Source organism: Elgaria multicarinata, chromosome 8 (assembly GCF_023053635.1).
Source record: "Elgaria multicarinata webbii isolate HBS135686 ecotype San Diego chromosome 8, rElgMul1.1.pri, whole genome shotgun sequence".
NCBI lineage: Eukaryota > Metazoa > Chordata > Lepidosauria > Squamata > Anguidae > Elgaria > Elgaria multicarinata.
The window spans coordinates 24,644,226-24,788,404 of NC_086178.1; the positions used below are offsets into that span (position 1 = coordinate 24,644,226).

Sequence of the window (144,179 nt, forward strand, 5' to 3'; positions counted from 1 at the left end):
GGAGGCAGCTGACTATAACGAAAAGCTACAAAAAGTTTCAAAATGCACGATGGGGGGAAATGTCAGGGTGGAAACACCCTGGTTGAATTTACTATGTTCTTTCTATAATAACAAAACGAAGCACAATATAAGCGGATTGCACAGGCTAAATATTCAAATAGGACGTATATTTTCTTTTTCCTGCTTCTTCAGGGTATCTGTCATGTCTTGGACTGTGTTTGGAAATGAAACAATGGAAAGAAACAGGGCTCAGAAGGGAATTTTCAAAAACAATTAATTACGTTTTTTCTGTTTTGCTTGGTGTTGGAGAAGGTTCTGTGTTACTGATTGGAAGGCACCTGCAAGCAATGTCATAGCTGAACCAAATGTTTGACAGCTAGTGTGTGTGTGTGTGTGTGTTACAGAATTGCCAATGTAGATGATAGTTGCTGGCATTGCTGAACAATACTGAAAGCAAAGGGGGGAAAGTTGTTAGTACCAAAAGCCTTGTATTGGAAGGATGGCAAGGGTAGGTGATGGTGTGTGTGTGTGTGTGTGTGTGTTTTGAATAGCTCTTCCATGCTCTCTAATAGGGATGAATGAGAAATTTGTTTCCGTATCTTTTTTATAGGGATTAACCAAGTTCACACCTCTGGGAATGAACATGGAGTCTATTCTGTGAAGCTAGACATCCCATGGACATAATTCATATCTTCGGCTCCAAACTTTGCATGAATATTGTTTTTGTCTTTTCCTTTATAAATGAAGAGAACGGCTGCTGTCGTTATTTCTCCTTTTCCTTAGTTATATTTTCTGCTATATTGACGTATTGTGTTGAATGTATATTCATGATTTAATGCACAATAAAAATAAAAGTTAAAAAGTGATTGACGACATGTCTATATTTGAAAAATCTGCATGAAAAATGTGTACATCTGCAAAATGCACACAAACACGCCTTAATCAGTGGGAGAGGAAGGCATGCATTTCAAAGATGTACAAATCTGATGCATATATTTGGAAAAATACACGCAAAAATTTGCACAAATGTTCATGTAAAAAGAAATGAACAAAGATCACAGTCTGATACAGAGCTCAAGTTTTGCTTGTACATACATCCCTACTCTATAATCATGCAAGGAACAGGACAGAGGAAGGATCTACACTACTGCTTTATAATGGTTTATAGTGGGTTTGACAATTGTTCAGGCCCAGGACACATTACCTACACTGATTTTAAACCGTTTTCAAAGCGTTATATCCTGCTTGCTGTAGATCTGGCCCAAGTTGAAGTATTTGTTGATTCTGCTAGGGGCAGGCGAACTCACCCACTCCCGCCTCATTGGATACTCGCCCCATCACCACCGCTGTTTGCCCCGCTCGTCAGGCTGTGCAAGCATCTTCCTGAGCTTCGGGCTGCATGAGCCTCCGGAAATTGTGCACTTCCCCCTGCTGTGTCAGTAGTAGTTGTAAAGGCCCCGTTTATGCAAGATTAAAGGCACGGATGCTCTGTTTGCACCTTTACCCTTGAGTAAAAGGGGCCACCATTGATACAGCAGGAGGAAGGGCACAATTTCTGGAGGCTATGGAAATTGCACACTTCCCCTGCTGTGTCAATGACAGGCACCACTGGTGTGGGGAGGGGGGAATGTGCAATTTCAGCATTAGGGTGGCTGCCTGCCGAGTGCTCTAGCAGCCTCGCAAGCACTCGAGTGGGGTCCGCGCTCACGCCAAGTGCACCCGACTGGGTCTGGGAGACGGACACCAGACAGGTGTCCGCTGGACTCCCGGACCCAGTAGGGCACTTGCAACATCCTTAATTATGATAATAGTATGAATTTACTCAGCATTCACTTTAATTTGGGATTAAGGGGTTTCACCCTTTCCCATTCCTTCCTTGTTCCAAGGGTGTGCTCTGCACTGTGACCCACGTTTCCCGAATTCCAGCTCAAATAGGAGAGGAGTGGGGAAGAACCAATGATCTTCCGGATGTTGGACTACAACTCCCATCAGCTCTGATCATTGACCATACTAACTAGGGCTACTGAGAGTCGAGGCTGAGATGGGATCCTGCACAATTTGCTACAGCTACAGTTGGTAGAAGATTTTGTTTGATATGCATTTTTTTAAAGTAACTGACTTAATTTGCATTTCCTGGAATAATATGTGGATGGGAATACAGTTATCCTTTGGACTGTGCACTTCTCAAATTTTGCAATGTAGTTCACGCTCAGAAATTGCATGCAAAATGGATCCATTAGGGAAAGTGACCTAGAGAAAACAGGATACAAAAATGTGTGTACTAGGAATGGGCGTACATCCCACCACTTCAATGTAACTCCTTCCACCAGCCGATGGGAGGCTTGCACAGTGATGGCCTGGGCCAAAAGAGAAGGTGGGCAGAGCCACCAAATTGAGCTAAATTTGATCAAGAACCTTGGTGAGATCTTCTGGGGATGACTGATCATTTCTGAATGATTGTGGAGAGTGCAAGTGTCCTTCAGAAGGAGCAGAAGGGCCCTGGAGGACATGTGTGGAGTAGCAAAGTCCCACAGGAAGGGCAGGGAGCATTGACCATCAGTGAGGCACAAAAAACAATGGTGGCCAATGGAGTGGGCTTGAGTCAGGACATTGGAGGAGAGGTTAGCAGGCCTGATTAAAGGCCAAACCTGTTCTGCAGGTTGCCAGTTTCTCACCCTAGCACTAAGGAATTCTTTTCCCTTTCCTCTCTATAAATATAAACTCCATAATCAAAGGCAGTAGACTCTAGTGTAAAATTGTCCCAGGAAATAAAATGAATAAACCTCTATGAAAATGACCCTCTTTTTCATAGTGAATGAATATACATTCAACACAATACATCAATATAGCAGAAAATATAACTAAGGAAAAGGAGAAATAACGACAGCAGCCATTCTCTTCATTCATAAAGGAAAAGACAAAAACAATATTCATGCAAAGTTTGGAGCCAAAGATATGAATTATGTCCATGGGATGTCTAGCTTCACAGAATAGACCCCATCTTTATCCCCAGAGGTGTGAACTTGGTTAATCCTTATAAAAAAGATATGGAAACAAATTTCTCATTCATCCCTATTAGAGAGCATGGAAGTGCTATTATTATTATTTATTTATTTATTTATTTATATAGCACCATTCAAAACACACACACCCCATCACCTACCCTTGCCATCCTTCCAATATAAGGCTTTTGGTACTAACAACTTTCCCCCCTTTGCTTTCAGTATTGTATTTGAAGTACATCCTATCATAATAACCAGGCCAAAATGCTGAAAACTCCTCCACGTGACTTTTTTAACCAGGTGCCCCCATCTCAGAGGTGACACAGGTAGCAATTAGGGAATTGACCTTCTGAGCCGTGTTCCTCCTTTTGTGGAATTGTCTCTTCAGAGAGGCCCACAAGGCACTCAGTTTTATGCCTTTTCCATTGTTGGGCAAAAGCTTTTATTTATTTGCCCAGGACTTTTCAGGCTGAACTGTTTTAGTCATAATTTGATGACTATTGCGTTTTTATTGTTGTATCCATTTTTCCTCTGGATGCATTGTTAAATAAGTAAAGAACTTTCCTGAGATTTTGAAAAGGCAGAGTTTTCTTCAGATGTTTATGTTTTGGCAGTGTTGTTGAACACTGAGGGCAGGAGGGAGGGCTGTTTCTCTTGACAGGCAAATATATCAACAGCTTTGTGGCTATAATTATAAAAATGCAGAGAAGCTGCCCTCAACTGCCACCCAAAAGATATGCAAACTTTAGCCATACTAGGGACATTAGTTGCAAATATATTTCATTGTTAACACATGGACAGCTGAGATGCCAAAGCACTGCAAAACGTGGACATATGAACAAAATTCTGTTTAAAGAAGGCCAGATTTTTCGCAAGTGAACATTTGTGATGAAAATTACAGTATTGCTTTTCACACTTGTAAAACACCTAGAGATTTTGAAGCCATGGGAAGCCTTGCCCCATTTTTTCTTTGTTCAGAAAAAAGGGGGAAATTGGTGGTGAGTAGTCGGTTTGAAATTGTGAAGTATCTACTTTCTTATCAAATGTAGATTTTGGGCAGATCTATACTAAGCAGGATATGACACTTTGAAAACAGTTTGAAAACTGTATAGGGAGTGTGACCTGGGCCCCAACAGTTGTCACTACTGTTATAAACTGTTTTAAAGTAGTAGTGTAGATCCTGCCTTATTTTACCACTATGCTACTTATTTTACTGCTTTTGCAGTGCACTTCTGTTCAGATCTACAAAAAAATAAGTCCTGTTGGGTTCAATAAGGCTTAATCCCAAGTAAGAGAGTATGGGATTGCAACCTAAAAATAGACACACAATACACGGAGATTACTGTTGGGTATATTTATGAATTTGTTTAAATAGTATAAATTTCAATCATTACCAATGTGTTCAGAGGTATGGAGCTGTAAATAGCTATATCCTGAGGTGAATGGTTTTTGCCAGTTGGAAAATCAGAGAAAAAATAAATAAAGCTGAAAACAGAAATAATCAACATTATAGGAATCTAGAGGGAGATTTTATTAACTAGGCCTCAGGATTATCCTTTAGAAACAGCAGAAAGTTGTGTGTGTGTGTGTGTGTTTGTCTCTCTCTCTCTCTGCATGTGTGTGTGTGTGTGAAAACATTCATATTTAAAAAACAAACAGACAAAGCCTGTAATTCTTCACCAAATTGCCAATTTTCCATTTTTAAGCATAGGCTGGGAATCTTCTGATGGACTGGAGTCTGGATTGCCCCCAGGACCAATCGGGGTGAGAAGATGATGTGGAGGGGCAGGGATATCATCCACTTCCAACCAACCAATTTTACTTCTTTCAGTGCAGAGACAAGTAAGGCTGTGCAAGCCTCAAACCTCAGATTAAAAAACCCAAGGCACAGAGGCCATTTTATGGTGGATCTGCCATTTTATGACAGACCCACCATTTTCCTGGATAGCCCTATGCCCCTGTACAGCCTACAACTCCCAGCATGCAGTGCCTGGGAGGGCTGTATTTACCAGGGCCCAGGAACAGAGAGCATACATGTCCTCGATGGCACCATTGCCCATTCCTTGAGTCACTCCTCCAAGCACTAGCCAAGTTGGGAGACGCCATTTGCACTCCTTATTGGGGCAGTATGCAGCACACAATGAAAAGTGGCTCAGCTGGCTGAGTCCCTGTATATATGCAGAGAGAGGTACAGAAAAAACTAAAAATGAGGGAATAATGTCAGGTTGGGGGAAGGTTAAGAATCTCTGTGGTCTACGTTCAGCCTGCAGACTAATGGATCCCCAGCACTCTTGTTACAAGGCCCGGCAAAGCTGCCCAGTGCTTTCCATTTTTTAGATGTAATAGCTGATGGCTTGCAGCAGCTGACCTAAGTAGTGGCTAAAGTAATGGCCAGTGAATGTTCTGGAAGGGGGGGGAGCTGTTTTAGAGAAGGGTGCATGTCTTTCTTTCCTCACCTATCCTCTCCTTTGGATGGGGACAATGTTAAAGTGAAGAAATTGCAGATCGAAAAAGGGAAAGTGAGAACATACTGAGACTCGCATTGGCTGTAGAAGTATCTTGGGGTGCTGGCCGCCTTGCTAGAAATCAGATGTGTGAGCTGTGGAATATTGAGCCATATGTCAGAGTGCTCAATGATGTGCCTCCATGTATGTTCAGACTACATATTTAATGAATAAATAAATAAAAATATGTCAAAATACCATAAGCCTCCAATGACCTCATTCCTACAGAAACATGAAGCCAGGTAAATGCTGCATCCCTGGAAATTTTCATTCCTCAGTGAATAACAATATTTTGATATTTTAATTCTGCCTGCCTTTGCTTTTAGGTTTGTCAGGACCAATCTGTATATGCTTTCTTTTTAGCTAACCCATGTTAACTGTATGAATTATTCTATTCTATTTCTGTTAGCTTTTCTTTCCCTTCCTCTAACATCAGCAGAGACAACATTAATTATCAACTTGACAGTGTTAACGTCTGCCAGGTTTAAGCCAATGAGTCAACATGCGGTTTCTGTTGTTAAGTTTCTTCCGAAGTCTGGAGGAGTATGGACATCTTTATTGCAAACAGACTAAATCCTACAGTCCTCACCTCCTCCTAATTCTCGACACCATTTGGTATTGTAGCATTATGCAACATGAATTATGCAGTGACAATTTGATATACCAGCTCTGGGCATCTGTCAGTCTGGGCAGGCACTGATGTCCATGTGGGTGTACAATGCTGAAAGGCAGATATTAAGTGTAAAAATGTTTGTCACTGCCATATGAGGACTACCTGAGTTATAGATAGATACACAGATGGATGAGAGATGGACAAATTCCTAATATATTTCTTCCTAGCTCCAGTTTGAAGCATCAGATGGGCTATTCTGAGGAAATGCAGAATAAAGCTCAAAAAGGGAGTGGATGCAGAATTCAACTTCCTGAGAAACCTTGTTTTGATTTAAGAAATCAAACAAAGCAAGTTTCTAGCCCAGAATGCTGTGAAGACATGCTTGGACATATGTGGGTTGAAATCAAGGAATGTATGAGACATTCATTTCGGTTTGTGTTTGACCATAATTTACCCAACTTGCACCTCCAATGTGATTTGTGCCACCCAAACAATGTGTTTAAAGAATGTGCACATTTGAAAAAAAAATGCATGTGAAAAAATGTGTACATTTGAAAAATGCACACAGGCACAGTCTCTTTGAGAGGGAGAGGAAAACGTTCCTGAAAATAGGGGGGCAGGATTCAGCACAGTGCTAATTCCAACCAAGCCATCATCAGTAGAAGCCATCATAGATCTTACACTTGGAATCTGCAGATAGTTCTTCTTCATTGTACTTTCTTCTTTTGCACCCACCTCTCATGGCAAAACCACTAATACCCTAATACCTACATGAGTGTATTTTGTTCTTGGGGTGGGGGAACCTCCCCTAAATTAAGGTCATAAAACAGCATTCCTTCAAGTAAAAGTTCAGGAAGTGTAACCCCAGCAGTTTGTACTACCTCTCCCGAGAGTCTACCTCTCACAGTTGGTTATACCCCCACTTTCCACCCTTTCCTTTCCTCTAGTTATCCTTTCCCTCCAGCTCTGTTTTTCTATTATTGGGTACTCAGACTGTTAGAGCTCAAGGGAACCTAACAAGACATCATTAGCACCCCATCATCATTTTAGGGATTGGTCCCTCAAGATTAGTTAATCTTGAGGGACCTATCCCTAGAACTCTGGTGGCCAGATCTGCAAAATTAATTCACAAATCATACTAGCCATCAAAGGACAGCTATCTCTCTTCCTTTTATTTTCCTTTTTCTTCTTCTGTAAATTGCCCTGGGGGGGACACTAGGGGCGTTACTGGACGAGGCTCTAGCACGCATTACCTTCCGCAGTCACGTCGAGGCTTCCAGATGACGTTCACGAGGATCCGCCATTATCCTGCGGTGAAGCCTCTTTATCCCGACTTTAAAAAAGTGAGTTCTAGTGCGCCTTTTCCTGCCGTCCCGCGGTAATTCGGAGTACGTGTGGGAGGATGTGAGGTCACTGCGGTCCGCACTGGGCAGGAAAAGGCATGCTAAGGGGGAGTGGTCAGTGGCTTCGGTCAAGCCGCCTCTGCCATTTGCGCGCAGTCCGCCAGCTGGGGCAGCGCGGCGGAGCGGCTTTTTTTTATTATTCCCCCAGTGACAGTTTGCGCAGGAACGGAGGAACGGAAAAGTGGCTGGTGACTCCTTGCGGTGGGCAGCTACCGTGGCCGCATAATGGCGGTGCTGTACGCTGCCTGTTAGTGTGGGTACCAGGCTGGCAGAGGGCAGAGCTGTTTGTGGGCTGCTGCCATGGCTACGGCCAGATGTGGGTTGGCTCCTTGGGATGTGGCACAGGGCACAGAGGCGGTCATCGCCGCCGACACCTCAGAGGCATGATGGGAGATGTAGGCACAGAGTGCCCATGCAGACGATTGACCTCGGGTCATATTACACCCGCCACGACCCCCATCAGGAAGTGAGCGCATCAATGTTGACCCTCAACAGCACCAGCAGCACTTCAGCTGGCACTGGCACTGCCGCCGCTGCCGCCGGCTCCGCCGCCGCCGCCGCCGGGGCCGGCAGCGGCATCGCTGACGGCTGCGCAAGTTTGCGGTCTTTCGGACTTGCGCAAACCGTGCAGCGAGCGAAAAAAAAGCCGCGGCAATCAGGCCGGTGTGGCTGCGCAACCGTGCTCGTGGCGGCAGCAGCACAAATGGCGCAAACTTCCGCCACAAATCGAAGGCAGGTGTGGATCATGAGGCGTCACGGCTGAACGGGAAAATCCGCTTTCACCGCTCCTCAACGACGGAACACCTGGTAGGTCTAGCAAAGCCCTAGGTTACCACATAATATCTTCCCAACGCATTTCCAGTCCCATTTTCAAAGCACGAGGCAGCTGCAGTGCTGGTCTGTGCTCCAGTAACTTTAAAAATTTAATGTGTCCCCAAAAGATAAAAAACAGAAAGGATCCCTCCGAACATAGTGCACAAAAAGCTGTGCAAGTTCCTACAAATACTTTTAAGCTGGCTTCTCAAATTGCCAAAGAAACTATAGAACAAGCTACAGAACAAAAAAATAAAATTAAAACTCTGATAAGAATAACTTTAGAGCAATAAGCAAAGTAATGACTGTCAAAAAAGAGATTGTCGAGGAAATCAAGCTAGGTGGTTCTTTTACCTATGCCCACAGGTATAAGAAAATATATGCTTTTGCCTTTTCTTTATAAATCATGAGAATTATGCTTTCAGCATAACTAAAAATATATTAAGATTGCACCCATTTTTTCACCTCTAACACGTCACAAGACTGTGTTTCAACGAAAACAGAGGGTGGAGTGAGATATTTTCAAAGCTAGCTAACCGCAAAAAGAAACAAGTGCAAGTATACATCTATGTATAGTTTTCTAGTTTTCTAGTCTTAGAACTATTTCCATTTTGAACATGCATAAATGCCTTGTCTATTATTAATTACTTTATTGCAAAACTGTATCATGATTAATAAAAACGTTCTGCCGTTTATATCTAAAAAGAACTGACCCTATAAATATATTAGCCTTTCCTAAAATTAGTAAGCAGTTCCTCAAATCTTCTGAAAGCTACCACCCTAGAGTACTACTTACAATAAACCTTCTAAAAAAAATGTGTCTTAAGAGTCTTTGACCACCACTCAACGAACCACGAAATGCAAAACATTTGAAATTTCCCTGTTCACAACACCAAATGCCTTCTCTGAAAAAGGTTCTGAAGTTCCTGAACTTGCATTCAGGTTCACAAAATGTGCACTTTCAAAAATGAGCAACTTTTGAAAAATACGCCATTTTAGAAATACCAACTTTTGAAAAATGCATGCTTGAACCCTATTTGAATAAATAATATATTTTTTAAAAAAACAGGTTGCAAACAGATGGTAAGATAAACTTAGGCCACAGCTAGACCGAAGGTTTATCCTGGGATCATCCAGTGTTCACCCCTGCCTGAGCACGGGATCCCCCGTGTGTCACCTAGATGGACAGGTTTGACCCCTGGACGATCCAGGGATAAACCTTAGGTCTAGCTATGGCCTCAGTCAAGTTTGCAGTAACGCTCAGAATGTCAGTGAGTTCAAATATCCTGGTTCTCCCACCCCTAGTAATAATACTGGCTTCTTACATTTTAATCCCACCTTTCCTCTAAGGAGCAAAAGTCAGTTTACAACATATTCACAGTATCTAGGAATGTATGAGAAATTTCTTTCCGTTCATTTTTAATCATGATTTATCATCTTCACACCTTCTGGACTGAACATGGGCTCAGACATAATCTGCAGTGAAACACCATACATATTAGAGCTGGCAAAGTGATTCATGCTCCAAAAAAGAGCAGGCAAACTTTTGACAATGTGTATAACAAAAATGCATACTTTTGAAAAATGTGCCTAATAATGCTTTATTTATGGGGAAAGAATGTGTATATTTCAAAGATGTGTGCATCTCTACTCCGAGGGAGGCTCAGAAGACAGCAACAAGGGAGAGGGCCTTCTCTGTGGTGGCCTTCCAATTATGGAATCATCTCCCCTATGAGGCCCGCCTGGTGCCAATATTGCTATCTTTTTGGTGCCAGCTCAAGTCTTTTCTCTTTTCCCAAGCATTTAGCAATATGTGACACATTTAACTAATCCTGAATCTGTTTTTAGGTTTGACTGACAGCTTATAGTTGTTTATAGTTGTTTTTAGATGCCATCCAGTAAGTTTTGGAGCTGAGCAGGGATTTGTATCTGGTTCTTCCCAGTCAGTAGAACATAGGATGCTCCCATTGGCTCACCTAGTCCCAATAATGTCAACACTGACTCAGCAGTGTCCCAGGGTTTCATGTGTTTCAATTTATGCACTTGACACACATTATCTCAGTAATCCTCTGAACAACCCTGTGAAGTAGGCCAGCAATATCCTCACATAACAGATGAAAGACTGAGGCAGCGAGAAACGTGATGTGTCAAAAATCATCTAGTTATTATGCATGCTGGTAACTTCACATTGTCACAGTGCGATCCTCGCCATATGTACTCAGAAATAAATCCCACTGAGTGCCACAGGGCTTACTTTAGAGTAACTGTGCATAGGATTGCAGGTTACAGTCCCATTTATTTTATTGTTTTATTTCATTTCATTTCTATATTGCCCAAATGCCAAAGATCTCTTACCTGGCAATAAACCCATTAAACTCAGTGGGGTTTACTTCTGGTTAGGCATGCATTATATTGTGCTATGAGTAACTATTCTGCACGAGGCCACTCTCATTTAAAGAAATTTAAAACAACAACAACACTGTACTTTTCTCTCTTTTTTAGACCCTGTTCAGATGACATGCTCAGCCACAGTGGTTAAGCATTTCAACTTAAAATTATGTCTCAGTGTGTCATGCGAACAATGACTTATCATGTTGTGTGAACTATTCCTAACCGTGGTGGCTACATAACCCATGGCTTAAGCCTGCTCACTAACCGTTTGCTACAAAAGACTTATGTGTGTTGTTTGAACAGGCCCTTTACATCCTCACTGGGTTGATTTGTGCTTGCTGTCGCTTCACTATGTTCTATATATCAAATGTATTTGGATGATGGCAAACTTGAATAAATTAACCATACTTCCCCACTAACCTGCCCTTCTGACAAGTCATGGTGTTCAAGCAGATGGTACCGTGATGGGTTATGCAGGATGTAGGAATTGGAACATATTCCTGGAAATTTTGCACAGATGTTTATAGTGAGATCTTCATGATCACTCACCACTTGTATGTTTACAGACTGACAGAGCCTTCTGTTCCGAAAGGAGTCGGTATGGTAAAGTTGCCTCCAATTTGATAAGCTCATTTTAATACATTTTGGAACTGTGCAGGCGGATCTGTATTTGAGAAGTGCACAGCCAATTGCAAAGTAATACATATATTTATGGAGAATTACAGGAGAAATGAATATGCAAGAAAATTATATTCATAAGGAGTACATACTTTATACACAAAAATTTCTTTCTTTTGCCATCATTCTCTGATAGTTTTTGTAAGCTAGCAACTTATAATTTTACTAACGAAGAAAAAAAAATTACAACAACCTATAATTAGAGTAATAAAGAGAAAATTACAGCTGTGCATGATTGGACTAATACAAAAAGAAGTCTCAGCAGTTACATAGTTTAATATAGTTATATCTTTCCATTTACAAAATGAGTACAGAAGTATAGTGATCCTTCCTAATATTAAGAGGTTATTCTACAGAAAAGTGTTATTTTGTGCTATAGAAAACTGCCCCCATTGTGAGAAAATTATTGGGGAATTTGAAGTTATTTTTTATTTTATTTTATTTTTTAAAAATAAAGCAAACAAAAAATGAATTACACTGATTATGGGAGAAGTCCTTTAACTAGGAAAAGTGTTGAAATTACATTCTTGTCAACATTTCAGTTTAAAAAGATCTAGTTTACAGATTGATGCCAAGGTATGAAATGTCGAAACTTCAAAACATTACAAATATAGAGTTGGACCCAGACTTAGGGTTGTCCAACAGGGTCTGGGAGGTCAGCAGACCCCCCCCCCCCCCATGTCTGGCCCTCATGAAGCCGGTTGGACACCCAAACAGTGAGCTCAGACCAGTGTTGAGCACTCGCTATGCCTCAACAAGGACTCAGAACCTGCCCACAGCCACTGCTGGAAATGCACATTCCCCCCTTCCATGTTAATGGTGGCCGCCATTAGCAGAGAAGGGAGAAATGCACATTTCCAGAGCTTTGGGAAATCACATGGTTCCCCCCCCTTCTGTACCAATGGAGGCCTTAAAAGGCCCCATTGACACAAGGGTAAAGGGTTACCGTTGCGTTAATAGGGCCTTTAAGGCTTCCATAGGCATGGGGGGAAATGTGTGATATCCCAAGGCTCCAGAAATAGCACACTTCCCCTTTTCACACCATTAAGATGGAAGGAGGAAAGGCATATTCCAGAAGCACCTGTGGGCAGCTGCTGGGTGCTTGCCAAGGCCTCATGAGCCTCGGCAGTGGTCCATGCTCTCACCCCACCGAGGCAGGGCAGGTGCTCATTTGCTGAAGTGGGGCAAATGGTTGGCAATTTCACCCACCTCTAGGGCACAGACATAGGCCGTTTTTACACCTGCCTTTTTTCCAGGGATTGCCCCAGTATCATCCCTGTGCATGCAAATGACACACTGGGGATCCCGGGAGCAGGCAGGGCCGTTCCCTCCATTTTCCTGGGATAATCCTTAGGTGTAGAAAGGGCCTTAGCCATGTTTAGAGAACACCCATTGACATAAATGAGTTAGCCATGGCCAATGTGTCCCATTAATTTCAACGAGCCTACTGTAAGCATCCAACCCATAGTTGGCCATAAGAGTTAAGAGATATAAACATTGCATCTGTGTTGCTGTTGCTTGGATTGTCAAGCATCTTTCATTCTGTTGTCTGCTCACTGACTGAATCAGGATTTCTTTTAGGGATGTATGAGCATTCTGTTCCTGTTTGCAAATGTGCATTTGACTCCATTGCGGATTTCCATAAGTATATCTGGACCTCTTAGCAGGAGTGCTTCAGTTCATGATTCTTGTCAGCCAAGCGTCCCCTCTGCCAGGATACTAAAAGCTCTAAGAAGCTCAACAAGAATGCTGTTCAGGCAAGGGATGCATGAATCCGCAAAATCCAAGCTGGCTAATAATAATAATAATAATAATAATAATAATAATAATAATCCAAAACCAATCACCACTTTTTCTTTTTAAAAATTGGGTGTGTGTGGGGCTTCCTTCCATCTTACCACCATCTTATGCCCTACAGCAACACTAGGTATAGGGCATTGTGGAGGATGCAAAATGGGGGCCACAGTTTACACAACTGATGCCATGCTGTTGCCACTTACAGTAACAGCACAAAAACCTTCAAATCTTTAGGACAAGGGAAAGAAGCTGTACTACAACCCCTACCAGTGGTGAGTTCCATCACTGAGAATTTCCCCTCCCACTAGAGAAAGTTGGTGAAATTGTCCACCTAATTTCAATCTAAATATTTGGAAAGACTTTTGTGTACAGCTCTAATAGAAACTGAGGCTGCAATCATAGAAATGAAGATAATGATGATGATGATGATGATGGTGACGATACACCACAGGCAGGCAACCAGGTGCCTGCCAGATGTTTTGGACTCCAGCCATGATTATTGGCCAAACTGGCTGGAGTTGTAGTCCAAAATATTTGGAGGATACCAGGTTGCCTATCCCTGCTAGGATAAGTCCCATTGAACTCAGCTGGGCTTACATCTGAGTAAGTCCCATTGAACTCAACAGAGCTCACTTTTGTATTGTATTGCACTGTGAAATGCTTCTTTTAAAAACGTTTAGCATGGTTTCTTATCGGTAGTTGCTGTAAACTTACATTTCACCATTCTCAGCACTGCAGGGCTCAAAGGAATAAGTAATAATCACAACAATAATTGCAACTTAGTCCCAACTGAGAGTTCCAATCTCCCTTTCCAAGCATTTAAATTTACTACTTTATTCAGGTAAAATGTTATCTACAGCGTCATTTGCATTCATGGGAGCATGGAAGTGTTAAACTGCTCACTGGAGAGTTTTTAAATGCACTAAAGATGCATTGAGAGCAGCAAACAAAATATAGTTAAAGACTCAGCTAGAGGCAAAAAGTGTTTAAGTACAAACTTTTCACTAGTTCATGGCATCGGCATCATTTTCCACAAGCTGGGACCTTCAGAAAAAATAAGGATTTCAACAGAAAATCTTGTCAAAAGCTCTGTGTAAACCTAATTAAATGGTCCTCACCTTTACCAATTATGGTTTTGGCCACAGATGCTGAATCACAGGGTGACAGGAGAGACTGAAATAATTATTTACCTGTTCTGCATTCACTCAGTGATGTCACTCCAATTATGTCAGATATATCCACATAATTTATTAAAATTGTTACACCAGTAACATGCCAGTGCATCTGGCAAGAACCGCAAACGCAAACAATACAAGATGTTGGAGCAAGGTGGTGGTCATGTCCTGTCATGTTAATTTTAGAACATGATAGTCTCAGAAATAGCAATTATTACACATTAAAGATATATGTTTTACATCACCATTGGCTCTACTAACAATATGGGAAAAAGAAAATTCAAAAGTGACATTTAAGGAATTGTGTCCATGCTGATGGAAGCTTGAAAGGTAATCACTTCTAACATCGAAGTCTTGGTAAATGGAGCTGGCAAAGACATGGCAGAAAAAAGGACTTGCCAACTGAAATTAGCTAAAGGCAAAGCAAAATATCTGATCTTTTTATTAAAGATGCCATGGTTTTTCTCCATGGTTTCATTATTTCCCGATATTTTACATCTCTATTCTGTCTATATGAGTTTTCTAATTACATAGCTTTTAGAAATCATTTTTGGTGATGGTGGAGGGGGAGTAACGCCTTGGTAGCAATATTTATTTATTTTATTTATTACATTTTTATACTGCACAATAGCTGAGGTGCTCTGGGCAGTTTACAACTGAAGCTATAAATACAACAAGTCAGATCAAAATATAAACATAAAAGTTTTAAAAATATCATATAAAACCCAAATAAGTTAAATGCCTAGGTGAGATTATTATTATTATTATTATTATTAGTAGTAGTAATAATAATAATAATAATATTTCTTACCCTCCTCTCCATTTTGATCGAAGCGGGGAACAACGGTAAGTATAAAATACATAAAATACTGATTAAAAATGTAGTATACATTGAATGTTAAAACTTCCTAAAAGCATCCTAAAATTCCACTGGAAAGGCCTGCTGGAAGAGATTGGTCTTTATAGCTTTCTTAAATGCTAATGTGAAAATATATAGACATTAGGGCAGGATCTACACTACTGCTTTAAAAAGGTTTTTAACAGTATTGACAGCTGTTGAGGCTCATGACACACTCCATATGATGTTTTGAAACCGTTTTCAAAGTGTTATATCCTGCTTGGTGAAGATCTGGCTTAATGAAAATGTTTCATAATCCAAAATGGTTCCGTTTTTTCTATTATTATTGTTGTTTCTGAAAAAATATTATTATTATTATTATTTTGGAAAAATGGTTAAAGAAACGTAGAGAGCTTGCCATAGCAGAAGGAAACAAATTTAAAGATAAAGGCATAGATCAAGCTTTGCCTAGGATCAGCATCAATATCATCAGGTTATATTTTTAAAGCATCTGAATACAATCTTTGGAGATGTGGGGGATTTAAAAGGAGCCAGAATGAGAAAAATAAATCCACAGCAAGAAAATGTGAGATTATTTCATCAAGACAGATATCTCAGGCTAGATCTACACCAAGCAGGATATAACACTGCGGGCATGTCTACACCTCCCAGTGTTCTGGGAGGAAGGGACGAGGATCTCTGATCATGAGATCCTCCCCTTTGGACAGACGGCATCCGCGACATCCCAGGAGGAATAAGGGATGTCGTGCCCGCCATTATTATTTTTTTACTGAAGATTAGCGTATGAGTGCTCCTAAGGAAAACTAAGGTGTGTTAAAAAAAAAAACACCACACGATCGCACTCTCCACTCCCACCTCTGATGGGCACGGAGCACCTGAAAAGCTCCGTGCCCAAGTGCTGGTTCCTGCCTCCTTGTGTTTATTCATGAGGAGGCGGGACCAAGCTGGGATGGCCACCCACACCTCCCACAGGAAAAATAAGTCTAAAAGCCATCCGAGGGATCATCCCTCCTTGACCCCGAGATCCCCTGTGCGTCATGTGGTCTCACAGGGATGATCCCAGGACAATCCCCAGGATAAGGCATGGTGTAGACATCCTAGGGTGACCATATGAAAAGGAGGACAGGGCTCCTGTATCTTTAACAGTTGTATTGAAAAGGAAATTTCAGCAGGTGTCATTTGTATATATGGAGAACCTGGTGAAATTTCCTCTTCATCACAATGGTTAAAGGTGCAGGTGCCCTGCCCACTTTTAAATCTGGTCACTCTAGTATAGCTCCTGCAGCTTTAACTGTTGTGATGAAGAGGAAATTTCACCGAGTTCTCCATATATACAAATGACACCTGCTGAAATTCCCTTTTCTACACAACTGTTAAAGATACAGGAGCCCCGTCCTCCTTTTCATATGGTCACCCTAAGACATGCCCTTTGAAAACAGTTTGAAAATGGTTGTCAAAACAGTTATAAAGCAGTAGTGTATGTCCTGCCTGTTTGTACCATAGAGTACAGTAGTTTTCAGAATTCACCTGACCTTTTATTTGCAATATGAGATTCAATTAAAAATAAGTTGTTTTCTCTCTCTCTCTCTCTCTCTCTCTCTCTCTCTCTCTCTCTCTCTCTCTCTCTCTCTCTCTCTCACACACACACACACACACTATTTCTGCTTAGTTTTCCTATTGTGACCCACTTAAAATCTCATGTCTCACCGCACCCTTTGAAGACCAATGCTTTAGTGGAATGGTTTGTTATCCCTGCCTGTGAATGTTACAGAACTCAAGTAGAAGTACAGGGAAAGTACAAAGTCTTCGTATGCACTTGCTTTTGTATACTTTTAATGCACTGGCTTTTCTAAATAAGCATGTGCTGCTTTCGTTTCCCCCTTTTCTAAAAAAAAAAAAATCACGTAAAAGTTGGAATGCTCAGATTCCCTACCAACTCCAAAGCGTTTCAACAACTTTGAACAGATGTCAGATACAAAGGCTGCCTGCCTTCAGATCAAATTGCTCTTGCCAAGTCTCGCGAGCTTTGTTTTAAACAGTTGATTATAATGTCAGTACAGACCAATTTGCAAGCTTTAAAGAAGCAGCTGAAGACTGTATTTTGCTGAAGTATAAAAGAGCTTGGTTCTTAAAAAAAAAAAACCCAAAAAACCCACACCAAACCACGTTGGCATCTCTGGAATCCAAACTAGGGTAAGAGTTTTTCTATTTACATTGATCTCTATCAGCATAAGTTATAGCTAAGCTCGATTTGTATAGGAATTGCACTCTACTAAAACGTTATGCTCTGTCCATTTGTTGCTCCGCTGGGAATATGAAGTCTATTCTGCAAATGGAACTGATGGAACAAATAAGCAGGCGTGTGTATCGAACCATAGTATTATTCAACAGATTCTGGGCTAAGTAAATTAAAGTGAACTAAAAAAAATCATTTATTAATTCAACCAACTTCTGAATTTAAATAGAGATTACATAGCCTTGCATATAGATTTCTTGGTTGGCTAAGGATTTGTAAGGAGAGGAAACAATGGTTGAAATGAATTGTATTGCTTCACTGAATGAGAATACTGAACTACATTCTGTTTAACTTTCATGGGGGTAAGACTAATGAAAATAACATTTTTAAAATTTTAAGAAAATGTGCCTAACACTGTATCTCCATTTGGATGACAGCCTAAAGGAATCGGCTGACCTCTTTATTTTGGAAGTAATAATGTGAGGTTTATTTGCTCCAATCTCTTTTATGTTAATCTGAGTCTGTTTAAGGACAAAATCAAATACTGTGTTTCCAAGAACTGCAGTTTAACTTTTTGTTGATAGATGGCTTTTTGGACCATAGTAAAGGGGATCTCAAACAAGTTTCTGAGAGCTTTGCTCCAAAATGCAAAAACATTGGATTTTGTGCATGATTAACCCTTAACTGCCTAGTCTGATGGAAAATTAAAGTCAACACACAAGCCCTTACATGGATAATTGTGACATGCGCAACCTTATGAGTGGTTCCAATGTACTTATTTAATACTTGATATTGGCTGCAATCCAGCACATTGTTATACATACTTGCACTACAGGGAAATTAATAACACTAAAGTTTATGGAATGGTGTGCTAGTATACCATTAGAGATAAAGTTCTCCCCACCCTTACTTGGGAGTAAACCCAATGAACTCAGTGGGGTTAATTTATCGGTATATATGGGTAGGAGTGATTTGCATGTGGGAATGTTGTGGAATCATGTTTCCAACATTCTCCCTTCTACTTCTTGAATGAGTTAATTACACATTAATTTTGATTGATGTCTTGTATTACGACGTAGAAATGCTTCCTCCTTCAGATATATAGTTTAGGAAGCTATCCTGTATGCACAAATCTCATTAAACACAGTGAGATTTACTTCTAAGACATGCAAAAGTGCTGTTAGTATACAAACCTCACTTTTCCCCTCTCCATTATATTTTGATGATGAGAAAAACAAATGGGGCAGAATCCTGGCAAATGTAATCATTGTTAAGCCCCATAACTGCAGAGATAAGCACATGTTTAAGTCACTGTCATAGATCTCAGTGGGATTTAAAAGTGCTTAACTTTGGCACGATTATGCTCCACACTTTTGTCAACATATTTTAATCCTGGACAGTACTCTATTGCTGCAAACCAATATGTATTTACCTGGGAGCAAGCCCTATTATACCCAATGGATTTACTCCTGACTATTTAAGTAATTGTGCCGTACCATTTTTAAATGATATATTTTTCAGATCACATATTTCCAGCTTCACTGTCATTGATCCAAAGCTCTGGCATTTCTTTAAATGTATGTTTTAAAATGTTAGATTGTAAGCCTATGCGGCAGAGTCTTGCTATTTACTGTTTTACTCTGTACAGCACCATGTACATTGATGGTGCTATATAAATAAATAATAATAATAACTGAATGTATGCACACAGAGATTGGTAACTGAATAGTGTACTTTCACCACATCTACGCCTTCAACAGGTGTGTTATTTAAAGATATGGAAAAATAATTGATGGTTCTACCTTGAATGATAATATTGCTATAGTCACGAGGCAGTATCACATTTAAACTCATCAAAAGCATTCATGCAATTTAATTTTCAAACCATCCAAGTGTAGGCCTTCGGAATGAGTTTTAATGTTATGATATTGTGTGGGTATCATCACTCCTGATATCAGGGGAGGGCAACTTGTGGTAACTCTAGATGTTTTGGCCTACAACTCCCATCAGCACTAGCCAGCATAGGCAAAGGTGAGGAATGATGGAAACTGTAGGCCAAAACACCTGGAGGATCCCAAGTTGCCAGTGTAGATTGTTGAACTAAGGGCCTTGCTAGACCTACCGCCGAATCCGGCGGTGAGGAGGGGCCAGGCTGTGCTAGAAGTAGCACGGCCTGTCAGCCCTGTCTACACCTGAGGCGTGACGGGGCCGAGGGAAGCCCCATCGCGTCCTCCATTTCCCCCCGCCTTAAAGCGGTCGCGTGCACAGGAATGCACCAACGGCCAGGTAAGTATATATGCCCCCCACCTCCCCTGGCCTTCGATCCCCCTCCCCCCCATGTCCCCACCTGCTATTTGCCGCCGATGTCACCAGCTGCTGTGTGCTGCCGCTGCTGAGGACAATGTCCCCAGCCGGCATTTCCTGCTGTCTGTCCCCCGACCTGTGATGCCTGCAGGCCGGGGGACATGATGACAGCAGGAAACGCCAGTTGGGGACATCGTCCTCATCATCAGCGGCAGCACAAAGCGGCTGGGGACATCGGCGGCAAATAGCAGGTGGGGACATGGGGGGGAGAGGGGGGATCGAAGGCCAGGGGAGGTGGGGGGAATCGGGGGACAGGGGGGCAGGAGCGCTGTGGCCCATCCACCGCTTTTCCCGGCTACTCGCACATAAGTGTGGTAGTCAGGAAAAGCGTCGGAACGGTCCACACGCCCGTGGTTCCGGCCTCAGCCAGACCTAAGGCCAGACCGCGGGAAAAACTGGCCCAAAAGTGGATCCAGTTATCCCGGGTCAAGGGAGGGTTTAGCCCGGCCTGACCCCGGGATCCCCTGTGCATCATCTGCACGCACAGCAGGGAGCCCGGACCTCTCACCGGGCTAAACCCTCGTCTCGCAATGGCCTAGGACTCAGTAGACCCAGGTTCTCATCCCCCACTTGTCTATGAAGCTCACTGGATGACTTTGTGCCAGTCTCTGACTCTCAGCCTAGCCTACCTCACAAGGTTGTTGTAAGGATAAAATAGAGAAGATGAACAACATGTATGCCACCTTGAGCTCCTTGGAGGAAAAGTGGGGTATAACTGTAACAACTTATATATGAATGCAAATCCCTGTAATCCTCCTGGTCTCTCTCTCTCTCTTTCTCTCTCTCTCTCTGTCACATCTCAGTAGTAATACATAGGGTTGTATAAGCGAGCATCATTTATTGAAACTTGTCATTCTATTGTTAGATAATGGCCACTAACAAACAAAATAGTACCAGATTCTTCCGTCTGAAACTTTGGGTGCTTCCAGATGGAGGACTGCTATCACTACTAATTAGAAAGACTTATTATTATTATTATTATTATTATTATTATTATTATTATTATTTTATATAGCACCATCAATGTACATGGTACTGTACAGAGTAAAACAGGCAGCCTTTGTATCTGACATCTGTTCAAAGTTGTTGCAACGCTTTGGAGTTGGTAGGTGGGTTGCATTTCTACATGTGCGAATTTGCGCAAATTTGGAAAATCAGAAAAAAGCCCCTGATTCTGCTAATGAGTGGATGATGGAACAAAATAAACCTGACAAATTCAGACCCCCGAAATCTGCAAATCCTCCCCCAAATATCCATTTTATGCTTTAAGTAATGGGGGAAATGCACATTTTCCCCTCCATAACAGAGTTTCTGTATTAAGAGAACATATGGAAGAAATGATAAGAAAACATGGAAAGGCCATGAGTAGAAGATGATGGTGTCTGGACCTCTATAAACCTCTGTGAATGAGCCAGAGTAATAGTGCCATAAAAGCCTCATCTGGAATCACCTCAAAGAGCTGTTTGAGAAGGAGAAAACAAACAAATATTCCTGTCTGATTGCATAAAGTCAAATACAGTTCAGAACCTCTCTTAACCACTATCCTCCCTTCTTGAGAATTCCCCAAGTTTTGCTCTGGATGGAATAAGAGAAGAGAAAGAAAGGAGGGAAGAAATGGAAAAGACGAGTGGTGACTGGCAATGGAGTTGGGAGAGAGATAATTTCTCCAAGCTCCTTTCAGATGTGGGATTGGAGGTTTGTAGGTGGGATAGGAGGGGTGTACAAATCTTCATTAAATTTATAAGCTGAGGTGTCTGGGAGCATTGACTTGCTTTTTAAACTGTAAAACTCAGGCCTTAGCTAGACGTACCAGGTCTAGCACAATGGAGGGGTGAAGATCTCGCAATATTTTTATCACAAGATCTCCCCCTCTGTTTACATGCAACGCGCAATGACCTCAGAGGGAGAGGACCTCCCAGGCTGCCTGCACTTCCTGAGGTGAAAAAGCCCTAGAGAGGAATTACCTCATGGTATTTCCCCCTTGACAGGACATGCAGGAAACTAGGGGTGTGCACGGACCCCCCGCTCCGCTTCACTTGCAGATCCGCCATTTTACGGATCGGGCCGCTCCGCCCCGCCCCCGCCCCGCCCACTTCCGCTCCGCTCCGCCCGGAGCTCCGGATCCGGATCCGGAGCTCCGTTTTCCCCCCCCATAGGCTTGCATTGAAAGCTAAAAAATTATACAACTTTTTTTCTGTTCAAGTTAGAAACCTCATGTTTGGCACCATGACACCTCATGGGGATATACACACGCATGCCAAGTTTCAAAGCAATCCCATCATCCCCTGATTTTTGGCGAATTTTTGAAAATCGGGCACCCCACACACAACATCCCTGCGAGGTGGGCAGGGGAGGAGGGAGGGAAGGCAGGCAGGCATGCAGCTGGCATTTCTGGGGGCATAAGGAAGTGAGCCAAGGATAAGCCAGTAATGCATATAAAATGGAATAAATCAATCAATAAACAAAGGAGGGGTGGAATTAAAAGCAGCAGTGTTGCTCAATAAACAGCAAGAAGAATTTTTTTAAAAAGGCTATATCTGTCTTTTACCAGCAATAGGGGGACGTGCCCGGGGGAGGGGGAAGTAGCTGCCAGTTCAAGACACTGACAGCCACCAACAGCTCCGAGAAGAAGTAAAACGCTCACTTCGACTCAGAACAGGCATTGCTCCACCACTGAAAAGTGACCATTCACTTCAACTCATGATAGGCATTGCTCCACCGTTTTACTCTCTTTGGAAGGCTCTATGGCCTTCCAGTGCAGGAGAGAGTGGGGGCACGTCCACGATGAGATGCCCTAGGGGAGCTCATCCCCTTGCACCACATCGATTCAGTTGTTCACCAAGGTTAGGGTGGGGAGCAGTGCTGTGTTTCTATCTCTTATTCTTGGCTTAGTATATGATTTCAGGTTGTGTTTGTGCATTTGGTGGGGCTACTGTGTTAAAAAACACGGGGAAAAGCCCGTTCAGATGAAGAAAGAGAAGTTTCCCAGAATCCCAAGTTACCTGTTTTGCCTATGCCCTCCTCCAACTTTGGGATCATCATGACCGGGAGCTGACTCTGCCCCTCAGCCCTTTGAAAAAGGTATTTTTCCCGCCGATTTTTTAAAAACGTCTAGCCCGCAACCCGTACGATGCAGAAAGTTGAGAGTGGTCTCAAAATGACCCCCATCCACGACTCTCTGTGCACAAGAATTTTCAGAATGATAGCTTAAACCCCCCCCAGTTATCCCCGATTCTTTCCCTCAATGCAACCCTATGGGCGAAAAGCCGAAACGCAGTTTGAGCCGCGCGGTTGACCCGATTTTCAAAAAAATATAGCACGCGACACGGACAACGCAGAGAGGTGAGAGTGGTCTCAAAATGACCCCCATCCACGACTCTCTGAGCACAAGAATTTCCAGAGCGATAGCTTCAAAAACAACGTAGTTATGTGCGATTATTTGCCGCAATGCAATCCTATGGCGAAATGTTTTCAAGATGGCGACCGGAGCGCTCCTCCTGAACTCGGAGCTCCGAAAAATGGTCACTTCTCTTCGCCTTGCTTCTAGGGGGTCTGCGGTCCGCTCCTACTCCGCCTCTGGGTAAGGCGGAGCAGGCCAATCCGCTACTGCTTCTACGCTCCTAATCGGAGCGGAGCACATCCCTACAGGAAACCATGAGGCTTACAGGTGGTCAATGCGATGATTGCGTGATAAAAGACATGACCCTCACACACACTCCTCAGCCACTCCATGCGTAAGAACCCTGAAGCACAAGAACCCTGAACCAAACCCATGAGAATTTCTCCAAAATGTCTTCCCCTTTAAATTTCTTATTGAAAGCAATTTCTTTTCTGTCAAATTGAATGACAATGGCCAAAAAATTATGTGGGAGAAGTTTTCAGCAGAGCACTAATTTTTACATGCAGCCCAGAGCAGTTTTGTGATCACAAAACACCTGGCAAGCATAAAGGTTTACAGACGTGCAGGTTTGCGTAAGATCTTAGGTGAGTAAAGTTTAAGGCTAGATTAAGGCTAGATAATGCTCTACAGTTCTTTACGAATCACCCCAAGAGGCTTTACCTAAAGTCTACTATTACTTTAAATCCGTTCCCTCAACACTCAACTCGTAGGGTATGGCTTTTTATTTGCTCTTGCATTGAACTGAATCTGTGAAATATTGTCTCTGATAATCCTCCTCTGTCCTTCGGTTCCTTTGATGCTCTCACATACTTAGGAAGCACTTCAAGCAAAAAAACAACCGAAAAAACACGTTCCTATTTTCTACCCTGAGCTTTCAGCTCCAAGCAGGCAACAAGCAAAACGGCCCTAAATGAGCGGCACAGCTGTATTTTCCACAGAAATTAACTCCGCTCCTTTTAAGGATAGAAGGACTACTCAATAATCAAGGACAGACTGCTTGAAATGACAGTAAGGAGGACACAGAATCCTTTCTCACATCTTTCTTCCTTCTTCAAGGAGAAATTAGTAAGAATAGCCAAGTTACTGGGATTCATTTTGAAGGTTTTCTCTGGGTCTCTGCTATACTCAACTTCAAAATCTGAATCCCAAGCAGTTATTAAAAAGTTGATTCTCAGCAAACTATGAAAAAAAATACTATAGAAAACTGTGATCAATAGAAATTACAAACACCCATTCACATTGGCACCAGTTTGTAGCAATACATTCAGCACAAAAAATAGTGCTGTGCCGAAATTATCTCCCACGCTTCCCCCACTGACCATTCTTGTTCAATTTGGAAAAAACATAATTTTTGAATTATGTTCAAAAAGAAATTCAATGGTGAAGAAAATTCAGAGAAATTCTCATGGGCTGGGTTTGGCTTTCTTGGATGTGCCTTTCTTAGGAGGTGGCCAAGGACTGAGTGCAAATGTCCTGTTTTTTTATTATTATTATTTATTTACAATCATCTCTCCAGCAGCTTGTAGCCTCCTCAGCTTCCTACATTTTCTGAGGGGACATGAGCTAATTCATCCCATAGGGCCTCCTCAGTTCAGGAAGCACCAGAAGCCTGGGATCCTAGTGGTGATGAGGTAAACTCGAAAACTTCACACACAAAACCAGCTATATAACGCTGAGTATGAGGAAGAACAATGGAAGTCTCCTTCCTGGGGGATGAAAACTTCCAGGAAATTGGAGGACAGATTTTGGCAGCTAGAATGATACAACACCGCTGCAGCCGTCCTCCCACCTGCATGGTGGTGAATGCAAAATGGAGGCCAGTCTGCCAACACAGTTGATGCCATTGCAGAATGAAAAAAATTAAAACCCCGTGGGGGGGAAATAAAGAAACTGCGACAAACCTGCCATTGGGCAGCCCTGCCTGAGAGAAACTGTTTGGAATTTCTCCTTCCCCCTTGAGGAATTCGGTGAAATTGTCTCCCAAATTTCCTTGCTCACAAATAAAATGGAGAAATTCGAGAGACCATTTGCTTATAGCGCTAGGAAAAACACAATCTAAGCTAAAATGGGTTTTTTTTTATCCCTCCCTTTCCCATGGAATGCCCTTGATAGATTAGACTAAATTATTCTAGAGCCTCAGCTAGACCTACTAGGTCTAGCGCCACGGAGGGATGAGGATCTCAGGGAATTTTTATCGCGAGATCTCCCCTCTGTTTACATGCTGCGCCCGATGACCTTGGAGGGAGAGGATGTCGCACCCACCATTTTGGTGTTTTTTTGTTAAAGGAGAAGAGCGCACAAATGCTCATGCACTCAAAGGTAAGTTTTTTTTAATTTTAAATAATTTTCCCCACTCACCCCACCCCCGATGGGTGCAGAGCTCCTGGGTGGTGACACACAAGTGGCCACCCTAAGTGGATATGAGAAGGCCCCTTCCTTGCTGATCCACAAAAATGTTTATATTTCCATTATGTGATATGTAAGGATGTCGGAGAAATCCACAACAGAACCAAATGAGTTCAAATTTCTATGAATCTGACCCATGGATTCTGCAGTAGACCACATTTCCCTGAGTCAAATGGATTCCATGGACTTGCAGACCATATTTTTGTTTGTTTGTTTTACTTTCCAAAATATTTTGCAAATTTCAAGATCAAAAATACATACATATATATATATATATATATATATATATATATATATATACATACATACATATATATATATATCCAAAAATGTGCATTTCCCCCATTACTTAAAGCATAAAATGGATATTTTGGGGGATAAACATTTTTTGGGGGGAGGATTTGCAGATTTCGGGGGTGGGTTGCATTTCTACATGTGCGAATTTGCGCAAATTTGGAAAATCAGAAAAAAGCCCCTGATTCTGCTAATGAGTGGATGATGGAACAAAATAAACCTGACAAATTCAGATGGAACAGATTTTTACAAAATCCGTCCATTCCTAGTGGTAAGCTTGTGTACTGGGATACATTCCAGAAGATTAGTGTGATCACGAGAAGGGATCAGCGGTGTAGGACATTGCTTTTCCCATTTTCGAATCTTCATGATTGAATCTCCCTTCTGTGAGGCTTTTGTGCAGCTTTCTCCCAGCCTCTCAAGAGAGAATTTAGGGTGGATGTTCTGGGCAAGGTGTACAGATAAACTAATCAGAGATACTGGTTGTGATTAATGTATGTAACCTTAAAGATATGAATTTACTGGATAGCTTGCCAAATCATGGGTGTATCTGATAAATAGTTAGCCACATAGGCATGAGTTAGTGAAATACATTAGGATCCATGGTAAGGATGTTATATATAAAAAGTACCAGAGAGCTCATAACTGGGAATCTCTCTGTGGGCAAAGAGCGTGACATGGCTAACTGGCTCAGGAGCACACCTGTGTTAGGGTTCCCAGTAAACTGAAAGGGTGTTACTGTCCTCTAGGGATGCTGTGAGCATCTGATTGGGTCCTCGAGGGCAACAGACTTCCCTGTGTCTGGCCCTCATGGACCCAATTAGATACACTCAGCACAAGGGCGGACCCTTGCCTGAGCTGTTGTGAGCCCACACCAGCACTTGAGCATTGGTTACCTCTTGATTCTGGAATCACACCCTTTTCTCCTGCTGTGTTAATGGTGGCTGCCATTAAGGCAGAGGGGGAAATGTGCACTTTCTGGAGGCTCTGGAAAGTGTAGATTTCCCTTTGCTACATTAATGGTGGCCGCCATTAATACAGCCGGCCAGCGCAAGCGGGTGCTGAGCGCTCATGAGGCCCATTTCGTGGGGGCAGGCTGAAGCGGCCGCAGGGCAAGCACTCGGCGAGTTCAGCCACTCCTCCTTTCCCTTGTTGTCATTCTGCCTCTCCCTCTGAATAAATATGGGGGAAAGGAACAAAGCCTGGTGTGTTTATTGGGTAGTCCGGCACTCAAAGAACCTCTGGTAGAAGCTTGAGCTGGAATCTTCAAATTCACATGGTGTTTTGCTCAAGGAAGAATTCCATGGCAACCTAATAGTGTTGCCACATCCAGACCAGATACGATGTAAAAGTATTTGAATATCTCAATGCAGCAGGCAGCCAAGGAGCTACTCCGCCCCATTTAGTCTTTGGTCCAGTTGTCATCCCTCCTTCACTTGCTATCATAAGCATGTGCAACACATTTCATTGGGGTGTGCACCCAGGGATTTATTTCTTCTTAAAAGATGAACAGTTGCTGAGTACTCAGTCATAAAAGAGATAATCTTTATTCATTATTTACTAAACACTGTAGACACTAATGCCCTACTCTGTGTTTGGCTTGCCTGACTGCAGCATTGGTGGGGCTTTGTGGTGGCAATGGTCGGAGGAGGGGCTTACAAGGTGATATTAGCCTTCAGGATCCCTCCTCCTGGCCTCTCTGAAGAATGGCTTCTGGCAGAGAGGCTCCCAGCAGAGCAATTCCTTTTCATTCCTGCTGCCGGGAACAATAGCACATTGTTGGGGGGGGGGGGTGGCAGCAGCAGAGCAACCAGAGGATCATTCTTGCTGCATCTCAATCCCCCTCTGGATCCTTACTCAATAGCCCCCTCAATTCAGTGCTTATTGCTTGAAACATCAGGTTGAGCCTGGACACACCTGGTACACCCCTTGTGCACACTGATGCTTGCTATGCAGCATACCCAAAGCCTGCAGCAGTTGAAGTAGAGAACAGGCAACCGTCTCAAGGAGTTAATAAGTGCTAGCAAGTCATGATGTCTGTTCTACATGTTGAAAAGTACTTGGCTAATATTGCCCTCAGTGGATTCTGTCCCTGAGTAGCCCACACGTTATCATTCTTGCAGTGACCCATTCAGCTGGCCGCCTTCTCTACACATTGCCCAGAGGGAGAGATGTCACTCTCAAATGATTGGAGAGTACAGGAGAGTACAGGTAAACAGGCAAACAGGCAGCAACAGCAAGGAGGATTAGCAGAAAGGTCAAAGAGGGTTGTCATTTCACATTGCCCCCCACTGGGGTGTGGGCCTCAGGAGAGGCCCAATGGTACCAGGCTCTCTCATCAACCCTACAGTTGTGACTTTCTTCCTGCATCATCTGACTGATGAGAAGAGCCTACAATCTGGGAATGTGTGAAACACTCCTGGGGAATTTCACTAGAATTTTTTTCCCTGTTGATACTATCTTTAAGATTGTTTTCTCTTGTTCTCCCCTGGGTGCACTTGCTGTGTTGTTAATGTCTTAAGGCTCAATGACACAACTTTTCTAAATGCTGTAGCTCCTTTGTGTTGCTACATTTAAAGGGCCTGCTTAAAATCTTCCTTTCCCCCCCCTTTCATTTCAGGAATCATGATAAACATTAATGGGGCATGCAACCACACGAGGATTCTCCTGTGGTTTCTTCTGCTCTATATGTTTGTTGAGATGGTGTTCTCTGGAGAAGACACTAGAGTTGCCACTAAGAGTGGAATAGTCAAAGGAATTAATTTGCCTGTGCTTGGTGGAACAGTAACAGCCTTTCTTGGGATTCCTTATGGAGCACCACCTATTGGCCAACTCCGTTTCAAAAAGCCACAACCTCCGGAAGAGTGGAAAGGGGACCGGGATGCCACGAAGCATGCAAACTCTTGTATGCAAAACTTTGACAATACTTTCCCTGGATTCGCAGGGTCAGAGATGTGGAACCCCAAAACAAACCTCAGTGAAGACTGCCTCTATCTGAATGTGTGGGTTCCTTCTCCTAAGCCTAAAAATGCAACTGTCATGGTATGGATCTATGGGGGTGGCTTCCAGTCTGGGACATCCTCATTGGATGTCTATGATGGCAAATTTCTAGCCCGAGTTGAAAGAGTCATTGTTGTTTCAATGAATTACAGGTTAGGCGCCTTGGGATTCTTGGCTTTGCCAGGAAATGAAGATGCACCAGGAAACGTTGGCTTGTTCGATCAACGGCTGGCACTTCAGTGGATCCAGGACAACATAGCCAGCTTTGGAGGCAACTCTAAAAGTGTGACATTATTTGGAGAGAGTGCTGGCGCAGGGTCTGTTAGCTACCACCTCTTTTCTCCTCAAAGCCATCCTCTCTTCACTAGGGCAATCATGCAAAGTGGTTCTGGAAATGCCCCTTGGGGTGCAGTTCTACCTTCTAAAGCAAGGGAAAGAACACTGGCTTTAGCAAAGCTTCTCCAGTGTACAAGTAGCAATGAAACAGAGATAATTTTTTGTCTCCAGAAAAAAGATCCCCAGGAGATCCTTGACACAGACATTTCAGCTTTGAGAGTGAGTGCTCTTATAGAGATGAACTTCCTTCCGGTTGTTGATGGTGACTTTCTTACCGATATGCCAGCAACATTGCTGAAGAATGGGCATTTTAAACGAACTGAAGTCTTGATGGGAGTGAACAAAGATGAAGGTGCATATTTCCTTGTGTACGGAGTGCCTGGCTTTAGCAAAGATAACAGCAGCCTTATAAACGAAACAGAGTTTCGGGCAAATTTGAAGTTCTCCTTTCCAGAAACAAGTGAAACTGGACTGGAATCTATTGCTTTTCAGTACTCAGACTGGGAAGATGAGCAGAACCCTTTCAATTATCGTGATGCCATGGATGATGTCATTGGGGATTACTATTTCATATGCCCTACAGTGGAGTTCACAAAATATTTTGCCCAGGCAGGGAACAATGCTTTCTTATACTTCTTTGAGCACAGATCTTCTAAACTTCCTTGGCCAGAGTGGATGGGAGTTCCACATGGATATGAAATAGAATTTGTATTTGGACTACCTCTAGAGAGAAGAGTTAATTATACCAAAGCAGAGGAAACACTGAGTAGGTCGATTCTGAAATATTGGGCCAGTTTTGCCAAAAATGGGTAAGTATTTGTTTTATCTTATTTTACATTTTGGAATCTTTTTATTACATCCCCTACAGAAAGTCAGAATCATTACACTCTACTATGCTTGTTTTTTCTATGCTTGTTCATGAAAATTGGAAGCTTATTTGTACAACTATTACACCATTAATATATGTGGTGGTCGTGGTGACTGCAGTAGTCATAGGACTAATAGTTGCAGTGATGTAGTGGAACCAGGGCTTGCAGGGAAGCAGCAGTGGCAGCATTCCTGCTTAGCATTACCTGCCACCTCCTCAGAATCCCCTGTTCCCTCTGAGAATAGATGCAATCCTCACATAGCTGAGGTTGGAAGAATGAATTTTCTCCACAAGAATATATACTTGTGAGATCCCCCCCTCTTGTACTTTGGGCTGGCCTTGTCTTGAATGGGCACAATGGCCCCGTTCAACCACAGCTTAAACCACAGCTTTTACCACGGTGGTTAAGCCATAAAGCCAGGCTGTGTTCAGAAGACACATTAAACCATGGCTTTAACCATGGTGACTAAGGCAAAAAGCTTTATTCACAGTGGTAAAAGCCACAGTTTTACCACAGTGGTAAAAGCCACAGTTGTCTTCTGAACATGGCCCAGCTTTCTGTCTTAACCACTGTGGTAAAAGCTGTGGTTTAAGGCTATTGGTCCTTCTGAACAGGACCAATACCTTTACCAAAGACCTGCTCCTGGTAGAGATGAAAACTTCTATAATGGGTTTAATCATAGAATCATAGAATAGTGGAGTTAGAAGGGCCCAGAAGGCCATTGAGTCCAACCCCCTGCTCAATACAGAAGTCCACATTAAAGCATACCTGACACTGTCCAGCTGCCTCTTGAATGCCTCTAGTGTGGGAGAGCCCACAGCCTCCCTAGGTAACTGGTTCCATTGTCATACTGCTCAAACTTTCAGGAAGTTTTTCCTGATGTCCAGCCGGAAACTGGCTTCCTGTAACTTGAGCCTGTTATTCTTATCCTGCACTCTGGGGTGATTGAGAAGATATGCTGAGCTTGAATTTGGGGGTCTTCTTAGTGGCGTGGCCATGGAGGAAATAAGAAAAGTCATGCTGGATCAGAGTAAGGGTCCATCTAGGCCCACATTCTGTTCATACAATAGCCAACTAGGTACCCGCAGAAAACTCACAATTGGGACATGTGTGAAACTGCACCTTCCCACCCATGTTCCTCAGCAACTGAAGTGCATAGTCATACTGCCACTGATACTGGAGGTAACATATAGCCATCAGTACCAGCAACCATTGATAACTTTATCCTTTTTGAATTTGTGTGACCCCTTATTTACCACCATGCCACTAAGTAGTAGAAGTAGAGAATACAGGTGGTGGTACCAATGGTAGAGAACAACTGTGTGACTGGTAATGTACCTTTATGAGGGCTGTAACAACAGCAGTTGTTGCAAGTAAGGGCCATTGTTTCAAGTTGCAAAAAATATTACATTTGCAATCCCCTCAACCCAACATAGGCCTGGTTCAGACAACACGCTAAACCATACTGCTTAACCACCAAATGCAGGGCTGTCTTAACAGTATTATAGGCCCCCAGGCAAAGCAGTGCACTGGGCCCTGCCTTCACAACCACTCACAGGAATAAAAGTGTAAATTATCGATAAAATAAACTTATATTTATTGGTGCCTCCAACAAAACCAGTGTTTTGACGTTTAAAAACACACACCATGCTGTACAGCAAAGATTAATCAATACAAACGTTTGGACAATATAACATGAGCCTTGAACTTGAAAAACAAAAAATAGTGTTAAATTCTGGTCTGTGCATAGATTAGCATGGGGCCCCTATGCTCGTGGGGCCCCCGGGCAACTGCCCAGCATGCTCATGCGTTAAGAAGGTACTGACCAAATGGTTAAGGGAACGCATTAAGGTTAATGCATTCCTTTAACCATTTTGTGGTTAAGCAGCATGGTTTAGCGTGTTGTCTGAACCAGGCTACTCTCTTTGTTTCTTATACAAGTATTGAACCTTGTGCATTCAGCATGATCAGAACAAGAATATATCAGATAAGAAATTTCAAAGTTAGTTGTCTGTATTGTTGAGCTCACCTATTGGCACTTAAAAAAGGAGAGTGTGTGATGGATAGGAGAGGGGAGAAGTGAACCTGTATCCTTAACATATAATATTAGGAGTCACCCAATAGTCCAAGCATGGATTCTTGAATTTGTTATTGTACAGCTCTTCTGGCAGTTGTTTCTCCCAACAAAAACACCATTAATATTCCTGTCATTAATATTCCTGAAACCTATCACTTTTGACCCTGGGCTAAAGAGTCAAAACTGAAATCCTAATCATGACTTCTGAGTGAACCTGCTTAGCTGATGAATAGCAGAAAGGGGTGTGCAGGACCCAACCCGGAATTGATTGATTTATTTTGCTATCCACATTAAAACTATTTTTCCCCTCGTTCCTGAAGCAGAAACAACCACATTCAGCTCAAATTTTCACTTCAGGCAAAACTCAGTGGCAACTTAGTAATGTGCAGACCCCCACTAGAAATGCTGTTGAGTTGTATCAAGTCTTTCTTTTTGGCTTCTCTTAAAAATTCCTTGGATGTTTCCTCTGAGTAGGAACCTCTACATTTGCCTCCGAATGTCACTTTAGGCCAAATTCAATGGCAACTCAAATAACAGTGTTTATCTGTCTTCCTGGGATGCAAAAGGAGTGAGCTCCTGACATTGACAATGCCCTGCTAGTTAATGCTAGACTTTCAGTACAGATAACTACAGCCTACACAGTAAGACAGTGTTTCAAACAGGGTGCAGACCTTACTTCTTTAAGGTTACCAAAAGAAAAATAATCCCCATCCGACTGCCCTCCACCATCTCCCCTACTCATTTTCCTTTTAAAAAATGTCCGTACTGGAGCAAACTGGAACTATTCAGCCTACAGTCAATAGCTATCCTTTTATAAACAAAGCTTGGCTCCATATCAAGAGAAAGTAAAGGACACGACTGCTGTAGCTCCTTACACAATGAGTGATTTCTCTTCTTTTGTCCCATGCTGCCACTTTTGAAGTGAAATAATAAGTGGGGTATTCTTTTTAAAGCAAATGTTCTGGTCACCCACATTTTCCCAGATGATCACATTCTTTGGAGAGTACTTTATTTCCAGTGCAAACACAGCTTCTTCTAACAGATTCAGGTATTTCAGTAGGAAGCCAGCTGTTAAAGCGTGGGTTGTTAGCTTTGGACATCTGCGGCTCCCTTAGGACCATGCACATAATGAAGCAATAGCCCAACAACTTTCCATCGTGGAGCTGCACATATTTCAGGCCATTTTTAGAGTCACTGGATAGTCAACAATGTTAGGGGCTTATGTTCCATCCAGTGCTGGCTTTAGGTATTTGAGGGCTCTTAGGTGAGACATCCCCAATGGGCCATCTCCCCTACTACTTCCCCGTAGATCTTGTGACCAGCTGCTATTGCTCCTCATCTTCTCTCTCTTCATTGCTACCACTTTTATGCTTGGCAGGCAGAGAGGCAGTGAGCAAGTAGACAGGGGCGTCTGCTGTTCCTCTTTCTCATTTTCACTGTTGTCTGGGTCAGAGTGAGAGGCAGAAAAAAAGTGGGTCGCAGTGGTGAAGAGGAAGAACAGCTCCAGTGGGCTCTTGTCAGTTGACCCCTGCTTGAGTGTGGGCCGTCAGTAGTTGCCCAATTATGCCTACCCTTGACACCAGCCCTGGTTTGGTCCATGCTGATATTGGAGAAAGGCCGCTTTTTTGATTTACATGGGCTGGTTTTGCTATCTCTGACAGCTACATGATCACAGCCGGACACAAAGGAAAATGAAGGGGAGGGAAGTAAACACTTATTTATAATCTTTGTAATATTTGTAAACCGCCCAGAGAGCTTTGGCTATGGGGCGGTATATAAATGTAATTAATAAATAATAATAATATACCCTGTCCCTAAGAGAGTGGAAAGGGGATGGTGGATAGACTAAGGCCTGATCTACACTAAGCAGGATATTGCACTATGGAAGTGGTATATTAAAGGGAGGAGCCACACTACTGCTTTATAGAGGTACTAACGTGCACTGACAACTGTTTGGGCCCATTGACACATACCACTTTCATAGTGCAATATCCTGCTTGGTGTAGATTAGGACTAAGCAAGGCTCACCTATTCAGGATAAATCCGTTTTCCCTTTTCTCATTCATTAGAAAGAGTGATGTGCAGAACTCCTCTGCCTCTTTCTGAGAACTATTTGGGCTTTGTTGAATGTTCCTTTTGAATGCTCAGAAAAACTAAAAAGAGTTTTATAGTAATCCTACAAAAAAGAAGTCACTTGTAAAAATTGTAATTGGAAACCAGTATCACTAAGCTTTATATGTATATTGAATCTGGCAGTATTGGATTTGCTAATCCTTTTTACTGATTTATGTTTAATTTTGTTTACCTTCAATTTTATTTGTAACATATTGATGTTTTTCCTGTTTATATTGTGATGGCCTACAGTTATAAACAATACAACTGAACTGAACTAAACCGAACAGATAAAACAATACATACTTTCTTTCCTGTCTTTCTCCTTCCCATTTTATTATTCATCAAGCAACATCCACAAGCTTTCCCTTTGGGAAGAAAAGGAAGAACATATGGTGGGGAAGGCCCAATACCATGCAGGAACGTTGCCACAACTCCTCTCCTTAAATAGAAATAGGACTTGGAGCCTAACTTCCTGCTGCTGAGCATAGGGCTTGCAGCTGGACAATGACACCCGTTCTGAGCTTTATTTGTGAGCATCATTTCTGTGTAAGGAGAGGACTGGTAGGTTAGTGAGCTCTCTCTGGCGCCTGTTATCATCTCTCTCTTGCGCCTCCTCCTCCTCCTCCTCCTCCTCCTCTTCCGCCTTCCTGGAGGAAGATAGAGAGACCTGAATGTATGGTTTGATAGTGACAAGGGTGAGCATTTTGAATCAGACTAGCTTGTAGGGGATTGGACCTAACTCAAAATGTGGCCAGATATTTCACCATCTCTAATTTGAAGGTGTGATGGATCATAAGGTGAATGTTTCTGTAATGATGGACTTCCTTTTTTGTGTAAGGATTCCTCAAAATCCTTTATGAAAGTATTATGAAAGATGCCACCAATCAGGCTGGATGTAAGCTGACAAATCCTAGGCTGACTGGCTGTTCAAAGGGGGTTTCATTCTTTACTGATAAGGACCCCTTATCAGGAGGAGGGAAGGAGGAGGAGGAGGAGGAGGAGGAGGAGGAGGAGGAGGTTTATCTCTGAATTCCCTCAAAATTTGGCGAAATAAATGGTCTTGAGTGCTAGTTTTGGTAGAAAGGAAGGATATAAAGCAAATAAATAACTAAGGATATAAAGCAAATAAATAACAGCTTTAAACCTAAAGCTGTTTAGGGTGCAATCCTTTGCTTGTTTAGAAAGAAAAGCATCCTGCAACTCCCAGAGTTCCCCAAGCAGCATGGCTGGCAGGGAATACTGGGAGTTGTAGGGCTTTTCTTTCTTTCTTTCTTTCTTAACAAGCAGAGGATTGCACCCTCAGTTTCCCAAATTACCAGAGAAAACAGATCCTGCAGGGCAGGATCTACACTACTGCTTTATGCCAGTATTGAAGTGCACTGACAACTGCTGAGGTCCATGATACATGCCATATACCGCTTTCATACCGCTGTGGTAGTGTTATATCCTGCATGGTGTAGATGGGCCTTAGGACGCAGGAAGTGGCTCTGCTTACCAACGGTGTCTGCATTTCCTGCACACCTTCTTGTTTTCAAGGAATACGACTGCTTCTCTCACTGCTGCTGCCATCGCAGCAGCAAATCCAGTAGCAGCAGTGGCAGTGGTACTTGCAAAAATGGCCAGCTACCCCTTGACCCACGAGTTTTCCATCTCTGCTCTAGATGGTGCTGTTGATTTAAATCAGAATCGCAGTAACAAGCCTAGGGAAGTTCTTCTGCCTAAGGTTATGGAAAGCCCCTGCCCCAAACCAACAATATTGCATTCGGTGTGAAGGACTAATGATATAACTCAGTAGAAAACAGCTTTGCGTGTTCAATTCTGGACATTTTTGCCTAATAACATACCAATTTCTCCTTCTATGAATTCATGTACTTTTAAGCTTTAATTTAGCCATGATAGTTGTGTCTAACACTGAGACATGAAGATAAAATTACTGAGATATGGTTATAGTCCATGCTAAAATGAAACATTATTATTATTATTATTATTATTATTATTATTATTATTATTATTATTTTATATAGCACCATCAATGTACATGGTGCTGTACAGAGTAAAACAGTAAATAGCAAGACCCTGCCGCATAGGCTTACATTCTAATAAAGTCATAGTAAAGCAATAAGGAGGGGGAGAGAATGCAAACAGGCACAGGGTAGGGAAAAACTAACAGTATAACTAACAGTCTAAAGTCCAAGTAACATCAAGTTTTAAAAGCTTTAGGGAAAAGAAAAGTTTTTAGCTGAGCTTTAAAAGCTGCGATTGAACTTGTAGTTCTCAAATGTTCTGGAAGAGCGTTCCAGGCATAAGGGGCAGCAGAAGAAAATGGACGAAGCCGAGCAAGGGAAGTAGAGACCCTTGGGCAGGCGAGAAACATGGCATCAGAGGAGCGAAGAGCACGAGCGGGGCAATAGTGTGAGATGAGAGAGGTGAGATAGGAAGGAGCTAGATAGTGAAAAGGAGAAGTTTATATTGGATTCTGAAGTGAATTGGAAGCCAATGAAGAGATTTCAGAAGTGGAGTTACATGGTCAGAGCGGCAAGCCAAGAAGATGATCTTAGCGGCAGCGTGGTGGACAGAAACCAACGGACTGATGTGAGAAGAAGGAAGGCCAGAGAGAAGAAGGTTGCAGTAGTCCAACATCACAACACATATAAGACTGCACGTCCCAAGTTTGTGAAAAACCTGTCTCCAATTGACTGCCCCTGTAGTCAACCAGATTATTCTTTGTACTATAATTAGATTACCTATCAGATGATATTTCTTTCAAGCAAAGACTCAGAATCTACATCTCCTGCAAGTATTGAAAACATGTCTATTTAAGGGCAGATAGTTCTTTCATGCAATTCCATTTATGAATAGAATGATCAGAGACTATTCTGTTCTCTTCTGAGCTAACTCTTTCTTTACAACTTGCTAAATACACAATGACAGAGCTGTAAGCCTATGCCCATTTACCTGGGAGTAAGTCCCATTTAACTCACTGGGGCTTCCTTCTGAGTAGACATGTATAGAATTTCATTGCCAATTATTGATACAGTAACATACTGATGAAAGGGGGGACTCTTTTAAAACTGATAAAAGATGGATCCTCTTAATCCCTTTAATGGCATGGTGTCAGCATGCAGGGCTGTTGATAAGAAAAGAAAAGAAAATCAAGATTTCAAGATATAACCCAGAATAAGTTCTTTGGCTTTGTGTACATTACTAAGACATGGTTGACTAAAACAGCTGGCAATTGTTGTATCTATCAGGATTAGAGACATGGGGTGGAGAGGCAGTATATGTAACAGGAATGATAGGTTATTGAAGAAATCCAATTTCTGGATGCAATTTTTAATCACATGATGTGTGTTCCAGTGTTTAGAAATGGGGAATACATTAAGGAATGTCTGAGCCATGTTAATCAGTTGCAGCAAAAACAACCAAGAGTATCTTAAAAGATTTAACACATTCATTATAGCATAAGCTCTGATGGACTCAAGTTTACTTCATTAGATCCAGCCCCCACACCCCCGACAGATTTTTTTTCTTCTGCTGCCCCTTACGCCTGGAAAGCTCTTCCAGAACACTTGAGAACTACAAACTCAATCACAGCTTTTAAAACTCAGCTAAAAACTTTTCTTTTCCCTATAGCTTTTAAATATTGAGTTTGTTCTGACCCTATACTGGCAGCTTCACCCCACCCGGTGCCTGTTTACACTTCCCTGTGCCTGTTTGCATTCTCTTTCCCTCCTTATTGTTTACTACAACTTTATTAGATTGTAAGCCTATGCGGCAGGGTCTTGCTATTTACTGTGTAATCTGTACAGCACCATGTACATTGATGGTGCTATATAAATAATAATAATAATAATAATAATAATAATAATAATAATAATAATAATAATAATTTTCGCCCCAATGCTGCCAAAGGACAAAGGGGGCCCAGGTCAGTGGGGGAAATACACAATTTCTCCAAGGGGTGTGGAAAATTGTGTATTTTCTCCCTCTACTCTAGTAAATACTTAACCAGCATGGCTTAGCATGTCATCTGAATAGGGACACTGAGTTATAAGCCCTGTTCAGGTGTTCAGGATCTGTGTAGAGTCAGAATGAGACGGAAAGGAGCGTTATAGTCCTCACACATTTCTATCACCCTGTAGGACAATGGTCTATAGAAAAAAGTGTCCTGTGTCTGTGGACGCTCTCCACGAGTGAGGAGGGTGAATTTCCAAGGTCTTGGATTGTGCGGACAGCCACCGCGGATACAGGAGGCTGTCCTCTTCAGACCATTCCACTACACAAGTAGAGAGTGATGGGAATCCACAAGGGGGCGGTAGAAAAACACAAGGAGGGGGGTCTTTCACTCATGTGTTGATTCCAGTGCTGTACTGAATTCTTCCTCCTATTTGAGGTGATCTTTCTCTCTACCTGTGAAAGAATCATTGCTTTTTCTGCCTCTTTCGCAGGGAGGGGGGATTTTGGAAAAAATTTCTCCATGGGGAGAGGACAGTGTTTCCACATAGCTTATTTAAAATGTAGCCAGTTGGTATGGGGGTCTTCTTTCTAGTTTTTTTCTCTTTATTTCCAAAAGGTATTTGGAAACTCTGTCACTTCCCCAAGGAGAAAATTCACCCAAGTTCTCACCTCCCTCACCTCTTTCGCCAGTTTCCTTTCCCCCCCTCCACCCCCCATGAAATGCTGAAAATGGAATAATCTAAATTTTCAGCACAGCACTAGTTGATTCCACACATATCCTGAGTGCCTGAATATGTTTATAATGATTGGCCTAAGGTCACCCAGGCCATAGCTAGACCTAAGGTTTATCCCTGGATCGTCCAGGGGTCAAACCTGTTCATCTAGGTGACACACAGGGGATCCAGAGCTCAGGCAGAGGCGGACCCTGGATGATCCCAGGATAAACCTTCAGTCTAGCTGTGGCCCCAGTGAGCTTCAGTGCTAAGCAAAGACCTGAATCCAGGTTTCTCTAATCTAAAGCAGACAATTTCTACACTATATTCTTGCAGGACTGAACACTTGCCATTGCCCCATTTCAGTCTTTTGGTTCAATCTCCTTACCTCAGGAGCAGAATGTACCTCCATGTGTCTAGGGGAGGGGCAGAGCCTCCTCCCTCCTCCACATGTCTAAATGGGGTTAAGGTTTCTCTTCTTACAATTTAGAGAGTCCCAAGACATATTATACCTCAGACTTCAATGTCTCATTAGCTGTTCCAGTTATGACTATTTGCCCCTAGAGGAGGAAATAAAGAAGTAGATATAAGAGGCTGGGTGGACTATAGCCTCTTTATTTAATCAGGATAACTCACACACATGCATAGGATCTGCATATGTGTGGGGATATAACTCTACAGGTCCTGCATGTAAGTGATCTACAGGATCTGACCTGGTGCATCTTTAAGAACCATCTAAAGTTCACCACACTTTCCCCCTCTTGGACCATATGTAGGGGAGTGTTCCAGATAGTGGGTGCCACTTCACAAAGGAGTTAACCCAAAGGAGTCAACCCTCTAATTCAAAATTCCATGAAAACACAGTCATCCTGAACATATGAGTAATCAAATCTCACAATGGAATTTATGGGGCATGACTGTTATTTGGGAATGAGCTCCATTGAACTTAGTGGTGCTTAGTTCTGAACTTGTAAAACACGTTGAGCTTTAACACAAGCTCTTCACCTGGTGGAAATGCAATCAAACTTCCAAACATGTGTTACTATCGAAAATCCTTGCATGAAGTAGGAGCTCCATCGAAGAAAAAGAAAGAAATAGCTAGCCTCTGCTTGATTCTTTTCCTCATTCTCTGACTCCTTCTTTGCTAATCTGTCACAAAACATAGTAATAGTGAAAGCAGGGATGACTTGCAGTGGACTCCCATTGAGTCCCTGACTTGGCTCGCATTTGCAAGCCAAGCTGTGGGCTTTTCCGCAAATCCAGGAACTTTCGCTTAAAATATTTACATAAATAGAAATTTATGCAAATTGTGGGGTGCAATTTGCATGATTTACCCAAATTTCATGCACAATTTGCAACATTTACAATGAAAATTAAGTAATTTATCCAAATTGCAGCCTCAATTCGTGCAAATTAAGCAAATTATGGCTGTAATTTGTGTAAATCATGCAAATTGCACCCTGCAAATTGTGAACATGTATAGAAAACTCCACAACCTGGCCCAATTCAATGCAAGCTGATTTGGGCCAGCTCACAGGGAAGCAAGCTGAAATTTGGGGGGCCAAGCTTATGAAAATGTGGTGAGCTCTACATACTGGATGGATTACTCCGACATCCTTAAGTGCAAGTTGAAACCTTATTGGGCCCATTCAGGATACTTCTTAAACCACAGCTTTAACCATGGTGGTTAAGCCAGAAAGCCTTATTCACTGTGGTTAAAGCCATGGTTTACGGTGTCTTCTGAACACAGCCTTGCTTTCTGGCTTAACCACCATGGTTAAAGCCATGGTTTAAGGTGTCTTCTGAATGGGGCCCGTGTCTTGAGAGAGCAATGAGGGTGCTTGGTTACCCTCCAGCAAATGACATCACACATCATTGCTCCTGTACTGAAAAGTTCCAAGAGCTGCACTCCCCTGCATACTTCCCCCCCACTACACCACTACCAGTTGCACTATTATCAGGGTTGACTCACTATTATTATTATTATTATTATTATTATTATTATTATTATTATTATTATTATTTTATTTATTTATATAGCACCATCAATGTACATGGTGGTGTACATTGCTCACTAAATGAGCAAGAACAGCTTCTAGGAGAATACTAGTTTTTATTTTGTATGTTTGGACATATTATTGTACTCTTTAAAAAGTGATTTCCTGCTCAGAGACTAATGATATGGATTTTTCATTTTGATATGTAAAACGGGATTTGGGATGCACAGAGTTCAAAGAAAGAACTAAAAATAGTTCTTTAGGATGTCCAAGAAATAGTAATGTTATTAACAAATGGACGAAAGAAGCCGTCGTAGAAAAGACAAATGGCTCCATCGAAACATCACTGCCTAGTGCTGTGTATGGAATCAATTGCTCTTTTGTATTTGGCAATGCAATGAAGTTGTCACTTGACCTAGAAGGTTCTAGTAAAATAAGGGCCACAAATCCATTACATAAGAACACTGCTGAATCACAGCCAGCCTCCTTGCTTTGCAAAGTGTTCAAGGATTATAGCTTCCTGGAGTGCTTTCTTACTTGTTTTCTAAAACTAGAAACGTCATTAAAAAAAAATCTACCGCATGTTCCTTTAAAAAAATTAAATAAAAGTGAATCACAAACTGCAAGTATTACACAATAGAAAATGGCTGTGACGAATAAAACCACAGTTTCCATTAATACAAACAATCGGAATTGGTGCAGCAAATTAAAAAGAAAATATCTTCAAAACCTTCAGGGCCAGCATGACCTTCCCTAGCATGCAGGAAATTTTAATGAGGGTATACACTCACCTCTGGATTCAACTCTGAGCAACTTAGAGGAACTATTTAATTCTGACATTTCTACCCCACCTTTCTATATAAACACCCAGAAGATCCCTGCCTTGATCACTTTTCCTTCTCTCTCAGAGGTGCGTTTATCAGTCCTGTACATGTTTTCTTGAAATTCCCACTTTATTCAATAGGACTTACTGCCAGGTAAGTGTATATAACAATCAGGCTCCTTTGAATGGTGAATCTACTTTATCTAGATGTACAGTGGGAGAAAAACATTTCCTGGGTTTCATGGTTGAGTGAAAAGTTATCATGTAGAAAGAGGGAATGTGAAAGAACACAATGTGGCACATCCTTTATTTGCAGAATTCTCTGTGTTGTTCATGCTTGGGGGGGTTGTTGTTGTTGTTGTTGTTGTTGTTGTTATGGTTATGATGGTTATGCCCTTTGAGTCCTCATTTTTCAATGATTATATAATTTCCTGCAGCTCAGAAGTCACATTTCCTAAAGGGCGAAAAAAAGTAAACACCTCTAAGCGGTGGATAGGATTCCTATCAGTGGGAGTCAAAGGCTTGTCACTTTCATCCTTACCTTTACTATCAACAGCAAGATTCTATTGCTCCATTAGTCACCGTAACCTTTAATCAATTGTGCTGGGATTCATTTGATGGACATTTATTTGGACTGAAGTTTATAAGTGCCATGAATTCTGACTTTGTCCCAGGAACTCTTGTAAATCTCCAGGGCTGAGAAGTAGCTATCCTATAGATTTGCTTGTGCCATGTGTGAGAGAGAAAACACATTCGTTCTCCATGAAGATTTAACTTCTAGAAACTCAGGTTAGGGTGGAAAACCCTGAAGAATACATTATGAACAAATAAGAACACAAGAACATAAGAAGAGCCCTGCTGGATCAGACCAAGGGTCCATCTTGTCCAGCACTCTGTTCAAACAGTGGCTAAACAGCCATCGGCCAGGGATGAACAAGCAGGACATAGTGCAACAGCACCCTCCTGCCCATGTTCCCCAGCAACTGTTGCATATAGGCTTATTGCCTTGAATACTGGAGATAGCACACAACCATTAGGGCTAGTAGCCATTGATAACCTTAGCCTCCCGGATAATGCCGAGAAGGCAAGAACAGGGACAAGCAATGATTTACCAGGAACCAGAATCAGGAAATAGGGGCTATCCCTAATAACTGGGTACAATTGGCACATATATAATCCCATTTTGGGGCTGATACAGCTACTTTGGCCATATGAATGATCCTTAGTATTTCTATGCACCTTTGATACTAAGCCAATTTGTTTTCCAGTAGTTTCAAATATGAATATTAATCAAAGTGCATTTATTGGAATCAGGCTATTTTTGTCTATGGTTTCTTCGTGTGATTTATTTTAAGTTTAGATCCATGATGACAACTTAGTTACTTTTTAAAAAATACATTTTATCCTCATTTTTCTTCTTGACTTTTGGTGTTCTTCAAAAAGCCTTTGGAAGTAAATGAGTGACACTAACTGGTACTATCAATCACAGTCAGCGATCTGCTCAGCTAAACCCTTGTAAGGGGAAGCTTTATTTATCATGGAAGAAAATGCTTGTCAACCAACATCAGAAGTTGCTAGGTTATGCCTTTTCCATTACTTTATTCATTATCTTTATTCAGTACCATTTTCCAGACATGAGTGAAGTTAAAAAAAAAAATCTGACAAAAAGATGGACAAATCAGATGAAACGAAAGCTACAAGGAAAAAAGTGAAAGGACTCATGAAAAGTGTGATTGCTTGCTAGGCCTTTGGAGAAATGGCTCATTTTAGAAGAACTGACATAATTTTGTCTTCTTTCCATTCTGTGAAACAAATCCTTTTCAAACTTTAATTGCAGTATTTGAAATATTTCTCCTTTTATATTTCAAGAAATCTTCTTTTTGTTGCCTACATATTAAAGAACATAAACTAGAGGCCTACTTTAGGCCTACCTAAGCTTCTTTTATACAGAGTCAGTAGGGTCCCCAAAGAGCAAATGCTAGAGATAGGCCTGGGTGGGCATCTGATGAGGCCCACACTCCAGTAGAAGGGGTACTGTCAAACCTGCCACACTCAGGGCCATAAGACATGCTGAGGCCTTAAGCCATGTCAAGATTTCAGACACCCCAGATCATAAAAAGAAAGAGAGAAAAGTGTATAATAGAAAGGGTAATGAAAGGGTGGTTGTAGTTAAACAGTTAGATAGCCTTCTCTGAAGACATGTATAAAAGCACTAATAAAGTAAGTTTATTTGAACTTCGTTTAAACTGGTGTTAAGCCTGCACTTACTGCCTCTAATGCTAAATGCTGGGCCTGTTCAGACAACATGCTAAGCCATGGTTAGGCTAATCCTTTTGCAGAAAATGGTAAGTGAGTATGTTTAAATTGTGATTATGTAGCCAACATGGCTAGGAATGGTCCACGTGACATGCTAAGACATGGCTCACACAACACACTATGCCGTAATGTTTACTCAAAGTGCTTAACCACTAGGGCTTAGTGTGTTGTCTGAATAGGGTCATTGTGTTGTTACATTTTCTCTATAAAAGGCAACTCTGCTGTAAGTAACGTCAGACTCTCCAACATATTTAAGCCAAATCATTGTCAATTGGAATATATCTTAGTTATCTCCTCTTAGTTTAGATGCTTGTCACATCATATGATGCCCTAAACCATGGGTTACTTGCATTGCTCCTGGATACACCACTGCCCCTTCCTTGAATTTCATCATCATCATCATCATCATCGCCACTGCCTGTTCCCTTGCCATCTCCAAGTGGGTGAGAGCATCAAGGAGACGTAGCAGCAGCCTCTCTACACTTTGCCCTCTTCTTCTGGGTAGTAGTGAGAATTGGGCCCAGAGAAACAAGGCTTCTGAAATTCTCAGGTTTCATAAAAGGGCCTGGGTTTCACATAATGCTAACCCAGTTTATTTGTTGCACTACCCAGGATTTGTCTGGCAGATGACCAAACAAACCTTGGTTTGTTTTCTCAACCCTGTGTTGTTTGTTTCCCTCTGCCATAACCTGTGCTCTCCCTGTACTCCAAATGCAAGCTGGGTTTAGAAAAGGCAGAGGAACTAGAGACCAAATTGCCAATATCCGATGGATAATGGAGAAAGCCAGGGAGTTCCAGAAAAACATCTATTTCTGTTTTATTGACTATTCTAAAGCCTTTGACTGTGTGGATCATAACAAACTGTGGCAAGTTCTTGGTGGTATCATCTTGTCTGCCTCCTGAGGAATCTGTATAACGAACAAGTAGCAACGGTAAGAACAGACCACGGAACAACGGACTGGTTTAAGATTGGGAAAGGAGTACGGTAGGGCTGTATACTCTCACCTTACCTATTCAACTTGTATGCAGAACACATCATGCGACGCGCTGCGCTTGATGAATCCAAGGCTGGATTTAAAATCGCTGTAAGAAACATTAGCAATCTCAGATATGCAGATGACACCACTTTGATGGCTGAAAGTGAGGAGGAGCTGAAGAGCCTTGTGACGAAGGTGAAAGAAGAAAGTGCAAAAGCTGGGTTGCAGTTAAACCTCAAAAAAACCAAGATTATGGCAACCAGCTTGATTGATAACTGGAAAATAGAGGGAGAAAACGTGGAGGCAGTGACAGACTTTGTATTTCTGGGCGCAAAGATTACTGCAGATGCTGACTGCAGCCAGGAAATCAGAAGATGTTTACTTCTTGGGAGGAGAGCAATGACAAATCTTGATAAAATAGTTAAGAGCAGAGACACCACACTGACAACAAAGGTCCGCATAGTATTGGTATTCCCCGTAGTAACCTATGGCTGCGAGAGCTGGACCATAAGGAAGGCTGAGCGAAGGAAGATAGATGCTTTTGAACTGTGGTGTTGGAGGAAAATTCTGAGAGTGCCGTGGACTGCAAGATCAAACCAGTCCATTCTCCAGGAAATAAAGCCAGACTGCTCACTTGAGGGAATGGTATTAAAGGCAAAACTGAAGTACTTTGGCCACATAATGAGAAGACAGGATACCCTGGAGAAGAGGCTGATGCTAGGGAAAGTGGAAGGCAAAAGGAAGAGGGGCCGACCAAGGGCAAGATGGATGGATGATATTCTGGAGGTGACAGACTTGACCTTGGGGGAGCTAGGGGTGGCAACGGCCGACAGAAAGCTCTGGCGTGGGCTGGTCCATGAAGTCATGAAGAGTTGGAAACGACTGAACGAATAAACAACAACAAAAAGTACTAGTATGCAGAGCTGTTGGGCATTTTTGATGCCCTCTTGCCCACAGCTTCTGTATCCTGGTGAAACAACCCATGAACAACCCACAGTTTGCACATAAAAACCTATCGTTTAAACAACCCAGAGTTCCCAACCCAAGAACAATTCTTTCTGGGTTGATTGTGAATAACAAACTAGTGTTGTGCTGAATCCTGCCCCCCATTTTTGGAGACTTTCTCCCTATGAAAGAAGCATTGTCTTTTCTGCCTTTTTTGCAGGGAGGGGGGGAAATTCAGAGAATTTTATCCTTGGGGAGAGGGCCAGGGTTTCCAAATACCCTTTTTAAGTATAGCCAGTTGCTGAGGGGGATTCTTATTTATTTATTTAATTTAATTATTTTAAAACACACACACGTACACTTATCTTGGCATTTGGAGAAAACCAGAAGTTCTAAATAAATGCTATTGGATACCATGTGACCCCACACTTTCCAATAAGCACTCAGGAAGAACTCCTGGGATCCTGCAAGTGCTGAGGGTGTTTGGGGAAAGAAAGAAAGAAAGAAAGAAAGAAAGAAAGAAAGAAAGAAAGAAAAGCACTCAACAACTGGCTACATTTAAAAGGTATGTGGAAACCCTGTCCCCTCTGCAAGGAGAAAGTTCTCTGAAATTCTCACTTCTCCCAGCCTCTTTCACTTGAGTTTTCTTCTTTTTTTCTGCCCCCAAGAAATGCCAAAAATGGATTAGTCAAAATTAAATTTAATAAGAAATGCCAAAAATGGAATGGTCAAAATTTTTGATCCAGCACTATAATAAAACATAGAATCATAGAATAGCAGAGTTGGAAGCAGAGTTGGAAGGGGCCTACAAGGCCATCGAGTCCAACCCCCTGATCAATCCACCCTAAAGCATCCCTGACAGATGGTTGTCATACTGCTCTAACAGTCAGGAAGTTTTTCCTGATGTCCAGCTGGAATCTGGCTTCCTTTAACTTGAGCCCGTTCTTCCGTGTCCTGCACTCTGGGAGGATCGAGAAGAGATCCTGGCCCTCCTCTGTGTGACAACCTTTTAAGTATTTGGAGAGTGCTATCATGTCTCCCCTCAATCTTCTCTTCTCCAGGCTAAACATGCCCAGTTCTTTCAGTCTCTCTTCATAGGGCTTTGTTTCCAGACCCCTGATCATCCTGGTTGCCCTCCTCTGAACACGCTCCAGCTTGTCTGCGTCCTTCTGATTTATTAGTGTGGCCATATTTGCACGTCATAACTACCCAGAATTCAACAACCCATAACATCGGTTAGCATTACGTGAGAACCAAGCCAATAACTAGTATGAAGAGAATGAATGGGAAATACAAGTGTGATATGTGGATGTATATCCCATATGTAGATCCCAGACCTGCCATGGCTAAAGGTAGCAGCTGATATTTTCGAGTTACAAGGTCACTCTTACCTGGTAGTCATGGACTACTTTTCTAAGTTCCCTGAAGTTCTCCACTTGACAGATAAAACAGCTGTGACTGTTGTTGCCAGATTGAAGGCAACATTTGCACGTCATGGTATACCTAAAGAGATAATCTGTGACCATGTACCATTTGCGAGCCAGGTTATGAGACAATTTGCAACTGAGTGGGGGATCACCTTGACACATTCGAGCCCAGCTTACCCCCAGTCCAACGGGCAAGCAGAACGTACTATACAAACCATCAAGCACATGCTATCGAAAACTCTACAAGATGGCGCTGATCCATATCTGGCTCTGTTGAACCTGCGTAATACTCCAGTAACAGGTTTAGATTTTGCTCCTGCCCAATTGCTCATGGGACGTTTACTACGGAGCACACTGCCAGCTATTACATCTCCCCTGAAGCCCAGGGTGCCACGTGGAGCGCACCCTAGATTACAAGATCGACAGAGGCAGCAGAAAGCATATTTTGACAAGCACACAGCACCTCTTCCACCTTTGCAAGTAGGAGACAGGGTCAGGTTGAAAACAACTTTAGGTTGGATGCCAGCATCAGTAGCTCAGAAAAGAAGAGAGCCACGCTCATATGTAGTGGAGACTCCCCAAGGTCAAACTTATAGAAGGAACAGGGGGCACCTCAGGAGGGATTGCTTTTCCCCTGTGAGTGCAACCAATGTGGATCTAGGGGTTGCAGAGGAGCTGGCATCCCCTGAGGCAGTGGTCTTGCCAGAAGGACCTCAAGGTGAGCTGGAGCTATCGTCAGATGTAACAGCAGATGGAATCAAACGGACACGGAGTGGGCGAGAAGTGAGACTACCAGCAAAGTTTAAGGACTATGTTATGGGATAGTGGTGAAGAGCTGAGATTGACAAGTTAAGATTTAATTGAACAAAAGTTATTGTTTTTATGGAGAAGGGGGGATGTGATATGTGGATGTATATACCTTTAAGAGGCCTGTAGCTGGTAGTCTCCACATCCTCATCGAAGGCCTGGGCGGAGCCTCTGTTTCTGTCAGTTGGTGTTGTGGGCCTTGCTGAGGGAGTTTGGTGTCACTGTTCTAAGAAGTTTTAGTAATAAAAGAATCCAGCAATGAAAAGACTCTGATGTTATTGCCTGGTAGTCTAAAGGCAAGTGGCAGGCTGAGCAGGTAAGCTCACCCGTATGGTCCCTATGCCTGAGGGATACTACAACAAGGACTCAACATCATTCAATTTAATTAATTGATGATGGGTAGATGAATCACCAATACCAACAGAAAGGGGAAATACTCCAGCCTTTTTCCTGTTCCGAGGTCTGCTTGTACTACTGAGCCACTGTGATATAGTTGACAGAATGTTGAGCCTAGATCAGGAAAAAAACTGGTTCAAATCCCTAATCAGCCATGAAACTGGTGGAAGACCTTTATAGATGACCATTTCACCAATGTTCATTTTACCACACATATCTGGTAATCTTCAACCACTTGATTGGATGACACAGGGTACTATCCCCGTGTGAGAAATGTTTATATGGGTGCTATCTCCCAGCCTAATTTACCTCACAGAGTCATTGTTACAACAAACCCCTGTATGCCACCCTGACATCCTAGGAAAAAGAAGATAGAGTTGTGACGAATAAATTATAAAGAGTCAAAGGTCAGCAACTAGCATGATCCTTGGGACTAATCCATCCTTTGGTCCACATTCAGAGTGTGTTCTCCTATGAAACACATGATGGACCACACCTAGTAGGTACCAAATGCAAGTAAGGGAGAAAAAATGTCTGTCTGTCTCCATCTTGCCCAAATTTTTGGCACACTAAATGCTGGATGATATACTCTGATTTTGATTGGTACCATGATGCTCTTGGCGGTGCCTGTGTGCATGTGTATTACATCATTTTCCCACCTGTTGTTGTTGCGGGGGTGTAAAACAGGGTGGCAAAAATATCGAAAGAAGTCTCCATTGTCTCACATACATATACGCACACACACACGCACACACAATGGGTGAGAGAAAAGTTTTAAACCTCCTCCTTGTCTGTTGCGGCCCCAATCTGAATTGTGGTGACATGTGCTTACACTGAGGTAAATAAAACTATCAAGTATAGTTTACTATGTGTCACAGTTTGTTTATTAGCTTGGCCATAGATTGACCCAATTCAGCAATAAGTGCAATTTTGATGCCTTGGTTTCCCCCAAAAAAGTGTTGCCTTGGTTTCCCCCCTCCCAAAAAAGTAGATGATGTCACCAGGTGGTATACCAAACCTTCCATAGCTCTCTTTCTCAATAGTTCCTTGGAGAACCTTACTGATTACATGATTTCTGTATGTTGAAAGACACCATAATAGATACAGAGGGTGTATTTATGTTCTCTGTCAGTGAGGGAGAGGGGTGGGAGTGTAGGGAGAGAAGGACTCTGGAAATGTTGGGAAGGCATACATATCCCTGCACTGAGCAGGGGGTTGGACTTGATGGCCTTATAGGCCCCTTCAAACTCTACTATTCTATGATTCCCACAAACAGCTCAGAAAGGGAGTTCATACTGTTCTTTAAAGCTTATTTAACTTTAATGCCTCCAGCTTTGCTTATTTCTCTCCCTACTTCTTTACCTTGGTGTTCCTCTAGCCTTGCTCTTGTTCTCCCCTCTCCCGCTTTGCCTCGCTATTTCACCCTCCCTCCCAGCTTCTAGTCATTTCTCTCCACCCACTACCGCTTTAGCTCATTTTTGACTAGCCAGGCCCCCATGGCAACCATTATTTGACTAGCCACACCCCCATGGGAACCATATTGCAGTGGTGCCCACAGGAATCAAATTCCTAAATGTGTCCATGGCTCCAAAAAGGTTGGGGACCCCTGCAATACCTTATCCTGCTTTATTTGGAAACCACTGACTTTCTTTTCATAATAGAACGGCTGTCCACACCTATTTAATATTGAAGAACGGCAATAAAAGCCACTTAGCCGTTTCATAAATTTGGATTTAGGACTTCAGGCATAAAACCAATAATTGGAGAAGAATGTTTGGCAATTGTATAAACTTTTGGCTTGGGTACTGACAAGCTGTCAGAGAAACTCAGAATTAAGCGTATTTGATCCTGCTGTTGTTTTACAAAATGGGGTTGGGATCCAAATTGTTGATGCCGGGTCAAAAACAGTGGGGGCGGGGAAAACCACTTGCAGGTTTTTAAGCTCCTTAGCTGATCAGTTCCACAATGACCTTGAACACTTTTTAAAATGAAAGTTACAGGCTGCATTGCGTAACTTGCTCATGGTTTCCTAACTCCGTGGCTGTTAAAGGGGAGAAAACCAATATGCCTATGGAACCAGAGTAATGCGAGGATAGACACAAAGCACACTATTTTAGATAATCACACCCAAAAGAAGGAAGGAAGGAAGGAAGGAAGGTTAAAGAGAGCCTGTGTAGTATATATAGCAATGTCAGGGCCAAACTAGCTGCGATGTCAGAGACTTGTGGCATCACAATCTGTTTGCAAAGAGCAGTTGCAGCAGAACTGGTCTTGACTGGGACCACAGCATTGGGGGAGGAAGTTAAGTCTTTTCTTAGTGGAAATTCCCCCCCCCCCCGAAACTATTTGCAGTGATAGGGAAAATGGGCAGAAATGCTTCTGGTTTTTCTATTGCACAACTTCAAGAAAGTGGTTCTCATGGAGGAAAGAGCACAAGAAGAAAAGCTAAAGCCCTCCTCTCCCCACAAACCATGGTCCCAATCCAGACCACTCCCCACCTTCGCCTTCTGTTTGCATCAATAAATAGATACAGGCCATAGCTAGACCTAAGGTTTATCCCTGGAACATCCAGGGGTCAAACCTGTTCATCTAGGTGACACACAAGGCTCAGGCAGTGCTCAGGCAGGGGTGAACCCTGGATGATCCCAGGATAAACCTTAGGTCTAGCTGTGGCTACAGATACATTGTTGGCATATATGAGCATTTTGTTTTAGCTCGTTTCTGACCATCGTTTGAACCTCCCAGAACCAAAGAGAGACCCAAAAGGCAATAAATGGGAGGGAGGAAATCATGTGTGGCATTTGGAGCTCCTTCGAGGAAGGTAATTGAAAGGTAATACTTCTTGAAGGAAAATGTGGATATTTAAGTCTGGCTTCCAGTCTGTGTTTTTGGGTATGATCCATCCATACCCATGGGTGGAGGATTCTGTTACTTCAGAGCATCTCAGCCTGAGAACGTGGAAGTCTGGTGCCCTTGGCAGCCACCTGGATGACGTATTTCCAGGGTGCAGAACCTCAAGCCAGAGTCCAAGTCTGGCCCGACTGGAGTCCCAATCCACCTTGCCATGGTTCCCCAGAAGGCCATGCCTTCCTTTGGCCCCATCACCTGAGCTCAGAGCATTTGGTGATTTCCCAGCTTCTGTGCAGCCCCCCTTCCAAAAGTTTGAAATACCTCTCCCAAGGCTAAGTTATTGGCAGTAAGAGGTTGGAACCTAGTTACTTTGAAGGATTACCTGCACCCATATCAGCCTGCCCACACTGTAAGGTCAGAAAGAGAGGTCCTTCTCCCTTGCCCACCTGTGAGAGCAATTAGGTGGATATCCACATGGGTGAGGGCCTTCTCTGTGGTGGCCCCAAACCTCTGGAACAAACTCCCATTGGAGGTCTGCTATGCACCACCCTTGCAGGCTTTCAAGAAGGCCTTAAAAACATTTTATTTTACCATAGCCTTCCCATGATATATACTGTTATGGCTGCTATTGTTTTCCTGCTGGTTTTATTGTTTTAATTGCTATTTTATTGTGAATGTGTCTTTTTTTATTGATTTTAATATTTTATTGTTTTGAATATGTATTTTATTGTTGTAAGATGCCTTGGGCCTCTGCCCTGGAAAGCAGCCAAGAAATATTTTAAATAAATAAATAAATATATAAAATAATATAACATACTTAACTGGGAAATGAATCTTAAACAGAGAAATGAAACTACTCTTCTCAGGGATACTTCCTTCCAACAGAAACCCCCAGGGCTCTAGGGCCAAACTTAAGAACATAAGAAGAGCCCTGCTGGATCAGACCAAGGGTCCATCTAGACCAGCACTCTGTTCACACAGTGGCCAACCAGCCATTGGCCAGGGATGAACAAGGAGGACATGGTGCAACAGCACCCTTTCACCCATGTTCTGCCTGCAACTGGTGCACACAGGCTTACTGCCTCAAATACTGGAGATAGCACTTCATTACCTTCCCTCCGTAGGCCTCAAACCTTCAGATTGAGTTCAGCGGAAGACTCTCAGTGTAATGCTAAGCATATTGGCCCAGAAGTATGTCTTTCCACGCTCAGTGAAACTACTTACTAGGAAGTATGCTTAGGACTGCAGCCTTAAGCACATACTTAAATCTCTCCCGTCGACACTGATGGACCTCAAGTGCTTGCGGTGTTTATTAATATGCACCATTCCACTCCTTGCTTTTCCCATCACAGTAATTTCTGCTAACTTCAAAGTAGCACCACAGTCTGATGTAGAGGGCTTTGTGCTGCTCACCTACACACTGACCTACCTTGTCAAACTGACTTAGCTGACTGACCACCTATATACTTGAAGTCCTGGCTGTACACTTCATTGCAGAAACTTTGCTCACATTGGTCCTTATTACCCTTTCCCCATCACTTAACTGTCACATTCTCACATGCATCTTCCTTGATGTGCATCCATACAGTTGCTCCCTACTCTCTACACTAAACCAGAACGGTGTGTACCTTGCAAAATGGGTGTCTTGCAAAATTAGTTGTCTTTTCAGTGGGTTTAAAGCAGATTTCCTGTTATGTAGGTTGCACGGTCCACATTGAATCTGTAGTCACCTGTCTGAATAGATTGGTAATGATAGGCAAAGAGGGAGCACAACATGAAGTCACAAGTGGACGCTCGATGACGTGGTGATGCACTGAATGCACATGTGTCTCATTTCAAAACTGCCATGAGAATGGAACCTTCTAGAGATGAGAGGGTAGAAGTCATAGGCCTTAGCTAGATGGGGCAAAATCCCAGGGCAGTCCCCAGGATTGTCCCTGTGCATCCACATGACCGACAGGGGATCCTGGGATCAGGGAGGGATGATCCCTCCCTTGCCCCAGGATCTTGCCCTCGCCTTTGAGCCCACTTTTTCCACAGTGTCAGGATGATCCCAAGACTGTGGAATGTGTGGGCAGGCATAGCGGGTTGTCCCAGTTCCTTGTGGTTCCTCGCGAGGAGCCAGGACCCGTGCAAGGGGGTGGGGTGGGGGAGAGGGGAAATTAAGTTTAAATTTTAAAAAAACCCTACCTTTCTGTGCATGAGCATTCATGCGCTCTTCTTCTTTAAGAAAAAATTAAAAATGGCAGCCGCGACATCCTCAGCCTCTGGGGCCATCACGCGCTGCATGTAAACAGAAGGGGAGATCTTATGATAAAAATATTGTGAGATCTTCAACCCTCCATCCTGCTAGACCACTAGGTCTAGCTGAGGCCATAGTTTGCTCTTCTTGCTAATTGGACATAGCCCTTTGCCATATCACACTGAGTCAACTGGGAATTTTTGCAAGGAGAAGGAGATAAAATCTCCACCCCTACCCAACTTAAGCCATATCCCTTCTCATAGGAAAGATGGCTTCATGCTCTTCAAGATTGTCAGGCTGTGTGATTACCTTCAAGTGTCATTTTACATACAATTGCATTCCATCTGAACAGCATTGCCTCAGGCCACCTTAGCCTTTCCACGTCTTTTGTCACTAGCATATCTGTTTCCAGAACAGGTGTAGTGTCCTTAAAGCCTCAGAGTGAAAACACAGCTCATTGACAGAGCTCATGCTTTGCATATAGGATGTCCGTAATGGGGTAAATCCAGCTCTGTTGCTTTGAGAAGTGGTTAATTCCTATCGCATCACAGGCACACCTTCAAAACCTGCCCTGGGGGACCTAGGAACTCCCACAGAGCAGATTTTTGGGTCATGTAAAGGGCTACCAGGTGGAAGACAGGAGAAATATGTGTTGTGCTAGCAGACAGTGGACTTAATCCAATCTTCGCACTTCTATTTTCTAGGATCTTGGAGCCAACCTATATTCCAAATATAAAGTCGCCTTATACTGAGACATCAAGCCCAGTCAAGGGCATCCTCAAATCTGGGACTGGTCCTTACCAATTCTCTTGTTAGGTGTATACCGGACCTTAACACACAATTTAGGGCATTTTTGCAACAGTTTAAAACTGTTGTGTATAAATCCAAGACCTGTTCATTTTTATCTTAAGCAGTGGAGCTGCTTATAAACTACCTTCCTCTTTCTCTTAGCTAACCATGACTAATGAATTGGCCTAGAATGAATGCAACTGCAGAGTGACTCATACTGCATTTGGAGTTATTGCAGATTGTTTGTTTTTTGAGAAGGCCAAGCATGACAGAGGACATAAGAACAATGCATTATTTAATTTGTGACTATAAAAGAGCACTGTTTTAAAAAGGGATCTTGGGTCATTGCAACAATGAGAAACATCTGTATTTAATATATTATACATGATGAAGTGAAAACATGCTTTCTGCGATCAGTCTCTTAGCTCTGATCTTGATGTGGTAGAAAAGCAGGTGTGCAGTGCGCCCTTATACCATACAGGTGACCTCCAGTCAGAAATGGGTGCTTCAGTGCAAGGAGACCTTGGTAACATAATATTTCTCTCTCAGAAAGTAATAGGGGGATCATATAAATGAGGTGTTCACTAGGCATGTGCTCCACTCCGATTAGAAGCGCAGAAGCAGGAGCGAATTGGCCTGCTCCGCCTTGCCCAGAGGCGGAGTAGAAGCGGACCATGGACCCCTAGAAGCAAGGTGAAGAGAAGCGGCCATTTTCGGAGCACTCCTCCTTCAGCGGAGCGATCCGATCGCCATCTTGAAACATTTCGCCCATAGGATTGCATTGAGGAAAATAATCGTGGATAACTGTGTTGTTTTTGAAGCTATCGTTCTAAAAATTCTTGTGCTTAGAGAGTCGTGGATGGGGGTCATTTTGAGCCTACTCTCAGCTCTCTGTGGTGCGGTTCGCATGCTATATTTTTTAAAAAATCGGGAACATTACAAACAGGGACGGGTAAACCGGCGGCGGCGCGGCGGGGTTTTTTTTTTTTTTGAAGCGATGACAGGCACATTCAACTCCCAATCCTGATGAGAATTGATCACCTCATGAAGCATCCTCCAATCCCAGCGTTCGAGGGGGGGACTAAGGCAGAGTCACCCTCAGAGCGTTGAGCTCTCAGCGTCTTGTGGGTTGTGGCGTTCATGGAGAGAGGAGCTACTTTAATTAGGTGCTGCTGCTGTGTTTGGAGATAGATTTAGGATTTAGCTTGGCGTGTGTGTGTGTGTTTGTTTGCTTCTTTCTGACTTTTTGCTTAGTTTGCTCTGTGTTTTTCCCTTACTTTGATTTAATATAAACTTTATTTTTAAATTTTGGAGTGTGTGTTTGGTTGGTTGGTTGGTTGTCCCCCCCCCCCCTTAAAGCCTGATTGTGTTTCATCTTCCTTCTTCCTTCTATATACAAAAAAATACAAACAAATACCAAAAAAAAAATATTCTCTATTTCTTCTCTGTGTTACTGACTTGGACTGTGAGTGTGATTGTGTTATTGTTTGAGTGTTCTGTGTGCACTGTTTTTGTGAAGTGCAACAGCCACAGACTGAGCATTTCAAATCCTGTTTGGGCAAAGCATACACACACTTCTTGTCCCATTTCCCTTATACATATTATTATTACTATTAGTATATTCTTATAGATATTATTATTAGTATTAGTATAATATCATCATGAGAAGAGGGAGCAGGCGCATGTCTGTGGCGGGGCATGCTGAAAGCAGAAAGGAGGGTCAGGCTGGCAGCAGCAGTAAGCAGGCTGCCTCTCCTGCTGTTAAAATCAAATGGGCAACTCCTTAGCTGGCTGCTCCACAACAGAAGCAGGAGAAGCAGCAGGCAGAGGCAGTCTCTTCTGCTACTTGTGCCCGGCGTTCTCTTTTTGAGGGTGGGAATGGGAAAAGTGCCCCTTTGCAAGAGGCATGTGGCAGCAGTGCCATTATTAGAGGAGGAGGAGGAGGAGGAGTATCCCCAACTCCTTCATTATCGTTTGAGCCCATGAGCCTGCTGCTGGACCTGTCTCCAGACTTCCTAGATGAGCAGGAAGAGGCGGTGGTCCTCCAGGATGTGGGGGCTGAGGAGGAGCAGCAGCAGGCTGAGGCTCTCTCCCCAGTCTCATCCCACACCTCTTCCTCTGCAACCCCTGTTTCTGTGGCAACACCAGAGAGCTCAGGCGGGCAATTGGTGTCACCACGGAAGCGAAAGACAAGTATAGTGTGGGACCACTTTGAGGTGGGAGCGGATCCCCGCTTTGCTGTCTGTCGCCACTGCAAACTCACCCTAAGCAGGGGTTCATCTACAGGGCATTATGGAACCAGCAGCATGAAAATGCATCTTCAGAGGCAGCACCAGGCGATCTTGCTGGGGCAAGAGGCGGGCAAGGCGACTGGTTCCAGGGGAAAGCCGAAGGCTGCTGCTGGCACTGCCACTCTAAGCTCTCCATCTCCCATCCCCATGAGGGTTAGGCAGGCAACCCTGCCGGAAATGGGGTGGGGGAAGTATGGACCCACAAGATGGCGTTTTCCAACGCCCACCCAGTGTGCTACTGTGGTGGGGCATCTGCCGGGACTGACTCCTCCCCAATACTAGATCTATGACATGTCTCTCTGCCTGCCCCTCTGCTAGCCTGTCCTCCTCCTCGGTGACCGACTCGCTGGGATGGTTTGCATTTGCAATGCGTGACTAACTGCAGTGCTGGCTTAGAAACCAGCCATCCTGGCCTCACTTCCTTGTGCCCCCAGAAATGCCCGCTGCCTGCCTGCCTGCCTGCCTCTCTGCCCGCCTGGTGCCTGGGAGATGGGCTTTGTGGTTCATGGCCAGCACCCTCCGGCACGCTTGCTCCCACTCGTCCTCCTCTATGCCCCTCAATGCGTAACTGCTGGCTTAGAAAGAAACAACCAGCCATCTTTGCCTCACTTGCTCCTTGCGCCCGCTTACGGGTTGGTTTGCTATGCGTTAGTGCTCAAGCCATCCTTGCGGCACTATTATGCATGCTGCCTGCCCGCCTGCCCGCCTGCCCTCCCTTCCCGCCTCGCAGGGATGGTGTCTTGCTTTGACTCAGGGGAGAAGTCCTTCCTGCGCTCACTTAGACTTTATCAAGTTCAAAAATCCATTTTTCAAGTGTGCAAGAAGATTTAGGATTATCTCATGGCATGTTGGGATTTCCTTTCAACTGGCCCCATTGAGCTATCTGCACTGCAACTTTAAGTCCCTGACATACTGGAGTGTCCTATTTTCAAATCTTCCCCTAACATCAGGGGATGATGGGATTGGCTTGAAACTTGGCGTCCATGTGGACACATGGGTAAGCTGTCATGGGACCAAAGTTTCCGACGTGCAAATTGACTTTGTTCTAAAATGGGACTTGATTTGGGGTGAGTTAAAAGGTTAGAGCCCCGCCAAAAATCAGGGGATGATGGGATTGCCTTGAGTCTGGGCGTCCATGTGGACACCTGGATTAGCTTTCATGGTGCCAAGTTTGAGGTTTCTAACATGCAAATTGACGGAGCTATCGAAAGGGGTGTGAATGGGGTGCCTGATTTTCAAAAATTCCCCAAAAATCAGGGGATGATGGGATTGCCTTGAAACTTGGTGTCCATGTAGACACATAGATAAGCTATCATGGTGCCGAGTTTGAGGTTTCTAACGTGCAAATTGACAGAGCTATCGAAAGGGGTGTGAATTAGGGTTATGGGTGGTGCGTTAGAGGTTAGAGCCCTGCCAAAATCAGGGGATGATGGGATTGCCTTGAGTCTTGGCGTCCATGTGGACACATGGATAAGCTTTCATGGTGGTGAGTTTGAGGTTTTTAACGTGCAAATTGACGGAGCTATCGAAAGGGTTGTGAATGGGGTGCCCGATTTTCAAAAATTCCCCCAAAATCAGGGGATGATGGGATTGCCTTGAAACTTGGCGTGCATGTGTATACGTCCATGAGGTGTCATGGTGCCAAACTTGAGGTTTCTAAATTTAACAGAAAAAAAGTTGTATACTTTTTTAGCTTTCAATGCAAGCCTATGGTGGGGAAACGGAGCTCCGATCCGGATCCGGAGCTCCGCAGCAGAGCGGAGCGGACATAGGCGGAGCGGGGGCGGGGTGAAGCTGCCCGATCCGCAAAATACGGATGTGGAAGTGAAGCGGAGCGGGGGGTCCGTGCACACCCCTAGTGTTCACATGATTGGATGTCAGCAAAGAGTGCCCACTTTATCTGTGATGTCATCTGCATGGTGGAGGAGAGAGGATGCTTTTACTTCTTCAAAGAGAAGCATCACCCAAGATAGCATATAAATTAGCTCTGCTCTCTCACTATCTCCCCCACCACACACACATTTTTTCTATCTATCCTGTTTTGTATTGGACTAAGCAGAAGCAACATAAGTAATGATATGGAAGCTGAAAATGAAGTATGATCCCATGGCTCAGGACTAGGTCAGGAATATTTATATACTGGTGCCCAGGAATCTACTACCTAGTCCATTCTTTATTATGCAAAATTGCTTAGAGATTGTAGTCTTATTCAGAGGTATTCCTCCTTCACTGGGCTGCTGGCTAGCCTTGCCCCTGATATCACATGCACCAACTAGCCCCACCCTCTGGTGCCCACACATACAGTGAAGACATCTGTAGGGTAGAGCCATTGTGTGTACAGCTGTATGCATGAAGCATCCCACATGCTCCAGAAATCTTCTGGAATTAGATGGTATAGAGGCCTTTGTTCATATAGCGGTATGTGTCGTGCTGTATGCATTGGCATCTCAGGGTGGGGCTAGTCTGTGGCACCCCTGTTCATTTGTCAGTCCCTCTGAGTTCAATGGGGTTTTCTCCCAGGTAAGTGTGCATAGAATTGTAGCCAAGTTAGTTATAACATCTTGTGGTTTTATACGATATTTGTAAAGTTTAAAATCTTTACTTTTGTATATTATGGCATTAATTTGTAAACTTCACCAGAGAGCCTCAGCTGCCAGGCAATATAAAAATTTGATAAATAAATAAACCAATAAATTCCCATTGATTTCAAAGTGTACTAATTGCAACTGACCTAATCCGGATCAAACCTATTGTATGTCGGTTTAGCCTTGGTAAGCCAACATGCACAGCTTGTGGGTTTTGTTCAATTTTTTGGATCACAATTATTGCACAACTATATTAAATCATAGCTGAACAATTAAATTTGATGTACTTCTCTCTGTCTCTGTCTCTGGCCTTAGCTAGACCTACCTTATAATCCAGGATGGAGGAGGGGAGATCTCATGTTGTGTTTAATGTGAGATCCCTCCTCAATTTACACATGAGGTGCGACGACCTCAGGAAGCGAGGTGTCGCGCCCGCCATTTTTATTTTTAAAGGAGAAGCAGCACACGAATGTTCATGCACTGAAGGTAAGTGTTTTTTAAAATTTAATTTAGTTCCCCGCTCCCCTCACCCTACCCCTGATGGGCACAGTGCTCCTGAGGAACGCTGCACCCCATGCGTGGCTCTGCGGCAACGGGCCAAATGTTCCGTGATCTTGGGCTGAGCCCGAGACCGTGGAAAAAGTGGGCCCAAAGGGGAGGGCTCTATCCAAGGGCAAGGGAGGGATCATCCCTCCCTGATCCTGGGATCCCCTGTCAGTCATGTAGATGCACAGGGATGATCCCGGGGTTCGCCCCATGATAAAGCCTGGTCTAGCTAAGGTCTCTGTCTCTGTCTCTGTCTCTGTCTCTGTCTCTGTCTCTCTCTCTCTCTCTCTCTCTCTCTCTCTGTGTGTGTATGTTTTAAGTTATAATAAATCCAGGCAACCTGATGCCACTTCATTTCCCACTCTGAATGTCATTTGGAAATCTGCATGCCACAAGAATTTATAGCTAAGATTGCTTTCACTCAATAGGAATCTACGTTGAGTAGCCGGAACCTTATTTAGCACGTCTAGGCATTAGAAAAGTGAGATGTTTAAGTATGTATCAAGTTCCTAGAAGTCAAGAGCCAACTGGATTACAAACATTTCTCAAGGGATCAGGGAGAGCATAATGTTTGCTTTTAATATCCTTGCTCAGAGTTGCAATTATGTTTATCAAATAATAATAATAATAATAATAATAATAATAATATTTTGCAAAATAAATTATTACTATTAATCATGATAATAATAACAATAAAATAATAATTTATTTTGCAAAATATGCACTGCAGAAAGGTTTTCTAGGAGCTGATCAGACAACTTTTAATAGCTAGATAGGAAAAGAAGTACAGTTTCTGACTTTTGCTGGTCACCTAACCCAGCGTTTTGGATACCAGTGGCTTCTGGGTTCCTAGCATTTTGCTCCCTTGTTGTAGTAGGTATATTTGTGTAGACATTTTTGTGTGTTCGGGTTGTATGCTGTTACAGGTGTTTTTTAAAACAAACAAACAAACAAACATGTTTTTAATTTTACTATAGGTTTAGTTCTATTTTAACTTTTGTAATTTATATTTATATGTTTTAATTGTACATGTTTTAATCTTGTAAACTCCCTTGAGTCCCAGTACTGGGGAAAAGGTGGGATATAAATAAAAATATATAATAATAATAATAATAATAATAATAATAATAATACTGTATTTCTTCGATTCTAAGATGCACTCCCCCCCCCATATAAACATCTCTAAAAACTGGGTGTGTCTTAGAATCGCGGGTGCGTTTGTTATTTCTTAGAATCAAAGCTTTTTTTCTGTTGGTGGTACTGAAATTAGTGTGCATTTTACAATCGATGGCATTTTAGAATCAAAGAAATACAGTAATAATAATAATGACATTTCTCAACAAGTAGGCTGCAAATTCATTTGGACAGAGAAATGTGTTTTCAGTGGCTTAAGGCGCAATCCTGTGTAGATGGTTGGCAACCTCCGACTTTGGAGGCTGCAGAGTATCCAATGCAGGCAGCTGGAGCTCCAGCCACCCTGCATTTTCGCTAGATGGGCGATTTCACCCATCTAGCCACAGGGCTCCCAAGTGGGAGGGAAGGTGGATTGGCCACACATATGAAACTGCATAACACTGCTTCCCCACTCTGTTCCCCTACCCACCCTTTGGTACATCCCCTTTTCTCCATCACCATGCTCCACTTCCGAGTATGGAGATGTAGCTGGAGTGAAGAGAACTGCACCATCTAAAAAGGGGAGGGGTGGGGAGTGTGGTTTCTGTGTTTTGTTGCTCATAGACCTGGTTCTGACTTCAGATCCCAGAAATTAAACAATCCTTTGTCCCCTAGATGCTGTCCACAGGACATAGGATTGCCCCTGCCAATAATTAACTATTTGAGCTTATTACTGAGTTTGAACAGTCTTGGTGCTGTTCAGAACTACTCATGCAATGAGAGGAAGGCAAATGGAACAACATGGTTTAGGGCAGTCCAGAAGGATTGGACCAAGATAATTCCAGTTCTCTGAAAAGGAAGGGATGAACAAATCTGTCATTTTTTGGTTTCTCTCCATTTCTCCTTTTCCAATCTCAAAATCAGTTCATCCCATTTCCACATGAGTTTGAGATTTATTTATTTTTTCCACAAACACAAAAATGAAAAAAAGAAATTTCCATGAACATGTGTATGCAGTTTTCTATGCAATTTTGTCCAATATATATGTTTTCGCAAGCAGTTTATCCTTTTTCAACATTCTTTTCAGTAACATACACATGTCTGTGCGCATATCTCCTTAATATGCACATTACAATATGTATTTCTTTTATTGGACCACACCATCGTAAAAGTTGGAGGAGCCAGAACATACATGACTACCTGAATTTGGGGTCACATATAGGTTTGGGAGTGCAAAATTAGGTAAGTTTGCTTGAAAATGTGAACCAAACAAATGTCTGCCCCATCCCTAATTTACATGAATGTCGTTATCTGCCCTATTCTACTGTTCTTAGCCATGGGAACGAGAGAGCAGATAAGATTGTAACTTGGAGGACTTCCCCGGCAAATTGGTTTATATTTCTATGAGAGTCAGCTACTGCCTTCTTGCAAAGCCCCTCTAATGTCATCAAAACTCTATTTTATTTTATTTTGGTTTCCCCAAAATGCCATAGAAGATTCTCCAATTCTGTCTTAAAATGTAGTTTTAGATCAGGATATGGATGTCAGAGGTTTCTGTCTGGGGGATGGAGCTCGCTGAGCTTTTATCACCTTGGCGCACTGGACTTCGTTGCACTTTCCTGCAAGCTGGCCTGACTTGATCGGCGTCGAACTGGGCCAGGTCGCGGATTTTCCAACCGATGTTTTTTCCCCCCATAAATAGAAATTTGCACAAACTGCAACTGCATGTTGCATTGTTTGCGCAAACTGCAGGCGCATTTTGTGTAAACATCTATTGATGCGGGGGAAGTTCCCCAATTTTGGGGGGAAACTGTGGGTCAGTTCATGAATGTAAGCTGACTCATGGCGGGTAGCTGGAGTCTGCCAGCCCCCTAAGGGGAAGGTTTTCCAATGGCGGGCATCCCTAGATCTGGATAGAAAACCTTGGGCCTGGGGTCCAAATCTGGCTCTCTAGTGGTCTCCATCTGACCCTCTGGAGTTTCCTAGAAGATTTTATCTCTTCTTCTGTCCCTGCACCTTTTCCATCAACCACCAATAGTTTGATGGTTTCCCCACTTTTGTGCAGTCCCCCCACCTCATTCTAATAGGTTGAAACAACTCTCCTATGACTTTTTATACTGGCAGTTAGAGCTCTATGTTAAAATACAGTGATATTTGGGGTCTTTTGTCACTGGCCCACTTGTTTTTGGGTCTGTCCACCATTGCAACGTGGACCTTTTCTGGAATGGAACTCAGCCCTCAGGCTAAAAGAGGTCCTGCATCCCTGCTTTAGATAAAACTCAGTCACAACTTGGAGATGCACAGAACTCCCTGAGAAACTTTGCTCATCTCATCGAAAACTCTTCATGCTTCCTTTGGAGCTCCCTAGACATTTCCTCCAAACAGCAACATCACCTTGAAATTTTGCATTGGGCAAAACTCACTAGCCACTCTACTTTAATGGATCAGAGGCACAGATCCTTAGGGCCCAAGCTTTATCAGAGAGCATTATTTCCCCTTAAGCTCAGACCTTTCGTATACCTCCATGAATTCTTTGAGATCATTGGACTTCCCCCAAAAAACTGCTGAAAGCTAACATTGCTTCAGTACTAAGCGGTGTAGGCACTGCAATGATACAATCCTTATTCAAAGGACTTAACATTAAATGGACAAGACAAGATGAATGGAAATGTGCTAGGGGAGAATGAGATGGAAGCCGAGAGGCTGGTGAGTTGGAACTCCTGCTTTTTCAAATAATAAATCCTAAGACTTATTGATGCCAAATAGCATCATGAATAATATCTGAAATTGCAAAATGAAATATTTCTGTTGTCTGCCTTTTATTTTAGGCTTACAGGTATGGAAAACCCTGAATAGATTTTTCTTTCTTTCTTTTTGGGGGGTGAATTAAGTATAAGGCATGATGGAATTGCACAGGGAATCCTTCACCTCATTTGATGAGATGATAAATGACTAGCCGAAGTGGAGAAATGTTCTGAATTTAAAAAGAAATCTGGAGAGAGAACTCATTATACCAATGGGTCCCAATGATAGCGGGAGTGACTTCAAATGTAATCTGAGCATTCATAAAGTGTGAGTGTGTCAGATTCTCATTTTATTCATTTCGCAGTGATGCTTCTCATAATCCTGTTATTTCAAATTGCATCATTTGCTAACTTCAGGAAATCAAATGGTACCATACACAAAGCACCTTTATCATGTAGTGTGTGGTTTTCCCCCCTCTTGCAGTCAATGGGTTGAATCCTGAATAAGTTTGATGCATTTAGGTCCCATTGAAATCAATTACCAGTGGGGCTTTAGTGCAACCAACTCTCTCTGGATCCAACCCTATGTATAGAAGAGAAGGCATGCAGCACTTTCTTGAAATGAACTGATCAAATTGAATATATTTGATGATGAACAATGAGCTAACAGCATGAAGTTGCCTTACTCTAAAATACACTGTTGGTATTTCTAGCCCAGTACTGTCTACTCAAACATCAGGCACAGATCTTTTCTAGGTTTAATATCCTTTTGTTTTCCTTCACTTTAGCTTTGGTGTCCAAAGCGTATGCTCTCCTTCTGAGCTCTGGTCCATCCTACCTAAGCCTCTGACTTAGGATCATGTTCTGAATGCTTTTTCTGAGCTTAGAAAAATTGGAAGTACAATTTTGCATTATTGGTTATTATACATCTGGCTCCAGTTGGTGGCAGTACTGCGGCTGAATGTGGCAACTTAGGGAGGGGACGCTTTCCACCCCTGCCTCCTGCATGAGCCATGTCCCATCAATTAAATAGATTGCTCACATGCAGGTTAGGGCAGGAGTCAATGGGGGACATGCTGTGGCACCTTTAAGATGGCCTGAGATGTCCGACCCTGTCCCTTTAGGGCTGTGGGCTCTAAGGAAGGGATGAAGACCCTCAGAAGCTTAACCATATCACACACTTGACATGCTTGAGTCAGTTGAAAGCACCTCCCTCAACACCTCAAGGTGTGGCCATGAGAGCAGGAGTCAGGAATACAGAGACTTGTCCAGCAGGCTTGCCTAGGTAACGTAGCACATGAAGGGGAGGCTCCCTTGGGGCATCCACCTCAGCCAGACCCCACACAGTTTCAGTTATGCTGCGGCTCTCTTATAGAATCATAGAGTTGGAAGGAAGCTTGGAGATAATGTAATCTAACCCCCTGCTCCATGCACACATTGCCCTGCAGGGTGCAGCTACAGCATCCCAGACAGATGGCCACCCAGCATCTGCTTCAATACCTCCAGTGAAGGAGAACCCAAGGTCACCTCTTCTAGTTCTGAACAGCTCTCACTGTTGAGAAATGTATCCTAATGTTAAATTGAAATCTGCTGTCCTGCCATTTTCCCCGCCCCCCAATAGGTTCTAGTCCTGCCCTCTGGAGTAGGGATGTCAAAGAATCCATTGGGGATTGGGGTGGAGCTTGGCCTGACTTGGCCTTTAGTGAATCAGGCCAGCTGGTGGATTTTCCATGGCTGCCACTGTGCACACCCTTCCTGCACTCTCTGCTGATGCCAACACTGGCAGGGAGAGCCGGAGGAGTGTGCAGGGCAGTGGCAGAGGAGGAGGAGGCAGGGAGGGTGGGCTCCCTTTGTTCTTGCCACTCCCATTGCACAAAATATTTATTTATTTATTTATTTATTTAAAGCATTTTTTATAGCGCTACCTCACCATTTCTGGCATCGAGGTGCTTTACAATAACATATAAAACAATTCCATTAAAACCCTGAACCCACATTAAGACATTTCCATTAAAACTCCTGCTCTCCATGCTGATACAAACACCGACAGAGAGAGATGGAAGAGAGTATGTGATAGCAGGAAGTTCTGGTATTTCGGGGGGGGGGGGGACTGGCTCAGCTCGCAACAACAAGGCAATTTGGGGGGGAACAGCACAAGAAGATTGAGGGGAGACATAATAGCCCTTTACTTGAAAGGTTGTCACACAGAGGAGGGCCAGGATCTCTTCTCGATCATCCCAGAATGCAGGACATGGAATAATGGGCTCAAGTTACAGGAAGCCAGATTCCAACTGTCCATCAGGAAAAACTTCCTGACAGTAAGAGCAGTATGACAATGGAACCAATGACCTAGGGAGGTCATGGGTTCTCCCACACTAGAGGCCTTCAAGAGGCAATTGGACAACCATCTGTCAGGGATGCTTTAAGGTGGATTCCTGCACCTTAAAGCACCTTAAAGCACTGAGCAGGCGGTTGGACTCAATGACCTTATATGCCCCTTCCAACTCTACTATTCTATGACTGTATGATTCTATGAAGAATTTGATGGGTCTTAAAAGGGCAAGATCTTCATGCCACAGATATCATCCCTACTCTGGAGAAATAGAGAACCATTTCACTCCATCTTTTGCATGGCAGTCTTTCGGATATTTGAAGGCCACTATCATATCTCCTCTTATTTAAAATTCTCCACTGGGTATGGCTACAATAGTTCTGCTCATCGGTTTAAATCAGACACAACTTTCCTAATTGTAGAAGAGCTTACATAATAATGAATACTCGTTGTGAACTTTTATCAAATGTGGATAGCCTGGAACATTTCAACGATGCAGACAAACTGGAGCGTGTTCAAAGGAGGGCAACCAGGATGATCAGGGGTCTGGAAACAAAGCCCTATGAAGAGAGACTGAAAGAACTGGGCATGTTTAGCCTGGAGAAGAGAAGATTGAGGGGAGACATGATAGCACTCTTTAAATACTTAAAAGGTTGTCACACAAAGGAGGGCCATGATCTCTTCTCAATCATCCCAGAGTGCAGGACACAGAATAACAGGCTCAAGATACAGGAATCCAGATTCCGGCTGGACATCAGGAAAAACGTCCTGACTGTTAGAGCAGTATGACAATGGAACCAGTTACCTAGGGAGGTTGTGGCCTCTCCCACACTAGAGGCATTCAAGAGGCATCTGGACAACCATCTGTCAGGTATACTTTAAGGTGGATTTCTGCATTGAGCAGGGGGTTGGACTTGATGGCCTTTTAGGCCCCTTCCAACTCTACTGTTCTATGATTCTATGTAGGGATGTAGGAGAATTTCGCTTTGGCTTACAAAGCATGCAAGCAGGCCCTGTTCGAAGCTCTAAATGCGGGCGCAAGCACATGTCCGCTGAAAATATTAGCAAATTGTTGAATATGCGTCCGTGTTCATCTCATTCCAGATTCCCAGTTTGATTTGCAAAAATTCCCTCAGTAGTTGAATTAACCCCACCAGCCCCTAAGGAGGAAATTTGGGAAGATTTGCACAAATCTCCCATTCAATTGCTCCTTGATTTGCCCAAGTTTGCCACTCGCACTGAGCGTGCAGAGAGCACAAATGTGAATGGCAATCAGGCACGATGCGAGAGGTGATATGATGTTCAGAGGATCCTGGCATCCTTGAAAGTCTCATGTTCATGCATCCCTACTGGTCAGCTTGTCACTAACCTGCCAGACAGCCGAGTTTCTAAAACCCTGTGGTTACCTTGTTGAGCTCTTATTTCCTTGACAAGGGCTCTTTTAAAAGGGAGTCCAGGATGTCGGCCTGCTCACCACACCATTACTTGACTTGAATAAGGGATTGAAAGGAGAGGTGGTTTATATAGCCATGTATCTACTGCTCAGTATTAAATCTTCAATATCTCTAACCCCTGTCTGTGTCGGACGGTGTAGGAAAATACAGGAAGTGTTATGCATTCTGTCACTAAAATTCTATGTTACAGCCCTTCTGGGAATCGCACCGAGGCTTGGGATTCTTACTTGCTTAGCAGTTGTTACACTGTGAGCGCAGAATGGAAGAAGGTATACGGATCGTGTATCCTGGCCTTTAGAAATTATGCAAGACATCTGGACATGTATGCCTCAGTAATGCAGCAAAATACTTTCTGCCATTCTCTGAACGATTGACTTCTTCGCACACGCAGCTAGCTGCTTGAGATTTGAAGGTCTGGGGCAGAATAATCATGCATTGTGCTCTATTCCTGTTCTCAAACTAATTCAGAGTGCCCTTCTATGACCTTGAAGAAAACAGAAGAGGGGGATACCTATTCCCAACCATAAATAGCAGGGTTTATCTATCTTGTTCGATATGGTAGCAAAGATCCTTTGTAATGCCTGGTCCACACTTTAACAAAGATGTGCTGCAATATCTAATGGTTAACCTCATCTAGAGCAGTATCCCAGAGAAATGGGCTACTACAAATGTGTGCACTAAATTTGACTGGCATTGATAATGACTGCTATTTTGTTGTGATTAGCGATGGAAGGTGAGCTTTTCAGTGATGGAGAGTGGCATGAGCACCATTTACCTCCAGCATTGGCTGAAACTAGGGCTGCACCTGAATTTATTGCAAGACATTTTGCTGAGAAAATTCTGAGATTTTTCTTTTTTCACCTCCACCCTCATAGAAAAGGCCACTTCTGCAAAATTCAATGTGAATATTCTCCACCATTATTATTTTTTGATGGCTGCCATTCCCACGCCCCACCCCCATCCAACACACATTCACAATGCTCCAGGATGATACTAGCCTGGGAGCATTGTGGAAAATACAAAATGGTAGCCAGACTGCAAGCATACAAAGATAAAAGTATACTGCTGCAGCTAATGGTAAGCCCTCCCTTTGAGAAACTGGAGAAATAGGACTCCCCCCACATACCCCCGGCAAAATTCAGGGAAATAATCCACCTAATTTTTCCACCCACAAATAGGGTGGGAATTTCAATTTATTTATTTATTATAAATAAATATATAATTTAAATATAAAAATATAATTTCAAGAGTATATTTGTGCACAACTTTAAAAGTAATGCTTGATATGTATGTTCCAAGTGCATGGCTGCCTTATTTGAATAATCTGGGTCTTGAATTTTATTCATAAGGGGAAGAAATGTTTCAAAGCTGTAAAAGACAAATGTCTACATTTCCATAGTCTCTCTTTCTCTTTCTCTCTTTCTTTCATGTGGTACCTTGCCCATGCCTCAGTGCATGTAGTTTATAACTATGAAGCTAGATGGTGCCAACAGTATTATAGAGACAGATAAAAGGAAGGTTTTGACATTATTGCCAAACCATGATTTGGCATTCTGTGATTAAGCAGCACTTAATCACAGAATGCCACACACTGCCTCCTCCCCATTGCACTCCATTATCCTCCTATCACACACAACAATTCCTCTGAGCTGGGGGTGCTTGTGGAATTTGATCTATAGGGATTCCAATAGAAATGGACCTGATCCACACTTTCCAAACAAATGTGCAGATTGGATTGCAGTCCTCCACATAAACATACACACGTTTCAAATGCACACATTTTGAGAGATAATCCATTAAAAATATGTATTTAAATGGATGTTGTTGTGCAGATGTTCTTTCAACTCACAGGTTAAGGTGAAAATGGGAAGGAATGCATCTCTGAGTGAGCACATGTAGAAGCGACACAGAAAGGAAATAGATGGTGCATCCTACTCTGAGCTCATTTCCTGGCAACCCATAGCTTGCATATCATCCAAACTGGGAAACAGTGGTTTCTGCTTGCTCTTCAGATCAGGAGTGGAGAACAGAGACAAGCTTCCCAGAACAAACACAAACCATAATTTGTGGATAAAAGCAAAAATTATGGTTTGCCTGAGACCTGGGTTGGATGGAAGGAATTACTGCATGAACGAAGGAGGGAGCGCATGAACCCAAAGTCATTCACTCTTAGGCCATAGCTAGACCTAAGGTTTATCCCTGGATCATCCAGGGGTCAAACCTGTTCATCAGGTGACACACAGGGGATCCAGTGCTCAGGCAGGGGCGAACCCTGGATAATCCCAGGATAAACCTTAGGTGTAGCTGTGGCCTTAGTCCATAAAATGTCATAATTTGACAATAGGTCTGAACTAGAGCTGGGCTGACATTTTTGCCCCCACTCTTTTCAGCTATTCATGGTGTGTGTGTGTGTGTGTGTGTGTGTGTGTGTGTGTGTGTGTGTGGAAGAAGAGCAAAAAGAAATTGCCTCAAAACCAGGGAAAGGCAGGATATGTATCTGAGAAACTGTTGACCAGGGTGGGGTTGGGATGCAGGTAGCTGAATTCACCTTACTTATTAGAACAAGATGGCTGAGGGTTTAATTTATTTATTTAATTTATTTTAACTTTTTTTTTTAAGTCTGATTGGCTGTTCCTTGTAGTCAGGAACACTCCTGCTTCACATCTTCACACCGAGAAGGGGGACGAGTGGTATTCTTGAAGTTCTTTATGGGGTGGTATGTTGTGTGAGGGCCAAATGGAACATTCTGCTAATCACACATAGCAGAGCTCTCGGTGACTGGATTACTTACCTCCCTGTAAGTGTGTGCAGCCTCCATTTGGATTGGGACCATGGCGATTCAGGAAGGGGAGATTTAAGCTTTTTCCCCCTCTCCTGTTTCCATGCTGAAATCCCCACCCCATTGGACATCTTTTCCTAAGTGTAGCTGCCACATGTGTAAGATCTGGTTTAGATAGGGTCCACAACGTATGGGAAGGGATGGGTACTTCCTCCCCACATGCCATGGTCCTGAACCAAATTGGAACACTTTTGCTTCAGTATTATTTATTTCATTTCATTTCTATACCGCCCAATAGCCGAAGTTATTAATTGTTTAACACAGAGCACCACAGATCGGCGGCAGGAAGCTGTAGTGGAAAGTCTCCTTGGCTGCAACGTACAGCCAATGCAGGTTGTTTGTTTGTTTGTTTGTTTGTTTTAAAAAAGGGTTAAAGAAAGAAAATAAATACAACCCTCCATCACCTCATCCGAATAACGGAGGTAAGCCCACCCACCTCCACTGCACTACACTCTGTTCGAAAATTTCTCCGAAATGTCTCCTGCCCTCTCAAATGGACCCATAAAAATGCAAGTGGACTTCCTGCGTCTCAAAGATCTCAGCCTTATTCAGGCTCTCATTCCAATTAGGGATGGGGGGGAATCCTGTTCCATTGTGTGCCATCTGAATTGAAAGGGATGATGAACAAATGTCTATGGTGATTAAAAAGAAAGCTGGGTGCCTTTTTCTTATGATTGATAAACTGTCTAAACAAATGTTGCTTTTAATAAAAAGTCAATGTGTGCTTACATTGTGCTTTCTAGTTTTATCAATCATATTAGTAAGAAAACAATAATGGGCAATACATTCATTTTAATTATGGAACTTTCTCCATCCAAAGCAAAGATTTCCACTAAGGTTACTTAGGCCTAATCTACACCTGCAGCCCTTTCACAATGGAGGATGGAAAATTGTGACATTTCCCACTTCTGTGATCGTCTCTCTTGGGGCACATCTGAGGGAAGTTTCCAACGAGTAAAGGAGAGTCATTGTGGAAGGATGTGTGCTCCATGTTGGCGCTTCCAAAAGTGTATTGGAAGAAGTGGGCAGGACTGGACAGATGGGTATGGGGCACGAAACTATTATTTTAATAACTCCATCAAGTTGTGCATCACCGCAAATACACAGAAACGCAGGGGGGATAGGTACTGTGTTGAAGATGTGCTTCTGCACATCGATTTATTTCTGTTAAACAACAACACACACACCATCAAGCCCCAAACACACCAATAACTAGGGATGTGCTCCGCCTCTAATCGGACCGGAGAAGCAGGAGCAGAGCGGGGGGCTTCACCTGCCCTTAAGGCGGAGGCGAAGAGGATTGGGGGGCCGGCGGAGCGTGGCGGAGAGGATCGAGGTGAAGGCGGATCCTTCGCCTCGATCCGGAGCTCCGCCGGAAAGGTAAGTGGGGTTTATCAGGCCCTGCTGCTGTCGCTGTCGCCCATGCGGTGACAGCGGCAGGGCCCGGTAACCTCCCCGCCCTCCTCTCCCTTACCTGCCTCCATCCGCGGTCCGTCAGCGTCTTCAATTGAGCCCGCAGTTCCAGCAGGAAGTCTGGGCCACTTGCAGCCCAGACTTCCTGGTGGAACCGCGGGCTCAATTGAAGACGGCGACGGACCACGGACGGAGGCAGGTAAGGTCCCCCTCTCCCTTGGTCCTTTACCGGGCTCTGCCGCCGTCGCCGCATGGGCGGCGAAGGCGGCAGGGCCCGGTAACCCCCCCATGGGGGGGAACGGAGCTCCGATCCGGATCCAGAGCTCCGAGCGGAGTGGAGTGGGCACAGGCGGAGTGAGGGCGGGGCAGAGCGGCCCGATCCGAAAATGGCAGATCTGAAAGTGAAGCGGAGTGGGGGGTCCGTGCACACCCCTACCAATAACCAATCAAAAACTGTGCTGAAAATGGCAGCCACCCTCTCCCACACACATCCAAAATTGCTGGGCATGCCCCTGACAGCGGGTTGGCTGTTCACTGAGGCAGGAGCTCTCACTGAACAGCAACAGCTTCAGGAAGGGGGGCACACCAACCACGGACTTCGGGATCGTAGCGAGAGAGACAGAAAATACATGAGAAAAGCAGTCAGCGATATTCCTGAATAACTGAAAGGTTGTCCCTAGATCACTGCAGGAGTAGGTGAACACCATGTGGTAAGGACCTCAATACTATTCTGGAATAAACGGCTGGTGTAGATAAGCTCCCAGTTGTACCAAAAGGTATTTAATTGTTAGCAGCAAAGCCACAAACACCAGCAGCCAATAAACAGTTTCTTATGGAATCAATGGCTAACAAGCAGTTGCTTATGAACATAATGTTTATTTTTTTAAGAACACGCACACAATCAACAAATATTTAAGGTTGTTTTACAGCTTCTTCACCACTTTCAGTCTCCCAAAGGTCTTATATTGATCCGATGCTAATATAATTCCAGCCTAATGCCATTGACTGAGACTTTTCAGACTCATAAAATCCATGTTAGATATTTGTCTGCTGCTTCTGGAATATGACTCTGCATTAACATAGCACCCAATAAATATGGATATGACTGAGTACAAAGTATTTCAATAGATCCATCCCTAAAATATTAAATATTTGTCATTGTTGCACCCAAATAAGATTTGAGGTTATCTCTGTCTCAAAACTGAGTTTAGAAAATTCAACATGAAGATTAAGATACAGATGTAGCGGTGGCAGTTCTGTTCATTTCCCTTTCTATTAATACTGCATTTTTTCATTCCTGAGTTCTATTCATCCTGTTCGCTCATCGGTTTGTAAAAGTTCTCACAAAAATCTGCAGCAAAATTGTATCCAAAATTTATATAATTAGGAAAATGTACAAAAAACCAAACAGTTTTCATTAGGGGACAGGACCCCGAGTTTTCTTCTTTTCTAATCTGTATAATGTCAATAATGTTAATTATTATTTTATTTATTTATTTATTTATCATACTTATACCCCGCTCCTCAGCCAAAAAAGGCTCTCGGAGCGGCTTACACTTAGCAAAAAAGACAGTCCCTGCCCTCAGGCTTACAATCTAATAAAGACATGACACACAAAGAAAAGGAGTCAAGGAGGGAGGGAGGGAGGAGAGAGAAAGAAAGAGAGAGAGAGAGAGAGAGTCCAGCAGGAGCAGGCCCCGATGTTACTTCTGCCTGCTCCTGTCCGCTCGGTCCTTCTTCTTCCCCACAGGACCAAGATGGCAGTTTGCCCTGTGGGGGGGGGGAAGAGTCCAGCAGGAGCAGGCCCCGATGTTACTTCTGCCTGCTCCTGTCCCCTCGGTCCTTCTTCTTCCCCACAGGGCCAAGATGGCAGTTTGCCCTGTGGGGGGGGGGGAAGAGTCCAGCAGGAGCAGGCCCCGATGTTACTTCTGCCTGCTCCTGTCCCCTCGGTCCTTCTTCTTCCCCACAGGGCCAAGATGGCAGTTTGCCCTGTGGGGGGGGAAGAGTCCAGCAGGAGCAGGCCCCGATGTTACTTCTGCCTGCTCCTGTCCCCTCGGTCCTTCTTCTTCCCCACAGGGCCAAGATGGCAGTTTGCCCTGTGGGGGGGGGGAAGAGTCCAGCAGGAGCAGGCCCCGATGTTACTTCTGCCTGCTCCTGTCCCCTCGGTCCTTCTTCTTCCCCACAGGGCCAAGATGGCAGTTTGCCCTGTGGGGGGGGGGAGAGTCCAAGAGGAGCAGGCCCCGATGTTACTTCTGCCTTATTATTACCCAACTAGAAGTCATAAAATTGATGTAAGATATGGTGGTTCTCTTCAGACAACATGCTAAGCCATGGTTAGGCTGCAGCAATGGTTAGTGTGTGTGTTTAAACTGTGGCTATGTAGCCACGATCATGAGGAATGATTCACATAACACACTAATGGTTCACATGACACACTAAGCCATAATGTTTAGCTCAAAATGTTAACCACCATGGCTTAGTGTGTTATATGAACAGGTTCAGTAAGTCAAATTAAGGTCCAATTTGTATACCAAAACTTTGACTCAGAAGGGTTTACGCTTTTAGAGAATTGATAGGCAAGGCAAGAATTTGAAGTAGACCTGCAGCAATCTTCAGACTGTAACCCAGCCTATGATGTGCCTTTAAGGCTGCAATCCTATACACATGTTATTGTGGACAATTCCCATTTAACATATTGGAGCACAGTTCTGAATAAACATGTGTAGGATTGTGGTGAATCTGAGAAGAGGAAGTTTCTGTATATCTCTTGTTACAGCAGTAAATGCTCTCCAGCTGCAGGCCATTTTTTTTAAATATAAGTATGAAGATCTCCCATGGCACTGCACTATATTAAACTGATAATGTTTTCAATCATTTCCAGCAAAGTGGTATCTGCATCCATAAGCACAAGCCCCTTCCAACCTGTAAATTACAATTTGGGATGTCATGATTTATTTCATAGCGGGGAGGCACTTAAATGAGTTCTGACAGTGCTATTAGTGTCCTGTTCTTGAACTGAAGTAGTAGTCAGCTCTGCTTAAGTCACTATTCTCTGGAGCCACAAATAAACATGCAATTAAATGGGTGCCATAAGCTAATCAGAGCAGAATTAGCGAAGAAGTGGGCAATGGAGGAACTTAGGAATTGCCATGCCAGATCAGATTAAGGGCTACTTTAGACTAATAGCTTGACTTCACAAGTGTCTGCCCAGTGGGCTCTCAGGTAGAGCTAAATGCTTGGAATGCAGCAGCTAACAGTAGATATTATGAAATGGGTCATGATGTACCTTCATGGTTATATTTCGTCTTTTACTAGTTCACTATATTTATCACTGCTTCCTTCTTATTTGGGTGAGGGTGGGTGGGTGGTTTCTTGTAATTATCTGAACTAGAGGAAAGGAAGGTGGAGAAAGTTGTCGTCGTCCCCTGTTCTTCTTCATATTTATGATAAACAAAGGGCTATGGCTCATGGTCACTCATTTCCAATACACAATTTTAGAGGCTTTAAGTATTCAGGGGCAGGATTTACACTACCGTTTTTTAACAGTATTAAAGTGCACTGACAACTGTTGGGGCCCATGACACGAGATCATCAGACAAGAATTTTATAGCACAGTCATTATTGGGCACTCACAGATTTTCGTGGGTCCTTTTCACTATGCTGTCCACCTTCTGCGTGCCTCCCACTCCTTCTGGTGGTTTTCCTGTTAAAAAAAAAGACCCTCCCCCAAAATCCGATTTTTCTTCCTACAGCGAAATGTGCCACCATTTCCTTCTGTGTGCAGGGAAAGCAGCGCAATAAAAATACCCACAGAATGGGCCACACGGTGAAGGAAAAGGAAGCTGCTTGCTCTATTGTGGGACAGTAGCATGAGGCAAAGTGACGGGAGGGAAACACGATTTCCCCCCTGTCTGAAGAAGCTCACATTCCATATACTGTTTTCAAACTGCTTCCATAGTGTTATATCTTGCTTGGTGTAGATCTGGCCAGCGGCTCTTTTTCTCATTCTTTGTTTGCGTTTTCAACCTTGAATGAACATACACTGAAATGGCTGTTTCTGGATAATAGCTTCTGAAAAGAAGTGGTAAAGTATCATAGTGTGAAGGGACCCACTTGGATGTTTTGAACTTTTTTGACTCAGTGCTGCTTTTCATAATCTGTTTTATTCAAGCAGAGTCACAATACAGTAGACAGCGCTTTCTTCCTGATAGATGCTAAAATGTTAGGTATGAATGAGAAATTAATTTCAGTTGACTTTTGATCAGGATTTACCCATTTCGCACCATCTAATACAAACACAAATTTGCATGCAATCTGTGGCCAAGGTCTATACATTTCCAAGCTTGCAGTGTGATCCGCAGGCCCAAAATATGCATTTGACAGCATGCATTCATTTGTGTGTGTGTGTGGGGGGGGGAGGCACAGTTCACTTTAATCAATGGGAGAAGAATGTGCACATTTCAAAGATGAACACAATTGATGCATACGTTTGGAAAAATGCATCCAAAATTCACACAGATTTACGTACGCGGGGGGGGGGGAGACAAAGCTTACAATCTGATATGGACTCGAGTCAGAATGAACTTCAAGATGGAGTTCAGAGAACTTTGGCAAGTTCACACATCATTGTGAACCACAGGAAATGCCTTCCCAGGGCTCTTGAGTCCTTATTTGGTTCGTTAGAAGCCCTGGAAACCACATTCACAGGGTTTGGGTATCATGAATTCTGGGAAATGTAATTTTCAGGGTCCTTACACTGGATGTCAAGCCCTGTAAACTATGTTGTGGTGGTGTTCTAGGGCTGCATCACAGTTGCTGCTACCTCTAGGTATGCTTTTCTGTGGGAAAATGATGGGTGGTCGGGAAGATCAGCAACAGAGCAATCTCATGCTGGATTGGACCCAGATTTTGGAAGGTACAGGTGTCATTTTGAATGTGCATTGAAGGGTGCAAAATATATCAATCCATATTCTAATCGCCCCTTTCCTCCGTCTGCAATTCAAAAGCAACATCAAATACAACAGCAGGAAAGTGACTTTCAACTGCTACATCTGGGTAGTCACTTCACAGAGTTGAGATATTCCAGGCATTCAGCCAGTGGGCTGTACCAAGAACAGCTGGTGCTCTTTTTGTTTTAGCATTGGCTGGTTGTTTACCCATTTAACACATTTAGCAGTATCATCTTTGCTGTTTTAGACTAGTGATATGACCATCTCACCCATGTACAAACAAATCAAACAATTTGTTTCAAACAGGCTCCTACAAAAGTAAATCTTTAGCCGAACATAAACCTCAAACACAGTTTGCTTTTACCGAGGCCATCCAGCTGCTAAATGTAGCATTCATTAACAACCATGCCGCTGAAAAGAAGCGTGTGGGGGTTGACCCCCGAAGTAAACATTTAGAGTCATCCACTCTTTCCTCACATGGCCAATCTTGACCTCTACTTCTATTGTGGTAAACAATCTTAAACCCCCACTGTCTTCAAAAAGAGTTCGCATTTCCTTGCCAGTTTTCCTGGCTGGATAGTATGGAGAAGGACACCAAATTACTCATACCAATTCTGCACTTTAAACTCTTTTTTATATTGCAGTTGTCTTTCAAGTCTTTCTGATTAAATAGCATTCACAACATTACGTAAATCTCCTTCAGAGGAGATTTTGCTGCTTACCCTTGTTTTCAAGAACTGGCTCTGTGATTTTACTGCCCATTCACATGGGCAGTGTCACCTCGGGAAAGATTTCAGATGGGGGAGAAAAATCTCTTAGGTTCACATATTTATGCAAACTTATTTAATTTGCACTTTCAAACCAATATGGAAATACAAACTCAGTGATTCTTCAAGGTTTTACATTTCTCTGAATTTTGCAATGGAATTCTCCTATCCAAAAATGCAGATATGGGGTGAGGGGGGGGGTACGTGCTCTCAAAAATACATCTATTTGTGAAAAGAATGTCCCAAAAAGCACTCTATTAAGAAAATTGCTTGCAAAATGTGTATATAAAGCAAAAGTGCATAGCAAAAAAAAAAAAAAAAAAAAAGCTCATTAGATGAAATGCAGACAAAAGAACATGTAGAAAATTTTCATGAGAAATTTTCAAAAAAAGAAATCAAAGTTCAAGATGAACTTAATTTAAGACAGAAAAATAAGAAACTGGGGGAAAATCAAACCTGATAGATTCATCCATCCCTAAAATATGACTGTTATGTTTGAAAGTAAATCAGTAAAATAGAAATTGAGTCCTTCCTCTCGTTAATGCCCAGCAGATAAACTGTCCTATAGTGGGTCAGACTATTGGTCCATCTTGCCCTCTATTGGCTATTCTAGCTAGGTGCAGCTCTTCAAGACCACAGGCAGAGGTCTTTCCCACTACCTTCCACCTGGTCCTTTTTCCACTGGAGATGATTGGCATCAAACCTGAGACTTTCAACAGACAAAACATGTGCTCTACTATTGATCTATTTAGAGTGATCCTGCATGAGGGACAGCAGAATTGTGGTACCATCCAGCATGGCCAATGGTAAGGGTTTATGAGAGTTGTAGTCTGAAACACCTGGAGAGGTTCTGTACGGTAGCATCACTCAATTTCTGCAGACAACCTCACAGTAGGGATGTGGAGATTGTGTAAAAACCATTCCGTCTATATTTTGTGGATTGCCAGGTGCCTTTCATTCCATCGTCTGCCCATCACCAGAATCAGGTTGTTTGTTTTAGTTTCTGAATTTGTGCATATTCGAATGTGCAAAAATTTGCAAATTCCCTCCAAATGCACAAATCCCCCCTCCAAATGTGCATTTTCATACTTTAGCCTATGGGGAAAATGTACATTTTGGGCTGGGTTTTTTGCGTATTTTTCTATGACAAAATGTGTGCCAAATTCCCAAAGGTTAGAAAAACAGACCACAAATCTGCAGGGGAATCGACCCAACAGGGGAAAAGCTAGTGCCCTGGCAGAATCCGTGGGTTGGATTAATAAAAATCAAACTCATAAAAAACATACTCATTTGGTTTTGTTACATATTTCTCTGACATCCATACCTCACAGCAACGTTTTTTTTGTTTTTTTAGCAGTTGGTCAACCCACACCCACCCCAATTAAAATACTCATTCTTCTGCTTTAATGAAAATACATTTTTTATTCATTTCACCTACACAGAAGCACACTTTTGTGGGACTTCTACTTAAACACACACACACACACACACATACACACACTACTACAATTATCCTTGCATAAGTGAAGTAGACATTAGCATTCTTATTAAGCACTTCAGGCAATCCAAGTTGGTGGATTTATTGGTCTTAATGTTATCTTTGAGATTGCATTTTCTCCCTGACCTCTTGGGCTCATCCATAGAGCTGATGAGTGTTGATTTTATTATGATGTGTCTGTGTCCTTTTGTGCCTTAAAAAAATAAACATCTACGTGCATATTGCTACATTTTTAATTAAACTTTTTCTGTGATCCCATTTAAAGTTTTTGGGATGTTGATATTTATTCCCATATACTTTCAAAAGTATGGAGGTAATTCCATGCAAACCTACCAATCTTTGAAATAAAATAACTTTCCAATGGAAGAATTTTTACACTACTGATGTGCAGGTAATTTCCCATGAGGAATCTAATGTTTCTCTTTAATCCTTTAGAACACCCAGTGGGACTCAGATTAATGGGACAAAATGGCCAGTCTTCACCACCGCTGAACAAAAATACTTAACATTAAGCACAGATGGTTCAAAGATTCGTACAAAATTACGTGCCCAGCAGTGCCGATTCTGGAATATATTTTTTCCAAAAGTCCTGAAGATGACAGGTAATTTTTGGTGCTAAATGTATGTATGTGCAGTTAAATTGTTTAATACAAGGTCACTTCGCTGCTGCTAAATTTCAGTTCCAACTTCAAGTTATTTGGGGGTAAGTACTTCCAAAAATTAAATCCAGAAGACCTTTCAATGAGCCAAACTGCTTTGCTTAAATAATACATGTTATTTTTCAATTAATGTGTATAACTATATAGTTTAGTACATGTTTTGTATCTATCCTACTTTTAACTTCAAGCACATCGGATTTGTTGTCCACTGTATGAGTGTAACTGATCCTATCTTTGATTTTTTTTTGGGGGGGAGCCATGTTTGAGGGGGGAGGTGATTTAGATTGAACCTTTCTTCTTCTTCTTCTTTTTAGTCTCTGTGTGGGGCAGGGTGGAAGAATTTCAGAAAAACAAGCATCAAGTGTGTGTGGGAGATTTAAACTACTCGTACTTGTACAAGGTGCCCCTGATCTGAATTGGGGGCCTATATACTTAATTGTGAGGAGAAGAAAAAAAATCTAAGAAAAAGTCAGCTGCACAGTACATATTTAATGTATCATGTGGTTGGATGCTGGTTCATTTTGAAATCAAAACACGGGAAGTTTAGGGTAATAATTATTTTGAAGTAAGCTCTACTCAATCCGTTGGGCCTTTCCTTTGAGTAAGGATACTTAAAGTTGCACCTAGGGAAGGATAAAACCTGGCATTTCTTCTCTATTCATCAAATAATACTTTGAGTGAATAGCAGGTTCCACTTTGTATTGAATTTAGACTCTGGTGCAGCCTTAAATCACAAGTATTGTTTCCTCTAAAACCACAAGGAGAAACACCACAGGTGTTCACTACCAATAAAGAATAAATTATATATTGACACCCCATCCCCCAAAAACTTATGTTCAGGTGTTCACAAATTGTAAGTGTGTGGGTTGGGGTGGGGTGTGTGTTAAGATGCACACTCCACCTTCGCTGCCTTTACATGTGACCTCTCCATGTTGATAGGAAAGGTCTGAAGAGGAAATGTAACTGTGTTCCAGTGAATGCAATTCAATGGAAACGCAGTGGTTCCGATTGCATGGAGCCTTGTAATTCACTTGAATGCTGTTCCATTGTCTCTGCAGGCCTGGCCCATCAATACAGGGAATTCACAAGTGGAGGGGCTGGATCATGAGCTTCCCCACCCCCACTCCCTTCCGCACACACAACTTTTGAATGCCATAACAGAGGAGGGCCTTTTCTGCTGTGGCACCCCAGCTATGGAAGGAGCTCCCCAGAGAGATTTGCCTGGCACCTACATTATGCTCTTTCCAGTGCCAGGTGAAGTCCTTTTTATTTTTCCAGTATTTTAACATTTTACCGTCCTAGTCTTTTAACTTGCTGTTTCTAATCTAAATTTTAAATCTCTGCACTCCTGCTCAGTTTTATTCTGGTTGTACTTTTATAGTGTGGTTTAATTTTTATACTTAAGTTGTATTTTAATTTTTGTGAACTGCCCAGAGAGCTTCAGCTATTGGGTGGTATAGAAATGCAATCAATCAATCAATCAACGTATAGATCTCCACAGATCTGATGGTACCTGACCACAGATGGCCACCAGGAAAGTGGCCATCAGAGATTCCCAGGGCAATGCCCAAAAGAGGGTGAGATGAGAGCCTACCTCATTCTTGGCAGATGCAGCGGAGGCTGGTTGCTCTGATTTCCGTGAGCCTATTTGGGGTATAAGGTTCAGTCCTGGGTCATTCTAACTAAAACCCACAATTAATTCACAGCCTACTGAAACCGGAGCCACCAGCCTCCACTGGGCAGACATAAAACCATCCTATTTCTTTGCAGTAGATGTCTATCAGTATGGCCTAATTAGAGCCCAAACCACCTCACTCCCTTTTATTCTCCCATTTTGTGCACTGATCCAGGGCTAGTACTATTAAATACCAGCAGAATGGTAATTTACAGAGGGAGGATAAGGAAGATTGCTCCAGTGCAATCGAGGCCTATTGTTTGTCTGCTGGAGCATCAACGTACAAATTTAACTGCGGCACTTAATGCCTGCGTCTAGATTGAGGAGTTTGCACATTTCAAAGATTAGATGTAGAAAAAAGGAATGGAATTCAAGCTACTTATACATCACATGGAGCTTGCTTGAATCTCCTGTAGCGTGTAACACCTACGTCCACTTCCGAGATCAGAGGTAGGCAGCCTGGTGAAACTCCCATAATCCCTGACCATTAGCCATGCTGACTAGTGCTTTTGGGGGTATAGTCCAAAACACCTGGAGGTCACCAAGTTGCTTACTTATGTTCTAGATATTCATCCCAAGGAGCTTCTCCACACCAGGGCTGCCATGATAGCAATGGACTTACACTATTTAAAAACTGGAATGCTCATAGGAGTTGAGGATCTAAGTCCATTTTGAAATATTTAAATACACTTTTAAATACATGTGCATGTAATTAAAATTTATTTCATAAATGTGCATGTGAATGTATTTTCATAAAATATATTCTTTTAATTAATATGTATTTACTACTACTACTACTACTAATAATAATAATAATAATAATTTATTTCTTACCCGCCTCTCCACTTGGATCGAGGCAGGAAACAACAGTGACTATAAAACACATAAAAACTGATTAAAAACATATTATACATGATTAAAACATCCCAAAAACATCCTAAAAACATTCTAAAATTCCACTGGATAGGCCTGCCAGAATAGATCAGTCTTTGTTGCTTTTTTAAATGCTAAAAGACTGCAAAGTTGACGAATCTCCTCCGGCAGGCCATTCCACAGTCTGGGAGCAGCAGAAGAGAAGATCCTCTGGGTAATACCCGTCAGCCTAGTTTTGGCTTACTGAAGGGTAGGATCCAACGATATCTGTGCAATTGCAGTACTGATGCTGCGTTAGCGGAAACCAATGTGTGTGCAATGTCAATAGTGATTGCTAGTGCAACTGATTTCCCAAACAAACCATTGTGATGGGGAAAGTGCTAATGATGTTATGCACTCATTGGCTTCTGCTAGAGCAACATCAATAGCATTAGAGCATAGAATGCACACCATTCGATCTTTTCTTTAATACATAGTTTTCCATAAAATACATATTTAATTGTGCATTTTCTCTCAGAGCATGTAAAAATGTGCATTTAAATACATTTGAACCAATGAGAACTATGCTGCAACAGTTGGAGAAGTGCAATGGATAGCTAGTGGATAGCTATTTTCCAACCCACACATTAGTTTGAGAAGCAAAAACCAGGTAATTTCATAAAGGAATATGCAGGATAAGAAGTTTTCAAGCATCTATGCAACACAGGCAAATTCCACTTCTGGCATACATTTCAGAAAGCAATTCACTGAAGAAAGGAACAGCCATGCATTGGGCAGTTGGGGAGCGCGGGGCGGGGGGGGGCACTGTAATCACAGTAGTTGTATGAAACATACCTGATATCTGTTAAGAAAACCACATTCCGTAATGTGAAACAGGACTGAAATTCAGAATTAATTTAAGGAATTCAAAACCTTGTGGTGATTGCTAAAATCCTGGAGGAGGAGGAGGTATTACAATTCTATCCTATACATGTTTACTCAGAAGTAATTCCATGAAATTCAATGGAATCGCTCCAATATGAGTCCTATTTAAGGTAGACCCATTGAAACGAATGGGATGCAAGTCGCTTTTGACTAACTTAATTTAGACAGATCTCTTGATGGATATGAGCCATGACAGCCAATTAGTGCTTTCATAAGTAGAGGCAGTCTTAGGCCGTAGCTAGACCTAAGGTTTATCCCAGGATTGTCCTAGGGTCAAACCTGTTCATCTAAGTGCCACACAGGGCATCCAGCGCTCAGGCAGGGACGAACCCAGGAGGATCCTGGGATAAACCTTAGGTCTAGCTACAGCCTTAGGCTCTGCCCCTTCATTCTTGCAGGCAACTCTATCTAAAGCTAGGCCAATATTTTTCATACAAAATTGGAGGCAGTGGCAAAATCCTCATCTTATTTCTATTGTGTATGCTTGAATTGTCTCATATCCTTGTGTATTCAATGAAGTGGCATGTGTCATGTCTTTATGTTGTGATCTGCGTCTCTGACAGTAAAAGCTAAAAGAAGAAAAAAAGAAAAAGTTGGATTTGGTTGGTTGCTTCTTCAAATAGCTGTATGTAAGTCTTCCTGGGGGAAAAAGAGCATAGCATTCCCTTCATCTGACACGTTGTTTTTCATTTGATGTTTGAGAGATTTTATTATTTCTCACATCATGACATTCCATCGTACGTAAGATGTGGGGTGGGGGATTAAAAACAACAACAACAACCAAACATCCTGAGAGTGTTTCGTGTGAACCTGGATCAGTTTCAGACAAGAAGCAGATACAGCACAAAGCTGACGAAATGTTCTTTTCGATCATCAGGCATTGCTCACAGAAATTCTAAGTAAAGAAACCATCTGTCAGGATGCTGATCTTAATGAACAAATGTGCTATGAATATGCAAATCTTCAGTGACATAACCAGTACGAATAGATACACTTCCACATTTTGTAGTAAGCCAATGGGTTGATTTTCCATAATGGGAAGGGGGAATGAAATCAGACGTTAGTCTATCAGCCCAGGCAATGTTACGGAGCCAATCCAAAATTGTCTTGAATCTAAGGGCTGAGCTCCATCTATGGAGATATCAACAAGAGCCACAGTATGAGTAGTGGATCCATGCTGGATCAGACCAAGGGTCCATCTAGTCCAGCACTCTGTTCACACATTGGCCAACCAGCCATCAGACAGGGACCAACAAGAAGCACATGGTGCAACAGCACCCTCCCGCCCATGTTCCCCAGCAACTGGTGCACACAGGCTTACTGCCTCTACTACTGGTGATAGCACACAACCATCAGGGCTAGTAGCCATTTATAGCCTTTGCTACCATGTATTATTTTATTTATTTGTATAATATATTTTGAGTCCAATCATTTTTCCAGGTGCAGAAACTGGGTGGAGTTTGGATGGGGAAAACACAGCATAAAGAGGTTGTAAGAGATTCTTTAGAATTATAGTTAATTTGGAATTGACAACAATGGTTTATTTCAAGGCATTAGTATTTCAATTTGATAACCCAGAGAATCACAGGAAATGTGGATCTTAGTCTTATACCAGAATCATCCCAGCTCAACCTCTAGACTCATGCTGTTCACCCCGAATCATCAGGGCATATTTATCATAACTATCAGTCAGATATTTGCAGTTCCTTTCCTAATGAGTAGCCAGGTAAGATGGAGGCATTTGTTTTCGAGACCAAGATAGGGTAATAATTTTTACTATATTAAAAAAAAAAGAAGGCAGTAGTGTGAATGATTCAATATATACAAAGTGCCCAAAGCACCCACTACACAATATACAGTGATGAATAGTAACAAATAACCTTATTTATTTACAATATATAACTGATGTATATCAGCTGCACGGTCATTAATGGCCAACTACCATTTGTCCAACAAAACTGTGAAAGAAAAGTGCTCCTAAATAGTAGTCACTTTACAATAAGTATTATTTCCATATATAATATACAAAATCAGTCACAATTATTTAACATGACACAGTGCTAATAATGACATCAAATGAATACCCTTTTAAACATATGTTTTTATAATAGGTTATATTTGTTATTTTCTTGTTCTTATATGCGTTATAAAACTTTACATGAAAGGTCTCCGCCATTTATTTTTCCTGTTTGCTCGAGAGCTTCATCAGAACAAAGCTGAAACAGATAACATATTTTGTTGGAAAAGATACAGTGTAGCTGATATGCATCAGTTATATATTGTAAATAAATAAGGTTATTTGTTACTATTCATCACTGTATGTATGTTGTGTAGTGTGTGCTTTGGGCACTTTGTATATATTGAATACATTTTACTTTAGCCTGTCCTGCTGCTAGTAGGGAATAACGAACCCATGGGGCGCCCTGTTCAAGGAGCTGGCCTGGCCATGTGCTCAGCAATGCACACTTTCAGGAGGCCCCACTTTCCCTCCCCCTTCCTTAGTCCAAGAGGGCCTTTAAGGCCACAATTGGCATGGAGGGAGAGTAACATGATTTACCCAAGGCTGGGGAAATCACATATTTCTCCTCTCCACTCTAATGGTAGTTGCCATTACCAAATGGGAAATTGTGTTTCTCCTGTGCTCCCCACCCCCGCTGATGCATATTTTTAAAGGCTGTGCTCTGTTTCGCTTCAGAGTGTAGAAGCAATAGCGAGGCTGCGGATTGAGGCAAAGAAGATCGAGACCAAGTGGGTCCTTTGCCTCGATGCGGAGCTCCAAAAAAAGGGTAAGTGGGGGCTTTCCTGACAGTGCCGCAATCCATGTGGCAATGGCGGCAGAGCCAGGTAAGGGGGCAGAGGGGAGGGGGACTTACCTGCCTCTGTCACATTCCAGCAGCAGCTTCAACTGAGGCTGAGGCTCAAACCAGAAGACCAGGCCGCAACCGCGGCCTGCCCTTCCGCTTTGAGCTTTTGCCTCAGGTGAAGCCGCTGCTGGAATATGACAGATGCAGGTAAGGGGGGAGGAGGGAGGGGGCCTTACCTGGTGGCAGCAGTGGTGCTGCAGAGCTCTGATTCAGATCCAGAGCTCCACAGCAGAGTGGAGCAGACCATAGGTGGATCAACGTGGGGCGGAGCGGGTCTGATCCGGAATTTGCAGTTTGGGTGTGGAGCGGATCCGAGGGTCCATGCACAGCCCTAATATTTCCCCCTACCACATTAAGGACAATTACCGCAGTGGGCGAAAGGACAAAGGGCATGCACAGGACAGGGAAGAAGTGAGTTCCACCTGGACCTACACCCCCTTTGTCCTGTAGCAGCAATGGAGCAAAAATCCATCAGGCATGTCTGTCGGGGCCCAGGAGGGCTGGATGCAGGGGTGTCCGCTGCCCTTGCAGGCCCAGATAGATTTTCACCCCAGCACTAGCTGCTAGTATTTATTTCTCTTACTCCACAAGGTCATACTGACATGTCCTCTTTTTGTATATGGGTAGGTAAAAAGCAAATGATGTCAGAGGCTGACACTCGTAAAGCATTTTTTAAAAAATTGGAATGTGAAAATAATATTTCAAAGTGTAATTTGAAGCAAAATGCATAAGTTGAGACATCATTCATAGAGCAGTTTTAATATAGAGAGCGCTTTTAATATAGAATCTCTTTACATCTTTACGAGATCTCTGGGGGATTAGTGCAATTGATATTCTATCACATTTCCAGTGGGGGCAACTGAAACATAAAAAGAGAGCTTGCTACCTGCACAGTAAGCCCATGACGCAGGTGGGACCTGAAATCTCCATGATCCAAATCTACTATGCCATTCATCAGAACACAGCTGTTACAGATGATGTTAGTTAATTTTGTTTTAATCTAGCATTGTAAAACAGTATCAGGACATTCAGGTGTGTGTGTGTGTGTGTGTGTGAGAGAGAGAGAGAGAGAGAGAGACAGAGAGACAGAGAGAGAGAGAGAGAGAGAGAGAGAGAGAGAGAGACAGAGAGAGACTTGTAATTGTGATGACATCATCTGAACTCAAGGTGGAATTTAGGGTTCTGCAACTTCTCTTAAGATTCCAAAAATCAGGAAATGCTGAGAAAACCCCACATTGCTTTCAGTGAATGTGTACTGCATTCATCTAGGCCATGCTATTCTGTATGCAGCTTGAAGCCTACAAAACTCATGATACACTGTGTGAAAGAACACATGTGAGGAAACATTGTAGGCCCATGTATAACGTTAATCTCAAAATAATGGCCACACTAATGGGACAGAGGTGGTGAAATAGACACATATGCAATCCTCTTTCAGGGATGGAAGCATTGCCGAGCTTTCTGTGGTGGCTGGGAGGGACTTGGAGGAATGGGGCAAGATTAGGGTGACCATATGAAAAGGAGGACAGGGCTCCTGTATCTTTAACAGTTGCAAAGAAAAGGGAATTTCAGCAGGTGTCATTTGTATATTTGGAGAACCTGGTGAAATTCCCTCTTTATCACAACAGTTAAAGGTGCAGGAGCTATACTAGAGTGACCAGATACAAAAGAGGGCAGGGCATCTGCACCTTTAACTGTTGTGATGAAGAGGGAATTTCACCACTTTCTCCATATATACAAACGACACCTGCTGAAATTTCCTTTTCAATACAACTGTTAAAGATACAGGAGCCCTGTCCTCCTTTTCATATGGTCACCCTAGGCAAGATGCACAGATGGATGTCCTCCTCTGAGGTTAGAGTTCTCCCTCCAACCTCAGAAGGATAGGTTTGATGCCTCCAATGGCTTTTCACATGCTGTTTAGGGGCCATAGGATTGTAGAATCATAGAATAGTAGAGTTCGAAGGGGCCTAAAAGTCCATCGAGTCCAACCCCCTACTCATATTACAAAAAACATTGTACTGATATTGCAAAACATAATGAGTACACAAGTCATCACTTTCCCCATGTAACTTTTTGGGATATCTCAGATTCTGCAACTGAGAATATGTGTTTTTATTGATTTATTTTTTGCTCCCAGAAATGACAATTATGGAAATGCATTGCATCCCCTCGTTGGAAGTCTGTATCTGGATCCTAGTCTGCTAATTAATTGCCTCTCCCCTCTAATTAATTGCCTATCCCTCATGAACTGTACGCTCCTTGGTAAATGTCAAATGGGTGTAAAAGTTGGAAAGCCAATTCCATGTGATATGAATATTGGGCCAGAAGAATAATTCTTCATTTTAACTGATTATCACATGATCAGGAGATAAAATGCTACCCTTTAAATTTCCAATAAATCAGGTGGCAGTGGGGGAGGGGAGGGGGAGGAGGGCAAAACGGTGCATGGTGTATTTAGAGGGAAATGTCATCGGTAATCAGAATTATTTTTCAATTAATGTACAAAGAGATTTAAATTTAGATTAATGCCACCCATTTCATGTTTTACAGGAAATATTGATGAAGCAGAACGAGAGTGGAAAGCAGGATTCCTCCGCTGGAACAATTACATGATGGACTGGAAAAATCAATTTAATGATTATGCTAGTAAGAGGGAAAGCTGTGCAGGTCTCTAATTAAAAGTTTCAGCCTTTCTGGAATGCCTGCATTGTCAAAGATCAAGGCAAACACGGAGGTAGCTAATGTAGCATATCCAGCAATGAGACATGTTATGCAGGCTCAGTGACACGTCACAAATATACTGGTGTCCCAAGTCTATTTCTATATATATATACATATATCAATAAGTATTATAAAGCGCTTCTACCTTTTGAAGCTCGACGAGAGCAATCCGACCATGGCATCACAATAACCAAGGAATCCAAAGCTCTTGGGCCGGCAGGGTGGAAAGGAATGAGGAGAAGCATTTTCGCTAGATCTTCTTGTCTTTCCTTAACAACTCTTTTTTTAAATGGATTCCCTCCCATTGGTTTGAATTGCTGGGGTAGTTCTGCTGCTGCTTTGGGGGCAGATCTGTGGATTGTCTACCCCAGGATGACAGTGACAAACCCCCCAGAAAGCCTCCTTTGATCCCTCTTTGATGTTGGAATTCCAGTGTCGAAGAAGCTTCAACTGCAGAGGTTTCTGCAGTGGCTGAGAGGGGGTTCCAAGATTGGATCTTCTCCTCAATGGGAAGACGTCTCATTCCCTCCTTGGACAGAGAGGTCCAGCACATCCTATAGCACCTGTGATGCTCTCCCAGGGACCATAGGACTGCAGCCTTAAAACGATTAAATCCTGACGGTTCTTGATGGTCATGCAGTGGAACCGATCCAACTCTAGTTGCATGCCAAAATGAGGTGTTAAAATCAAACTAGTTGTGCAGGTATGGGGATAACGATTTCAATGCATATCAGAATGTGCTCCCCATTTGAAGTGAATCAGTGCAGATAGACCCTCATGTGGGTGTACATTCAAATGTGTGTCTGAATGAACATTCCATTTATGCCTGCAATGCCCTATCCAGCACATGCATAAGCCTATTTATGTATGTGTATCTCCTTAGCTGGATTGGGGCAAGTTAAAGAAAAATCTGTATTGTGGTATCAGACACAACACTTCCCCCCCCCCTTAAGCACGCAGCAGAAGTATCAGTATTCCAGAACACAGCCATAGGAAGCTCAATCAGCTCAGATTTCCACCTGCAATGTCACCACATTTTAATCCTGCTTTGGCTGTAATTTAGTCATTAGGAACATATAAAGGGTTGCCAACTTTACAGAAATGAAAAAGATGTAGTTTTCTTGTTGAATCAAAGGGGTGGGTTGAAGGTTGCTCATCTAAATTTCTTGCTCCTTGAAAAGGAAACGTGCTGGGGATCAAAACAGTGAAATTGTAGTGATTTGCCCCGTTTCCCAAAGAAGAAGTGGATGGTTTCCTCAAAGTGGATCAAATGGAGGCCTATTTAGATGAACCTTTCCTTTTCCTATAACTGCTTTCGCCTGGGTCATATCATCCACCTGGAAATAGCACTATTTTCTTTTACCAGCTGCAGCACTTCTCATTTGCAAAATGCTTTGCAACCATCCATTTATTCAGTTTTATGACGTCCCACTAAGTTTAATGAGACATACTCCCAATTAATTGTGTATAGGATGGTAACCTGACAAGGTGAAAGGCAAGGTACAATCTAGCTGTCATGTGTAAGGCATTGTTGACAGCTGAATTTTGGAATCGGGGGTGGGGGGGGTGGGAGCTGCAGGGCATTTTAACTTTTGTCTCCCCACCCCGACCCAATTAGCAGCCAGTGCATTGTGTAAGCAAACTTGAGGGTGAGCAAGGACATATATGTGAATTGGTACAGCATAGTGGCAGCTAACAGTTTGAACTGTGTGAGACAAGCAGTGCAAAATGGTTGGTTGGTGGAAGATGCTGAAAGGGATTGCATTAAAAGAAAACAAAAACATTTTGATCACAGTAGGTTTTTTATGTATTCCAAATATGACAAAGACTTTAACCCACCCACCCCCCACACACAGACATTAGTGATTCAATAGGTGGTGTGGCATGGCAGCTAAGAGTGTTGGCAAGGATGAGCCCAGTTCAAATTTGACCTCAGTTATGGATGGTCTTCACCAATCCATCATTCTTCAGCCTTATTCCTCCATCCACAATGTGGAGATAATTTATTTAGAACTCTTCCTCCTCCTCCTTATCATCATCATCATCTCTATACTGCCCCATAACCAAAGCTCTCTGGGCTGTTCACAACAATTCAAAAAATTACAAACTGCAACATTATACGGCATTATGCAACATCACCTAATACAACCTTATAATAAAACAATCTAAAGTTTGAATGTACAAAATTTCAAACAATTTAAACAGCTAAAATCAATAAACAATTTCAATCCTAGACCTGTTGAAGACAGCTGACATAAATGCCCCATCATATGCCATCAAATGCCTGGGAGTAGAGGGTAGTTTTAAACTGGTGATGGAAAAATGGCAGTGCTGGAACCAGGCAAGCCTCAGTGGGGAGTTCATTCTGTACTACAAGGGCCACTTCAGAGATGGCCCTCTCCTTTGTTGCCACCTTCTGAGCCTCCCTCAGAGGAAGCACTCAGAAGAAGGCCACAGATGTTAGTCATAGTGTATAGGTAGTTTCATGTCAAGAAAGGTGTTCCATCAGGTATTGTGGTCCCAAGTCATGTAAGGCTTCACAGATTAAAACATAAAGGCAGCCAATACAAGCAGGCCAGAATTGGTCTTATATGCTCAGACCTTCTGGTCCTAGCTTCTAAACATTCTTCAAAGGCAGGCCCAGATAGAGAGCATTACAGTAATATAACTTGTGGTTACCATAGCATCGATTACAGAAGCCAGGTTATCCCTGACCAGATAGGAACATAGCTGGGACACCAGCCAAAGCTAGTAGGAGGCACTCTGTGACACTGAGGCTACTTGAACGTCAAGTGATTGAGATGGCTCCAGGAGAACACTCAAGCTATGAACCTGCTCCTTCTAGGGGAGTGCAACCCCATCCAGAACAGGTTGCACACTCTCCATCCAGTCAGAAGAACCACCAGCTAACAGTAGCTCAGTCTTGTCTGGATTGAGCTCCAGTTTATTAGCCCTCATCCAGTCCATTGGCACAGCCAGGCACTGATTCAGAACATCCACAGTCTCACCAGATGAGGATGAAAAGGAGAAGTATACTGATGACACCACACTCCAAATCTCTGGATGACCCCACTCAGCGGTTTCATGTAGGTGTTAAATAGTATTAGGGCAGGGGGAGAAACAAACCCTGAGGAAGCCCATGCTGGAGAGTCCACCTTCTGGAGCCATCCATCCAAGTAGGAGCAGAACCACTGCAATGCAGGAAACTCCCCCTCCCCAGCTTAAACAGCTGCCCCGGAAATATACCATGATCAATGGTATTGAAAGCTGCCATGAGAGCCAGGGGAATCAACATGCACACACAGTGTCTTCCTCCTGATATTGTTGTGAACCATCCAGAGAGCTTTGGCTATTGGGCAGTATAGAAATGAAATGAAATAAATAATAGGACACCACACAGGGTGACAAAAACCTGGCCTGAATCCTGACAATTGGTCTCATACGAGAGTGTCTGGAACTTGTTGGCCACCCCCCACTCAAGGGCCTTGCCTAGGAAAGGAAGATTTGCCACTGGCCTAAAATTGTAAGATCTTCTAGGTCTAGAGAGGATTTCTTCAGGAATGGTTTCACTGCTGCCTCTTTCAGTCAGCTTGGGACCACTTCCTCTCACAAGGAGGCAATAATCAGCTCCCTGGCCCAGTTGGCTGTTCCCTCCCTGCCAATTTGTATAAGCCAAGCAGGACAAGGATCCAGTACAGAAGTGGTTGCACGAACCTGTCCAAGCGCCTCGAGCTGTACCAACTGAAATTCATCTGAATTTATAAGACTGTGCTTGGGATACCTCAACTGACTCACCTGCTGTATCACTGAAGTCTATGTCCTGGTGGATGCAAGAGATTTGATCCTGGAAGTGCCTAGCAAGTCTATTTCAGTGGGCCTCACATGGGTCCACAGTGTCCTTAGTGCTAACATGCAATTGTCCCCATACAACCCTAAAAAGCTCCACTTGGCAGCACATGGAAGATTCAGTGGAGGCAGCAAGATGTTGTTTCTTCCCCACCATCATGACCCCTGAATATACCTGACCATAGCCACCACCCATGTTTGATTGCATCCACTATGCTTTTTTGTCCATCTTCACTCAAGCAGTTTCCTGTTTTGTATGGTTTTGTGAAGTGGTTTGAGTTAGAAGGCAATCCTATTCTCAATCCCTTTCTTTATAAACTTTATTACAGGCTTTTCTTTAAAATAAATCCAAATGATTGTTTACCCATCAGTTAGTCCCATTGTGTTCAATGGTGCTTACTCCCTAGTGTGCATGTTTAGAATTTCAGTATGCGATCCCACACATCTTCTCAGAAGTAAGCCCCATTAACCTTGTTCAGACAATGCAGGGGGTTAAGCATTTTGAGCTAAAACATTATGGTTTAACTTGACTTAGCATATTGTATGAACCATTCCTAATCATGGTGGCTACATAGCCATGGATGAAACACACTCAGTAACCATTTGCTGCAAAAGGGTTAATGGTCTAACCATGGTTTAGTGTGTTGTCTGAACAGGCCCATTGTATTCAACAGGGCTTATTCCCACAGGCTTGCAGGCTGCAGCCTTAAGGTTCTATATACATGCTAAGCATCATCACCATTACTATATCCACCTTAAAAACAAATTTCCATGATTTCTAAAGATGCAGTCTCCCCTACAACCCAAACATGAGAGTAAGCAGCCATATGTGGAACCTTCTATTCTACGGAGCCATGGAGAATCTCAGTCCATCAAGGCATTCTTTGAATCGGTACATTTAGCTAATGAAGGGAAAGTGTTTGAATCAACGAGTGCTCACTGAGGCTTACCACCAGAACCTGTTTTGAATACTATATGACCTTTGATCAGAATGCCTTTCACTACCATAATCAGGCTTCATTTGTGAGGATGAGGAAGAAGAGCTTTGGGGGTGAGAGGATGAATCAAACCCAATAATGGCAGTGAACGCCAACTTCAATATTCACTTCCACTCTCTGTTCCATATCACACCGCCTGAATAAATCCACACAATTATCATTTAACTGTGTAGGCCGGCAGTATCCAGCACAGGACAGCAGTTGCAGCTTCAAATGAAAGACAGAAGAGATGGTGCAAAATGGGAGCAGAGAAATGCAAAGATCCCAAAACATGGGAGCAGGAGGAACCAACGAAGGCAGGTACCAGAAGTCAAAACAGAAGGAAATCTCCAAGAGCTGATGAAAGAAAGCTGTTCATGCAGTCTACCTGTCCTCTTGGACGATAGCAGGAGACTTACTGTTGCATACACTTGCAATCTCCTTTTCACTTTTTCAAAAGCAACTCTCTCTCTCTCTCTCTCTCGCACACACACACACAAAATGAGGCAAACCTCCAACTGTGTAGGTATTCAGGTGGGGCTCCTAGCCACTTGACAAAGCAATGTGCACAGGTGACACAAACTTAGGATAAAAGTCAATTAGGCTTTTTAGGTACTTAGGAGCTCCTGCAAGCATCGGATTAGTGGGCTTTGCTTAGCGATGTATGAGAAATTTGTTTCAGTTCGTATTTAAGCAGGATTTATCCAGTTTGCACCATCTGGAATGAACATGGATTCAGATGCAATCCACGGTCAATGTCCACACATTTCTGAGCTTGCAATGTGATTCACAGAGAGAAGAACCCCCCCCCCAAAAAAAAGTTTGACAGTATGCTTATCTTCACCTTCCCCAGGCAGGGGAAAGCGTCATAGTTTTGTTTCCTCTAGATCCTCTTCTCTGTTGGGGAAGGCATGGGGCAGGCAAAATGGCTTTGCTGCATGCCGCCTATCTCTTATGGGAGAAAGCCCAGGTCCAGCAGAGCCAGTTCTTGCCAGATGCACCTTTAATGGAATTCTTTTTCTTTATTGTCATGGATCCACAGCTATAATAGTGGAGTCTCCCATAGTGCATGGGTAACTATTGTATTCCATAGGGCTGGCTTTCATGTGCAGTGGTTGGGGCTGGGCTGGATACCACTATGGGTGTGTACATGTAAACAGGAGGCTAGATTGTACTCAGTGTGGCTGACCTTGACGGAAGGTTACAACAGCTGGGATTGTTTAGCTTGGAAAAAGGATGGTAAGGGAGATATGATAGAGATGTACGAAATCATGCATGGTGTGGAGAAAGTGGATAGGGAGACAAGTTTCTCCCTCTCTCATAATACTAGAATCATTCCATGAAACTGACATCCCATGAAGGTGATTTGTGGGAGATTCGGGACAGATAAAAGGAAATGTTTCCCCCCACACACACAGTGCATAGTTAAACTATGGAATTCGTATCCACAAGATGTAGTGATGGCAACCAATGTGGATTGCTTTAAAAGAGGGTTGGGTAAATTCCTGGAGGAGAAGGCTATCAATGGCAACTAGTGATGGTGATGTGCTACCTCCAGTAACCAGCTGCTGGGGAACATGAGTGAGAGGGTACTGTTGCACCTGTGTTCTCCTTGTCAACAGCTAGTTAGCCTCTGTCAGAACAGCATGCTGAATTAGATGGACCTTAGATGGATCCAGCATGGCTCTTCCTATGTTCTAAGACAAAGCTCTATAATAAGTATATGGCAGATATAAGAATTGAAAGCAGGCTTCCCAAATCTAGTGCCAACTCTGTGTCAGAAAATACTGCCGATTCCCATGGAAACCTGTGTACTTTCATCCCTACAGAGTATAGAGATGACTATTAAATCTCATGGTCTTTCCATCCTATTGGATGTCTCCCCTTCATCCAGGATTACATCCATGGATTTGGGTGCCAGCTGTGAATCCCCAGGCATTCCGCCATTGCTTTTGGCAGGCAAACAACTTCCGTCATATTACAACTTCACCATTCTGTGTATTGCATTCCCATCTTATTAAATTTTTATTTTCTACAATACTTAAACATACACCATTACAAAAAGAAAACAAGATACTACATAAATGTTGATTAACATTAATATGTGTATTGCATTCCCATCTTTTTCTTAACCTGAAAACGATAAAGGGGTAAAGGAGTATATCTGGGGATACTCTCCAAAGTTCATAGGCAATCTGATGTAAAAAACAAAGGTTTTTTACAAAGGTTTTAAGGGAGCTTGGGATGTAGCATCAAGCCCCAGACTAACGGAAGGGCTGCAAACCTGCCACACCAAAGGTGGCAGGAAAAGGCTCATGTTAGTGGCCTACCCATACCACTAATGCACCTGGGCCAGGAAGGAGGGATCAACCAGCAGACAGGCTGCTCGATGACTGGATCCATGCCCTAGCCCCCTGCCAAGATCTACTTCAAGCTGGAACCAATTAAGTTATAGACAATGTTATGAACCCATCTAAGATTGTGTGACTGTTCCTTCTTTTCTCTCCTTCCTTCTCTCCTTGGACCCAACTACTTATGGTCCCACAGAAAGGGTAGTCTGTCGACAAAGACAAATAAATTACCATAATAAAAAAATTGGTTTTAAACCATTCAGCTGAGATGTTGGTGTGTCAACATTGTTGATCAGAATAAAACATGAAGTTCTACGTTATCATTTATCATTTACAGCACAACCTTATGTACATTTACTCAGAACTACACTCCATTAAGTTAAATGGGACTCATAGGTGGACATAGTATTGCAGCCTCAATCAAACAGAACAGGCAAAATTTCCATTTTGTGAGGTCAAATAATTAATTCTAGAATGCAAATCTCAACATTTCAGGCCAAACTGTGGCAGGATCCTCACTACGGCTTTAAAATGGTTTATAACAGTAGTGACAACTGTTGGGGCCCAGGACACACTCCACATACAGTTTTCATACCGTTTTCAAAGTGTCATATCCTGCTTGGTCTAGATCTGGCCTGTGACATCAAAATTCAAATTGTTAAAATCAAAAGCTCATTAAATTTTGCAACCATTCATTTCACCTCTTCCACATACTTATCTTTTACCTCAGTGGAGCAATACTATGAATTTATGACTGGTTATCTTCCTTAGCCCTTGAGCTTTCATTGCCAGAGTTCTGACAACGAGAAAGCAAACACCTGTACTTGAGGCACATTAGATAAGAATCAGTGATTAGCACCTCCTCCATAACAGACTTAGGTGATAGATCTGCCACTAGTCCATTCCATCATACAGTTTAAGAGCCTTCAAGATTGCTTTTTGTGAATGAAGGAGGTGAGACAATAATGAGACAACGTAACCGTATGGAATAAAAATTGGGTCTCATTTATTAAATTTGATCTGCAAAGGGGGATCCCTGGGCGGCTACTCCACTATGCCCACACTAGCCGGTTAATATAATTGTATGAAACATTCTTTGCCTGCTGTATGTCAATTATAGAATTGGCACCCCTCAGGATTCCCCTATTTGGGGAGAGAGGGAACATCCCCTGTCACATCTCACTGGGCCATGAAACACTATGTATGTGAGGGGAGATGGCCCCACAGGCAGTCCTTATCCCCCCATCCCCACTGGACCTGCAAAACCCTCAGTACGAGGGCCTCAGGCATCACCTGTCACCACCATGGATGCCTCAGAATGACCACCGTCCCTATCCAGATAAACATAGCCCACCCAAACGATCCTACCTAGGGGAATGTGACCCATTGAACCAAAAGAAAATGCACCAAATCAACCTAAGGTGCTCCCACCCCACTCACAATGTCAAGCAGGCAAAAAGATGTGCCTCAAACTAATCAGACTGTGTGCCGATTAGTTTGAGGGCTGAGAAATACCTTCTCAGCCCTCAAAAGAGTGACCAGTTAAACCTGCACACTGCACACTGCATACAGGGAGGGAGGGAGGGAGCCACACTTCAAAGAGGCTGGGAAGAGGAACCTCAAAGGGTAATATCACCCTGTAAGTCCCTCATCCAGACAATGGCCCCACCAGTGCTGGTGATTGAAGAAGCTTCTCTTCATCACCCACACCCAAAATGGGGCTCACATGCTCGGGCAGGGTAGGGCATATATATTGATGACCTGTATTCAGAAGGCCTTAACTGTTGACACAAACACAGTCATAGAAATAGTGTCATAAAAGCATTATGTCAAAAGTGCCATGTGCTGGGCAGATAGCTTCTCTTCTCATCCCACCTCAGCATATAAGATCATTAGAAAAGCTCAGCATGAGCTGCACAAGCACATAAAATGCAATGCAAGCAATTTAAAAAAATCAAGTCTCTGAGGCTTAAGTCTGTGTGAGAAGCCAAGTGGAAGGAAAGGCTGAACAGGATTTGTGATGAACAGGAGCCGGGCTTCTGTGCATTCACCATAGCTCATGAGTTAGGGGAAGTAGAAAATGTTGTGGGAAATCATCAAAGATATAATTATCTCCTTTCTGCATTTTGGACACACTGCTTTGTATACTAAGTGCTAGCACTTGGTAAAACAACAACAACCACAACAACACACCTATCTCTGTCTATGGACAATTCACGGGAAGCTCTTTTGAACAAAAAAATATAAAGGTGTGTAAGAACCCTTCTGTGTGGAGAGCATCACTAGTTTAGTCAGACTTTTAAAAAGAATTAGAGAAAATTATAGCTCTTAGGTCAATTGATAGCTAAATAAGAACATAAGAATAACCATGCTGGATCAGACCAAGGGGCCATCTAGCCCAGCATTCTGCTTACAAGGTGGCTAAACAGCTGTTGACCAGACCCCACAAGCAGGGCAGGAGAGAAGTGCAAAAGCAGCTGCTTCTAATACTGGAGGTAGCATATAGCCATCAGGGCTAATAGGCATTGATAGCCTTCTCCTCAGGCCATTTGTCCAATCCCCTTTTATTTTTTATTTTTTAAAAATATTTTTATTTATTTTCTACAATACTTAAACATACACCATTACAATTAAAGAAAACAACATACTACATAAATGTTGAATAAATGTTGAATATCATAATATCATATCTACATAACATAATCAAACATAACATATAAGTGCACCCCCCCCACCTCGGGATCTCATTCCTGATTCCAAAATCTCATACTTTCTTCTGCTGGTGGTTTCTCACTTCCCTTAGAAAGCACAAATATTAGGAACTGTTTCCAAATTCCTTCAAAATCATTTGTTTTAGCTATACCTCTTCTCAATTTAATATTACAAGTCAGTTTATCATTAATAGCTATATCCCAAACTTCTTTATACCATACTTCAATACAATAATCCCCTGGAATCTTCCAGTTCCTAGCTACAATCAATCGTGCCGCAGTCAGTAAATTCGATATCAATTCCTTAATTTTTTTTTTACATTTAAAATCTTCAAATAGTGACAGTAATGCAACTTTTGGTGTTCGTTCTATCTTCATTCCCACTATTTCTTCAATCTCCAAAAACACCATCTTCCACAATCTTTGTACATATTTGCATTCCCACCACATATGTAAATACGTTCCCTTTCCCCCACAACCTCTCCAACAATTTGCTGAGTGCTGATTATTTATCTTATTCAATCTAACCAGGGTTAGGTACCACCTCCATATAATTTTAAAGTAATTCTCTTTTATCCCCTTTTAAAGCCCAGCCTTTACCAGAAGCGAGTGGCTCTCAGTGGATGCAGGTGGCTGTGGGGCCCTTGCAGAACATGCAGGGCCCATCTAGGGACTTGCATGTCCTGGAGCATATGGGCAATCAGGAAATGGCACTGGTGGCCAGGCAATTGCGATGGTGGTGGCAAGGCCATGAGTGCCTGTTGTTCCTGTACCCGGTAAGTTAAATCCGTCACAGGCAGTGCATGCTGGGAGTTGTAGCTCTTTCCTTACTGTGGGGTCCTGGGGCTGTGTCCTAAAATGGCCGTTCGGTCAGAAAATGGCTACCTCAGCTTTGGAAATCTGAATCCAAAGCCAAGGTTTGCACAGCCTTACAGGTAATGGCTATTCCATTATTTCCTTCTAGTGAGATTCCTGAAAGCATATGGTCAGTCACTGATCAAATAAATAAATAAATAAATAAGAACCAGAGGTTCAGAAATATCAAATTGCAATTCATCTTATTTTTAGTTTTATTAAAATATATGTGCTTGGGGGAAACTAGCATCTCAGGGAGAATAGGTCTAGTCTAGAATGGAATCCTTCATATTAATAACAAACTCCTTGTCCAAGTCCTGAACCTTATGTACCGGCATCAAAAGTAGGCCCGGTTGGGCACCTGCTGAGAGCCAAGCCCCAGGTATGCTGAAGAAATCTGCACGGGATTCAAATAAGTTTGGATTTTTCTGAATCTGACCTGTGGATTTCCTAGCTTTTTCGAAGTTGTGCTGATTCCGCAGACTTGCGGATAGACCATTTTTTAACCTTTCTTTTGGTGGTGGTGGTGGGGGACTCAATCATTTACAGACAGGAATGAAATTCTTGTACATAAAATCTGATTCTGTCAATGAGTGGATGGCAGAAGAAAAGATGCCTAAGCATCTGCGTGTCATGCCCCTACTTAAGCAGTGCTCCTCAGAGGAGGAGCTAGAGGCTCCAGAAGCCCAGAGCACCCCAGGATTTATTTATTTATTATTTATTTTATTTATTTATTACATTTATATACTGCCCCATAGCCGAAGCTCTCTGGGCGGTTTACAAAAGTTTTAAAAAGCTGAAGCTCCAGGCCAGGGACTGCCATCAGAACCTCAGGAGTCTGAGCCTTTGGGGGAGGTGGTTGCAGGCCATCCCTGCCAGGAGAAAGGGAGTCTACCTCTGGGGCAGAGGCTGAGCAGCCCCCTGACCCCCAGGAGGGTCATCACCTCAAGTGACTGGCTTGTAAGGCTCCTGTGCGACAGAGTGCTCACCTGCAGAAAAGGTCTCCTTGGGAGAAAGGGACTCCTCAGGAGTAGGGCTCTGATAGGCGAGCTCTGATGACTGAAGGTGGGCTCTGTGTGGGGTCCAGCAGATTTCAGACTTCAAAGCCTGTATCAGAAATCAGCCAACGTTGGAACAACTTTGGTCCATCCTGCCTTGTGCCTTGTCTCCTGACCCATGCCTCTGCCTCTGCCTGATGCCCTGTTTCCTGACCTTTAGACTGCCTAATGACTCTGCCTTTGGACTGTGTAACATACTGACCGTTTTCTCATGTTTTGACCTCTTGCCCGTTTCATGACCACTCTTGTTGTTGCCTGATCCTGTCAGACTCCAAGAAGGGCTAGACCATGTGAAACATTTCTGAAGAAACCAGGGCCAGATCTACACCAAGCAGGATATAACACTTTGAAAATGGTTTGGAAACAGTAGAAAACAGTATATGGAAGGTTTCCTTGGTCTGAACAGTTGTCAATACTGTTAGATTTTACAAACCATTAGAAAGCAGTATTTATTTATTTATTGCATTTCTATACCGCCCAATAGCCGAAGCTCTCTAGGCAGTTTACAAATTTAAGACAATTCAAAACAAAACAACAGTATAAAACCATAATGTAAAATACAATTTAAAAGCACAACCGAGATAAAAACAGCAGCAATGCAAAAATACAAATTTAAAACAGCAAAGTTAAAATTAATTTATAGACTGTTAAAATATTGGGAGAATAAAAAGGTCTTCACCTGGCATCTAAAAGAATATAATGTAGGTGCCAAGCGAACCTCCTTAGGGAGTGTAGATCCTGCCCAGAAAAAAACTGTGATGAAGAATTTCAGAAGAAGAAGAAGAAGAAGAAGAAGAAGAAGAAGAAGAAGAAGAAGAAGAAGAAGAAGAAGAAGAAGAAATATTAATAAAATTGATGGCATGAAGTAATTGATGTGTTGGTTTGTATTTCCCATGCCTTAATATAATGCAGCCTGTAACTAAACCTAAGCATGTGCCACTGAAACAACCATATATTGCTTCCTTGTCTACTTCTTTCTCTTTAGATCAGCCTTCCATGACCTGGAACCATCCAGATATTTAGATTTCAACTCCTATCAGTCCAGCCAGCATGCCCAATGGCCAGGCTGCATTATTTATTTATTTATTTGTATCCCGCCTTTTGCCCAAAGGTGGCCTTACAAAATTTAAAACATATACATTTTAAAACCTGTGAAAAGAAATATACAATATAAGCATTTTTATCCTGCCATTCAGCCAAAAAAGTCTCTCACGGCAGCTTATAAAAATATTTATTGACAGTCCCTGCCCACAGACTTACAATCTAAAAAACATGACACAAAAGGAAAGGGGATTGGGAGGGAGGAGGAGGGGGGAAAGCAAAGCAAATTCAGGCACTACATTCTTAGTTGCAAAGTTCAGCAGTGACAGTTGGCAACAGGAGGGAGGGGGCTCTGAGCTGGAGCTGGACCCAGGCACGATGGAGAGGTGCCTGGCTGCTGCTTCCTCCCCCACTGGGGGCATCTGCAGAGACAGTAATATATTACAACGTTAAAAAAATAAACATTTAAAATACATGACAATTTTCCAAGTCCTTAACATAGACGGAGGCCCAGATTATTCTTCAAAGGCCTGAAAGAACAAAGAAGTTTTTGCCTTCTTCCGAAAGCACATCAAGGAGGGAGCCAGTCTAGCTTCCCCGGGAAGAGAGTTCCAGAGCACTGGAGCAGCCACCAAGAAGGCCCTCTCCCATGTTCCCACCCGGTGTGCCTGTGATGGTGGGGAGACTGAAAGAAGGGCTTCCCCAGAACTCAAAGCATGGACAGGCTGTTGGACTGGGACTGGGGAGCTGTGGGTTCAAATCCCCACTCAGCCATAAAGCTCACTGGATGGCTTTGTGGCAATCCCTGATGCTCAGCCTAACCTACCTCACAGGGTTGTTGTGAGGATAAAACAGAGAAGAAGAGGATTATATACTCTGTCATGGGCTGTTGCGAGGAAAATGTAAGATAGAAATGTAACACTTAAATTAATGAGAAGTAATATAAATTGATCCCAAATTGATCCACCAAAATATAGTATATTAATATACTTTTTAAAAAATTAAAAAGCTCTGTCTGTGATAGCTTACCATGCAATAGCTGCGCTTTTGTGTGTGGAAGAACAAAAACTGGCAGTGTGGATTTGCTCACGTACTGACAGTGGCTATTCATTTGGGGACTTCTTTTGTCCACATGCAGCACTCCCGGCCATGGAGAGAGGTGCACGTGCAAAGCAGGATATCAAGTCTATTTTTACCAACCTACTTCCCTTTACAGCGCCAGAGAAATGCAGCTGAAAGTCCAATTAATCTGTCTGCCTTTGGCTGGCTCACAGTTACAAAAACAAGCACCTGTGGTACAGACGTTTGCAGCTGGATATGTTTTGCAAGGCAGATCCATCTGTAGTAAAGGCCGCATGCCAATGGACTTGTGGTGGGTGGACTGGGGATTTTAATCCATTAGAGAAAGTCCCAGGCATGATTAACAAGTCTCTCTCCCTCTCTCCCTTTCTCCCTTATGTATCCTCTGTCATTTACACGTTTAGGTGCCTTTGGTTGGAAGAACAATACACTGTAATTGTTCCTAAGCAGTAGCTAATGAAGAAACCATTTAACCTGTGGCAGACGCTACTTCTTTTCATTATTCGTTGGTTTTGTTTTGTGGCCGGTTGGTGCCATGCCAACTCCACGGTTGCATCTTCTGCACCACCTCCAAATACTTGAACGTTAATTTCTTCTCCCCTGGGAACGCTGCAATCCATAATTCTGTAAGTTGGAGTCACCAACCAAAATACAATAGACTGAAGGTTGTGGTTATAATGACAGAACACAATTAGGGTGCTAAGTACCCTAATGGTGTTCGGAGTTTCTAACCAACCTGAAAAACAACAATGATAACTCCAAACTGGCCAAGTCGAATTGTCAGGAAAGCAACTGTTCAGAGACAGAGTGAGTGTGACGTTTGTGTTTATGTTGCAGGCAATGTTGTGTTTCCGCCTTGGTTGTGTGTGCAAGATAACAAGAGCTAGGCTTGCTCTGTGAGGGGTGACAGACAGTCATAACCAATTCGCCTAAAGTAAGTGAACTGTATTAGGAGTAATGGAGAAGAGAAGGAACAGGGAACAGGAAGTTCAGCTCCTTCAGAATTGTGACATGCTAGAGGCAGAGATGAGCAAAATTGCTCCCCATCCCCTCACCCCACAATCACCTCCACCCCACTATTGACATCTCATTCACAGGCAATGGTTTAGGAAAGGGATGTTTCCCACCCAGGGAGGATGAAATTATTCACCAGATTTGCAGGGTGGAGAGGGGGAGAATAATTTGGTAGTGGTAGCTGTGGTTTCTTTTCATCTTTATTCCATCCCCACCTTTTAATTTATTTATTTATTTATTGCATTTCTATACCACCCCATAGCCGCAGCTCTCTGGGCGATTTACAAAATTAAGACAATTTAAAACAAAACAACAGCATAAAACCATAATATAAAATACAATATAAAAGCACAACCAAGATAAAAACAGCAGCAAAGCAAAAAATGCAAATTTAAAATACAAATTTAAAACAGCAAAGTTAAAATTAATGTATAGACTGTTAAAATAGTGAGAGAATAAAAAGGTCTTCACCTAGCGTCTAAAAGAATATAATGTAGGTGCCAAGCGAACCTTCTTAGGGAGCTCATTCCACAGCTGGGGTGCCACAGCAGAGAAGGCCCTCCTCCTGGTAGCCACCTGCCTCACTTCCTTCCTATTTTAAGCAGAGGTGGCCATTTTGTTTCCACAACACTTGCTCAGGATGATGTTAGGTCATATATAGGCAGGATTTACACTACTGCTTTAAAATGGTTTATAACAGTAGCAGCAATTTTTGGGACCCTGGACACACTCTATTAGGGTGACCATATTTTGGAAAACAAAAAGGTGGACAACATGGTCGCCCCCAAGGGGGCATGTCCAGCACCAAGGGGGCGTGCCCACCCGAACATAGCCTTGGTCACATGTCTGATTTTACAGCACACATTTAAGACAAATCTCTTCTTCATAACATCTTAATGTTAAAATCACTGAAATAAAGAACAAGTGAGAGATTCAATGTATCTGAAATTAACTTCACTTACTCCTACTTTTGTAGGTTTTGCTGTACTTTGAAGCTTTTGCTATACCCTTTGTGTTATTTTATTTATTTATTTATTTATTTATTTATTTATTTATTTATTTATTTTATTACATTTATATACCGCCCCACAGCCGAAGCTCTCTGGGCGGTTTACAACAATTAAAAATAGTGAACATTAAAAGTATACAAAAATTAAAAAAACATAAAAACAGTATAAAAACAACAGTATAAAAAGTGTTACATTCTCCCCTTCCCTCAAATATTTTTTCTGACTGTATCTTCACTCATTGCAAGCTGCTGTTGTTGTTAACAGGGTTTGCTACTGGCCCCAGATCTGTTTCAAATTTGGTATGGCTAAAGCTCTACCTAAAAGCTATCATGGTGCCAACTTTCAGCTCTTTATCTTTAAAAATGACAGTTTAAAAAATAATAATTTTAAAACCTCATTTTAAAAAAAATCCTAAAAAAATCAATGGATGAACGGATCTCTTTCAAATTTGGTGTGGCTAAAGCTCTACCTAAATCCTATCATGGTACAAAGTTTCATCTCTTTATCTTTAAAAATGATGATTTAAAAAATAATAATTTTAAAACCTTAATTTTTAAAAAATCCCTAAAAAATCAGTGGATGAACAGATCTGTTTCAAATTTGGTATGACTAAAGCCCTTCCTAAGAGCTACCATTGTGCCAAGTTTCATGTCTCTATCTTAAAAAATGACGGAGTTATAAACATTTTTGTTAATTCCCATTAGAGCTGCTCTTTGCAAAAAATCCGGATTTCCCCTCCCCCTCCCGGATTTGCCGGTTTGCGCTAAAAATCCGGGTCATATGGTCACCCTACCACAGTTTTCAAACTGTTTTCAAAGTGCCCTATCCTGCTTGGTGCAGGATCTGGCCATAGTGTTGTTCTATGGGGATAGAAGCTACCATTGATATCTGCCTTCCCACCCCCCAAATTTCCCTGCAATTATGCTGTATCATCACTTAGCTTTATTCTGAGCAGCCATTATGGACAAAATGGTCACCAGCTGTGAATAGCAGCTCCACTGCTGCTCCCGCCAGCGGAGGTGGCAAAAATAGGCTTGCGAAAAATGCCACTGCCAACGTTAACCACTGACCCTCTCTGAGAATTGCCAGTAATTTCCCTTGAAATCACCCCTCTCATTTTTGCTCCCCTGAATTTAAGCTGCCCAACAATTTCGAGCCAAATTAAGAACTTTAGGATCAGCCTTCACTGGGAACTGCAGGAGAAGGGTAAGAAGTGAAAGAAAACCCGGTTTTGTGGAAAAGATTACTCATTTTCTCTTGTGCTCCTGCAGTTTAAAGATGAGGTTTTGTAACTAAGGCCTAATTTGTTACAACTGTCTCAATTAATCTTACACATGTTTAGACAGAAAAAGTTCCCACAATTCCCTGCATTCTTCAGCTAGCCATGCCAGGGAATGCTAGTAATTGTAGGATATTTTTCCTGTCTAAACATGGATTGGTTTGCGGCCTTTGTAATCTTTGTTGGCATGATCTCACATCTTGAAGACTGGTAGTATATCTCGAGTTCGCCGTTACATGCTTCAGTTGCAAAGATATGGCCCTCTTTATGACCTTGTTCTCTATTTCTATTTTTAATTTAGATTCAGCCTCTAGCTCTCCAATGATGGATTCTATCACATACTTTTATGTTCACTTCCATGTCTAAAGCTTCCCACACTCATCTGTTCTTTGTCCAAGATAAATGTTCAGACTCCTTCAATTCAGTCAAGTTTTCTCTCCCCATATTTCAGCGTCACTGAATTCTTGTTGAGTGGCCTTTAAATTCAGCATTGTTTACATGAGGGAGCTTTTCCATCATATGTTATTTCTCTCTCCCCCCTCCAATTTTGCTCATTTTATCTCTCAGTTCCTTTTCATCTTTGGTGAAGTCCATTTTCGTTTTCTATTAATCCATCGTTTTCTTTTCTTTTTTCAAGGCAGATGCCATTTTTTTATTGTTCAATTCACTTTATTCTTTTCTTCTTTATGTTAGCCTTCAACTGTGCAATCTTCATTCATGGAGCACAGCTGTGAGTTACTCCCATGATGAAAACTGTTTCATTGGAAAGACTGACCGTGTCTTCTCATGCTGCATTTTCTATTTATACACATAATCAGGGCTCCCTTCCTGTATGTTGTAGTCACAACAAAAACACACACATACACACACACACGTGTGTGCACACACGTCTGGCTTAAAAAAAACTAAACAAACCAGAAACTGCTAACCAAAGCTACACTATTAATGTAATCTCTTGTTTGGTCCTCAGACATCTGAGAATAAATCCACACCTGCCTAGTTGTAAAAGGTTGCACACTTGCCTAAACAGCCACTTCCTTCTTGATTGCTTGTGGACACAGGAATAAGACAACAGACAAGCAGTGAAGAAGCAGAGCCTTTCCATCAGCTCTATTGAGAGACACCTCCATCAGACTTCTCCCTCTCTTAGCCATCACCTAGCAATAGCCATTCCATCAGGGTGAAGCAGAGAGAGAGAGAGAAGGGAAATAGGCCTCCTTGGTCGACTCTGCTGAGACACTAGTTGCCTTTAGCTCCCCCTCCCCCACCCTATATCCATTCTAGTTGGTCATTGTGGGAATTTGTTATTTAATTTAATTTTAAAAAATGTCTGAATTTGCCCATTTTTTCCCCTTCATTCCTTTGGCTCATGTGTTTATAAGTTTCTTATGTTTTTGTTAAATTTATGTAAGAGCTCCAGTTAGCCTTTTCAGCTGAAGAATGGGGTTTAAAATACCTTTAAATTAATAATAAATTAATAAACAGCTAGTGACACAACTGTATTAGTTCAGGATCCCCTGTGCATCATGTGGATGCACAGGGACGATCCCCGGGATTTCGCCCCATCTAGCTATGGCCCATGACTTTCTTCCTAGGCTGTTTACAGCCCCTCAACACAGCATCCCCATAAGTCATTTCTTTATCAATCTTTTGCCAGAAGGGGTGTTGCTGAACGAAACTCACCATTCAATCTATCTGGGATCTCCGGGGGTGGGGGAACAGTTAATCCTTTCTCTGGTCTTTTCCCAATTAGTGAACCTAAATGTATGAGTAGAAGACATACATACATCTCCTTGTGTTCTTCTCTAATTTATTCCAGATTTACAACACAGCTAATGTGTGAGACACTATTCATAGAATAAATGCACAAATGGTGTAGGTGGTTCCTTCAGTTCAGGAGTTCTGTGGTTAATTTCTTCAATTTATAGACTATTTAAAGTCTCAGTTATTCAGAGTAATGGTAGAAGTGTGTAGGCAGAAAGCAGTTATCTCCACACTTCTCAATCTCCCAAATTAAATCTATTCTTGCTGCATGCCTAATCACTTTCAGGGTACCTCATCACTCTTCTCTGTATTACTGACTATTTATTTATTTATTTATTTATTTATTACATTTTTATACCGCCCAATAGCCGAAGCTCTCTGGGCGGTTCACAAAAATTAAAACCACAGTAAAACACCCAACAGGTTAAAACACAATTATGAAATACAATATAAAAAGCGCAACCAGGATAAAACCACACAGCAAAGTTGATATAAGATTAAAATACAGAGTTAAAACAGTAAAATTTAAATTTAAGTTAAAATTAAGTGTTAAAATACTGAGTGAATAAAAAGGTCTTCAGCTGGCGACGAAAGCAGTACAGTGTAGGCGCCAGGCGGACCTCTCTGGGGAGCTCGTTCCACAACCGGGGTGCCACAGCGGAGAAAGCCCTCCTCCTAGTAGCCACCTGCCTCACTTCCTTTGACTGCATTTTTGTTGTTCAAAAAATATGTATGTATATTTCAATATAGCCCTTGATTGATCTGATGTTATTATCTGAGCTCAGAAGAGCATTGGGGGTTAAAGCTAGTATAACACCGAGGGATGTGACTGATCATCTATCAGGGATTGTTTAGAAAGTAATTCACATGGATTGTTTTTTCTATCTACGGCTGCAGGGAATTAAACATCCAAATGATATTTCTGAAATATTAAACCTTCTCCCACTCGCTAATTACCGAGCTGTGCATTTTACAGACACCATTGGTTGGAGATCCAGGAGTGATTAAATAATCTGGATAGGTCCTCCCTGACTGTTAATATATTTGTTTAAATGAGGCAGAATTGAACAAATAGATACAGTATTTAGTGCTTGGGGAACAGGGAATAATGGCCTTTCCCTTTCGTATGCCTATTAAAATTTCCTGCCATCCTGTTTTCTGACAGATGCAGTGTAGTTTTACACGGGGGGAAGAATCTAAACTTGCTATATTTGCTGAGTGCCCTGAAGCATCTATTCACATGAAGCGGAAGTTCATCAGACCTGCCACCTTCAAGGCTAAGAGGCTGGAGGGGCCCGGGCCTACACTTGGGGCTTGCCTAGTTCACCCAAGCAAAGCCATGAGGCCTGGAGGCTATGTTTTCAAGCTCATGTGTCAATTTTAGACTTCCATTGTGGTTTGCAACCAAATTCAGTGGCAAACCTTTGATTTTTTTTTTTTTTTTTTGCTGCCACAGATTTCGGCAGATTGGTGGCAGTGGGGGGCAGGGGCTTACAGAGGGGGCAGAAGAGGCCTCACACAGCCCACAGGCTGTTGTTACCCATTCCTGTAGTAAAGGATGAGTTAAAAAGTTCAACCAGACATGCTCCAGAAAGTGGCTAATAAATATATAAAGGCACAATCCTATTTAGACAGAATTTAGACAATTCTGTTTGGACAGAAAATGCCCATGCTGGCTGGGAATTTTAGGACATGCATAGCATTCTGCTCTATTTAAATTAAAATAAAACATGAACAACAATCCCTGGCATTTTCTTCCTGCAAAATTAGTTTCTCCTTCCCACACATACACACTTCCAATGTATCTCACATTGCTGTCAATCTTCCTGACTGTTAGAGCAGTACAATGGAACCAATTGCCTACAGAGATCATGGGCTCTCCCACATGAGAGGCATTCAAGATGCAGCTGGACAACCATCTGTCAGGGAAGCTTTAAGATGGATTCCTGCATTGAGCAGGGGGTTGGACTCGATGGCCTTATAAGCCCCTTCCAACTCTACTCTTCTATGATTCTAGTCCTGCCCTCTCTGGAACAAGCCTTCTCCATTTTGTGCTTGCCAGCACTTTAGGTATTTGAGGCCAACTATCATATCTCCAATTAATCTTTTCTCCACTTCTTTCAGCTTTTTCTTGAAAGAAGGACATGATTGGGAGATGAGAATATTGGCAAATTCTACTGCATACACACCTTATAGATTAACCACAATCTAAAAATCTAAACATGCTTTAATAGCAGAATTTTAATGATTTAACAAAATACTTTTGTAGGTATGTAAAGTGGAAAAGAAATCATTTAAGGAACTATGACATAATTACAGCAATCAGAAACCTAGGTAAACACACAGCTGTGTATTTTCTATTTAAGTGTGGAGATACTTGGGACTGATCTACACCAAGCAGGATATAGCACCATGAAAGCAGTATGTGGTATGTGTCAATGGGCCCCAACAGTTGTCAGTGCACTTCAATACCACTATAAAGCAGTAGTGTGGCTCCTTATATACAGCTTTCATATATCCTACTTAGGCCACAGCTAGACCTAAGGTTTATACTGGGATTATCCAGGGTTCGCCCCTGCCTGAGCACTGGATCCCCTGTGTGTCACCTAGATGAACAGGTTTGACCCCTGGACGATCCATGGATAAACCTTAGGTCTAGCAATGGCCTTAGTGTAGATTAGGTCTTGGCTATATAATAAATCAACATCTCATTAGTTTCCCCCTTGTTAAGTAATGGTATTATGGAACACACTTATTCATCAGGCAATGGTAAAGCTTCCTACCTCCCTACACCAAACCTGAACACGGTGTAACCTACCTAGTCAAATGAAGTAGCTGAAAAGGTGCTTGACAATCCCTCTGTTTCCTGCAGCCCCAGAAAACAAGAGTTATTCACCCGGCTAGATTATTCCAGGTACACATCGGGCAAAGGAAAGTAGTAAGGAGGGCAGCTCACTGATCAAACTCTTTGTGGTCCTTATCTGGCCAACCCTCACAACCCAGTAAATGTGGATTCTAAGATGGTTAACAGTTTATCCCCTCCTAGTTGTTCAATAAGCATGTGGATTGCATAAACGAGATCAGTGGTTCCCAATTAGCTAAGTACTACAGACCCCTTGTTTTTCAAATGCCAAGCCATGGACCCCCCTACTTTTGAAAATTTTGCTATCTCTATGGTAGTTACCTGTGCAAAGCATTTTTTATTTTTTTATTTTTTTGGAGAAAATAAGGGGTAGCCCCTAATAAGCAGAAGATTTTAGGTATACTAAAAAAACAGACCATAAAATTTGTGATATTTGTGATATTACCATGCAAAAATAACAATGATTTAGTTAGGAATATAAAGACAAATTTAATTTTACTAATGTCTAGTTTACAATTGAGCAAATTATGATTTGTCTAGCAGCTACTAAACCTAAATGTGATGGGAGAAACCATGCCTCTTTTTGTCCTGAACAATCCCTTCCACATCCAGTTCAATATTTCCTACTTTTAATCTCAAATCTGGATCAACATCGAGCCGATTTCTATGCTTGTTCTTCATATAACAAAATTCGAAAATGTTTGTTCACAAAGATATGTGGAACAAAAGGGAACTAGATGTTTCAAAGCTTTTTCATCTAACTTTGTATAATCGGGAAAAACCTTCACCCAGAATTGGTCCAGTCTATATTCTTTGAAAAATGATTTCAATGAACCATCACAAGTCACATCAACAAGTGCATCTTGCTCTTCCACAGATAGAGTTGTTAGTTGTACATCACCACATTCAAAAGGTTTCCTTCTCCACGAGTTTTCAGGATTAGGTGCAGGGAAGTAATCTCTGAAGTCGCTAAATCACGCAGGTGCTTTTGCGCATGACGACACCGTCGAAGCAAACGGAACACGGGAGATGGTGTATTTTCTTTTATTAAAATGCGGACCTTGCAGAGCTAATATGTAAATGGTACCACGGACCTCCTGGGTGGGTTTCGCGGACCACCAATTGGGAACCACTGGACTAGATACACCTTGTCCATGCTGACACATGCTGGCCACTCTTCCTGGTTTTCATACATTCAGTGTCAGTGTAAAGATACCCTAAGGGTGTACATCAATGGCCCTGTTCAGAAGACACCTTAAACCATGGTTTTAACCATGGTGAATAAGGCTTTTTGCTTTATTGGCCATGGTTAAAGATGTGGTTTAAGGTGCCTTCTGAACAGGGCCAGTATGTCCTAGGGATGTCAAAGGAGTCTGCAATTGATTCAAAGGAATTTGGATTTCCATGTTTCTGCCCCATTGATTTCACAGAAGGCTACGTTTCCCAAGTCACCCTGAATTCTGCAGACTTGTGGACTATTGCTGCTGTCATTTTATACTATTTCGGGAGATTAGCAGAGATTCACACTTGCGCCAATGCACATTGCCGCTAATGCACGCTTGCAGTCATATACAGTTGTGCTAATGCGCACATGCGCTAATGGAAGAAATTGCTCATACATCCCTTTTAAAAATCTGATTTTGTCAATAAGTGGACAAGCCACAAAACACAGATGGAACACATTTAGCAAAATCTGTACTTCTGTAATATATTCATACAGACCCTTCACACTGTGTTCTGGCTGACTGATCCAGACTGCTGCCTGGCCTGCTTCCTTCAGATTCCACTGACGGGTCAACCATGCCATAAGGACACATTTGCTTTTGACTTGTAGGGTGCACTAAGACCTGCTGGTTTGCTCTCCAAGCCAGTGTTTGACTTAGGTTTCTTGAACTAGGGTGACCATTGCGGGGAGTGGAGTGTGTAAATAACGAGGCGACACAAGTGTTTGGGATTTAAAACTGGGCCACATTTATTCAACATAACTGCAGAAGGGTGAACCTAAGCGGGCATCTCCTCTATCACGGATATACTCCGTGTTCTCATTGGGCAACACATTCCTGTCCATAGGGTGGCGGAAACGTTCCGCCACCCCCTGGCTCCCCCTTTTGGGGTGGGAGACCTTCCGGTGTCACTCCTCCCCGTGACGTAAGTCTGCGGGTGAGTGAGAAAGGTCGGTCTCAAGGGTAAACCCTTATCTCAACCTCTGTACCGTGGGGTTCACAGGTGTTGAGCCTCAGGAGTTTACCCCTCACTGTAAAGTGCCGTGGAATGCTCACCAGCCCTAACCCTCTGTAGATGTCCGCTTCCCTGCCAACGAATGTGACCAAATCATAGAACTCCAATCAACCTATTTACAACACCCCAGCCTGTCTTGCAGTGTGAAGTAGGCGAAAAAACTTATGACCTTAACAGTAGGTTATAAGTAAAAAATTCCTACTTGGCCTCCTAATGACAACCGATAAACCACACTACCTACAGGGAAGGGCGGGAGGGAGCCGCTTTGAACAGAAGAGGAGAGGAGGGGTACGTTTTCCAGTTAAATAACCTCGGAAAACCCCTCCCCTCCTGTTGGCCTGATATGAGGCCATCCAATTAATGGCCCCCACGCCTCGTCATGCCACACCCACCCGCAACGACCTCACCGCGCCCAAGCTGCGCTGGGTGCGTTTGTAAGGCTTTATGCAAAGGAGGACAGGGCTCCTGTATCTTTAAAAGTTGCATAGAAAAGGAAATTTCAGCAGGTGTCCTTTGTATATATGGAGAATCTGGTGAAATTCCCTCTTCATCACAACAGTTAAAGGTGCAGCAGCTATACTAGAGTGACCAGATTTAAAAGAGGGCAGGGCACCTGCAGCTTTAACTGTTGTGATGAAGAGGGAATTTCACCAGGTTCTCCATATATACAAATGACACCTGCTGAAATTACCTTTTCAATACAACTGTTAAAGATACAGGAGCCCTGTCCTCCTTTTCATATGGTCACCCTACGTTGAACTGTTTTACATTTGTGTTAAAAAAGGCCAAAGGTCTTGGACCTCTTGCATGATTAGCAACACTAATGTGCTTGGGAGAGTGTTCAAATATGCCACCCCACTCACTACCACCTGCAGGCCAGGACGATGGTTTCATTCCTATGATGTTTGGCACTGTGGTTTTCCCATTAAGCCATTAAATTCCAGCATGCAGCATGTATTGCCTCTCTGAATTGGAGTGCCCTTCCAATTAGGGATGTCGGAGAAATCTGCAACAGAATCAAATGAGTTTGGATTTCTATGTCTCTGACTCGTGGATTCCACAGAGGACCGACTTTTCCTGAGTCACATGAATTCTGTGGACTAGTGAACCAGTTTGTTTGTAACTTTCCAGAATTGTGTACAAATTTCGTAATAGAAAATTATGTAAAATATTTTTTAAAAGCACTGGCTGAAAATCCACATTTTCCCCATAGGCTAAAACATGAAAACACACATTTTGGGAAGATTTTCACTCTTTGCAAATTTGTGCAAATTCAGGAAATTCGAAGAATCCAATTCCGCCAATGAGCAGTTGATGGAACAAAACACACCTGAGAATCTGCAAAATCCAGCCAGAATGGATTTTATAAAATCCGTACATCCTTACTTTCAACTCCCCCTTTTTTTTGCTGGGAGCTCCGGAGGATCTGGAAGGGCATTTAGATATCAGCTGACTTTTAGCCTCTCTCCCTGCAAAGTACTTCCCTAAAAGCTAAGCTTTCTTCCTTCTCTGTCCCTCCAGAAAACAGCAGTTGTTGATTAATTTAGTGCCTTGTTCATATTCTTAAGGGAACCAGAACAACTCACTTATTCTGATAACATATTAATGTTTTTTCAAAGCCTGTTAACTTCCATTCATTATTATGTATGCCCCCAGCACTAGAATAGAAGTGAGATTATTTTCTTTCTTTCTTTCTTTCTTTCTTTCTTTCTTTCTTTCTTTCTTTCTTTCTTCTTTTTTCTTTCTCTCTCTTTCTAACTTTGGTAGATTTGTTTTCTTGTCCCTCATCTCAAAACTGTTAATGAGTGGTTACATTACCTTAAGATATTGGCAGTACTTCTCAAAATCTCTATGATATATATATATATATATATATATATTATATATATATATATATATATATATAGACAAGGCAATTTCTTGCAGCACTTGCCAATATGTGGGTTTCATACAACAGGATTTCAGCTGCATTCAATCTCATTTCAAAGAGATTTCTTTCTTTCCCCTCTCCATAGCATTCCTCATTGTTTAAACCTTTAGGCTAAGCAGAACTGCTCAATTGCTCTTTGATTTCCAAGACCTTATCCATGACCTCTTCGTTGCCATCAGCAATTCCAGTAACAGGATTCATGGTTGTATTGGAAATGTACATGACTCTCCTCTTAAGTCTCACTAACTTCCCTTTAGTGATATCCTTTCCCCTGTACATCCTTCTTCCCTAAACCGCTTCAATTCCAATTGCATGTCTTAAGAACCTAATCCAATGAAGTTGAAAAGAATCTCTAGCAATTGACTCGGCTTCAAACTTCACTTGTCAGCAAACCTGTCTTTTGACCTTCAATTCAGCTTTGACTATCGTGCAGATGGGCCCCCGTTTTGGCTGGCAGGCAGCAATTATGAAATATATTTATGACAAGGAGAAACAGGCAGGACATGTCATCAAGCAGGACATACAACCACACATCTCTAAGAACAGCTTTTCCCATTGACCTACTCTTTCTTCACCTACATGCTAAGAAAGCTTCATACGTCAGAGGCATTTCTGGTTTTATTTCAGAGTCATTATAAAATTCCCACCACTTCCAAGTCTTGCATGGAAAATATTTCTTCATGTCCTTTGCAAAATGTCTTGTACCAAACTTATCAAACTGTATTGCATGGGCCCTCCTTAATTTTAGAAATAGGCTCTTTCCCGTATAAGGAAACATAAACGAATAAGGGAGCCTTTGTTGTCGTTGTTCTGTTCTGACTCCTGCCCAAGGAGAAGCAAATCAAAGGAGCAGGGAGTGGGGTTCATGCTTATGAAAGTGATAATTAAAACAAAATGTCTCAGAGAGAAGGATCCTGGCAAATCAAAAAGCCTGTGAAAAACAGGCACTTGGCACCAAGCCCACTAGCATGGAGAATTGGCAGTCACAGTGCACAGAGCACAGAAATGGGAAGGGAGTATACTGTTTCTGCAGTTGTTCATGTTGATGTTTTGGTATATAACGACAGCATAATGAGAACCCCCGAAATGGAAAGCTCCCAGTCCTGAGGAGCATACAATTTCAAAATCTGTTGGCAAAGATGTGGTGATGGAGGTAGCAACAGAGAACACCGGGACACAGGAAGCTGCCTTATACTGAGTCAGGCAGGGATGAAGAAGGAAAGGCACCATAAACTGGCAACAAAAGAGGAGGCAAACTCCAATGATCAGAAATGTACTATGCACAACGCATTTCAGGGATGTCTTCTTCTTCAGGAGCTGTTTATAGTTATTTAATCCCTTGATTTCAAGATCGGCAATAATTCCTTCTTTAAGGTGCTCATACACGCTGGGTTTTTTTTTAGAGACGATCTTGGAATCAAGGAATTAAATAACTATAAACAGCTCCTAAAGAAGAAGACATCTCCGAAATGTGTTGAGCATAATCATTTTTTCTTCTATGTTTCGAGCACCGGAGTTATACTGAGTCAGACCACAGGTCCATCTAGGCAGCAGCTCTTCAGGGTTTCAGGAAGGGTTTGTACCTAGCTGTAGATGCTGGGAATTGAACCTGGGACCTTCTGCATTCAAAGCATGTGCTCTACCACTAAGCTACAGCCTCTTCCATAGCATCTTGCTATCATATCAATGGATTGGATCCAGACTGAACCAGTCTCTCTCCATCAGGTTTGCTGAGTGCAACTGTAGCATTGGATCAAAAATCCATTTGGGCATGTGAAGGCAGAAGATGCCCCCACGTCTGACACTCACGGGCCCAGGTGGACCTGCCTGGCACTGGGACGGGCCCACACCTGACTGTTCTTGAGCCTTCAGGAGCAGTCAGGCATGTGCCCTTTCTCCCTCCCCCCTCCACTACATTAATGACAGTCGCCATTAACGCAGCGGGTGAAAATACACAATTTCCCCGAGTGTGCTTTGCTCAGTAAAGGCTCGTGCAGCCTGGCTCCTTGAAGCAGGGGCCCATGAGCAGGGCTTGGTGAGCTCGTGGGGTACCCCTTCTGCAAGTTCTCCAAAGCCTAGTGACCACTTGGCTCTTACCCTGCCGTTCCACTTGGTCCCTGCAGAGGGGCTAGTGAGGGAGCAAGGATCTTTTCACTGGCTTTGCAAGGCTGATAACCCGGTCAAAACCCAGACTGGAATGGACCAGTATACTCCAAGAGTGATTGCAGTTGCTCCACTATGACCCTCTTAATACCTTTCTTAAGAAAGAGGTATTTGTTACTGGGTGGTAGTTGTGAAACATCATTGGGTCCAGAGCAGGTTTCTTCAGCAGTGAACACAGTACTGCCTCCTTAAGGACAGCAGGAACCACTCCATTATGCACTCCATAATGCAAGGATGCATTTACCACTTCCTGAACCATCCAGTCACACACCCCTCAGCCAGCTTTTATCATCCAGCAGAGGCAAGGATTGAGAGGGCACGTGGTGGGTGACATTGCTTCCAGCACCTTGCCCACATCATCAGGCTTCAGCAACTGAAATTGATCCCACAAAATTGGGCAAATGTGGAGCTGTGCTAACAACAGCATAAACTTTGCTGCAGGAATAAGCAAAGTTGCCCTTAAAGTGTGATGAAAAAGGTCACAGTGGGTCTTTGAAGGCACTAGGGCTCCATTCATTGGAGAGAGTGTTAACAGACCCTGGACCACCTGAAAGTTAAGCCTTCTTTGCTGCCCACACCACCACATAATAGGCATGATTATGTGTTCTGGAGCATCTTCACTTTGAGTCTTAAGTCCTTTGCACTCTAATCAACATCCAGTCTGTTTCTTTGACTGCAGACTGCAGTGAGACTAAGGCCTCAGCTGTATCACCAGCTCTCTCTACTGGAAAATCCCTAGGAGCATTCAGACCACTATTGAATTCCATTAGTCTCCTGAGCTGGAACATCCAAAGGGTTCCCTCACTCCTGCAGGAGGGAAGTGATGCCATGAGTTCAAATCTCACCAGGAAATGGTCTGGCTTTAACAATGGGGTTACTTGGACCCCACCAATTTTCAGACTACTCAGCTCACAGTTTGAAGCAAAGACCAAATCAAGGGTATGTCCCCATTTGGCACCTCCACTCTTCAAACAGTGTCTGATACTTGAATTACTTTTTTCTTCATTCCTCCTGATCCCTTTCATCTTCCATATCATGTCTAGTAAATTGTAAGCCATTATTTTAAGCTGTGAACCATCGTGGTTAAAGGGTGCTGTATATAAAGGATGATACCTTCACAGTTGTTTAAAATATATATTGTCCTTGTATGTTGTCTGTTGTCTGTTTTTATGCTTTTAAATTTTGTATATCAATTTTTAATGTTCAACATTTTAATCTTTGTAAACTGCCCAGAGAGCTTCAGCTATGGGGCAATCTATAAATGTAAATAATAATAATAATAATAATAATAATAATAATAATAATAATAATAATAAATATGATGATGATAACCTGATCTTGTGGTTTTAAGCCTTTAGAATTTGTTTGTTTTTCCAAAATGCAACTCTAAAATAGGTGATAGAGCTGGCTGGCCATGTGCTCAGCAAAGCACACTTTCCAGGGCCTCCAGAAAGTGCACAATTCCCCCAGCATGACATTAGTGTGTCCAGGGGAATTATGCACTTTCTGGAGGGCCCAAAAAGCATGCTTTGCCTCCCCATAGATGCCAATTGCACCCTTAAAGGCCTTCTTAAAACGTTAGAGGCCTCCAATAATGCAGCGAGGGGAAATAACAAAGAGCACATGCAGGTCAGGGCAGAATTGAGTTCTGCCCGGACCTCCTGCCCCCTTTGTCCTTTGGCAGTGTTGGGGCAAAAATCCACCAGGCATGTCCATTGGGGCTTATGAGGGCCGGCCACAGGGGTGTCCACTGCCATTATGGGCCCAGGTGGATTTTTGCCCTATCCCTACCCTAAATTTCCAAAATCTACAACAATACAACACTACCATAATAAGCAAAAATAATATATTTTAAAAAGACTCACAAAAAGAAATTAGCTTTTTGTTGAAAGATATTCATCAAAGCTAGTGCTCTTCACACACACACACACACACACACACACACACACACACATTATTTATTGATTTCAAGTACTGAATACAAAGTTATTCAATCGGAAGTAATTTGCTCCCAAAAGCAACAAAACACTGTCATTTTAAGAAGAAATTAGATTGTGAGAGACAAACATTTCTATTACATGCCTTATCTCCTAATTTATCCATTCAAGCAATTTCCAATGCCTTAAATAGCTATTCTCTAACTGTAGGGGTTCTAGAGTTTTTCCAATATCTATCCTGTACTATTCTAGCATGAGTTAACAAAATTATAACTGGACCCTTAACCATTTTCTTTAGAATTCCTGGTAGACAATTCAATAATTTAGACAAGTAATCAAATTCTATATAAATTTCCATTATTACATATATGAACAGAACACCAAACTGCTCCATAATATGTGGATCAGCGCTCTCCTTGATTTTTTTCTCTCCATAAAACTTTGTGGAAATATTTGCCTTGCTTAACTTGGAGAGAATTACATGTTTGCCGTTAGTTGCCTTAAGGACACGGTTCAAATGTATAATAGATTGTCCTTGTTCGACATTACTTGAGAGTGCGCTTTTTACTGCTAATTGGTTCCATTTATTTTCAGGCAGATTCTTCTAATCAGAGATGATGGATCCCCCCTATTAGGACGATATCATTAATATACTCTCTAAGAAAAGATTAATGATTACATGCAGGTGTCATAAACAGAACACCGACTAGACAGTTCTCAATTGCATCAACTTTCTATAGTGAGGATATGATAAAGTCACTGAACTGTGAAGCAAAAGGCTCCAGAGATCAATCGTTCTGATTATGTTAGGGCTGCATGTAAAATTGAAGTGTTTTTTATAAAATGTTTAGAGGAAGCGGCACAGAGTTCTAACTAGAGGTGGCAAGAGTCAGAATGCACAGTGGTCTTTTGGCCTAACACAGTATTGATTAAAGCAGAGCCAAAATGTCCCCTGTCGTAAGAACATAAGAAGAGCTATGCTGGATCAAACCAAGGATCCATCCAGTCCAGCACTCTGTTCACACAGTGACCAACCAGCTGTCGGCCAGGGAACAACAAAGCAGGACATGGTACAGCAGCACCCTCCCAACCATGTTCCCCAGCAACTGGTGCACACAGATTTACCTCCTCAGCTACTAGAGGTAGCACATAACCATCAGGGCTAGGAACCATTGATAGCCTTTTCCTCCAGGAATTTATCCAACCTTCTTTTAAAGCCATCCAATTTGGTGGCCATCACAATATCTTGTGGAAGGGAATTCTGCAATTTAACTATGCGCTTTGTGAAGAATATTTCTTTTAATTGTCCTGAGTCTCCTATATATCAGCTTCTTTTAATGACCCTGGGTTCTAATATTACGGGAGAAGGAGAAAAGTGTCTCCCTATCCACATTTTCCACACCATGCATAATTTTGCACACCTCTATCATGTCTCCCCTAAGCCTCCTTTTTTCCAGGCTAAGCAATCCCAGCTGTTGTAACCTTCCCTCAGAGGGGAGATGCTCCAGCTCCTTAATCATTTTAGTTGCCCTTTTCTGCACTTTTTCCAGCTCTATAACATCTGACCTGAACTGTACACAGCACTCTAAGTACAGTTAGAGCACACCATAGATTTGTATAAAGGCAGTATGATACTGGCAGTTGTTTCCCCCTTCATGACGGATATAAGGTGGGCAGCGGAAGTAAATTTAGGGAGGAGGTACAGCAATTAATGGTGGCACTTTCCCTTTTCCCAAAAATGTTCCCATTTGATCAACAATAGACAATTATGTGACATATGAATGGGCAAACTTGTACCCTGCAGATGTTTTCAAATCCTGTATTGTCTGACAATTGCTCATGTTGGCTGGAGCTTAGGGGAGTTGTAGTCCAAGACATCTGGCCGGCATAAGGCTGCCTAACCCTGATGTATAAGGAGTAGGCTGCCAGTACCTCTGGGGGGTGGGGTTTAATGGCTTCTGCTGAGTAATGGTAGGAGGACTGCCACTGCAAAACTAGCAGCAGCTGTAAGCAAACAGGGATGCTGGGCAGTCAGTTTCAACCCAATTTCATCCCCTCCTAATTGAAATGTTTGATATAGTACAGTGTAATTTTGTAACCTTCCAGTATTCTGCATTGATATTGACTAATCCATGGCTCTCTCCAAGCTCGCTGCCCTGATTATTATTATTATTATTATTATTATTATTATTATTATTATTTTATTTATATAGCACCATCAATGTACATGGTGCTGTACAGAGTAAAACAGTAAATAGCAAATTCCCAAAAACATTTTATTTGGAGATGTTGCAGACCAAAACTGATTTCTTCCACCCTGAAACATTGAGCTTCTTCAGACATGGGGGTGGGTGGGAATCACATTTCCCTCCCATCGCTTTGAATCATGCTTCTGTCCCGCAATAGGGATGATCCCTTCCTCTTTCTTCAGGTGGAGGAGGAGGTAGTAGTAGTAAGAGGAAGTAAACGAAGACCACGTGGCCCATTCAGTGGGTGTTTGTTCTGCACTGCTTTTCCTGCGGATGGCAGGAAATGGTGGCACATTTTGCTAGAGGGGGAAAAATGGATTTTGCTGGGTCTTTCAATGAGATGGGAGAATGATCAGAAGGAGTGGGAGATGCGAAAATCCATGGGTGCCCAGTAACGAGCATGCTATAAAGTAGGGATGTGCTCCGCTCCGATTAGGAGCGTAGAAGCAGTAGCGGATTGGCCTGCTCCGCCTTACCCAGAGGCGGAGTAGGAGCGGACCGTGGACCCCCTAGAAGCAAGGCGAAGAGAAGCGACCATTTTTCGGAGCTCCGAGTTCAGGCGGAGCGCTCCGGTCGCCATCTTGAAAACATTTCGCCATAGGATTGCATTGCGGCAAATAATCGCGCATAACTACGTTGTTTTTGAAGCTATCGCTCTGGAAATTCTTGTGCTCAGAGAGTCGTGGATGGGGGTCATTTTGAGACCACTCTCACCTCTCTGCGTTGTCCGTGTCGCGTGCTATATTTTTTTGAAAATCGGGTCAACCGCGCGGCTCAAACTGTGTTTCGGCTTTTCGCCCATAGGATTGCATTGAGGGAAAGAATCGGGGATAACTGGGGGGGGGGGTTTAAGCTATCGTTCTGAAAATTCTTGTGCACAGAGAGTCGTGGATGGGGGTCATTTTGAGACTACTCTCAACTTTCTGCGTGCTGTGGTTCACGTGCAATGTTTTTGTGAAAATCGGGTCAACCGCACGGCTCAAACTGCGTTTTCGGCTTTTCGCCCATAGGATTGCATTGAGGGAAAGAATCGGGGATAACTGGGGGGGGGGGTTTAAGCTATCATTCTGAAAATTCTTGTGCACAGAGAGTCGTGGATGGGGGTCATTTTGAGACCACTCTCAACTTTCTGCATAGTACGGGTCGCGGGCTAGAAGTTTTTAAAAAATCGGCGGGAAAAATACCTTTTTCAAAGGGCTGAGGGGCAGAGTCAGCTCCCGGTCATGATGATCCCAAAGTTGGAGGAGGGCATAGGCAAAACAGGTAACTTGGGATTCTGGGAAACTTCTCTTTCTTCATCTGAACGGGCTTTTCCCCGTGTTTTTTAACACAGTAGCCCCACCAAATGCACAAACACAACCTGAAATCATATACTAAGCCAAGAATAAGAGATAGAAACACAGCACTGCTCCCCACCCTAACCTTGGTGAACAACTGAATCGATGTGGTGCAAGGGGATGAGCTCCCCTAGGGCATCTCATCGTGGACGTGCCCCCACTCTCTCCTGCACTGGAAGGCCATAGAGCCTTCCAAAGAGAGTAAAACGGTGGAGCAATGCCTATCATGAGTTGAAGTGAATGGTCACTTTTCAGTGGTAGAGCAATGCCTGTTATGAGTTGAAGTGAGCGTTTTACTTCTTCTCAGAGCTGTTGGTGGCTGTCATTGTCTTGAACTGGCAGCTACTTCCCCCTCCCCCGGGCACGTCCCCCTATTGCTGGTAAAAGACAGATATAGCCTTTTTAAAAAAATTCTTCTTGCTGTTTATTGAGCAACACTGCTTCTTTTAATTCCACCCCTCCTTTGTTTATTGATTGATTTATTCCATTTTATATGCATTACTGGCTTATCCTTGGCTCACTTCCTTATGCCCCCAGAAATGCCAGCTGCATGCCTGCCTGCCTTCCCTCCCTCCTCCCCTGCCCACCTCGCAGGGATGTTGTGTGTGGGGTGCCCGATTTTCAAAAATTCGCCAAAAATCAGGGGATGATGGGATTGCTTTGAAACTTGGCATGCGTGTGTATATCCCCATGAGGTGTCATGGTGCCAAACATGAGGTTTCTAACTTGAACAGAAAAAAAGTTGTATAATTTTTTAGCTTTCAATGCAAGCCTATGGGGGGGGGAAACGGAGCTCCGGATCCGGATCCGGAGCTCCGGGCGGAGCGGAGCGGAAGTGGGCGGAGCGGGGGCGGGGCGGAGCGGCCCGATCCGAAAAATGGCGGATCTGCAAGTGAAGCGGAGCGGGGGGTCCGTGCACACCCCTACTATAAAGGGTCCACCTAGTCCAGCACTCTGTCCACACAGTGGCCAACCAGCCATCGGCCAGGGACCAACAAGCAGGACATGGTGCAACAGCACCCTCCCACCCATGTTCCCCAGCAACTGGTGCACACAGGCTTACTGCCTCGAATACTGGTGCTCACTGTCAGCTTCCCACCTCTTCCCCTTCTCCTCCTCAGGACTATTGCTGTGCTGCTTGAACATTTGGCATAATGTTCTGCTTCTCTGGCTTTTAATCTCGCCTACGCTGTGGCTGCCTCATCTCCAGACAGAATCCTGCCATCTTTTCTTGGGAAGTGGCAGAGAGAAGTTCTCCCTCTGCTGATGGCCCATTTCCTCTAACATGAAGAATTGGGTGAGGACAGCATTCGTCTTGTGCCGAGCTCTGATTGCCACCTCGACGGATGCCGATTGACACATCACACATTGTTCATAAGAGGTTGCCGATAGCAGCATGGAAAGAGTAACGTGTTTGGAAAGAAGTGTCAGTTTGGATTCATACACCCTAATATTACTAAGACACCCACAGCAGATTCTTGCAAGTTTGCTTACTCCCTTTTCTTTCCTGGCTAATTTTATGTGTGTGTTGCCATGTCAATATCCATTAGGGAGACGTTTATCCTCTTCAGCAAATAGGTGGTAAGTGAAGGGAGAGGGGATTTGGGGATTGGTCTAGAGTTATTCCCACAGGGGCAGCAGTGCTTAAAATGTATGTTTTAATGTAGCCCCTACGAGAGCTAAGGGGCTGTGACTCCCCACTCTCCCTGTTCTGTGGCTACTAGGCCAGATGGTTCTGTGCTATCTCCAGTATTTGAGGCAGTAAGCCTATGTGGCCAGTTGCTGGGGAACATGGGTGGGAGGGTGCTGTTGCACCATGTCCTGCTTTGTTGTTCCCTGACCAACAGCTGTGTGAACAGTGTGCTGGACTAGATGGTCCTTTGGTCTGATCCAGCTTGGCACTTCTTACGTTTTTATGTTCACATCCTTGAGCATTCAAGGCATTCACAATGCATGTGAATGGTTTTCTTTTTATTTTGAATATTTGTCAAGTCGGGATCTATTCAGCCTTCCTGCCCTTTACTGATAGGCATAAGGAAAGGCGTCCTTATAAAGTCAAGGAACCCACTACACTGAATGATGGACGAATGAGAGATGTTCAAGATTGCTAGGAATGTCCAGCCTTCATCTCGCTACACGTCTCATGTCCCATTCCCTTTTGCATTTGTGATTGCCACTTGATTTTCACATAAAGGAAACTTGTGCAAATTGAGTAATAATAATAATAATAATAATAATAATAATAATAATAATAATAATAATAATAAGAATTTGTTACCTGCCTCTCCCTCTGGATCGAGGTGAGGTACAATACAAATGCAAACACTGTATAACTAATTAAAACATTTAAAACTAATACATTATTTAAAGCAACACATTATTAAAAGGCAAATTTAAAATTCAACTGGGTAGGCCTGCCAGAAGAGATCAGTCTTTATGGCTTCCTTAAATTCTGGAAGACTGTTAAGTTGAGGAATCCCTCCCAGCAAGCCATTCCACAAACTGGGTGCGGCAGAAGAAAAGGTCCTCTGGGTAATAGTTGTCAGCCTTGCTTTTGTTGGCTGGAGTAAATTCTTCCCAGAGGACCTGAGTGTGCGGGGCAGATTGTATGGGAGAAGGCGATCCTGCAGGTAGCCTGAACCCAAACCATGTAGGGCTTTAAAAGTGATAACCAACACTTTATACTTCGCCCGGAAACTAATTGGCAGCCAGTGAAGAGATTTTAGAACTGGTGTCACCCCTAAGTGTACCAATGACCAGCCTGGCTGCCATATTTTGAACTAGTTGAAGTTTCCGGACTAGGCACAAAGGTAGCCCTATGTAGAGCGCATTGCAGAAGTTGAGCCTCAAAGTTACCAGCACGTGCACCACCATCTTTAGGTCTTCCGGCTCTAGGAAGGGGCACAGCTGGTGTATCAGCCAAAGCTCATAATAGGCACTCCTGGCCGTCGCATCTATCTGTGCTGTCATTTGGAGTGACGGATCCAGAAGCACCCCCAAGCTGCGGACACAGGGCGTTGCTAGACGTACCGGGTGTTCCGTCGTTGAGGAGCGGTGAAAGCGGCTTTTCCCGTTCAGCCGTGACGCCTCATGCTCCACACCTGCCTTCGATTTGTGGCGGAAGTTTGCGCCGGTTGTGCTGCTGCCGCCGCGAGAACGGTTGCGCAGCCACACCGGCCTGATTGCCGCGGCTTTTTTTTTCGCTCGCTGCACGGTTTGCGCACGTCCGAAAGACCGCAAACTTGCGCAGCCGTCAGCGATGCCGCCGCCGGCCCTGGCGGCGGCAGCGGCGGCAGTGCCAGTGCCAGCCGAAGTGCTGCTGGTGCTGTTGAGGGTCAACATTGATGCGCTCACTTCCTGATGGGGGTCGTGGCGGGTGTCATATGACCCGAGGTCAATCGTCTGCATGGCCACTCTGTGCCTACATCTCCCATCATGCCTCTGAGGTGTCGGCGGCAATGACCGCCTCTGTGCCCTGTGCCCCATCCCAAGGAGCCAACCCACATCTGGCCGTAGCCATGGCAGCAGCCCACAAACAGCTCTGCCCTCTGCCAGCCTGGTACCCACACTAACAGGCAGCGTACAGCACCGCCATTATGCGGCCACGGTAGCTGCCCACCGCAAGGAGTCACCAGCCACTTTTCCGGTCCTCCGTTCCTGCGCAAACTGTCACTGGGGAAATAAAAAAAAAAAGCCGCTCCGCCGCGCTGCCCCAGCTGGCGGACTGCGCGCAAATGGCGGAGGCGGCTTGACCGAAGCCGCTGACCACTCCCCCTTAGCACGCCTTTTCCTGCCCAGTGCGGACCGCAGTGACCTCACATCCTCCCACACGTACTCCGAATTACCGCGGGACAGCAGGAAAAGGCGCCCTAAAACTCACTTTTTTAAAGTCGGGAGAAAGAGGCTTCACCGCGGGATAACGGCGGATCCTCGTGAACGTCATCTGGAAGCCTCGACGTGACTGCGGAAGGTAACGCGCGCTAGAGCCTCGTCTAGTAACGCCCACAGTGTTTCAGGGGGAGTGCAACGATCGAATGGGAGATTTGCACAAATATCCTCCATAGACTGAAGCAGGGCTGAGTCTTCCAAGGAAATTTGCAAAAATTGAAGTGGGAATTGGCAAAGAGATGAACGAGAGCATGTGTTCGTCAATTTGAGAATATTTTCGATGGGATGGGGCATGTTTGCATGTTTTGCGAGCAGAACCTAAATTGTCATACCTCCCTAGCTACAGGTTTTTCTCATGCTCTGGTATGTCCATTTGGAGGGCATCCTACTCAGGTGGAGCATCGTGGTGATTAGAACTCCTGAAATCTGCTCTGGAAATAATTCCTAGACAGTGCTGGCTCAAACCATTTTGCCGCAAGAGGAAGAGGGAGGATACACCTCTGCCACACCCACACCCACCATCAGCCCCTGCACAATGGCAGCCGCTATGTACTCAGTGGTGCCACAGAGATTCCACCTCAAGTCTTACAGAGCTTTGCCAGAGTCTTGTGAGACCTTGCCAAACTATGACAAAGAGGGGATCTGCACGTCGCTCCCAGAGCACTTCTATGCGACCCCAGAGCACCCCGAAAACGATAGTCTGACTTCCCTCTAAAAGAAACGAGGAAGAGCCGTCCATGCCGATGACAATGACGACGACGAGGAGAGCTCTCCGCTGGAGAGGAGAGCTCGGCAAAAGAAGGCGGGGTAGAGAGCTTCTTCCGCTCTTCACCCCGCCTTCTTTTGCCGAGCTCTCCTCTCCGGCGGAGAGCTCTCCTTGGCAGTGGTGGCGGCAGCAGCATGGACGGCTCTTCCTCGTTTCTTTTACAGGGAAGTCAGACTATCGTTTTCGGGGTGCTCTGGGGTCGCATAGAAGCGCTCTGGGAGCGACGTGCAGATCCCCCCAAAGTCTTCCAAGACTTGGCAAAGTATCACAAGACTTCACTTTGCCATTGCAAGACTTAGCAATGCATTGCAGTACTTGGCCAGGCCAGACTGGCCAGGCCTATATAACATCATTCCCAATGTGGTCTGAACTCCATGTGTGGGAAGCTGCTGCCCAGTGTGGTGGCTCAGCTGTCAGCTGGCCTAGCTGGATGCTGTCAGCCGTACGGCTTCCTTTCTCTTCTGTTTGAAATGAGACAGATGCCACACTTCAACTGGAAGAAAACAGACTTGCTGGCAGCCCTCCACTGCCTGGCTATCTGGGAGCCAGTAGCAATGGGGGCTCAAAAAGCATGGTGGAGACACTCGGTGGCCTGGCAGGATGCTGGCATGGCCGTGGAGTGCTTGGCTGTGCAGCTGCTACCAAGGGAAGGAGCTCAAGAAGTGTGACGGCAGCTGCTGCTGGTGGTGATGGGGTTGTTCTCACACTGGCAGTGTAGTGAGAGCTTGGGCAATATGCTCATTCTGCCATCCCTCCCAATCTGCAACCTGTGGCAAGTGGTTCAGTGTGGTTCACAATGGGGCCAACCCCTGTGCCTGAATGCAGAACCATTGGAAATCCACTAGACTGAGGGCACAATCCTATCAGTTGTGTGCACAGTGATCAGAAGCTCCAAACTCGGAGGCTTCCAATCATCCAATGTCGGGTGGGAGGAACGGCGGAGCTGATTTTCGCCATCCTCATCCTCCCACCGTGAAGATTTCGCTAGCCAGGTTTTTCAGCCCAAGCAAAGCCTCTTTGAAGGGTGTGGGGGAAGGATGCTGGAAGAGGCTCAGGATAACTTGCATTTCATTTTAATTTTGAACCACGGCCTCAAACCTGATTATACGGGTCCCCAAATTAGCATCATATAGGCTTGCTGGAGCTGTCGCTCCACTTATGAGTGAATGAATAACTTTTCATCTCCTTATTTTAAGGAAATACAAATCAGGAACTATAGGCACTTGTGAGCTCCTTCACGCTCCTTCATGTTGTGTGTGCATGAAAGCCCTTGTGTCCACAAATGATTGCTGCATCAGGGCAAATAACACTTCTCACATCCATTATTTAATAACCACAGGCACTAGCTGGCCAAAGTTAAGCACTTGTAAGCCCCATTGATTTCAATGGGAAAGCTAAGCACGCTCTTAAATCTCTCCCATGGAAATCAATGGGACTTAAAAGCAGTTAAATCTGGCCTGTGTTCATGACCGAAATCAATAAGCAACAGTAATTGCTGAGAAATGAACCAAACGAAAGAAAGCTGGCTTAGAATCCAGTTTTGAATGTTACATATATTTCAAAAGCTGGAGGAGAATGGAGGGAGTGAGATCATGTTTTTTAGTTGCGGCCATCAGCAAACTGCAGCTTTTCAGATTTCATAGCTCAGCACGTCCTGATGAATATGTGCCAGGTCGGTGCAGCAAACAGAACCTAATGTGCTGCTCATGCAGTGGAGTGTGACATGACAAACTACCTGAAGCACTGGAAGACATGTTCATGCCTGGGATGGAAATTCCTGTATGCTGCTAGTAAATCACACTTTTCAGACTTGACCTGTATAAGCAAAAGAAAGCATGGAAAGGAAAGGAAGCAAGAGAACATTACAGATGGGAACAATTGGGACTCAAGAATCAGTGGGTTCCACATGCATGTGATGCTGCTTTATACTGAGTCAGGCCTTTGGTCCATCTAGTCCAGCAGGAATGCCATCACTTTCTCTCCCATTCCACTACCCAAGATCCTGGTTTTGTATTGGTGCTTCTGTGAAGAAGTACCAATACAATACAATATTCAAGGGATTGAATATGAGACATTCTCTATGCAAACAATGGGCTCTACTGAGCAATAGCGTCTTATTGGGAGTGGCTGACAGTATACACTTTGCTATGCACATCTCTCCAAAGCACATTCCTAGTCATCCCTGCTGTGTTATACACTGCACACACATACACAAAGGTTGGGATCTGGGTGAGGATCTCATGGCTATGCTGCAGGTTGGACCTCCAGGAGGTTCTTCCCCATTCTTCCTGCCTCTTAGGCTGTCCTTCTTGGGAAGTGGATCTTACTGAGCATTGAGCTGTCACTTATTCATCTTGGGAGAAATTAAGTGTTGCATTTGGGGACAATTTCGCCATGGTGTAGCCGAGCCTCTATAATAAGGGAGCCTATGGGGGAGGGGGGTTGTTCGCCATCTGCTTCAGTGCACACATATCAATGGATTGTACCAAGAGCACTTTTAACATATTCTTCCAAATGCTCCACAATGGATAGGGGCTACACACATACACACACACAATCACACACACACACTTATCTTATAATGATTGGTGTTTTCCAAGTTAATAGGTGTGGGTGTGTGGGTGGATGTGGGTGAGACAAACACATACACACACACAGGGAGGGAGAGGGAGGGAGGGACACACACACACAGAGAGAGAGAGAAAGAGAGAGAGAGAGAGAGAGAGAGAGAGAGAGAGAGAGAGAGAGAGAGAGAGAGAGATCTTTTGGACATGCTGAATGTCCCGCATAAGCACACCAGAACATTTCATATGGCTGGGAGGGGGCACAGAAGGGACAAAGAGCATTTTGGGGGATATGTTAAAAGTGCATTTCCTTCAAGTAACCACAGGGGTTCAGCAATGAAAGAAGATCAGCCAGGAGGACCGGCTACTTCTTTTGGGCACTGGGGAGGGGGAATTCCTCCACTAGCCCTTACTCTACTATGCATCTGACTGAGGCCTTAGCTAGACCAGCGTTCATCCCAGGGCGAACCCCAGGATCATCCCTGTGTGTCCAGAAGATGCACAGGGGATCCCAGGATCAGGGAGGAATGATCCCTCCCTGGCCCCATGATACAGCCCTACACTTTGGGCCCCCTTTTTCCGCGGTCCCGGGCTGAGCCCAGGACTATGGAAGTTGTGGGCCATTGCCGCAGCTTGAGCCGGCTCTGCGTGATTACTCACACGGAGCCGAGCGCTGCGCCCCTCGGGGGTAGGGTGATGGCAGCAGAGTAAGGACTTTATTTTTTTTTTAAAAAAAAAGCCTTACCTTTGCACACGAGTGTTTGTGCACTCCATCTTCTTTAAAAATTAAAAAATGGTGGGCGCAACACCTCTCTTCCGGAGGTCGCCATGCCTTACGTGTAAATGAGAGTGAGATCTCGTGTTAATCGCAATGCGAGATCACCCCTCCTCCATCCAGGATTATCTGGTAGGTCTAGCTAAGGCCTGAGGCAGGATCTACAGTACTGCTTTAAAATGATTTATAACAGTACTGACAAGTGTTGGAGCCCAGGACACACTCCGTATACAGTTTTCAAACCATTTTCAAAGTGTCACATCCTGCTTGGTGCAGATCTGGCCTGAGTTTCGACTAAGAAGTTTGTTCAAAATTGCAAGATTAGATAAGTTTGCATTACAATGCAAATTGAACGAACGTCTTCCCCATCCCTGCTCCATACAAGTACCAACATCTCATGGAGTTTTGAAAGGGGGGCTGTGCTTGCACAAGGCCCGAAGCAAATGATTAAAACAAGAACACAGGATGAGCCATGTGGGGTAAACCAAGGTTACATCTAGCCTTGCTTTCTGTTCCTACAGTGGTCAACCAGATGGCTATGGGAAGTCTACAAGCAGGACGTGAGTGCAACAGTACCCCCCTGTCCATGTTCCCCATCAGCTGGTATTGAGAGGCAGGCTTCCTCTGACACCTCCCCACCAAGCTTCCCCAGCCCTAGAGCATTCTAGTTGCCCTTTTCTGCACTTTTTCCAACTCTGCAATATCCTTTTTGGGTATGGAGCTCAGAACTGCACACAGTATTCTAACTCTTGCCATCAATTTGTATACAGGCATTATGATATTGGTGGTTTTATTATTGATTCCTTTCTTAATGATCCCCAACATGGCATTTCTCTTTTTCACAGCAGCCACACACTTAGTTGATGTTTTCATTGAGCCGTCCACCAAGCCCCCAAGATCCCTTTGTGCTCAGCCACAGCGGTAACTTATGTTCAGTGAAAGTATTCCTAACAAGGAATTTTAATTAGCTGATGGATGCAATCAAAGGGAATGGGACTGTTTAAACCTTGGAGTACTTGGCAGTGGTGTTTGCTGCAAAATACAATAATATGTCAATTCCATGACATCCCGAAAAATGCTAGATGGAAAGCAGTTCCTGTGCTTTGCCAAGTTTTATTTTATGTAGGGTGATTTCTGATTCTGCTGACTATATATTAAGGAGTGTTGACAGATAAATACTGATGCTTTACGTTCTTGGAGATTACAAGGTGGTGTGCTATAAGGTTTCTCATGCCTGGTGAGGCAGATTAGGTAAGCCACTATTACTTTTTTTAGTGGATTTTTATGTGGATTTTCCAGAATCATCATCTTACTTGTGCTATCCTTCCATTACCGTCAGCTCTGGTTAAAAATACCGAGGCACAGGATATAATATTGAGCTTTTCCTATCATGGCCTACAATTTCATTTTAACTTGATACCAAAGTATGGTGTGTGCAGAACAGTGACTGCACAGAGACCATGTGTGAGGGCTTACTGTAGTGGCAGTCCCCATGTTTGTATCAACTGGGGACTCAAACTCACAATGTCTGGGTTGATATTCTAGCACCCTTGGTTGTGAGCCACTTGAAGCTGCTGTGATGACCCCCCCTTCCTTATGCTGCTTCTTTATTCCTCTTCTGAATCAAAGGACACAGCTCAGGTAAGGCATCAAGGGGGTTGTAATGCTGCAACTGTCCCTGTGACACACCTCTCTCTTCTCAGGCCCCATAGCTATACAGCTCATCCCTGCCCTCTTTTGTATCTGGCCACTCTAGTATAGCTCCTGCAGCTTTAACTGCTGTGACGAAGAGGGAATTTCACCAGGTGCTGCATGCATAAAAATGACATCTGTGAATTGAAATTCCCTTTTCTATGAAGTGGTTAAAGACAGGAGCCCTGTCCTCCTTTCCATATGGTCACCCTATGCTGTTGTTGTTTTCCCAGTGATCTCAAAGGAAGATCCAGGCATTCTTCTGCTGTTTGTAACTTTGATGATGAAATCAGGCATTCTATTATTTCCACACAGGACATGAGACCTGCCAGTTTCAAATATATAGGACAAGGGTTCTCCAGTTCGTAAGTAATTTGAAAATGTGTACAGATATAGCATATCCATCTAAACTAAATAGAGCGCTCTCTCTCTCTCTCTCTCTCTCTCTCTCTCTCTCTCTCTCTCTCTCTTTCCCACTCAACAGGCCTTTTCTGTGAACAGAACTCTAGCCTATTTCTTCAATGCAAAACAATGACTCCTATGAAAAGCAGTGAAAACATATAGACGTATGAATGAAAAATTATAATTTCACTTTCATTCATTCAAACTCATTTTTTTTTACTATATACAAGAATGAACGAATATGGATGGGTGTTGTTGTTTTTGTTTGAATCTACAACCTCAACAAGCATATTTAAAATATATTACAGTATAACTGTGTTATCCTTCTGTTTACACATTCAAGTGTTAAGTGTAGCTCAAATGGCAGACTAACTGCTTTAGTTGTTCAGATAGTTCAATAAATTAGCATGGGCATTCGTGGGTTACAACCCATTTCATCAGATGCTTTAAGTGGAACTGAAGGCTTGGAATCTAAATATTTTAAGAAGTTATTATCTTTTACATGAATCACTGCCACCCAGAAGTGGAATCTGTGAACCTATTGACCACTTTACATAAAATCAACCAAGTTGAACAAACATGCCAAGCCAGATTAACTGCAAGTGTCGATGTGCTTTGGAATATGACACGAGAGTGTTGTGTCAAAAATTCTCCTTTAAAAAATAATAATTCTCATTCATAAGAACATAAGAAGGGTCCTGCTGCATCAGATCAAGGGTCCATCTAGTCCAGCACTCTGTTCACACAGTGGCCAACCAGCTGTCGACCAGGGACCAACAAAGCAGGACATGGTGCAACAGCACCCTCCCACCCATATTCCCCAGCAACTAGTGCACACAGGCTTATTGCCTCAGATACTGGAGGTAGCACATAGCCATCAGGGCTAGTAGCCATTGATAGCCTTCTCCTCCAGGAATTTATCCAACCCCCTTTTAAAGCCGTCCAATTTGGTGGCCATTATTACATCTTGTGATAGTGAATTTCATAGTTTGATTAAATTTTGATTCAAAAGAAGACAAATTTACTTTGAAAATCTAAAAGGTGAAGAAAAATTGGATGAAATTCTCATGGCTTCAATGTGAGGTTTTTGTGATTCCCTTAGTTCTAAGTTAGAAAAAAAAATACATTTATTATGTATTGAATTTATTTATAATACTGTATATTACTTCATATTAAAAAAAAATCCTAAGCAGTTCACATTGAAATGTACAATTATTAAAAGGTACATATATTATAAAATAATAAATAATGTAACATTTTACAGCAAGAAAGGCAAGAAAGCAGGGTGGTGACATATTCCACCTCAAGTTAGGAAAAGCCTGTGGGAGGAAGTATGTTTTCAAGAGGCATTTGAAACTTAGGCCACAATTTCTGACTCTCAAACTACATGTGGAAGAGTGTTCCAGAGGGCTGGTGTACTGCAAGTTACAAATATTTAAGGGCCGTTAGGCAAGATACCCTCAATGAGGCCCCTCTCTCAATGAGTTTATTTATTTATTTAAAACATTTGTATCCCGCCTTATATCGTTCAGATCTCAGGGCGGCGTACAGATAAAAGCATACAGTATAAAACAATAAATATATTATGAATCTACCATCTTACTGCCATTGTCACCAGCTCTTATTGCTCCTTGTTTTCATTCTAATCTAGCATTGGATTGAAAATCCACCTGGGCCTGTGAGGGCAATGGACGACACCACACCCAGCCCTCACAGACCTGGGTGGACCCACCCAGCTCTAGGACAGGCCCATTGCCCCACTGCTCTCAAGCCTTCAAGAGCAGTTGGGCATGGGTCTGCCCTGTCATGCATCTGTTGTCCTTTTCCCCTAGTGTGTTCATGGTGGCTGCCATTAACGCAAGGGGGGGAATGCACAATTTCCCCAAGGCTGAGGAAATTGCGTATTTTCTCCCAACACTCTAATGCCAGAATGGAGGGAGGAAAATGTGAATCAGCCTTGGGGAAAATGCATGTCTCTCTCCCCACCCTGGGGAAATCATGTATTTTCCCCCTGCATTCTAATGACAGCTTCTTGAACATGGTTTCTTTTTTCAAAGGGGAAGAAAATTTGGCTGAGCTTCTCATGGGTGGGGTGTGAGGCTTTTGGCAGTACTTTAGTTGTATTGTGGTTGAGGGGTATGTATGACTGTCCTTTCTTTGTACAGATGTAACTCAAGTAGGATGCACCCACCCACTGCCTGTGCTTCATTTAAAGCCAAGATGAAAATATAATTAGGTAACTCCTCCCATATGGCTTTTTTCAGAACAGGAAGCATGGGCAGCCAGGGAGACTGCATAATGAGGTGTGTAACAGAAAGATTACAGAGAGAGAGAGAGAGAGAGAGAGAGAGCACCTTTGGTCCCCTTGCAATGACAGGTTCAGCCCAAAAATACCACTTCCCCAAATTGCAAAGAAATGCTAAAGTGCCTTCAGAATGAGCAGAAAACTAGAAGCCTCTTTTGGGAAATTGGAGGACAAATTTCAGCACAGCAGCTATCAAGTTATTTGTTCTGAGCAGCTTCCAAGTGTGTAAGAGATCTCAAGTCCTTTGTCTCAAAATGCAAACATGCCACTCTGATAATGTGTGCTAACATTACAGCAGGTTGCTTTATCTGGACAACGGTCAGGCGGGACAACACGTTCATTGAAAACAGTGACGAAGGGAAAAGGCACAATGCTATGGCCTCTCTGCATGGCTCAAGGCATCAATGGGTTTGCCTTCCTCCTTTTTTGAAAGCATGAACACAATATTTAACCCCACCACCATTGTCTAGGGCCTTATCTACACCTAGAGGCCTTCTGGGATGGTGTGTGGGGAGGATCCCGGGCAAACCTGCTTCTGGGATCATCCCCCTGCATCTAAAGGCCAGCACATTGTCCCAGAACTGAAGAGGGACATTCCGGCACAGCATTTTTTTAAAAATTGAGATGTTGCGCAACTGTGCGTGTGCAATATTGCATCAAAAGTAAGCAGGTTTTTTTTTTGTTGTTGTTTTTAAAAAAGAAAACCTTAAAACTTGGTGCGCCAAAAAAACTTGGTGCACGAAAAACCATCCTGGGGATGGCGAAAATGCTGCCCCACCAATGGGCACGGAGCCCCTGCCCTCAGCTCCATGCCTGTTTGAACAGCCCCACTACTCACGGGGAGGAGGGAGGATCCAGGAGTGCTCACCACACTGCCCACGGTCCTCAGAGTTATCCCGGGATTACAGGAAAAATCAGGAAAACCATGGTTCCAGTTATCCCGGGACAGCTGAGAGCTCGTCCCCGGTGACCCCGGGATCCCCTGTGCATCATTTGGATGCACAGAGTTGACCTCAAGATGACCCTGGGATAACTGCCATAATTGAGTGGTACATGCAAGGGGTCCCAGGTCCAATTCCTGGAATCTCCAGTTGAAACGGCTGGGGAAGTCCCCTCCTTGTTTGAAACCTTGGAGATTGACTGGGCTAGATGGACCAATGATTTTACTCAGTATAAAGCAGGTTCATATACCTCCGGAGGTAACAGTGGCCAATAAAAGAAGGAAATTGTAATGGGAAGGAGATTATCTGGTGGACAATTATACCTTTCCTTCTACTGAAGCTGAAAGTAATCCACATCTGTTGCTCTGAATCTCCCAAGAACCAAAATAAATGCCAAAGTTACCTTCTGTGTATATTCCTCTCTCACCAGAACTGTCTAACAAAGATGACAGTCATAGAAATGAGTAAATTATAACATTTACAGCCCTATGAAGATTAAAGGCACTTAGGACCCAGTGAAATCAGTGGAGCATGAGGGCTTCAGTACCTTTTATCTCAGTGCAGAAAAGGGCAACTGAAATAGCGAAGGGGCTGGAGCCATTCCCTTATGAGGGAAGGTTAGAACAGCTGGGATTGTTTAGCTTTGGGGGGAAAGGTGAGGAAGTGGAGACCTGATAGAGGTGTACACAATTATGCATGGTATGGAGAAAGGGGGTACAGAGACATTTTTCTCCCTCTCTCAAAATTCTAAAACCCAGAGTCATCCCGTCAAGTTGATTGGTGGGAGATTCAGGACAGGTGAAAGGAAGTAGTTCTTTACACAGCACATAGTTAATCTATGGAATTTGCTACCACGAGTCATAGTGATAGCCACCAATTTGGATGGCTCTAAAAGGGGGGTTGGACTATTTCCCGGAGGAGAAGGCTATCAATGGCTTCTGTCCTGAGGCTGTGCTGTCTCAGATATCAGAAGCAGTATGCCTATGAACACCAGTTGTTGGGGAACATGGGTAGGAGGGTGCTGCTGCATGCTTGAGGGTTTCCTGTGGGCAGCTACTTGGCCACTGTGTGAACAGAATGCTGGACTAGATGGACCCTTGGTCAGATCCAGCAACCTTCCCCAGCCTGCTGCTTTCCAGGTGTTTTGGATATTCACTCCCATCAGCCCTAGCCAGCATGACCAAAGGTCAGTTGGGAGTTATAGTCCCAAACAGCTGGAGGGCACAAAGTTGGGAAGGGAGATTTTAGCCAATAGTCACACAGCCCTTATAGTGCACGGTACCCATACCCACAACTATGAGTCAAGGTGCAGATTTGGCAGAGCACTGCAGAGGTTCCGAAAATGATATTTATGTTGGTTGTGCACAAAAAGAGGGGGGGAAAGATTTTTTTAAAAAAAGTCCTGCACAGGTGGTGCATGCATACAATTGTTTTGCTGGAAGCCGGCACACAAAAGCATTTCAAGAGATTTCCCTGTAGTTTTCCCAATGGTTCTTTCTATAGGCCTTTAAGTACAATTAGCTTTCACATTGGGATTATGCCCAATGTATGCATGAGACTTCATGTTCCACATTGAATACACAGCATCTGAGCAATTAAAACCCCGAACCCCAAATGGAGATGGATAATGCAAGGAGTGGGAATAGGATATTACCACAGCTTGGTATAGATCATGCTGTTTAGTCTGACTCCATCCCAACAGAAGGCTCAGCTTGGCTATTTTTACGATGTTGCCTAAGGGATTTATGAGTGTTTTGTTACCATGCAGGAGGCCCAAGGATGTATCATGTAGCTGCATTTGAATGTGAAAACTTCCATTTCACATTGTGCTATCTGGGATGGACAATCTGGACTAGCCCTGAAACAAATATTTTTCAGTGACACAGCCAGCTGATAAAAATAGCCCATAACCAGGAGTGGAATTGAAAGGTTGCATGAGAATTTGACAAGCAAATAGAAGAGAATGAATAATCTATCTATCCCCCTAAACTTATATAAAGTAGGGAAATACAGGCCATTTCTGTGCATGCAAATGACACACATGGGATCCTGGGAGCAGGCAGGGATGATCCCTCCATTTTTCTGGGATAATCCTTAGCTGTAGAAAGGGCCACAAATTCTGTTTAGTTGATGAAACTATCTTGTTTTATTACTGGGAGTATCTGTTGTTTAACGATGATGGCCTGGATACAGACTAAGGCCATAGCTAGACCTAAGGTTTATCCCTGGATCGTCCAGGGGTCAAACCTGTTCATCTAGGTGACACCCAGGGGATCCAGTGCTCAGGCAGGGGCAAACCCTGGATGATCCCAGGATAAACCTTAGGTCCAGCTGTGGCCTAAGTGATGCTTAGAGGAGACACATTGAAACCAATGGGACAAGCTAGTCATGACTAATCTGCCCCACTGATTTCAATTATTTCTAACCATGATTATCTCTGGATCCAACCCAGAAAAAAAAAAGGTTTATCAACCTCAGACATTATTGGACTGACTCTGGATTGCAATGCATATTTTATTTGTTTCCACCATCTAAACTGCACAATCTGAACTATGCACAAAGCAGGAAGGCATTTTAGAAAGGTAATTTATTCAGAACATAAAATCGGCACGCCAAATTTGACATCAGCATTTCCCAAAAATTGGGTTCTGAGATGCAGGTACTAGCATGCAAATTCAAACAGGCTGAATCTGAGACTTTTCCTCCACAAATTCATTTAAGCCACAGTTGGAAAACCTATTGGACATCATCCAGCAACTTTAAATGCTAATAGAAGTGTGATCAGATTTTGGAAATATTCTTCAAAATTGCTAGCTCCTAGTATTTAGTATTTTAAACCCACAAGTTCTCCAACCTCCAAGACCTCATTACTTTCCCCAGTATTTTGAACTTGTAATGCTAATTGCCCAGTTTGTTAAGAGTTCTTAACTGTGTGGTGCAGTGTGGGATTTATCAAACCTTTGTCCTGCAGTTAATCCCTTCTTCATGAAAGTGTAATACATTTCCTTTATTCAAACACACCAAGCAATTAGGTGTTGTTTTTAATAAAATAAAATGAAAGGGAAAACAACAACGTTCATATGCGCAGTGTCATTGCAGGTTCAGGTCAAACACAAAAAAAGCATTCATCCGATAAATATTAAATCTTACAAGCCTTTTGTCTCATCCTGATTTATATTCCTTGGCTTTTTATTGCGAAAGGAAATTTATATCAAGGCACATATGATCTTAGCAGTTTGAAATGCTGGAGCTTTTTGTATCCTGGTAATCCTCAGCAGTGGCCAATACAATAGGATTCCTAGTTATACATTTACTAATTATCACACTGTGACACTCTAGGTGAATTTCGACATACACTCTCTAATAATGTAATTAAAAATGTATAAAGGGATTAAAAATGAATTAAAAAGAGATGGGGGGAGAGACTTAGAAATTCGAAATAAATTAAACAGCTTGGTTAAAGCCCAATCAGGTTATAAGTGAAGGAGGTGAGACTTTAAAGAGACAACACAACTGCATGGATTGAAAATTGGGCCACATTTATTGAATTTGATCTGCAAAGGGGGATCAATGGGTGGCTGCTCCATTATGCCGGCACTAGCTGGTCAGTGTAATCAGGAGAAACATTTTTTGCCCACTGGATGTCCATATGTACCTGCCCGGACCCTAAGGTCATCCTCAGGGGTCCTTCTCTGTGAGCCCCTGCCAAAGGAAGTGAGGCAGGTGGCTACCAGGAGGAGGGCCTTCTCTGCTGTGGCACCCCGGCTGTGGAATGAGCTCCCTAAGGAGGTTCGCTTGGCACCTACATTACATGCTTTTAGACGCCAGGTGAAGACCTTTTTATTCTCCCGGCATTTTAACAGTCTATAAATAAATTTTAACTTGGTGTTTTAAATTTGTAATTTTGCATTGCTGCTGTTTTTATCTGGTTGAGCTTTTATATTGTATTTTATACTATGGTTTTATACTGTTGTTTTATACTTTGAATGTTTTTAATTTTTGTGAACCGCCCAGAGAGCTCCGGCTATTGGGCGGTATAGAAATGTAATAAATAAATAAATAAATAAATAAATAAATAAATAAATAAATAAAATGTCAATTATAGATTCTGTACTTCTCAGGATTTCCCCATTTGGTGAAAGGGGGGCATCCCCTGTCACATCTTCCCAGGCTGTGAGTGTGCGAGGGGATATGACCCCACAGTCAATCCTTATCTCCCCACTGGGGCCACAAAACCCTTAGCAGGAGGCCCTCAGGTATCACCTGTCACCACCATCGATGCTTCAGAATGACCACCACCTCTATCCAAACATAGCCCACCCAAACCAGCCTACCTCGTGGAATGTGACACATTGAACTGAAAGAAAACTCACCAAATCAACCTAAGATGCTCCCACCCCACTTGCAGAGTGAAACGGGCTAAAAGACGCTCAGCACGCCAATCAGACTGTGTGCCAAAAAAATCCTATTCAGCCCTCCAAAGAGTGACCAGTAAACCCCCACACTGCATACAGGTAGGGATGAGGGAACTCACAGGGCACTTGCCCTGCAAGATCTCCGAGCACTGCTCGGCCAGCCCCGTTCTGGGAGCCGGCCCAGATGAGTGAAGTGCACTTTTGGGGGCTTTCAGGAAAGTGTGCCATTCCCCCAGCATGCCATTCGACCTGATGCTACATACAGGGAAGGAGAGGGGCATGTTTCAAAGAGGCTGTGAGGAAGGCCCCAGAGAGCTGAGATCACTCTGTAAGCCCCTCCTCTGGCTGATGGCATCATAACACCCCACCAATGCTGGGGCTTAAAGAAGTGTCTCCTAATTCTTCCCCACACCCACAACAGCCTGCGAGCGGGAGTGGTCCCGTGCTGCCTGAAAGAGACCACTCCTGAAGAAACCTTCCTTGGACCCAGAAAATCTTGATAACTATAGTCCGGTGGCAAGTGTTCCATTCCTGGGCAAGGTCTTTCAGTGGGTGGCTGCGGGCCAGCTCCAGACACTCTTGGATAAGACTGGTGCTGGGGGGACATTGACCCGCCCTGTGGATTCTCTAGTATGAGGTTCCACAGGGGTCAGTCTTGTCCCTCATGCTGTTCAACATCTACACAAAACCATTGGGTGTGGTCATTCAGAGTTTTGGAGTGCATTTTCATCAGTATGCTGATGACATGCAGCTCTACTTCTCCTCACCTTCATCAGGTGAGGCTGTGGATGTGCTGAACAATGGACTGGATGAGAGCTAATAAAGTGAAATTCAATCCAAACAAGACTGAGATGCTGTTAGTTCTGCTGACCAGATGGATGGTGTTCAACCTGTTCTGGATGGAGTTGCACTACCCCTGAAGGAGCAGGTTCATAGCTTGGGTGTTCTCCTAGAACCATCTCTGTCACTTGAGGCTCAGGTGGCCTCAGTGGCACAGAGTCGGTTCAAGGCCCAGCTACACCCCTCGGCACCTACATTGTTTTCTTTCCGTCGCCAGCTGAAGACCTTTTTGTTTTCTCAGTATTTTAACACCTAATTTAACTTAAATTTAAACTTTGCTGTTTTAATCTCATATTTTAACCTACATTAATTTTTGCTGTGTGGTTTTATTCTGGTTGTGGTTTTTATATTGTATTTTGTATTTGTGTTTTAAATTTGTTGGTTGTTTTTATGCTCTTCATGGTTTTAATTTTTGTGAACCACCCAGAGAGCTTCGGCTATTGGGCGGTATAGAAATGTAATAAATAAATAAATAAATAAATAAATAAATAAATAAATAACCTGGCTTCAGTTGTCTATGCTCTGGTAACTAGGGATGTGCTCCGCTTCTAATCGGACTGGCGAATTAGAAGCGGAGCGGGGGGCTTCGCCTGTCCTTAAGGCGGAGGCGAAGAGGATTGGGGGGCCGGCGTAGCATGGCAAAGAGGATCGAGGTGAAGGTGGATCCTTCGCCTCAATCCGGAGCTCTGCCAGAAAGGTAAGTGGGGTTTACCTGGCCCTGCCGCTCTCGCTGTCACCCATGTGGCGACAGCGGCAGGGCCTGGTAACCCCCCCCCGCCCTCCTCTCCCTTACCTGCCTCCATCCGTGGTCCGTCAGCGTCTTCAATTGAGCCCGCGGTTCAACCAGGCCTGGTTGAACCGCAGGCTCAATTGAAGATGCCAACGGACTGTGGACGGAGGCAGGTAAGGCCCCCCTCCCCCTTGGTCTCTTACCGGGCTCTGCCGCCGTTGCCGCATGGGCGGCGATGGCGGCAGGGCCCGGTAAACCTCCAGCCCTCCTCTCCCAGCCTTACCTGGCTTCACTCCCCTCCACTGCGGAGCTCCGATTCGGAGCCGGAGCTCCGTGGCGAAGAGGAGCGGAGTATGGGCGGAGCGGCGCGGAGCGGAGCAGGCCGACCCGAAATTTTCGGATCGGCCCGCGGGGCGGAGCGGGGGGTCCGTGCACACCCCTACTGGTAACCTCCAAGCTAGATTACTGCAATGCTCTCTATGTGGGGCTGACTTTGAAGATGGTTCAGAAGCTGCAGCTTATGCAAAATGCGGCAGCCAGGTTGGTAACAGGGACCAGAAGGTTCAAACATATAAGACCCAGTCTGTCCTGCTTGCATTGGCTGCCTGTATGTTTCTGAGCCCAATTCAAGATGATGGGTTTAACCTATAAAGCCTTACACAGCTTGGGACCACAACATCTGATGGAAACACATTTTCTGATATGAACCTACCCAACGTCTAAGGTCCTCTTCTGGGTGCCTACTCTGAGGGAAGCTCGGAGGACAGCAACAAGGGAGAGGGCCTTTTCTGTGGTGACCCCCAATTATTGAACAATCTCCTGGATGAGGCTTGCCTGGTGCCAACATTATTACCTTTTCATCACCAGGTCAAGACTTTTCTCTTCTTCCAGGCATTTAATAGCATATGTTGAGTTTTAACTGACTCCAGAACTAGCTTTGGCTTGGCTCAGTCTTTTAACATTGTTTTAAAACATTATTACCTTTTCATCACCAGGTCAAGACTTTTCTCTTCTTCCAGGCATTTAATAGCATATGTTGAGTTTTAACTGACTCCAGAACTAGCTTTGGCTTGGCTCAGTCTTTTAACATTGTTTTAAATGTTAGCTGTTTTTATGGTTTTAAATTTTGTATATTGATTTTTAATGTTCAGTCTTTTAATCTTTGTAAACTGCCCACAGAGCTTCGGCTATGGGGCAATCTAATGTTAATAATAATAATAATAATAATAATAATAATAATAATAATAATGTAATAATAGTAGTAATAATAACCTGATCTTGTCGTTTTAAGCCTTTGGAGCATTGAAAAGACCATCCTCTATATGAAAGGCTGGCCATTCTAAGCCAGGTTTAAAAATAAGGAATTATAACAACTGTTGCCCATCAGCAGTTAGCACCTGAACAGGAGACTGAGGCACACAGGTCTCTTCCATATCATGATGGCATTTTTCTATTTAAATTATAATAATTATTTCAAAATTTGCATATGCAAATCTTATGCAAATTGCAATCCACTTTCATCTCTTTTTTGGTGATGCATTTCCTCCATTAGGTGGCCACCCTAATCTAGTGCCAGTATTCTGTTGTTCATGAAACATCTTCAAAGTCCGCCCTAGTTTGAAATAAATGCAGCCAGTGACCTTAAGGCTGTATGCCAAGCATAAACAAAAACAACGCAGAAGAATTTACTTGTTAAAAAAAATGTTAAAGAAAGGGAGGGGGATAACACAAGACAAATATCTTTAGTAAAACTTCAAAGCTAAAATAGACTTCAAACACTAAGCATAGGGAGAAAATGTGTTTAATTTATAATATTACTTAATATGCAGAACACCTTAGCTCTTCTATTACAGTTTCCTTCCTTCGGGTGTCTTTTTGTGTATCTATACTTCTTCTTTTTTAAAAAAAAATCCTACTGAAGCAATATTAATTCGCTGCTTCTTTTGAGTCTTGAAGTGATTGAAAAATGTCTTTGTAATTTTTAAAAACACACTAAGGCAAAGCCTGCTGTTTTTGTGGCTGGGATGGTTTCCATCTATTCTTACATCAAATATTATCTCCGATGGCCAACTAATGTTTGTGAGAGAGGGAGAGAAAATCCAATGACGATGAGTAGAGGAAATTTGCACAACATATTTCTTTAATTTTTGTTTCCTTTCAGGTACACAATTGAGCTTACAGCTTTCTGGCTCGCATGTAGGCTGCTCCATCAATCGAAGAATGTAACATGTCAGCTGGAAACAAGCACTCTAGATATTCCTCGGATTGAGCTTAATGCAGAAACATCCATTCTTACATATAATCTCCTTTGGAAAAACAACAAAACAAGCTATTTCC

General features: G+C 43.1%; 1 protein-coding gene across 1 annotated transcript; it reads left to right on the forward strand.

Moving 5' to 3' along the window:
- Positions 1-17,394: 17,394 nt before the first annotated feature.
- Positions 17,395-88,794, forward strand: BCHE (butyrylcholinesterase). The gene is made up of 4 exons (XM_063131459.1): positions 17,395-17,428; positions 28,556-30,080; positions 79,538-79,704; positions 88,651-88,794. Exons 2-4 carry the CDS (start codon positions 28,561-28,563, stop codon positions 88,773-88,775), a joined length of 1,812 nt encoding a protein of 603 aa, XP_062987529.1. The 5' UTR covers positions 17,395-17,428; positions 28,556-28,560; the 3' UTR covers positions 88,776-88,794.
- The last annotated feature ends 55,385 nt before the right edge of the window (positions 88,795-144,179 follow it).

What these genes read in the sequence shown, in the direction of transcription:
- BCHE (XM_063131459.1), top strand. Translation starts at nt 28,561, where the DNA reads ATGATAAACATTAATGGGGCATGCAACCACACGAGGATTCTCCTGTGG. An exon ending in GCCAGTTTTGCCAAAAATGG is followed by an intron (nt 30,081 to 79,537) that starts GTAAGTATTTGT and finishes TTAATCCTTTAG; the next exon opens with AACACCCAGTGGGACTCAGA. An exon ending in AAAAGTCCTGAAGATGACAG is followed by an intron (nt 79,705 to 88,650) that starts GTAATTTTTGGT and finishes CATGTTTTACAG; the next exon opens with GAAATATTGATGAAGCAGAA.